We start from the raw sequence: 144179 nt of genomic DNA, 5'->3' as shown, positions 1-144179 counted from the left end.
TTTTTTAATTGGGGAATATTGGGGAACAGTGTGTTTTTCCAGGATGTCAAGTCATTGTTTTTCAATCTAGTTGTAGGGGGAGAGTGTTTTTAGATGATATTCACATTGATGCTGGTGAACTCTGAGTAAAGCAGACTGTCCTCCATGATGTGAGTGGGCCTCATCCAATCAGTTAAAGGCCTGACTAGAACAAACAGTCCGGCCTCTCCAAGCTAGAGTGAATTGTCCAGCAGACTACCATTGGGTATTATTTGCGCCATTGACTCTCCTGGGTCTCCCGCCTGCTGCCCACACTGCAGATTTTTAATTTGCCAGTCTCCATAATCACATGAGCCAATTCCTTGTAATAAATCTCTTTCTTGATGTATGTACACATCCGATTGGTTCTGTTTCTCTGGAGAACCCTGACTAATACATTCATCTTTCAGATTTTTCTTGTACAGTATTTCACATTATCCTCAAGAGATTGAGGATTCAGGAAAGTTTGTTTACAAAGCAGCAGAGGTTCCAGAGGGCAGAAGGCAAACATTTTAGAGGGTAGCCAATTAAGTCTTTGGAGTAAGTGACAATACATGGAAACTGGAAGTTTGCATGATGAGGAGCCCCATGATACTAAACTAAATTACTGTTCTTCATACTGGAAATTGCAAACCCCAGGAGAGCATGGAAAGACTCCAAAGAATGTGTAATCTTGCTGTTGCTTGCAGCCTCTGCTGGTGCACTTTGGGAAAGAGCTCCCGTCTGCCCCTTTAGGTCACCTCTAGAAGCCACAGGGCTGAGAAGGCCCTTGTCCGCACAGGACCTGTGGTGTAGCAGGGCCTAGATGTAACAGACTCTTCAAAACCGTGGAGTCCTTCTTCTCTTCTCTGAACAGCAAGTTCAGGTGTGTTAGTCTCTGGGGCTTTGGGGAAAACAAAGTCCTTCCTCATGCTTTCCTAACCATGACTGTCTATCCTTGCTTAAATCTCTCAGGGTAGAGGAAACCACCTTCTGGTGTCCGTACCTTATAGCTACCGACAACTGTCCCATTTCTCAGTTTGCCTGCAGCAAACCTGCGAGGACCATCTCCTCTTCCCATCAGAACTCACCTGTCTAGGAAATGTGGCTCACTACTATCACCTTCAGCCACACGGGTGATAAACTGGCTTGTCTTTTAGGATTCTTCTGACCCTCAATTTTTCCTTCCTGGTCTATCACAGTGCCTGAAATTTCCACAATTAGTGATCACTTTTCAGTGACAGAAGAAAACCAAAAACTTCCTGGTATCTATTCCCCAAGCCTATAATATCAGAAGGAGGAAGAGAAAGGAATTAGGATGATATCTGATGATACCTAATTATCTTATTTCTTCCTAAGGCCCATTCAGAGAGGAAAGAAACTTATTATTTGCCTCAATTGTGCTGTTTTCCTTTTGTTAAAAATGTTTAGTCATGTTTAGTAATAAAGACAATGTTTTATCTAGGTGTCTCTGGTATTAACAAGTCATCTATTATTCACGTTCTTTTAACGATGTATTTACTAATAATGTTTCTCATTCTATGCAAGTATATGGTGCCATCATCATCAATATTATACAAAACCTTCTCTATCAGGATAATGCAGTTCATTTATTGCAATGGGACTTAAACATATAGAATGCTTTGAGAAGCCTCATATGAACATCTCATGTGCACATGCAGTTGCTCATCTCATCCGCATCATCTCAGTGTCCTTCCTGCTGCTTTCTGCTGGACCGTCATCTTTAGGGCTAAGATACTGTAATTCAGTATTAAAATGCAAAAGCTGAATACTCAAGTCATCAACAATTACTAAAACCTTAGTAGTAAGTAGTTTTATCAGATTCAATCAGGAGTCTGAGGGGCTGGGATGGACAAAGGGTACACGTGGCTAAGGAATGGGATGAAAGGAGACTGAAAAGACTTAAAGCCTCGAGTTCTTCCAGAGAGGACAGATGTGGGGACGCTCCACAGGAAAGGCTCCGGGGGGCCAAAACGGCATGACCACCAGACCCTTAGTGGGAATTCTGTTAGGCAAGAGAGTCAAGACTGTTGGAAGCGATGGAGATAGACCCTGAGCAGGAACATCGAGAAGGACGTTCTTTCTTGCCTACCGGGGCCCAGAAGCTTTGTTAACTTAAAGCTTGAGTGTACTGGAAGCAACAACAATGACTGTCTTAGAACTGAGAACTTGGTTCTGAAAATCCTTTTGCTGTCAGAGGTAGAGAGCAGGAGAGCAAGAAGAGTCAATGTAGGCAATGAAGGTGAACACGGAAAATAATGCACTCTTGAAAGATTTGAGTTGGAGGTTTCTGAGACAGAGAAGAACAGAAACTGAGAAATAAAAATAAAGGGGCGGAAAGGAAGGAGACAGATATAATAACGCTAATGACTAGGGGTATGTTGAATGGCTGGGAGGGAGAGAGAACAGGGAAAGGGAAAGGGGAGAGGCACAGAGGAAGAGAGAGATGGAGGGAGCGAGGGACAGGTGGAGGGAAGGGCTTATCACCCACCACAGGCCTAAAGAGCTCAGATAAAATCTCAGCAGCTCAGAAACTTCTAAAAGGCATAAAAACGTCTTAGGAACAATGCATTCATTTGAATAGAAGACCAGAATTGGCCTGATGGTCATTTAAGTGAACGAAAAGCACTACGGGGTGTTTTGTGCAGTATTAGTCCAGCAAGAAAATAAACAGTGATCTATTTGATGTTCTCTGTTTCTAGTTTATCCAGTTCTATGATAAGAAGCCTCTTTTTGGAAAACATTGCGGCTGAGATCTAAACACGCATGCAAAGATCTAGCCAAAAGGAGACTACAGAAGGGTTTATACCAGAAAAGAATTATCCACTCCCACTCTCCACAGAAAAGCATGGTAAATGTGCCCGTCAAAAGTTGGCATTATCAATTTAATGTAGTCAGGGATTATCTTAGAATCACAGAGAATCCAGAAACTAGGGGCAGAAATAACTTAGACAGCTAGAAAGAATTTTGGAGGTGATTTGCCTCAGCTGACTGGCTTTATGACGATAAGGTATTAATATTTATACTTGGCAGATGAGAAGACTGAGTTCTGAGGCCACCCAGCTAGTTAATAGCCAAGGGACAATAAAATCCTACATTCCCATCTTTAGTACATGTTATCTAGAGTTAATAACATATTTTAAAAATTCTTTTATGATATTTTACAAAAGCAGAGTCAAAACCCCAGTATATTATTAAATGATAGGGTCCAGAAGGGGGATTCAGGGAGAGAATACTTACTCTTATCAAAAGAATAACTTAGAAATTTATGGCTAGATGACCTAGCATAGGAGATCTTGAAGAAAGAAAAGTTTTCTTCAACTGAAGGGTGGGAAGAGACAACTTTTTTATGATCTCTGTTTATCTTTCAAATTTTTCTTCTGCATTATTTCCCCTAGCCACAAATACCTACATAGAAACACGATGGGGTTCTTCACTAACAGATCAAATAATTTGGCATTTCTTTGCTCTATTACAACTGCATAATCACTGAAAGAGTCCCCAGGCCATTGAGAGAAAGTATGTTTCCCTCTTTTCAAATAGCACAAATTCCAGAGGTGCCAAAAAAAAAGTATACGAGTGGACGCTTTGGTCAACGTTGCTCAAGCAGTAGTTCGCCGTAATCACAAGTGTCTGGACGCTGATGGTAACCACTCTGAGCACCTCTTGTAATTGCAGAAGTCAAATTTGACTTGTGTTCATCTTTTGTTATCGGTATATATTGAATATTACAATTTTAATAGTTTTATCCTTTCTTAAAATGTGTATGCATTTTTTGACACCCCCTGTATGTTTAATTCATATTTTACTATCTGTATATATATTTTAAAATGTCACTGATGTTCAAACTAAAAGAATTATGAACAAAATGACAAATTCTCTTTCCTGTTACACTGTGGTGAAAACATCAAATTTCTTCTTTGCTTAAAATAAATTTTAATATATTAATCGAAAGTAGATAGGATAAGTTTTTTCTTTGTTTTAGAATGAATTTCAAATTTCCCTTTTTGGAAGTTTTGGAGTACATTTTCATAAGACAAACTGTGAATAGAACAAGATAATAATATATAAAGGACAAGATGATAAATATAAAACTCTCATCTTCACAACTCAAAAGATTGACCAAATATTGTAAGACTAAGAACACATGAAATGTAAAATCATTAGCATCTTTCCCAAATTGAACATTATTATTTAAGAGAAATTGCATTATATTTCTTATACTGTTTTATAAGAATATCTTTAAATCTTTTACTTCTTTCAATAAATAAGGAATATTCTATTGCCATGACTACCTTACATTGGTGGTTTCAGATTATTTAGCATCTTTAGCTTGTTCAACTTATTTTTTTTCTTATTCTTTAGAAACAGTGTGGACAAGACAAATAATTACACAATGGTTATGGCTAAAACTTCAAGCTGCTGGTAACATTTCTTTAAAATTAATTTCACCTAAATGATTCTGTAAGCTATATACCCATTAATTTTGTATCGGTTACTTGTTGAACTAAAAGAAATGGTGAAGCAGGAGGTATTTGTAAGAGAAAGAATATTGATAGTCACTGCAGCAAGCATAAATAAGAGTGTCTTGCTGAATGTGTGTAGAAAATAAAGACATTATTTATAATCAAAAAAAAAAAGAACACATGAAATGATCTTCTGGACAAATATAATCAAATAGAGTTATAAGACTTGAAGTAACTACAAAGTTCATGTCTTTGCCATTACATAGAATAACTAAATCTGAGGCTTTTTAATTTAAATGCAGAAAAATACATCCTACTCTGAGATAATTTTTTTGAATTTCCAATTGGAGATGAAGCATCTAAGCAATTTTTAAGCAGTTGAGGGAAATAAAAAGTGCTCATCAATGGAAATTTTAGTGGACTGATAGAGTATCTCCAAGAATAAGTTATATTTGCTGCCTATTCAAGATGTCCATGAAATGAGATAATGAAGCGGGCAAAAATGTTCTCTTCAAGTGACTAATTATTTTTAGATTGAATTGAATGAGAGTCTTACTTCATGTGATAGAACATAAAAGAAAACCAGATTCTGATTCTTGACAAAATCTCAGACATCAGTTAGCATAGCTTGCTTCATTACATTAAAATTCACAATGATTTTCTTTGAATTTTTATGTCATTTCATTCCAAGGCATTTCTCTTCTTGATAGTCTCATCTTGGTAGGGCAGGAGGTACATTATTTCACTCATTGCACAGATAAAAAAAAAAGAGGTACAAAGAGATTAGGTGATTTGTTAGAACTGATTCTAGATTATAATATTCTCTTCTTCCTAATATACAATGTCTTTCTAATAAGGGGTGTTTTTCGAAATGGGGATATGAAGGCCATAGAGTAATCATATATATAGTGAATCTTTTGGATGACTACTTTATAACTGAATACTCTCCTAAGGTTTCAGTAACCCAAATGGCACTGGAGGTTTTGTTTTCTTTCATGCTAAGAGAAAGCCAAAGAATTTTAAGGCTTGCTGTAAAAATAAAGGCGTATGATAATTAAACCAGAGGCAAGCATAGGGAGAACTGAAGCAGCACAAGGTCAGAAATGCCAGAGTGATGTTAAACTCAAAAGGCATATGGGAATTCAAAGGCATAGAGGAATTCCTACATTATGGGAATCTGTGCCATGTGCTTTTTAGGAGCTGATGTACTGAGTAGCTTATAATTAACAGTAAGTAAGACAGTAAACAATGAACAAGTATTCTCATTGTGATTTCAGTAACAATTGGACTGGAAATCAATTTAATGGAGATTTCAATAACACGACAAACCTAATTTAACATGAACTAAATTGATTTATGTTGTTGTTAAGAGACAATGAATTAATATCGGCATCTGAGGAGTGGAAGTTTGCTGGATAATATAATTGAAGTGAGATTATTGTGAGCAGCCAACAAACCCTTGAAATTTTTCAAGACAATGTTGCATATTCTACTTTTGTGAAAAAGTATGTTCTGTATTGGTGTCACAAAGTTAAAAGACAAAATGCAGATTGAATCTAGAAATGTCCAAGAGGGACAGTCTGTTACTAATTTTAACATTGTTGATTTGTTGTTAGCAAACTATATTTATTGCGTTAATATTTGAAAATTGATATACTGAACAAGTGAAACTCTGGAGAAGCAAATAAACTATATTTTTTGTTTTTCTATTGTTTCTTAAAATGTACTTGGTGAGGATGAACTTTCCCTTCTATGAGATAATGCCTGAAACCAGCGCTAGCCTCATTAATCCATCCACTTACTCAACAGTAATAAAAAGTCCTCTGCCCATTTTAAGTTGCAAACAAAACTTATAACAAAATGGTCTAGTTCAATATATTAACCAGCACTTCAATCTTTAAAAAAATTTTCAAGTTGACATTTAATATTATTTCATATTAGTTTCAGGTGTACAGTGCAGTGGTTAGACATTTATATAATTTACAAAGTGATCCCCCGGTAAGTCTAGTATCCACCTAGCACCATACATAGCAATTACAATATTACTGACAATATTCCCTATACTGTACTTTGTATCCCTGTGACTATTTTGTACTTACCAATTTTTACTTCTTAATTCCTTCAACTTTCTCACTCAGCCTCCCAAGCCCCCACCCATCTGGCAACCATCAGTTTGTTCTCTGTAACTATGTATGAGTCTGCTTGTTTTGTTTGTTCATTTTATTTTGTTCTCTAGACTCCACATATAAGTAAAATCATACGGTATTCGTCTTTCTCTTCACTTAGCATAGTACCCTGTAGGTCCATCCTTCTTGATGCAAATGATAAGATTTCATTCTATTTTTATTGCTGAGTAATATTCCATTGTATATATGTTCCATCTCTTCTTTATCCAATTGTCTATTGATGGGCACTTAGGTTGCTTTGATACCTTTGCTATTGTAAATAATGCTGCAATGAACATAGGGGTGCGTATATCTTTGTAAATTAGTGTTTTGGATTTCTTCAGATAAATTACCCAAAAGTGGAATTTCTGGGTCATGATGTAGTTCTATTTTTTAATTTTTTGAGGAAACTTCATACTGTTTTCCATAGTGGCTGCACCAATTTGCAATCCTATTAACAGTGCACAAGGGTTCCCTTTTCTCCACATCTTCACAACACTTGCTCTTTGTTGATTTATTGATGATAGCCATTCTGACAGTTGTGAGGTGATATCTCCTTGTAATTTTAATTTACATTTCCCTGATTATTAGTGAGGCCAAGCATCTTTTCATATGTCTATTGGCCATCTGTGTGTCTTCTTAGGAGAAATGTCTATTCAGGACCTCTGCCCATTTTTTGATTGGATTGTTTAGTGTTAAGTTGTATGAGTTCTTTGTAAATTTTGGATTTTAATCTCTTATCAGAGGTATCATTGGTGAATATCTTTTCCCATTCTGAAGGTTGTCTTTCCCATTCTTTAGGTTGTCTTTTAATTTTGTTGATGGTTTCCTTTGCTATGCAAAAACTTTTTTGTTTGATGCAGTCCTATTTATTTTTTCTTTTGTTTCCCTTGTCTGTGGAGATATGTGAAAACGGTAATACTAAGGGTAATGTCTGAGAGTTTACTGTCTATGTTTTTTTTATAGGAGATTTTTGGTTTCAGGTCTTATATTTAAGTCTTTAATCCATTTTGAGTTTATTCTTGCATGTCGTATAAGAAGGTTGTCTAGTTTCATTTTTGTGCATGTATCTGTCCAATTTTCCCAACACCATTTATTGAAAAGACTGTTATATTCTTGCCTCCTTTGTCAATGATTAATTGACCATATAGGTATGGGTTTATTTCTGAACTCTCTATTCTGTTCCATTGATCTATGTGTCTGTTTTTATGCCAGTACAGTGCTGTTTTGATTACTATATCCCTGTAGTATAGTTTGATATCAGGTAGTGTTATACCTCCAACTTTGTTCTTCTTTCTCAAGGTTGCTGTGGCTATTTAGTGTTGAAATTTCAGTTGGAATTCAAATCCAACTAAATACGTTCATATTAATTATTTAACAGATGTCCAATCAGTCTTATTTATTACCATAAACAAGTAGAGGAATCTCTATCACAACTCTTTCTAAAGCACAGAACAAAAAGTCATAGAAAAGTTTTTCTGTCTTACTATTAGGAGAGGACCATTAATAAAGGCCATTCTGTTTAAAGAAATTATATACATATTTAAAAAATACAATGAATACCATAAGTGATTTTAAGTTTTCTGAAGTCTTAAACTTTTAAATTACAAATATGTCAAAAATTTAAACTATATTGTGCCACAGAAGACTATAAGAATAAAGTAGGCACTTTCTAAGTAATATAAGTGTCTAACCTCTATGTTGTACACCAAAAACTAATATAATATATGCCAACTGCAATTGAAAAAAAAAATTTTAAAGAATAATATATATCCAAATTGAAAAGTGAAGCCAAGCCAAGCCAAACAAAGCAAACCGGGGGCATTTCAAAAGAAATGAAGTAACAGCATAACCATTTTTTATGAATATTCCATAAACAACATGACTCCAAAATGTCTAACTTGGAGTGTGAAGTATTTGATTAAACTTAAGCTACACAGTATTTTCAAGTACTGTATCAATATGAATAGAGCAATTAGTTGAACAATTCACAAGGCCTTCATTTATGCTTTAAAATACTATGCTGAAGACATCTCCAGGAGCCCAACACCCACACAGATGCTGAAACTTCATCTCATGGTCTAGGAGATACTGGTGTAGGACATGCTCAGATGCAATGATCATTTCCTTGATGGGCTTACAAGTAGATATATAGTCATTTAAAATAGTTTCCCAAGTCAATCACAAAGCTAATTTGCTTTGTATTCACATTATGCTACTAATCTTCAAAATACGTTATTTGGAATTTCTCTAACACAAAAGCCTTTATTTTTTCTGTTCTTTGATTACATTGGTTTAAATAATTTAATGTTTCAAAGTTGATTCTTCAGTGTTACGGACCATAACATATCAGCATGAATATTGCTGGCAAAATATCTACATGATAGAGACAGTGCCACAAGGTTTTTCTTCTGGAAATTTAATCCTCACCTATCACTAGTGGTACATAGAGTGGAAATCTCCACTTATTTTATTTCTACCTAATGATGACGCAGTCCTGTTGGACAGTAACTGTAGATATTTTTCACTCTTCAGACTCTAGAATTTTTGGAAACATGTATTTATCTCTGAAGATGTGCCCTTATAGAAACTAAGAGGTTTCTAGCCTTCAAATTTAAGAGACATTGCTAAAATGCTGGCAAAATGTAGGCGTATTTATATTCTAACTTACATAGTTCAGATACGCTACAACCAAGGGCAAGATTCTATGCTGATGAAGCATTGGTGAGTTATCCTTTTTAATCACGACATTATCCTGCAAAGCAATGAGATCAGTAATCTCTTCTTCATTCATCAGATCAATAGTCAAAGAATACTTTTGGAATTTTGTGCTCCTCTTTATAGTCCTCACCTATATTAGTATAATGATTGCCTATTGCTTCTCATGAAACTTATGTCGTGCGTACAAATTCTTCTTTCTCTTTTTCTTACTACATCAGCTACATTTAATATTATTTTGATTCCATGAAGATTTCCTTATTATCGTGTCAATCCCGAAGGTATTAATTCCATGACAGTCCAAGAGAAATGAAAATAAAATGTCAAAATCTGGTCCATGCAGTGTAGTAACAATGGTCATTTTTCTATATCCAGAGTTTACCCTAAGACCTTAGGAATATTAATTGGAATCACCTTATTCTTAAATACCGTAGTTAAAGACATCCAAAATATGGGTAGTTTTTCCCTAAAGTGTATACAAGGATTTCTGTTCACTGATAAAATGATAGATGACATCAAAAAATCCTATTGTTTGGAAGAGGGTGTGTGGCAGTATTTTCTCATTATTGTCTTTGGAACTTGTGTTGAATTTGACATTACTTACAAAATGCTGCGATTCATTTGCTTCAAATTTCAGAGTTGGGAGCAAACGCGACTGTTGATAGCATCGAATACAATTTGAATAATTCCTGCTCAAAGCTGTGACTAATTTTTTTATAAGCTTCAAGGTGTTATAGAATTCCGTGGAACATGTGGTGAGAATGCTGAACCTGAATGTGGTACATGATATTTTGGGGGCCATCAACTTCAGATTCATTGGGATCTCACAGTTTTCTGTAACAGTTTTTAGCTAGCATTGCAGAATTCTGTTCTTTGTCAGCAGTGGAAGCAGGAACAATCTGACTCTCAGCGTCTGCCTTAGCTCTGTAAACAGCAGCTTACATGCTGATTATCCATGTGATGTCATCTTGGTAGTTTTCAGTTTATTATTAACCATTTTTTCAAGCCAGACATAAAATCCCTTTTATTCCAGCATTTGGATTTCTGTTTATATTTCTGTGTCACTTGCACAGGAACAGTACATGGCATTGAACTGAAAAGTTGTAACTTCCATAAACAAGAGGGTTTGTCTTCATTAGTATTTGCCAAAATTTGAGGTTCCCTGATTCTAGTAACTTTCACTCTTATGAATAAAGCTTTCCAGACATGGCTGGGTGCCTTGAAAGTGACGAGCTTAAGAAGCTGTTTTTAATGAATGACTCCACAGCAATCAAAATATACCTAGAATGATATCTGGCAACATCCCTGCTCAGTCTTTCTGGAAGGCACACTAGCTGCTGGCCAGAGGCTAGTGGGATTGTCTTATGATGAGCAAGTGACAGATGAAGGTAGACCCAGATGAGGTGAAGGGCTAAGGACTAGGTGTTTTCTTATCAGTGGATGCAAGGAAATAAAGTGGCAGCTGTAGACCCATCATCTGCTTGTAATGCACTGGATGGTCTTGTACCCATGGGCCTGAGCAGGCTGCAGGGCTCCACATACCTGCACACCTCGATTATTTTTATCTTGAATTTCTGATTTGTTATGTTCTTTCATATCTACTAGGTCATGATTAATTGTATTTAATTTATGTTGGTATTACGGTATTACAGCACTTTTATGTTTCCTGGCCTTTTAATTTTAATTTTTTATGGCCCAGTATATGATCATTTTTATAAACATTCTCTATGCCTTGCAAAGAATTATTCTCTGTAATCATATAGTGTTCCATATATGTCAAAATTGCTGAATCATATTGTTCAATTCCCTTGCTGATCTTTTGGACTGCTTGTCCAATTATGATTGTGGTCTTTCCTGGTCATTTTTAAAAAGCTATTTTCTTCTTAGAAGTATATTTATTTTCTTATTTTTTTGAATGTAGGATTCTTTTGCTCATTATCATATACATTGGATTTTCCTCTGCCGTCCAGAGCACATAATCTTATACAGGTGAGCGAGTGGGATACAGGAGGCTTTCTTGGTTTCTTAGTTCAAGACGACCCTCCTCTACTGTTTTATCAAGAAAAGACAGTTTCTTCAATAAAGGGTGACTATTTGAGGGGGAAAGTTGGGGAGGTTATTTCTCTCCTCCAGGTCCTTTGAGACTATCTTGTTTCATTAGAGCCCTTGTCTTCAGCTGCTTTCTTCTTTTCTTCCCAGAACTTCCAAGGACCACTACTCCCTTTCCCCTAGAAGTGCCACCTTCCCCACCAGTGCCCCCACTGGACCTGTGCGCTTTAACCCCTTTCCTTTAACACCTTAGTAGCCAGTGCTCTGATCCTCCAGGTCTCAGCCAACTCTGAGTATTCTCCTTGAGGGAAGGGCTGTCCCTCCAGATGTGTCCTTGTCACTTGGTTCTGATCTACAAAATGCTGAAAATCACCTGGTGTTAATTGGTTGTGATTCAGTGTTTAATGGATTTGGGGGTCACTCATTTGGAGAGAATCAGAATTAGAATTCAGGGAGCTTTGTTAATTACTGATTGCCCTTGCATAAAGAAAAGAGATAGAAACCATCTTAAAAGCCACTTTTCTCCTGGGAGTCTAAGAGATAAAAATGCTAATAACAAACCGTAAAACTTTATGAGTTCATATGTTTGAATTATTTCAGCGTGCATTTTTTAGTTCCAATGTAATTCCAGTCTCAATACTTTTTTCTTAGAAAGTGCAATTTTAAAGCTGTTACTATAGCTAGGCATTATATTTTAATTTATTTATGAATTGGGGTGACAATTGTTAGTAAAATTACATAGATTTCAGGTGTACAATTCTGTATTACATCAACTATAAATCCCATTGTGTGTTCACCACCCAGAGTCAGTTCTCTGTCCATCACCATATATTTGATCCCCCTTACCCTCATCTCCCACACCCCAACCGCTTACCCTCTGGTAACCACTAAACTATTGTCTGTGTCTATGAGTTTTTGTTTCTCATTTGTTTGTCTTGTTCTTTTGTTGTTTTTGGTTTATATACCACATATCAGTGAAATCATAGGGTTCTCTGCTTTTTCTGTCTGACTGATTTCGCTTAGCATTATACTCTCAAGATCCATCCATGTTATCACAAATGTTTCTATATCACCTTTTCTTACTGCAGAATAGTATTCCATTGTGCATATATACCACAACTTTTTTATCCATTCATCTATCTAAGGACATTTTGGTTGTTTCCATATCTTGGCCACCGTGACAAAGCTGCAATGAACATTGGAGCACACGTGTCTTTATGTATAAATGTTTTCAGATTTTTTGGGTAGACACCCAGGAGATGGATTGCTGGATCATATGGTAATTCTATTCGTAATTTTTTGAGGAACCTCTACACTGCCTTCCATAACGGCTGCACCAGTCTGCATTCCCACCAACAGTGGATGAGGGTTCCTTTTTCTCCACAGCCTCTCCAACACTTGTTACTATTTGTCTTGTTGATGATAGCCATTCTGACTGGGGTGAGGTGATAGCTCATTGTGGTTTTTATTTGCATTTCTCTGATGATTAGTGATGTTGAGCATTTTTTCATATGTCTATTTGCCATTTGTATGTCCTCTTTGGAGAAATGTCTCTTCAGGTCCTCTGCCCATTTTTCAATTGGGTTGTTTGTTTTTTTGTTGTTGTGTTTCATGCGTTCCTTGTATATTTTGGATATTAGCCCCTTATCGGAGGCACTGTTTGCAAAAATCTTCTCCCATTCAGTTGGTTGCCTCTTTATTTTGTCGATGGTTTCTTTTGCAGTGCAGAAGCTTTTAAGTTTCATATAGCCCCATTCGTTTATTTTAGCTTTTACTTCCATTGTCTTTGGAGTCAAATTCATAAAATGCTCTTTGAACCCAAGGTCCATAAATTTAGTATCTATGTTTTCTTCTATGCAGTTTATTGTGTCAGGTCTTATGCTTAAGTCTTTGATCCATTTTGAATTAATTTTGGTACATGGTGACAGATAGCAGTCCAGTTTCATTTTTGCACGTGGCTTTCCAATTCTAATGTTTCAATCTAATTCCATACTCAGTATATGCTAAAGATCTACTGACATCAAAATAATTTAATTTTGAATTTATTGTGGAGTCTTTTTCAAAACCTATTGCTCATTTGAAAGGAAACATTACTCGAGTCTAACTGAAATAAAAAAGATGATTCAAATGCATTTAGTTGTAAAAATATAACTTAATGTGTTTTTAATATACTTTTAATGTTTAAAATTGGGTTTGTTCAAAGATTATTCTCATAGAGCATGACTATGCCAATTATTTTCTAATGCCTTTTAATAGTTTGAAAACATTAAAAAATGTTCAGAACAATATCACCATAATCAAATGTTCCATTTATACTGCCTTCTCCTCCAAGAAAATTAGCATTTCTGTGTCATCAAAGAAACTGATGTGCTCTAATAGTCATCCAACAGTTCAAATCGATAGAAAACTGTTGACTCATGTGTAAGGTGATAGAAGGACAAATGTAAGACATGAACTTTCAGGAATTCAGAAGTTTAAAAGGAGACAGTTGGGACTTAAAAAGTTAAAAAACATATGATTATAAATCTTACAATTAGGTTGGTGCAAAAGTCATTGTGATTTAAAAGGTTAAAAATAATCGCAAAAACCGCAATTACTGTTGCACCAACCTAAAATAATAAAGGGAGAAAAAACATATTAAGGAAGTGCAAGAGAAATACAGATCATCTCAGAATGGGGAGACTAGGAAAGGATTTAAAGAAATGTAAACCTGCCCCATAGGCTGAAGCTCCAGGACAATAAATGGGCCTCTTTCACCTAAAGACTTGGGAGTGTGGTTCAATCTCTTGTATGCTCTGTGCTGGACGGGTGGGAGTGAGCCAAGAACTGTCTCCCTGATAGTTACAGTCCCATGGGACCCAGGAATGTAAGCACCCTTAGCTTCCAGAAACTGGTGATCAAGGGGCGTCCCCTGGGTGGCACTCATTGGGCACATCTCAGGATTTTCTTACATGCCCCTTCACGTCACCTGGTTTTAACTTTGTTAGTGTGAATCTCTATCCAGTTCAGGGAATTATTTTCTCCTATTCACAAGGGGTTTCATTTTCCCACCAAACACACCCTCACTGTAATACTCTGCTGATTCTTCTTCACTCCATCTCCAACTCAGGCTGCACTAGGTTAGTCTCAGTTTAATGCCTCAGGGAAAAAATGGGTTAGGAAAAAACAGAAAAGGACTTGCATTTAGGCTGGAGTTCCAAAAGCCTTGACCATGATGGAAACAGGGCTCCCAGCAGAAACAGGAGACTGGGAAGACCTTGAGACAGATAAGATAAGGCCTCCCATCCTAGAAGCTAACGTTTCCTGGGTTGGAGGAAGAGAGTCAGAAGAAAAGGGTAGATACTGCCAAGTGTCAGGGAATGGGGTCCTGAACTACCCCTCACCTCCCAAACCTCCAGTGGGAATTCCCAGGCTCAGAGGGCAGGTAGAACTCCCACATTTGTTTATGGAGTCCAGGAGCAGAAGGAATCCAAGCCTCATTTCTGATAGGAGCCCTAGTAAAAATGGAAAGGCCCTCGAGAAGAAACCACTGGAAGTATGTGTAGGCAGAAAATGCCAAATCACACACAGCAGTTACCTAATGTTTCCTGTGCTTATAAGTGTGTTAATTCCCCCTTTTCCTAACAAACAATTACAGAGTTGCTCATTTTGTGTGGCTTATTTTTGTGTACAAAATAATTGCTTATTTTATGTGCAATTCTCTTCCTTGAAGGACGATATAATTTCAAGAATTTCTAATTCAACTGTAGGATATTACATACATGTTTGGAGTAATGAGAAACAGTACAAGGAAAGCACCATCATAGAAGTTCAAAACAAAATCTCATAAACTATATGTAAAAAGCTCTTAATTCTCTATGTTGTTATCTATAAAGTTGAATTTTAATTCCGTTTGAGAAAGGAAACAGAACTGTTTAATTCTTGGAGGAAGTAGAGATGATCTCATGTTTTACTCTAAGCGTACACGTTGGCATTTAGCCAAAACTCAAGAGAAAAGAGAAGAAAACATTAACAATCTCTTTCTATGGCAACCTTTTTTTATTTTTCTCTCCCTATACTCACTTGTCCTATCTAAAAGGAGGTGTATCCCTTTGATGTACATTATCCTAAATTTTTGTTATGTTGCTATGGGTGAGTGGATAGCTATTTATAAAAGGCAACTACAAAGTAGTTTCTGATGTATATTTTCTTTTCTTGCTTGAAAACAGAGGTTTATAACAATTGTGCAAGGTAGTTGTGCAACATACACTGCCATTGCATAAGTTTTGAAATTTAGAACCATTTTTGTCTGTTTTCGTACTCAAAGCAAGGCAATCAGTCCAATGAGAACTTTCAAAGCCCAATTAAAATCCTTGCTTTTTTCACATAATATAAATTCCAAATTACTCAAAGATATTCCTTTCTAAGTTATAGTTGTATAGGGAAGGACTAGTTTTGTACCTGACCAAAGACATGGGCAATTTTATGGAGGCAGTTCATAACTGATTAACTGTATATAGGGTCCTAAAGGAAGGGTTCTATTTGTGTTCAAATGACTAGAACCCACAGTCTGTGTTTTCAAGGAGCTTCTAGTCTATTGAGACCAAATCTACATACTCTAAGCACTTTGTGAAGAATTACATATTAATTTTTTCATATATTAATTTACAGAATAAATAAGAGCTGAAGAAAGAGAATAAGAATGTTCTGAATGAGGTGATTTTGGAAGGCACTCTCTAAGCACTTTGGCAAAACAATTTTTGTAGGGTATCCAATGGACACTTGTTCCATTAGGAGACCACCTCAGGGATGGTGTAGATGCCTGATCACTGCACTGTACACCTGAAGCTGAAGCTGAACAATAATGAATGTCAACTACAATTATATATATGTATATATGTATTTACAAGAAGTGGAGTACAGCATCAGGAATAGAACAGTGGAAACGTAATGGTATATGTGATGTCTGAGGGGTAGCACATGGGGGGAGGGGATTTATCACTGTGTGAGGGATATAAATGATAAATGTTTAAATATTACAGTGTTCTGTACACCTGAAAAGAATAAAAAAAATGTTAAAAAAAGACAAAAAACATTTCTGCCACCCATATGCTCCAGAAGGTATCTGAGTTGTGCCAAGGAGAATATGTGGTCTCTTTTGAAAGCCTTCATTCTCTGGCAGAAAGCTGCTTACTTAAGATGGGCAAATAAGATGGGACAACTGAATCTGATTCAAAGTGAAGTGACTCACTGCTGTAATTTCTGCAAGGTTGTGACTTGAGTGGTTGAGTGTATATCTCTCTATCTCTGTCTGTCTGTCTGTCTGTCTATCTATCTATCTGTCTATCTATCTATCTTTCAGGCCAGTTATTACCTTCTGAGTATTCTCCAATTTGACATATTTCTTTGGAATTATCTCTATATGGAGACAATCCAGGTCTGTGCACGTTCTGTGGTTAATTTCTTTTTGCATCAGTTTGCTCTCCAAGCTAAAGGAAAATAGGTGAAGATGATGTGATTGTGCTTGTCTTTTTCTGAGGGCTATACATTCTGCTTAATGGCTAATAAACCACTTAGGGGCCCATTTTCTTGGAACATGAGAAAATGAGAAAATGGTTAAGAGATTGTATCTTCGTTCTGACCGCAAAGAAGTTTTACAACACTCTGAACTTTGATTTCTTTATAACAACTGGGAAAATAAGAATACATACCTCTATGTAAGTTACTGCATGAATGAAATAATTCATGCAAAGCGTTTAGCAAAGTTCCTGACATAATCAGTGCTCAAAAATATTGTCATTATCACTGTCAACGGAGGAATACCCACACTGCTCACACTGGGCATTCTTGCTTCTGATCTTTCCTGCATGCTATTCCTCTTGCACGGAGCATCTTAGCTTTTGTTCTTAGTTTACTTAATATGCTAGGCATTCAAAGATCCACTCAAATTTCATTGTGATTCCTTTTCAGCTGCTTTAGCCTTTCTTGTTTGTCTGACCTCTTATTGCATTTTCAATGTCAAGTGTGTGGTAGATAAATGCAAGGCCTCTGGAGCCCGACAACCTGGCTTTGAATCTTGCCTCTTTACTTACTGGCTGCATGACCTTGGGTAACTTAATTAACCTTCCTGTCTTTTCTCTGTAAAATGGTCATCATAATAGTACCTACTTATAGGGGATGTTGTGGAGATCAGTTGAAACATATAAAGGGATTAGAACAACGTCTCATAAATAGTAATTACTAACTATATATTAACTATGATCACTACCTTACACTTTTGTGCCAATTGGTTCTTTAATTGGTTCATATTCTAGTTCCACATCATCAATTATATAATAAGATTTTTGAGATCAAGAACCATTGCACAGGTAAAATTTACAGCAATCACAGCAATGGGTACATAGTGAATGTTCAATATTTGTTGATTGAATGAAGTGCAACAAAGTTATAAGTAGATTATTCAGAATGAGGGGGGAAAAAGAGAAACACCCATATATTGAGGGCCACATAACTGCATCACATACATTAATTATATCAATCCATCTTCACAGCACCCTAGTGTGAGGAAGCTTTAACTTCTACATAAATAGCGTTTGTATGAAAATGAAATAATATTGCATGTAAAGTGCTCTTCATAATGTTTGGCACATGAATGGCTCAATGAATATTATTTAATATCAGTGTAAAAAAAGAGGCCAAAATTTTCACCTCATTTTACAGGGAAAGCAACTGAGGTTCATAGAAGTTAAATCAATGCCCTGAAGTCAAATCACTATAAGTAAGGCAATCAGGGATTGAAACTCTGATTGGGTTTTACTACCAAAAACTGCTAAAAATTTTCTTTGAAAAAAGGCTTTGAGTTTATAGTGATGGGACGGGATCTTAAGATATCTCTTCCAGGTAAATTGTTTCAATTTTCTACTGTCGTTAAGATGATCTATAGATGAGGAGCAGATATTGGATGAATAGGAGGGTCAGAACAAAGAGCAATGAATTAGAAGCCAGAATCTAGTTCTAACGTTGGCTTTGCCTTTTATAACCGTTTTTGACTGGACCTCTCTGGGCCTCAGTTTCCATCTATAAAAGAGAAGGGTGACTTTGAAAAGAAAGGATCTCTAAGTTCCTTTTAACATCTAACATTCAAAATGATGAACTTAACATAGAGAATCTTAAGATGTGGCGTTCAATCATAAAAGAAAAAAATTTCTTGTTCTGTGCAGTCAGGGTAGAACTTATTTTCATGAAGAAAGTACAAAAAAATACTTTGAACTACATGTTCAAATGAAATATTTTTTGTCAGTATGTATTGCTGATTCTGTCATGCTAACCTTAGTTGTATGGATACAGAAACACTGAAATCATTCCTCATTAGTTGTGAGGTGAACATTTAGGAACAGTTAGCCTATTTTCTTTGCTTCCAAAAATGCAGAGTAAACATCATCTTCCAAACCCCTTTCTAGGGTTTTCTCATTTAACCATATTAATACTATAGTAATGTCATATAAGGTCCCAAGAAATACATGTTATTCTAGGAAAAGTAAGGTGGGGGTCTGTGTAATGCCATATGTCTGAAAAGACATTGCTTATTATTCATATATAGATATTTTATATTGGGTATATTTTTCTAGATATTCGGGTGATGAAATAATGATAAGTAGAGTAAAATATACCTAAATGATGACTAACTCACAGGTAGATTGGACAATGTTTATGGAGTTCTTAGAATACCACTTCCTAATTGTACTTGTGGGAATAGATTGTAGTAATGAATTGTTAAACTCTGAACAAAACAGAATGAAATTGCCCTGAACTAAATGTGAGATGTAGAAAACACACAGAAAAATATCTCTGTGTGTTCCACCTGAGCACTCCTGTGAAAACTAGCAAATAAACCTTAGCAAATCATTTGGCAAAGGAAATGATTAAGACAAAAATAAGAAAACTGAGTAGAATAACCCTATTATATTGTAACATAATTGGTCTAATCCAGGGATGTCCAAACTTTTTTCAACGTTTTCTACCAAGGGCCCTATGTGGTAAAATACACAAACAGCCGGGCCACTCACTCGTGGTGAAGTATGTATTGCCTCACCTGGTTTATTTAAGTAAACTAAATATACTTTTGGAATTTGCTGCAGGCCAATTAACAATGGATTGCGGACCGCAGTTGGCCCGTGGGCTGCAGTGTGGACATCAGTGGTCTAACCCAAAGGAACAAGCCAGTAGTTTGATAATATAACTCCAGACAGCAGCATCATTAAACGTTATTCAAAGTTGTTCCAATAGTTCTCTTAAGACCAATATTCCTAGGAAACTTGGATCAAATAAATAGGAATAAATAATGGAAAAAAAAAAAGAAAAATCAGATCAAACAGAAACATCAAAAGAAATGAGGTTAGCTACAGTTAGACTCAACTGAACACATTTTCGCTCCATGGATTTCAAGGTTAAAGAAAGTTCAACTTGTAAAGCTTTGGCATGATAGCAACCAATGACCACTAAACATGGACAGAGGATGTTTATTTTGCAACCACCTGTGGGGACCACAACAGGGCTTACAGTTGAGCTGGATCCACTTCACAGACACATTTTTATCCTTTCAAGGGAGATTAGCAGAAGGGATAGGGCAAAAAGGCCAAAACCTTTCATTTTTAGATCTATCCCAATCCTCTTCCCAACCACATATATGTACAAATGTGCTCTTTTTATTGATGCTTCTATATTCCAGGCTTGTACTAAGAAAAGACCTTCGACAAACAGGCTCCAGTGAGTTTCTAGTCCTTGGGAAGAAAGGAGAGGGCAGAGGAGAAAGGGAGAGAAAAGAACCACTTTCTTAAGACAATTACAACAGCAATGTCATTCTGATGATTTACTATAGGATAAATAAAGTTTTCTACTTGAAGGTGAAATGTTTTTGCTGAAGAAATAGCATGTTGTTCTTTGGGAGGTAAGTTTTAGATTTTATTTATCATATTTTTGTATTGTTTAGTGTTTACTCTGTGCCGTGAAATAGACTAGACATTTTGAGGAAACAATTCCTGCACCAGGAAGAGTGTCATTGAACACATTAAACAGCTGGGAAACAAAGCAATTTGTGAGGCACAGAATGAAACATTTCCATGAAGTTAGAGGGCTTGATTTGGGATGAGCTGATAGGGAAGTTTTCAGGGAAGAGTAGTGACTTGTGTTAGAATTTGTATCATTTCAAGACTATGCTAAGAGATACATAGGAATAGGAAAATCAGTAACATTTTCTCATGTTTACTATTTCCTGATTCCAGGTGTTTGCTCGTGATACTCTTTCCCAGCTGGAGTATTGCTCCTGCCAATGCAATCAATCACTTCCTTCCAAATCTGGCTCACAACACACCTCTGCTGGGAATCCATCCTGTTAATTCCTTTGCACTTTATCATTTTCAATAATTCCACATGACTGTGCTATTTTTCATTTTAATTGCTCTTATGTCATTGTCTTGGGCGTGCTGATTTTGCTGAACTTAAACTACTAGTAAGCAAAAAAATGTAGTGTCTTGTTCATTTGATGTTATTTCTTGTCATTATTTTCCTTTTATTATTTTGACACTCAGTATAGGCTTTTGCACCTAGCAGTTTGCCTGTTTCATGTGAATTTATTTTTCTGAACTTTTAGAACGAGGTGGAGTTCAGAAAAGCTTTTCTATGGCCTCACAGTTCCCCTCTCTTCTGCCTTTTTCTTTCTTCTTCTTCTTTTTGAAATAAGAACTTGTTTTCTGGGGTGCTCTGTTCTCTTCTGCCACTTTGATCTAGACTTTCACTTCCCTTTGTCCCTACTGTCCTTAACATGCTCAATATTTTAAAATCTGTTTTTTAAAGTGTAATTTGCATTAATAAATTGAAAATTTTGATGAATTTTGACAGATTCAATAGTATCGTAACTATCATTACTATCATGACCTAGAACATTCTATCATCCAGAAAGTTCCCTCATGTCCCTTTGAAGGCAAACCACTCTACATCCCCCTAGCAACCTTTGATCTGATTCTGTCACCACAGTTTTGTGTTTTCTAAAATTTTACACAAATGGAATTGTACAGCATGTAGTCAGCCTGATGTAATGCTCATGCTCTGTACCTGTATCTATTGCCTCTCTTGAAAAGATAGACAATGGTGAAGTAATTGAAGTAAGGTGAAATTGGACACATTGCCCAGGATTGTATGTGGCTGTCAAGGGAATCCAATCTGGCCCCATTCAGACCCAACAGCCTTATTAATAACCAATCAATAAATAAAAAAACTTGGGGCAACCACTATTAATAATTATAAACAACTGAGAAAGAACTTGGGAACCCAAAAATGAGTAAAATCTCTTTCCTGCCTTCTAGAGCTTCCTGCTTGTAGTAGACACAAGAGCAGAAAAAAAATTTATCCCAGAACGTAGGGGGGAGGGAGGTACACACAAAGCATTCTGGGAGTTCAGTGGAGGAGGAAATCATAACCAGAGGATTGAAAAACCCTTTTTAAAATGATGGGTCTTTGACCATGGTCTTCAAAAGTAAGACTTCAAAAGGAGATGATATTTCAGGGGGAGTCAATAACATCGGTGCAGAACACAGAATAATGGTCTTCCAAAGACGTCCATGTTCTAGTCCCTGAAAACTGCGGATATATTATCTTACACGCTGACATGTAATTTGCAGTTGTGATTAAGTTAAGGATCTTGGAATTGGGAGATTATCCTGGGTGGGCCCAAAGTAATCACAAGGGTCCTTAAGAAAGGGATGAAGAAGGGTCACAGTTATAAAAGGAGATATGATGACAGAAGCATAGGTGAGAGAGAGAGGGGAAGAGAGAAGGAGAAGGAGGGAGAGAGAGGGAGAGACGGAGAGAGAGGGTGAGAGAAATACAGAGAGTGTGAAAGAGAGAGAGAGAAGGAGAGGGAGGGAGGGAGGGGGAGAGAGAGAGAGAGAGAGAGAGAGAGAGAGAGAGAGAGAGAGAGAGAGAGAGGTTCTTAAAGCTGCTATATCACTAGCCTTGATGATGGAGGAAGGGGCCATGAGCCAGGGAATGCTGGGCTTCCAGAAGCTGAAAAATGCAAGAAAATAAATTCTCCCCTAGAGCCTCTAGAAGGAAGACAGTTCTGCTAACACCTAAATTTAGCCTATAAGACCCACTTCTGACTTCTCACCTCCAGAATTATAAGGCAATAATTTGTGCTTTTAAGCTCCTTAATGATCATTTGTTACAACAGCAATTGGAAACTTTTACTGTGAGGAAATAGAGCTTTTTAAGTAAATCGTGAGTTTAAATGTAGTCTGAGGTATTTGTAGGGGAGCAGTGGGAAATAGAATTGAATCTATAGGTTGGGAAAGAGATCATGACATCTTGGCAATATACTAAACACTCATAAATATTTGCTAAGTGCATTTGTTACGTGTTATTATGGCTTAAACTGTATCCCCCTCAAATCCATATGTTGAGGGCTGGCCCGGTGGCTCAGGTGGTTGGAGCTCTGGGCTCCTAATTCCGAAGCTGCCGGTTCGATTCCCACATGGGCCAGTGAGCTCTCAACCATAAGGTTGCCAGTTCGATTCCTCAAGTCCCGCAAGGGATGGTGGGCTGCGCCCCCTTCAACTAGCAATGGCAACTGGACCTGGAGCTGAGCTGCACCCTCCACAACTAAGACTGAAAGGACAACTTGAAGCTGAATGGCACCCTCTAAAACTAAGACTGAAAGGACAACAACTTGACTTGGAAAAAAAGTCCTGGAAGTACACACTGTTCCTCAATAAAGTCCTGTTCCCTTTCCCCAATAAAATCTTAAAAAAAATCCTATGTTGAAATCCTAACTCCCCAGTACTTCAGAATGAGACTTCAGAATGAGTACTTCAGAATGAGGTTATACTATGAGTGGGTCCCTAATCCAGTAGGACTGGTATCCTTATAAAAAGGGAGAATTTGGATACAGACCCATACACAGGAAGAACGTCATGTGAAGATAAAAGCAGAGATCAGCGTAAAGCTTTTACAAGCTAAGGAACACTGAAAATTGCCAGCAAGCCACCAGGAACTAGATGAGAAGCATGGAATAGCTTCTTCATGGCCCCCAGAAGGACCACACCTGCAGACATTTTGGTCTCAGACTTTCAGCTTCTCGAACTGTGAGAGAGTAAAGTTTTGTTGTTTATGCCACTCAGTTTGTTCTACCTTGTTATGGCAGCCCTAGGAAATAACACATGTATATTTAGGAAAAAATAGGGAGACATGGAAAGGGTCAAAACTGTGACTTAAAAGATTAATTGGATAGTGGTGTGTGGAGTGGTCTGGAGAATGAGAAGTCATGAGGGTTAAAATAGGAATGCAACAGAATGGATAGAACTTAAAGTTAGAAGAGCAGTGCATTTTGATGATAAAAATTTCCAAATAAAGTCATAACACGTATTGCTTAAGGGGACAACAGGACAGAGTATTTGAAATCATGGCTGTCCTAGAAAACCCAATCTGTGCCAGCAGTTCCCAAGTGTATTACACAGAACACTAATCCCACAAAATTCTCTGAAAGAAAAACGTGTTTTCAGCCCCCAAAATGAGGAAAACTCAGTATTTTAAAGTATTAAAGGCTCTGAGGAGTCTTGCAAAACCAGAAATCAAATCAACTTTGTATAATTCAGCACTTGTTGAACTTAGGTGATCATTCAACCCTTTTTTTCATAGAACCCTTATTCATATCCATGGAACATTCTTGGATCGTCTTGCTCTAATTGTGTCCCATTCTCTAAGACCAATGTTCAATACTATATCAGTAGCCACATGTGGCTATTGAGCTTTTGAAATGTGGCTATTCTGTGAGTGTAAGTATACACTAGATTTCAAAGCTTTCATGTGGAAAAAGAATGTAAAATATCTCAACTTTTATATTGATTACCATATTAAAATAATAATAGTTTAGACATACTGGGTTAAATAAATATATCATTAAAATTATTTTTACCCATTTCTTTTACATTTTTAATGTGACTACTAGAAATTTCAACTTTAGCCAAAGTTATATTTCTGTTGGACAGCGCTGCTCATGACTATCCTATTTGCTTAGTATTATTTCTGATTTCTAGGTGCTCTTTAAGAACTGTGAAGGGTCTGAATCTTCACCCTATTTGCGTGCTAACAAATTATCTTGTCACAGTTTCAAGTATTCTAGTACAAGACATGAGACTCATGAATCAGTTTATTATTCATAGCAATAGTAGTAGCCAGAGTACCAGCTTTTTTTTTTTTTTTTTTGCACTAGTTCCCTGAGACCGAATTCCCATGGACAATATAAAGATACCCATCCACCTAAAGGGTGACATTATACAGGAGAATTCTGAGTTTAAAACACCCAAATCTTCCATAATGATCAGTTAGCATGCCTACCCTTTGCTCCAAAAGGATGCATTATCTTTATTATACTGGAGAGGAAGCATGACTGCCCTTTGCTCTGAAGGAAGACACTGTATCTTCTAAGACTGGAAGTAAACCTACCCTTTGCTCTGAATAGAGGCACTCATTCTATCATTGCTATACAAATATCCTTGAAAAGATAATCTGGAACAAAGAGCAATCAGTGCCTTGCTAAAAAAAATGATGTGCAAATGAAGGACACACCTTGACTTTCTAGCTTGTGCTTAAGACATGAAAGATGAGGAAATCCTTATGTGGATATCCAGGAGAAAATCTCATTCCCCAGGGTACAGAAGAAAGTCAGTTGAGAGGGGATTATGCTTTTACTGCCACATTTTTGCCTTCCTGGCGAAAATAAAAGATAGTCTACTACTTTGTCAAGCTTCTTGGACCACTCTGTGTGTGTCAGGGCCTGATGGGAAAGCTCAAGCATGCACACGATCTGACACTCCTACCATCCATCTTGGTTGGTACCAATCATGCCATAATCACTTATTTTTCCTGCATAATAATAAAATACAATATAACAGTAATAAAGCATATATATATATATATATATATATATATATATATAACATGTAAGTCAAATATATAATAAAGAACCACATTTATAGAATGTACATAGCCAAATATATATCATTTACGTTCAGAAACTCTTAGGATAGCAGACGCTAAATTCAATAATTATACCATTGTGCAAAATATATTCTGTAATTGTCCACATTTTTGGAATCTTGTTTTGATTGTTCGCAATGATGGAAATGTTTCTCCTTTGGCAAATGGTTACATTTCCATAAACATCTCAAAGTTATTCATAGCTAAGTCCTGTGAATACTCGTAAGTTGAGTAATATAGTAGGGCATTACTACTTTTTAAAAAAGCAAAGTATGATTTTTAGGACTCTGCTTTAAGTGGTTTAAAAAGTAGTTATAAGGCAACTTCAAAAAAATTTTCCAAAATTATTTTGAGTAAAGGCAGCATTTCCGCAATAAATAAATAGTTTCAAAAAATGATAGATTTGAAAGTATATGCCTTTTCTATTGTATAGATGTTACTAATAGCATTTTAAACTGATTCTTTCATTCAACAGCCATACCCTATTCTCAGTATTAATAATAATAGCTGATAATTATGGATCACTTACAGCGTGCTAAATACTTGATACACATTAATCATCAGAAATTCTATTTACAGGGAGAAAACTGAGGCACAGAAAGTTTTAGTAACTTGTTCAAGATTACCTAGTTAGTTTGTAGCAGACTCAGAATTTGAACAAGGACATAATTTACATATTTACTATTTCATCAAGTCAAATGAGAATGACAAAGTTTGAAATATGCATAACTACATGTCAACTTTTGTATTTCCACAAACATTTAACCAAAGATTTGTGCCTACACAGAGAGAAGTGGGTGTTTCAGCCTGAGTAAAGAATGAGGAAAACGAGGGGCTGTGGGTTACATCTGAGACTAGGCAAAGGCAGAAGTGTGATGGTGCTTGGAAAGGAAGAAAATTGTTATTTTTACCAATGGACATTCAAGGAAAAACAATATTAAACATGCGGTGAGAAAACCTGAGCTCAAATCTAGACTGTGACTTTGAACACTTTCTGAGTCTCAGTGTCCTCTTCTGTGAAATGTAGATACCACTGACCTTCCTACTTCACAGGGCTTTCGTGGGGCCAAATTATGTGAAAGTGTTTTAAAAGCTATAAAGTCCTGTATAAACATAAGTTATTTATATTTTCACTTCTAGACAATACTGTGGGTCCTTGCCCCTGACCTGTGTCTCATAAAAACCTCACCCTTCAGGATGAAAATATTCCAATGACATTCATATACAACTTACACCTTGTGAGGTAGTAAACAGTTAACATTAATGCCTTCAGGTTATAATATCAAACCTCTTTCTCCTGAAATACATATATATATATATATATATATATATATATATATATATATATATATATATGTATATATATGTATATATATATGTTGTATATATATATATGTAGGTTGTGTGTATATATATATGTATATATATATGCGCATGTATATATATATCAAACAAAAACCAAAGATTTGTGCTTACTATGCTGAAAAGATAAAGTCCTTTTTAGAAATTATATACTCTATACCATATAGTTGGTTCCATTCAGTGTCAATAACTCATTTTCATATTCAATGTTTCGCTTGAATACAAAGAATGTGAAAATCTCATGAGAGATGTAAATCTAGTTTTGCCTTTACATGGGTTCTCAATCTGTTATATTTATAGATTAAAAATAACAAAAATAAGATATAGAAAGGCCTTTGAAGTATATTGAACCATGTATAAAAAAATCCCTGCATACTCTTAAGGAGAAAATAAACAGCTTCAAAAATCAAGGAGCTAAGTACCAGTCTTATTACAATCTTATAGGCTGCTTTGTGTAGAAATTTCTAATCATGGGAAAATTGTAATTGAAGTCATTCTTTGATGGTTTGGAAATAGAATACAAATGTTTGTCCTTGGTTTTGAAGAGCAGTATAAAAATGTATCCTTGAAGAATAGCCTAGAAGTAAGATCCATTCACTCAGTTATTCATTCATTCATTCACATTTTTAATTCAACAAATAGTTATTTAGGGCATTCTGTGTGCATGGTACAATGCTAGGGGATACAAAGATGTATAAAATAAGATGCCTGCCCAACCTTCATAGAGTTTACAATGCAGTTGGGGATATAAAATATGTGCACAATTAACTAGAGTGAAGGTAGTATATGACCTAAGGAAATCCATTTCAACTCAATTCAGTCAACTTCATTGAGCATCTGTATATTTATGTCTTACCAGGCACTGAGGATACAAATATGAATGAAACACTTGTAAGCTAGAAAATGTTTTTAAATAAAGTTGGTCCTTATGAAGTATGTGTAGCATTCATAGTTTGAGGAAGAAGTTAAGTTTCTTGTTATCAGAGATATGATTCATAGACTGGTGGTGACATTTTTGGGAATACAGAGAAATAAGAGTTAAAATACAGACTGATTGGTTGCAGTATTTGGCCATTACATCCCTTCAAATCTTGAGACTCTATGACTTTAAGCTCCTATGTAATTCTTTCAGAGGTAGATAAGAGTTTCAGAAATTCTCGTCATCACATGTTTGCAGTTGCCTACTCTAGGTTTGAATGAAGTTTTCCTACAATGGGAGAGTTGAAACGCTCCCTCAGAAATCCTAACCAGTTTTCTCTGTCCAGAAAACATTGTTTCATGCTGTTTATCCTTTTAATTTCTTTTTTTAAAGCCTCATTCAAAGAGCATGTTTCTTCATTTAAAAAGCTGTGAAGTAATCACAAAGTTTGATTAAAATGATACACGGCATTTGGCTCTTTTAAAAAAATGGCTTCCCACACTTTGTCCAAAATAAAAACTTTCTTCTTAAAAGGATTTGCCTCATTTTAAAGTGTATGCAGAGTACTGTACTTGGGCAACTAACTGGATTTATCAAAAGGGAAAGAGAAAATGGAGATCTATTATAGCAAATATCATGATGTGGCTACAATGTTCATTTAAAAAACATATTTTGAAGTATTGTCCTCTGAGTTGGTCTGCTTTCTTATTTTAGTTTAAAGACTTGAGATTAACGAAAGTAAAGTATTTCTATATTCAAAATATCAACATGAAGTTCCATTTTTGTATTTTTTCTTAAAATTAACCATAAATTACTGAATTAAAAAAAATCTTTGAGATCAAAATGGTGGCGTGAAATGAGCCTCTGTAAATCTCTCCTGGAATTTACAACTAATCGAACAACTGTAACTCCACAAAGGACACCCAGCACAGCAGACAGGCAGGACGAAGAGGCCCACTACTGAATTCACCTAAAGTTGGGTGAATCGCGCGAGCAGGGGTAAACTACAAAGGAAAGCCCATTAGATTATCATCAGCTTTCTCAGAAGAAACTCTATGAGCCAAGAGGGAATGGAAGCAAATATTCAAACTATTGAAAGAGAGAAATTATGGGCCAAGAATAACATATCCAGCAAAGATATCCTTTAGATATGAAGGAGGAATAAAGAACTTTCCAGACATCCAGAAGCTGAGGGAATTTTCTAATATACAACCTGCACTACAAGAAATACTAAAGGAGGCTATTCGATCACCACCAACAAGGACAAATTGTGGCAACCAAAACATAAAATGGGGGAGAGTAAAGGCCTGAACCAGAATATGGGAATGGAGAAAGTAAGGGTGCTGGAGAAAATGGAATACGCTAAATATCAAACTTTCTTTTACATAAACTTAAGGGTAACCACTCAAAAAAAATCCAGAACTGAAGTATGTACTGTAATAAAAGAAGAAACAGAGGGAAACACCATAGAATACCACCACACAGAAATAATAGACAACAACAAAAAGGCAAAGAAACAATGGACACACAGCTTTACCAGAAAACTAAAGATAGAATGACAGGAAATCCTCACATATCAATAATCACCCTAAATGTAAATGGACTGAACTCACCAATAAAAAGGCACAGAGTAGCAGATTGGATCAAAAAAACTAAACCCAACCAGATGCTATCTCCAAGAGATACATCTCAGCTCCAAGCACAAGCATAGACGCAAAGTGAAAGGGTGGAAATTGACACTCCAAGCAAATGGTATCCAGAGAAAATCAGGTGTAGCCATTTCCTGATATCATATGAAACAGACTTCAGGGTGAAAAAGATAACAAGAGACAAAGATGGACATTTCATAATGGTAAAGGGGACTATACAACAAGAAGACATAATAGTCATCAATATTTATACCCCCAATCAGGGGACACCGAAATATACCAAGCAAATACTAACGGAACTTAAGGGAGAAATTGACCAAAACACAATTATACTAGGGGACTTAAATACATCATTGACAGCTGTGGATAGACCTTCCAAACAGAAAATTTGGAAGGTCTTTCCAAATTTTGTATTTCTGGACACCACAGAAATACAAAGGATCATGCAAGAATGCTATGAAGGACGATATGCCACCAAATTCAATAACTTAGAAGAAATGGACAAGTTCTTAGAAACATGTAGCATTCCAAGGCTGAACCATGAAGAACTGGAAAATCTAAATAGAACGAAATAGCAGCCCTAAATGACACCTTAGATGAAATGGACATAATTGACATACATAGAGCACTTCATCCTAAAACATCAGACTATACATTTTTTTCTAATGTACATGGAACATTCTCAAGTATAGACCATATATTGGGACATAAAATCAGCCTCAGAAATTTAAGATTGAAATCATACCAAGCATATTCTCTGATCACAAAGCTTTGAAATTGGATATCAACTGCGAAAAGAAAGTGGGAAAAAACACAAATACATGGAGATTAAACAACATACTTTTAAAGAATGATCAGGTCAAAGAAGAAATTAGAGGGGAGATCAAAAGATACATAAAAACAAATGACAATGAAAATACATCCTACCAAAATTTTGGGGATGCAGCAAAAGCAGTTTTAAGAGGGTAATTTATATCATTACAGGCCTATCTCAAGAAACAAGAAAAATCCCAAATAAATAACCTCATGTTACACCTTAAGGAACTAGAAAAAGAAGAACAAGTGAAACCCAACGTCAGCAGAAGAAAGGAGATAACAAAAATCAGAGCAGAACTAAATGAAATAGAGAACAAAAAGACAATAGAAAAAATTAATGTGACAAAGAGCTGTTTCTTTGAAAAGATTAACAAAATCGACAAACCCTTGGCTAGACTCACTAAGATAAAAAGAGAGAAGACACTAATTAACAAAATCAGACACTAATTAACAAAATTAAAAAGGGGAAGTTATGATGGACACCACAGAAATACAAAGGATCATGCAAGAATGCTATGAAGGACTATATGCCACCAAATTCAATAATTTAGAAGAAATGGACAAGTTCTTAGAAACATGTAGCATTCCAAGGCTGAACCATGAAGAATTGGAAAATCTAAATAGACCGATCACCAGTAACGAAAATGAATCAGTCATCCAAAACCTTCCCAAAAGCAAAAGTCTGGGACCAGATGGCTTCACTAGTGAATATTACCAAACCTTCAAACAGGATCTAATACCAATCCTGCTCTAACTCTTCCAAAAAATTGAAAAAGAGACAGTACTCCCTAACTCATTTTATGAGGCCAACATTACCCTGATACCAAAACCTGCTAAGGACAACACAAAAAAAGAAAACTACAGACCAATATCTCTGATGAATACTGATGCAAAAATCCTAAACAAAATTCTAGCAAATCAAATACAACAATGCATTAAAAAGATTATTCATCACAACCAAGTGGGGTTCATCCCCAGGGCACAAGGATGGTTCAACATCTGCAAATCCATCAATGTGATACATCACATAAACAAAATAAAGGACAAAAATCATATGATTATATCAATTGATGCAGAAAAAGTATTTGACAAGATATAACATCCATTTATGATCAAAACACTTAATAAAATAGGTATAGAAGGAAAATACCTTAACATAATAAAGGCCATCTATGACAAGCCCTCAGCTAATCCCATAATTAATGGTGAAAAACTGAAGCCCTTTGCTCTATGTTCAGGAACAAGACAAAGCTGTCCCCTATCACCTCTGCTTTTCAACATAGTGTTGGAAGTCCTTGCCAGAGCAATCAGGCAAGAGAAAGAAATAAAAGGCATCCAAATCGGGAATGAAGAAGTTAAATTATCACCCTTTGCAGATGACATGATGCTATATGTAGAAAACCCTAAAGACTCCACCAAAAAGCTGTTAGAAACAAGCAACGAATACAGTAAAATTGCTGGCTACAAAATCAAGGTACAAAAGTCCATTGCATTCCTATGTACTAACAATGAAATCTCAGAAAAAGAAATACAAAAAACAATTCCCTTTGCAATTGCAGCAAAAAGAATAAAATACATAGGAATAAACTTAACCAAGGATGTGAAGGACCTATATGCTGAAAACTATAAGATATTTTTGAAAGAAATTGAAGAAGACACAAAGAAATGGAAATATATTCCGTGTTTATGGATTGGAAGAATCAACATAGTTAAAATGGCCATATTACCCAAAGCAATATACAGATTTAATGCAATCCCCATCAAAATCCCAATGGCATTTTTTAAAGAAATAGAAAAAAAAATCATCAGATTTGTTTGGAACCACAAAAGACCCCGAATAGCCAAAGCAATCTTAAGAAATAAAAACGATACTGGAGGTAACGCACTCCCTGACTTTAGTTTGTACTACAGGGCTACAATAATCAAAACAGCATGGTATTGGCAGAAAAACAGACACATAGACCAATGGAATAGAATTGAGAACCCAGAAACAAAATCACATAACTATGGACAGATAATTTTTGACAAAGAAGCAAAAAAACATACAATGGAGGAAATACAGCCTCTTCAATAAATGGTGCTGGGAAAATTGGATAGCCACGTGCAAAAGAATGAAAGTGGACTGCTATCTGTCACCATGTAGCAAAATTAATTCAAAATGGATCAAAGACTTAAGCATAAGACCTGACACAATAAACTGCATAGAAGAAAACATAGGTACAAAATTTATGGACCTTGGGTTCAAAGAGCATTTTATGAATTTGACTCCAAAAGCAAGGGGAGTAAAAGCTAAAATAAACGAATGGGACTATATCAAACTGAAAAGTTTCTGCACTGCAAAAGAAACCATCGACAAAATAAAGAGGCAACCAACTGAATGGGAGAAGATTTTTGCAAACAGTACCTCCGATAAGGGGCTAATATCCAAAATATACAAGGAATGCATGAAACGCAACAACAAAAAAACAAACAATCCAATTGAAAAATGGGCCGAGGACCTGAAGAGACATTTCTCCAAAGAGGACATACAAATGGCAAATAGACATATGAAAAAATGCTCAACATCACTAATCATCAGAGAAATGCAAATAAAAACCACAATGAGCTATCACCTCACCCCAGTCAGAATGGCTATCATCAACAAGACAAATAGTAACAAGTGTTGGAGAGGCTGTGGAGAAAAAGGAACCCTCATTCACTGTTGGTGGGAATGCAGACTGGTGCAGCCGTTATGGAAGACAGTGTGGAGGTTCCTCAAAAAATTAGGAATAGAATTACCATATGACCCAGTAATCCCTCTCCTGGGTATCTATCCAAAAAATCTGAAAACATTTATACATAAAGATACGTGTGCTCCAATGTTCATTGCAGCTTTATTTACGGTGGCCAAGATATGGAAACAACCAAAATGTCCTTCGATAGATGAATGGATAAAGAAGTTGTGGTATATGTACACAATGGAATACTATTCGGCAGTAAGAAAAGATGATATAGGAACATTTGTGACAACATGGATGGATCTTGAGAGTATAATGCTAAGTGAAATAAGTCAGACAGAAAAAACAGAGAACCATATGATTTCACTGATGTGTGGTATATAAACCAAAGCAACAAAGAACAAGACAAACAAATGAGAAACAAAAACTCATAGACACAGACAATAGTTTAGTGGTTACCAGAGGGTAATGGGGTGGGGGGTGGGAGATGAGGGTAAGGAGGATCAAATATATGGTGGTGGAAGGAGAACTGACTCTGGGTGGTGAACACACAATGGGATTTACAGATGATGTATTACAGAATTGTACACCTGAAATCTATGTAATTTCACTAACAATTGTCACCCCAATAAATTTTTTAAAAAGACTTTGAGATGTGGAATTTTCATTGTTAAATTTTACTTCTTAGTGTTTCTCCTAAAGACTTCTTTTATAAAACTTTGTCTTAGAAAGAAGACTTTTCCAGTGGTTCTAAAACTGTCACTGCATGGATTTCTAAAGAGGCGTTTCATTTTGTCATGAGCTCTTACCTAGCATCTACTATACCAGATGTGAATTTGGCATCAGACAAAGGGTTTAGATGAGTTGTAGTTATAGAAATAAAATCACACTGATGCTTGAGTCATCTCAATCACGGTCTGCATGGATCAAACACCAGGGCCATCTGAATGGCAAACTAGCGTTGGTTGGGTAAATTACAGACAGAAGGTCAGAGTGGCGCAAACCACTGGGGAGCATGATTGCTTTTGGAAAGTGTGTTTGGAAGTTTGTTGCTGTTTTATACTAACTTTTAAAAAATGCAGCATGTAGCAGTAACTAAGACTGTAGATTTATAACCAAATTGGCTGGGTTCATATCTAGACTTTATTGCTTACTAGATTTTTATTTTCTCTTTAGACAATTCCTTAAACATTCTGTGCCTCAGTTTTATCGTCTTTAAACTGGGGATAATGTTAGCACTTCAGTAGTAATAAGGATAAACTGGGGATAATGTTAGTACTTCAGTAGTAATAAGGATTGAACGAGATTGAGTAATAAGGATTGAACGAGATTGAGTAATAAGGATTGAACGAGATTGACGAGATTGAGTAATCTCGTTTTTGACCAGTTCCTGGCATAGTAAACACTCAATACATTCTCAATCCTGTTGAGGAAGGGTGACAGTTAATTTTATGTGTCAACTTGACTGGGTGAACGGATGCCCAGATAGCTGGTAAAACATTATTTCTGGGGATGCCTATGAGGGTGTTTCTGGAAGAGATTAGCATTTGAGTCAGTAGACTGAGTAAAGAACCCAATTATTGAGAGCTTGAGTAGAACAAAGAAAGCGAGAAAGAGTGAATTTGCTTTTTTTGCTTGAGCTGGGACACTCATCTTTTACTGCCCTCAGATAATGTCACTCCTGGTGATTGGGCCTTCCCACTTGGACTGAGACTCACACGATTGGCTCCCCTGGTTCTCAGGCCTCTGGGTTTCCTTGGAACCACACCACCAGCTTTCCTGAGCCTCTAGCTTGCATATGGCAGACCATGGGACTTCTCAGCCGCCATAAGTGCATAAGCCAATCTCTCATGATAAATCTCTGTCTCTATCCATATCTATGTATATCCTATTGGTTCTGTTTCTCTGGAGAACCTTGACTAATAACTAATATCAAACCTTACTTGATAGATGAAGAAGTTAAGGCACAAAACAAGTAATTTGCCCAAAAGCACACAGCTGGGAAGTGGTACAGCGGGGTTTGAACCCAGGTACTCTGGCTAAGAGATCGTATACAATGAATCCAGTAGATTTGAGAGATTTGGGTTCAATTGTAGTGGTATTGTCAAGATTATATCTCAGTTTGTTAAAATATCAGCTACTAAATAAGAAAAATGCTTTAAAATTGACTCTTGCTAAAAAAGAGAGTTAAGACTCCTAAGCCTCAACATAAAAAGAACAAATGTTTCCTACAACTATGTAACTGAATACTGCTTTAGTAGATAAAAGAGAATGTTGTTGTAAAGACCACATTTAGATGAAACTTGAACCAGTGGGTAAGAATGAGTGGCTTATTGCACAGCTCATTCACTTAGGAATATTAATCTAATAAAATTGAATGAATTCTTTCCATTATTTTTCTTGGCCCACAGAAAAGTCAATAAAAGTTAAAGTATGATAGAGTCACATTAGGTCAGATTCAACTAAGAGTAGGGGTCTTGAGGAAAGTGAATTTTTACAAGTGTCCTTTTGGCTTCTCTGGGCTGGCCAGAGTTATGTTTACATTGAACTTTCTATCTACAAGTTATAGTTTGAAGTGTTTGCTTCCTGAAGCCACTTGCTTTCTGAAGCACTTGAGCATGACACAGGACAGTGAGAAACTGCTGTTCTGACATTACGGTATGGCCGAGTGATTTAAGAGCATGGATGGCGGAGTCAGACCAAGGGACTTTATAATCCAGCTCTGCCATTTCCCTGCTACATGACATTGAGAAAGTTACTGACCCAGCACTTCATTTTCTTCGTGTACAAAATGGAGACAGTAACAAAATCCACATCATAGGGTATTGTAAGGATTAAATGACTTAACATGTGCAAATCCTAGATGGATGACCAATGCATAGAAAGAATAATGGAGGTCATTTCTTGTTAATTCTATTGCTGATGACAGCAGCTTGCCCACCAGTGATGAACTTGCATATATCTATACTTTAGTCACCGTGTATGCAATAGAGTAATACCTCGGTTTAAGCATATTGAGGCTAATCAGACTTTTTAATTAACATAATTTTAAAAACACTGATTTTATAAGGAAAAAGTAAATAAAAATAACACCATCATTTTTAAAGAACTAAATAAAGAGAAAACAACAGTGTTTAAACAAAACACCAGAAAACTCCCAATCTTAAACCTTTCAGGATATCCCCTACGATCGGTTCAAGTTCAGTCCCATTTCCATACGATGCACTTATCACTGATAAATTCTAACAATACACCACACGTGTCTTAGGTTAGTTCCTTAACATTTATGAGCCTCAATTTTCTCATTTATAAAACCAAAGTACTCTTTGCCCTGCCTGAATCACTGGACAGTTGGGAGGGGGATGAGATGCTATATCTAAAAAAAGCTCACTATATCTAAAATATTAAGTTATTATACATTGGGCAAAATAAGGTATTACTTTAAGAATGATTCTTAGATACCACAACATCTTCAGGTTTAAAAAGGCAAATTAATCTAGTCCCCTCAGGTCACAGGATAGAAAAATAGACTAAAAGATTTTCATCAAGTATGAAAAGGACAAGATGTGATTAGACTAGATATATAAATTCTTGCCAATATTTCATCTGTAGAGCATGTTACCACTCCCAAATTTTGTAAGGCTATTATTCCACGAAAGAGGGGATGCAAAAGGCTACTAAGAACTTTAGTTTACACTGGGGATTCCAGGCTTTTGAATAGGCCTGGGAAGAGATGAGTTCTGGCCAGGAAAGCTTTTAGGGACTCCCACATCATATCAGATGGGTAGCTCCCTTCTCTGCCTGTGTGTCCTGAATTCCTCCACTCAGGTGCTGGACCCTGGAGAGGTAGGAGAAATCAGGATGTAGCTGCTGCTTCCATCATTGCATTCATAACATAAGAGAACATATTGACCCAGCAGTTCTTATAAGACTTGATCCTACAGAAACACTTTCACTAGCAGGCACTGTAATACTGATAGCTAAAAATTGGAAACAATTTAAAGGCCCATCGATCTGGAGTCCTTTAAATAAATTATGGCACATTCAATCTATGAACTCTTTATGTATTCAAAGCATTAAAAAGTGAGGTGGATTTTCATGTCAGGACATGGAATTGTGGTCATGATGCATTAAATGAAAACACAGAGCTACACTACAGTATGTGCAGTATGATCCTACTTTTGGAAAGAAATACAAAGATTTTCATTCTCTCCTGATTTATCCATAAATATATACATGCAAAAGCAAAGAAAAAAAATGTTTGTGAAAATGTACACTATATGTTAATAGTGATTCCTTTTGGCAGTAGAATTTGGGAGAAAGGACAATTAAATTTTTTACTTTGTGCATTTTTGGATTGCTTGGATTTTGTTTTTACGGTAAATTAGTGTTACTTTTTTGGTAAATTAGTGTTACTTTTTTAATTAGAAAGAAAATTTAAATACACACACACACACGAACTAAAGTCCAGGTAAATGCTGTAATCTCTTTTATTAGTACCTTTCTATTCCTTCCTCCCCATTATCCTTGCCTAACCTTTAGAATCAAAGTTCATCTATGGATTATGTGTGTAAGTTCAAGGTCTAAATGTTGAACAAAAAGGATCCTTTAAATGTGGACTGGTGAGATAGAACATGCCCGCCTCCCCCATTCTGGGACCGATGTTATTAGTTGGTGTAACAGTTTTTGTGAGCTGACTCCAAGCAACTGCCAACTCATCTCATACTTATTACTTCAGCACTCTATTCAGAATCTCTTGCACCTGCTGAGGGACTGCTTTTAATTTTTCCACTGGTATATGTGCGTTTCCTCAAATTCAAAAGTTTACTGCCGGCTTGGATTTTATATTTTTTAACTAAAAAGGAAACATTTGTATATTTTTTCCCCTAAAATTTTCTTTAGCAACACCTTCTCTTGGTCCATAATGTCAACTACATTGTTCTATAAAGCCTGCAAAACTGGTTGAGCATCAGTCGAAACTGGAACAACTGTTCTATTCACTGGACCACTGCCAACATTGGACAGCCATGTGACAACCGGGTGTGGCAGGCTAAAAGCTGCACTACCAAATATGCCAATAGTTTGCCTCCATCTCTTTCCATTTTAATGCATGTCTTAAAATTTTCTCATGATAAATGAATGCCTTTTTTGGTCTAGGACCAAGAGATCTCCTGGCATTTAAATAAATAACAACATGAGCTCTTGACATTTATAAGGAATACATTTTAGAATGTTTCAATTCCTAAACACTATGATAGCAAATAAGTTCCCCCATCAGATGCCATAAAGCAGCACTAAAAAAGTTAAACAATTACTTCAAATCTCCAATAATTTAATAAATATAGTACTGAAGTTATGTTTGACTCGTTTGAACTTCTTTCTTTATGGAGGTTTTTATTTTTGCTGTTTTTGACTATTAGGTATTTTTGAATCAAACCTTTTTATCGTTTACAAAAGTCCCTATGTACAAGAAGACAAATAGAAAGAATGAAACCAACTGGAGATGTAGATATTGGGCAGACAGCTAGGCTCACCCACCAGTGAAGAGATTCACTCCCTCATATAAGCCTCATAGTACCTTGATGCAAATTTGCAACCTTAGCAAAATCACAACCTATCGTGGGAATAAGAGTCACTTATAAATGGTTAAACCATGAAAGTTAAATTTGTTCATGCTAAAGTCCACTATATTTAGGGTGAATTAGCCAGTTTTTTTTTGGCTACTTATCATTTGTAGAAGAAAACTGAACCACGAATATACAGCTCCACCCCTGCAAGTTCCTTCAGTCTTCAGGTAAACCTCCCCAAACCTTTTCACATGTAGCTCAGTAGAAAAGGGTACAGATGGAACAATATATTTTCTTTGTTTCAGGGTTCATATTTTTAGTGTAAAGAGCATAGGATTGGGAGTCTGGTTACCTGCCATTTAGAAGCTATGATCTGGATCAGGTCACTCAACCTCTCTGGTCTACAGTTTCTACAGCGCAACATGACCTGTTAGGGCAGAAAAGATCTATAAAGATCCTGAGCTTCAGAACTAAATGTCCACCTGCCTATTGATATTTTTACTTGGGCATCCTCTGCAATCCATTAAACATCTCAAAGGTAACATGCCAAAAGAGAACTCAGTGTTTTCTATCAGATTTGTTCCTATCTTTGTCTTTATCAATTTCAGAGCTACATATCCAGTTTTTTTGGGGGAAAAAAATTCTAGGAGTCAGATGTCACCAAGATGGCAGTGTAGGAGACCCCAGTCTCCCTCTCCTCACAAAGATCAATAATTAGACAGCTGTCCACAAACAAGAACAGCTCTGGAAGACCTCTGGAGTCCACTTGAGAAACTACAGCAGCACAACTGAACAAAACATCTGAGAATAACCTCATAAAAAAGGAAGGAAGAGCTTCATTTTGCCTGCACCATCCCATTCTCCAGGAGGAGAATTGCTCAGCACCAACAGACAACCCTCCAGCTAGAAAGGGAAAGGGAGAGCGGGTTGAGCGGCCAGCTTCCCCAATATTTTGGGGCACCACAGGACTCGCTTCTGTTTTACCCCACCCATCTGGTAAAGTGGAGAAGTATAGAGACAGCCAGGAGCAAGGAAGACAAGCATGGGCTGCCGATATAAGCCACACAGTGGAAGCAACTGTGGTTCCCCGCGACCTGTCCTAATGACCCTAGCAGGTTTCTCCACTGAAGAAATCAAGGTCCATCTCAGCTGTTGCAGGTCCTGCAAATTTCACTGGGGTTTGCCCCACAGGTGTTTTCGTTCACTGACAGCAGCCACCTGAGTCCCTCCCTACACCGTCTTCCCTCTGCCCCAGGGAGCTCAGGACCCTGAAAGTCAGTCCAAGCCTCAGCATCTGTCTGACTTCAAGATGCCAGCCACGACTCCCTCAGCTGATGCCCACCACGGTGTGTGTACTCCCTCAGGGCTAGCCCCTGCAGCTGTACACTTGCACACCTCTGGCCTGATGCGTTGCTGTGTGTGCTGGTGACAAACTACTGCAGTCATGGAAGTGCATGCTGACAGCCATGGCCCACACAGCTGCTTGGGGGCCCAGCTTCGGCCCTATTGCCTGTCAGTGGCCTATATGACAGGGCTCTCCTGCAATTAGTCCCCCAGCCATGCATCTGCACACTCAGGCCTGACTCTGTTCCGGGCCTCCACTGCTATGCCCGTGGGGAGACGGTGCAGCCATAGGAGTACACATGGCCAGCTGCTTGTGAGCCTGAATTTAGCCATACCACCAGGTACTGGCCTGTACGCCGGGGCGCACCTGTGGCTAACCCCTCCATTGTACACCTACATGCTCCTAGCCAGGCTCCACTGCAGTGCGCACACGGCAGTCCACAGTAGACACAGTAATGAGTGCACGTCGACAACCAGGGCTCCTTCAGCTGCCAGTGTGCCTGCATTTGGCCCCAGTCTTTGCCGCTTGCTCTGTCCCCCACCATTATGTGTGTCTGCAACAGGCCGCTATCACCACACAGGCACCTGCAGCTGGTCCCTGCGGTGTGTGTACCACTGGCTCCGGCCACCACTGCTGCTTGCCTTGGCTCCTGGCTGCTGGACTTGGAGACACTGCTGAGAACCCCGAGAGCCCTTGCAGACTTTGTGAACTTCCCTCAGTCATTGCCAAAGACCACACAGTTATCAGTGCTTTGGACTCCAGTGTCCTGAGCGGACAAATCACCCCACTCCACTCATCCTCTGGTCGCCATACCTGCAGGTGCCACGTGGCCCCACACTTGGCACTCTGCACCACCAGACCCAGGGTTGCACATGCTCAAGTGTACCTCCATCCATAGGTGATGTTCTTTCTGCACCACAGTCCTTAAAGTCTGGAAGAGATGACTGCTTCTTCAAATGTGCAGACATCTATACATGGCTACAGGGATCACAAAGAATCAGGGAAATGTGACTCCACCAAATGAACACAGGAAACTTCCAGCAACTGACTTCCGGAAAATGGAAATCCAGAAATTGCCTGACAAAGAATTCAAAATAATTGTCCTAAATATGCTCAGAGAGCTACAAGAGAACACAGATACATAATTTAACAATAACCTATACAGTGGAAAAACATATTTGTAAACCACATATCTGATAAGGGGTTAATATCCAAAATATATAAAGAACTTACAAAACTCAATAGCAAAAAAACACAAATAATCCCGTTAAAAAATGAACAAAAGACCTGAGTTGACATTTTTCCAAAGATACACAAAGGGCCAACAGATACGTGAAAAGGTGCTCAAAACAACTAATCATCAGGGAAATGTAAAGTAAAACCCCAAGAAGATACCACCTCATGCCTTTTAGAATGGCTATCATCAAAAAGACAAAAGATAAATTAAAATTAAAAATAAATAAATAAATATAATAAATAAAGATATAGAAAGTAAAAAAAAAAAGAAAGACAAGAGATAACAAATGCTGGCAAGGATTTTGAGAAAAGGGAACCCTTGTGCACTTCTGGTGGGGTTGTAAATTGGTGTAGCCACTATAGAAAACACTATGGATATTCCTCAAAAAATTAAAAGTAGAACTACTCTACTATATGACCCAGCAATTCTACTTCTGGAAGCATATCTGAAGGAAATTCCAACACGATGTTGAAGAGATATCTGTACCCCTATGTTCGTAGCAGCATTATTTATAATAGCCAAGACATGAAAACAACCTAAGTGTCCATAATGGATGAGTGGATGAATACATATATATGAATAAATATTATTTATTCTTAAAAGAGAAAGAAATCCTACCATTTTTGACAACTTGAATGGACCTTGAGGGCATCATGTTAAGTGAAGTAAGCCAGATGGAGAAATACAAATACTGTATGATCTTTCTTATATGTGCAATCTAAAAGCATCAAACTCATAGAAACACTAGAATGGAGGTGGCCAGGGGCTGAGGGGTAGGGTAAATGGGTAGATGTTGGTTAACAGGTACAAACTTTCAGTTATAAAGAGAGTAAGTTTGGGGGATATAACACACAACATGGTGACTCTAGTTAACAATAATGTGTAGTACACTTGAAAGTTATTATTAGAGTAGAGCTTTAATAGTCCCACAACAACCACAAAAATTGGTATTTATGTGAGGTAAAGGATGTGTTAACTAACCCTATTGTGGTAAGCATTTCACAATATATACGTGTATCAACTCGAAACTTCTCACCATGGTCTACCAGTGTCAGATGATCTGATGTCCACCACCTTTTTCAGTTTGTCTGTAATACCAAGCTCTTAGGCTTCTCCCATTTCCCTGCACTTGAGCACAACTTCTGTCCTTTGAAAACGCCAAGCTCATTCCAGTCTTAGGACTCTTGCACTTGTGGTTATTTCTACTTGGAAAACTCTGCCCAAGATCTATGTTTGAATTCTTCCTCTTCATCATGCAGGTCTTTGTCAAATTTCATGTTCTGAGAGAACCTATTCTTTCCACTCAGCTGACAATGGCCTACCTGCCTTCCAGTCACTCTCTGGCCCAGTATCTTTCTTCACTTTCTTCATAGCACTAATCACCACTGAAATTATTTTAAGTATTTATCATTGATTATAAGTTCCCCAAGAGCAAGAGGTTTGTTTTGTTCATTGTATCCCTAGTGCTTACAAAAGTGCCTGGCACATAATAGGTGCTCAATAAGTATTTGTTTAACAAAATGATACAACTTATGTATCTTTAAATCTCTGTTTAAACACTTTATTCAGATGCTCTCCCACAGCCTAGTGTTATCTTGAGAACTCAAGGATTCTGGGAATGCCAGCCTAAGAAAATAATCTTTTTTAATTTTTTTTTTTTTCTTTTATTCTCCAACTATCCTCACACCCTGAAGATGATTCCCTCATCAGTGGCTTTTGAGGGCTAAAAAAGTATTTACTTTGATGATTATCACTGTTGGATTTTTCAATATAAGAACAATTCAGTTCTGGCATCACACTTGTTTTTATGTTGCGGGAATACTGATTATTCCTACTGATTTGCTGATGCTCTTCTTGGTTTATCATATGAGAAGCACCAATTGGAAAGGAGGCCTGGTGGGCAGTTGCTCGTCAACATCTCCTCCCTTTTTCTGCACCCAAATGTGAAACCAAACACATCATTCTCCACTGAAATATAAACTGCTCAACCTTTGCTGGCGTTCATAATTATTGGTAGTATCCCACTCTCAGAGAGCTTGAATCAACCTAAATTTATTAAGAGACCAGGCAGGGTTCTGAATTTTGCTTCCAAGGGAATGCTATGACCAAAGATTTGAGAGCAGAAAAATAAGATAATTTGTCACAGAAGTGACTTTGCTTTGGAAAGAAAAATTGATTTCCCCTAAGAAGTTAAGAGCTCTTCAATAAACATTAGGTCCACTACTGACAAATTGGTTTTCTTTATGAAAACACATTCTAAGTGATATACTCCACAATAACCGTGATGGCCTTAACAGATAAGAAATGTATTTTGTAACTCTCCTTTGTTAAACAATAAAGGATGAGAGAAGAAAGTAATATTGAAATCCAATTTTATTTCCAAAGACTGTAAGTCTGTCTTTTATTTTTATATTCTTATGTTTTCTTGCCTGAAGCAATGGCATTGTGTGACCATTGTGGCCTGCAGATATTCCTATCAGTATTGGTAGACAACGTGTACATTCCTTGATCACTATATCCACTTAGTATTTACTTAACACGCCCCCCCTTTTTCTTTTGCAACAGACAGATGATGTATTGTAGAATTGTACTCTTAAAACTTATATCATGTTATTAACCAATGTTACCTCAATAAGTTGAATTAAAAATAGTGTATAGAGACAGAACTCAAATAAAATCAGAAATGAGTGAGGAGATGTTACAATTGACACCATGGAAATAGAAACGATCATAAAAGAACACTATGAACAATTGTAGGCCAACAAATTGTCCAAAGCAGAAGAAAAATAATAAATCCCTAGAAACATACAACCTGCAAAGATCAAATCAAGATGAAAAAGAAAATATGAAAATGTTGATTACAAGTAAGGACACTGAATCAGTAATCAAACACAAACAAACTGTAGGACTAGACAGCTTCACTGGTGAGTTCTAACAAACATTCAAAGAATTAATACCAATTCCTCTCAAACTCTTCCAAAAAATAAAAGAGGAAGGAACCCTTATAAATTCATTGTATGAGGCCGTCATTCCCCTATTAACAAACTAGACAAGGATGCCACAAGAAAAGATAATTCCAGACCAATATTCCTGATGAACACAGTTCCAAAAATGCCCAGCAAAACATTAGTAAAACAAACTCAACAATACATAAAAAGGATCACACACAAGATCAAGTGGGATTCATTCCAGGGACACAAGGATCGCTCTATCTCCCCAAATCAGTCATGATGATATACCGTGTTTCCTGGAAAACAAGACCTAACTGGACCATAACACACCCCTTTTAATCATCTTAAATTCCTACACAAATTGGCCTAGTGCCAAGTCAAGCATAAATATAAATTTATAGGTGAAAAATTAAAGTGGAGATTATAAAAACTGCCAATTGTAAATACAGCCAAAAACAGATGTACGGGAGCAAATAATTGGACCACTTTCATGTTTCTGACATTGTTGCTGTAGAAAGATAATTTTGGCTTAATAATTTACATCTTAGAATTCAATCTGTAGTGAAATCAATTGCATAGTGATTAAAATAGATGAATATTTTCATGTTGATTCAATTTGTATTTACCCAAAACTAAAACAACAAACAATACTAAAAATTATCAACGTAATGTCGAGTTATATTAATTTTCCATTGCGGCTATAAGAAATTACCACAAATGTTGCTGCTTAAACTAACACACTTTCATTCTCTCTCAGCTCTGTAAGTCAGAAATCCACGCGGGTCTGACTGGTTCTTCTGTTTCGGGTCTCACAAGGTGAAATAAAGAGGTTGGCCAGCTGGGGCCCTTACCTGGAGATCCTGAGGGAGAACTCCCTTCGAGGCTCATTCAGGTTGGTGGCAGAATTCAGGTCCTTGAGGTTGTAGGGCAAATGTCCCATTACTTCGCTGGTTATCAGTCAGAAGCTTTTTGGCTCCTTAAGGCTGCCTGAGCTCCTCATCACATTGCCCCCTTCTAAGGCTTTCAATCTCTCTGACTTCCCCCCTGCCTCGTCTCTTCACCTTCCACCAGCTGGAAACAGTGTTCTGCTTTTAGGGACAAAGGTGATTAAATTGGGCCCACCTGGATAATTCAGACTCATTTCTCTCATTAGGTCTGTAACCTTAATTACATTGCAAAGTCCCTTCTGCCATCCATATTCACATGTCTCATATATTAGGGTGGAAACATTTTGTACATCACACTGGCTTATAAAGCTCCACCTGATAGGGGATTCATCTCGTTCTTTTATTTTGATATATTGCATTCACACTAGCCTTCTTTGTTTGTTGAATTTGCCATGTCTGGTCTTTCCTCAGGACATCTTTGCGCTTTTTCCAGCTGTGTCTTTTGCTGGAAATTCTGTGCCCCCAGATCTTCATAAAGCTGATACTTTGTCTTCATTCAGGTCTGTCATGCAGGGCGTCTGGCGGGGTCTCAGCTCCCGCTCCCCACATAAGAACGCGGGATATGGTGAGGCCAAAAAGTATCTATGGCCACAGAGCCATAGATAGGGGAGTCATACTACTATATTCTCTCTGGGGGCACTATAGTCTCACTGGAGGCTGGATCCACACTGTCCACAAACCGCCATCCTAACTGTAATCCGCACTTGCCAGCTCAGCTACCATCTTCTTGCTAGCCCCCATTTTTCTGCTAGCATAGCCACAGCTAGCTAGCAGTTATATTAGTGGCCAATGGCTCACTGGTTACAGCTGACGACCAACTAGCCACAGCTGATGGCCATCCAATCACAGTTGATGGCCATTTACTACCTGAGCCAGCACCTTTCTATGTGAGGCTGAGAGCCTGGAAACTCTCTGGGGCTCTGTCCCCACAAGGTCCAAGTGTAAATGACACCTCCTCTGTCATTTACACTTGTCCTCCTTGTAAAGTTGCCTGGTCCTCCTTATAAAGATACCTCCCAGGTTTTCAATGACTTTATCCCTTTACATTATTTTATTTTCTTTATAAATTATATTTATTATTTGTTTGTCTACTTGTTTATTGCCGTGCTTCCACCCACCATGATTCAGCTTCCTGAGGCCAGGGGCTGTAGCTGCTTTGCTATCTACTGAATCACTTGTGTCACGATCAGTGCCTAAGACATGAGGGGAGGAGAGGTGGGGGAATCAATATTTGTTGCCTAACATGTTTTAGTTCTTTCTTTGAAACAATAAACTTAACAGTTTTGTACTACGTTATCTTTGAGTTATGCCAACACATTATTTTACTGTAAGATATTATAATAAATAAATAAATACATTTCACCTGCCATGAAAATAAGTACATGTCTAAGACTAAAACAAAGCCAGGTTGCAAGGAAATTGGGCAGCTGACTTGTGCTGTATGGGCAAGCATCTCCATCCGGCCTGCACAATAGAATCCCCTGGGAAACAAGAAAAAGAAACTGACTTTCAGGCTCTGTACCAGACTGATTAAGGCAGAATTTCTGGAAATGGGGCTCTGGTATATTTCAAAGTCTAAGTCTCCCCAGTGTCCTCCCGTGATGACCAACAGCTAATGCAAGAGCTGCAGAGCCTGAAGACAGAGCCGAAGCTGGAGAAATGTGGGGTGCAGGGTCCCACCCAGAGAGCCCGAGGAAAGGCCCGCAAGTAGAGGCAAGAGTTACCAGTGCTAGATCTATTCTTCTACAACAATGTATTTATTAGCTTGCTAGGACTGCCATCATAAAGTACCTCAAGCTGGGCGGCTTGAATAACAGATTATTATCTCACAGTCTGGAGTGTAGACATCTAAGCTCAAGGTGTCATCAGGCTTGGTTTCTTCTGAGGTCTGTGAGAGAAGGATCTGTGCCAGGCCTCTCTCCTAGCTTCTGGTATTTTGCTGCAGTTTTGGGTGTTACTTGGCTGTAGATCTCTGACGTCATCTTCACACAGTGTTCTTCCTGTGTGCATGTCTGTCTCCAAATTTCTCTTTTTTATAAGGACCCCAGTCATATTGAATAAGGAGCCCACCCTACTTCAATGTTATATCATCTTAATTAATTATATCGGCGACAACCCTATTTCCAAATGAGGTCACATTCTGAGGTGCTGGAGTTAGGACTTCAACATATGAATTGAAGTCCTAACCTCCAACACCTCAAAAAAATTGGAGGTAGGGGGCACACAATTCAACCCAAAACACGCAAACATAAAATTACACAAAATACATGTTGCAACTGTTTTCAGTTCTAGTCCAGGACTGAGGTCCTTGAGAAGTGGAAGGACATGAAGTATGGCCTGGCCCTCAGGTGGGCGCACTCTCCAGAAGTAGGAAGGTTGGAGTGTAGCCGAAGCATAATGGTTTCCCTGAGCAAAAGAGGCAGAAAGGGGCTGCTGAGGCAGCTGGGTGTTGCGTCCCGTGTGATGAGGATTGTGGGGAGTGAGGAGGGCAATGCAGAGTTAACAATAGACAGTAGCCATGAATAGAGTTTAGGCAGGGACAAGGGACCGGCAGCCTCATGGACTGGGCTGGGGTGCCTCATCGGTCTACGCATTAGCTTTTATTAGTTAGGTGGGGATAAAACTTGTCAATCTCAAGATCTCTGAATACTATACATCATAACAGGAAACTGACTCAAGCCAATCACCCTTGCCTGCAGGCAGCTGAACCATGTCTCAGGATGTTTGTACTTCCCCAAGGTACACAACCTATATGCATATGAATAGATGGAGAGCACATCATTGAATCTCTTCCCTTGCAGGTTTTGGGAAGGAATGCAGCCACAGAGGCAGAGGCTTTCCTTAGCCTGGGGATGGTGGGGGGCTGTGCCCACCTCTATGAACCAAGTTGGTTCCCACTCGACTGCACCTGGCTTGAGTTGTCCCCGCATGGGGAATCTTACTCATCATTGGCTGACCAGCCATCTTTTTTGGACCAAACAGGGAGACCTAAGGTGCAAACACAAAGGTGAAGCAAGGTCCCTGAAAGGATTCATCTCACAGACTCTCCTTTCTTTGGGGGCAAGTACAAGGAGACAGACAGGTAGGCTGCTGCGTGGCCACAGCTGGTATTCACAGGCAGAGTCCAGGCAGGAGAGGGAAGCTGTGGGGGAGGCTGGGAGCTGGCAGGGGTGGGGTGGGGGGCAGAAGTCTACCAGGAAGTTCCTTGCAGGTGATTGTCCAAGTACAGGGCTGTACACACATAGGGCAAAACTCTATGAGACCTAAGAGAGGGTGACCATCACAGAGCTGCAAGGTGATACCAGAGAGCCGAGTGCTGGGTCTAGGGGTCAGTGCAGCCAATGTGTTAGGAACAGAAGGAGGACCTCTGAAATTCTACTCAGACCCCAGAAAGTTCACACTCCTAGGACTAAAGACGAAAGTGAAATATACCCACACTAACAAGGAAATACATAAATAAGTCTAAGCCTGAACAAAAGGATTAACTTAATTGCTTGTTATGACAACACACTGATGGAGAAACTGACCTAAGATGGTTCCCTGCCATGTCGAACTGGCCTAAGATGGTGGCCCGAGTGGAGAGAGAGGTCCCCAGCCTAAGCCCCAGCCCACTTCTGCATAACCTCCTCCAAGCCACACCTTGAGCTAATCACCAGATGACACCTACCCTTTCCCGACTCAAGGAAGTCCCCAACCCATAAAAACCTGCTCAAAACCTTGCTAGGGGCTCAGTCTTTTGGGAAGGATCCTGCTGAGCCCGCCTGCGTAATAAAGCTGTGTTCTCCCTAATCTCTGCGTGCCACTTGGGTTCTTTCCGGTCCTGGTATCTGCAACAATACACCACTGATTAAAGGAAGACAACCAACCCAGCTTCTCTACAATGTATTAGGTTGGTACAAAAATAATTGCAGTTTAAAAGGTTAAAAACAATGGCAAAAACCACAATTACTTTTGCAACAACCTAATATTATCCACAACATCCTGTGCATTATGTAAAATTACTGGACATGCAAATCAGTTAAAAAAAAAAGGGACCTATAATCAAGAGCAAAGAGTCAATAAGCCTCAACTCCTCTATCACATTACACAAAAATTAATGTAAGATGAAAATGGAAATATTAAAATTATGAAACATGTAGAAGAAAAGATAGAAGAATACATTCATGACCTTGGGGATAGACAAGAATTGTCTTAGAGAGGACATAAGAAGCACTAACCACTAAAGGGAAAAAGTGTTAAACTGGACTACACTGAAGTTAAAATTTTCTGCACATCAGAAGACAGTAAGAAAATGAAACTGCAAACCATGGACTGGAAGTATATATTTTCATTTTCTATATGTAGCATATACCCTCATGACTAGGATGTATGTAGAACTTTTATAAATCAATGAGAATAAAACAAATACCTCACTTTTTTTAAAACAAAGAAAAGACATTTCTTTTATACAAGAATTTATACAATGGCCAACAGGCACGTGAAAAGGCAAATTAAAAACACTGGAACCAAGTACATGTATCAAAAATGGCTAACATTAAACAATGGAATGAAACAATATTGATGCAGAATAAACATAAACCTCATGTATTGTAGATAATAGGGTAAAATGGTATATAGCCCCTCGGAAAAACTGTTCGGCAGTTTCTTACATAAGCATTTCCATTCCTAGGTATTTCCCTAAGACAAATGGAAATTAAAATTTCCTCAATAGCAAAATGGATAAACAAATAGAATACTCAAACAATGGCTTAACAGAAAATTAAAAAGAATGAACTACTGTTTCACTCACCAACATGGATGAAATTCAAAAACATTTTGTTGAGTGAGCGAAGTCAGCACAAAAGATTACCTTCTGAATGACAGAATATATAGGAAGTTCAAGGACAGTCAACATTAATGCGTGGTGATAGAAATCAGAATGGTGATGGCCTCCGGGGAGGGGCACTGAGACACAGGGAAGGAAAAGAGGCGCAAGGAAAATTTCTAGAGTGATGAATATGTTTTACCTTAGAGTGGAGTGTTGGTTTCACAAATCTAATCTGTCAAAAGTCATCAAATTTTACACTTAAAATATGTGAATTTTACAATATGTATGTTGACCTCAATAAAAGCTTCATAATTGAAAAATGTTAAAAAGATAAAGAGAAAAGAGAGGCCATTATGGCCAAAAGCACATTTTAAAAGAAACTGCACCATCCTCCACTTTGACCAGCTCTACTGGTAGACTGCTTAGTTTGCGTGGGGTTCCAGGTGGAACCCTGTGGGTTCCCAAGTGAATTATTGTTGTCGGCTGTGGAAGCTATGACTACCCAGGGGAACTCCATGCCACAGGAGAGGTTGTGAGCCATTATGGAGCTTGGCTTTCAGCTGCTCTTGGGGAAGTCAAAAGAAGTGGTAGCGGAGTTGCTGCTAGATGGCATGAGACCAGGCCTCATCTACAAGAGCCTTCAGTGGGAGTCAGTGGTGGGTGCATTTGTCATTGGGATTTTGGTGAGTTCCTTATATTTGCTCAAACTTATGCATTAGGTTAGAAGCTGATTTAACGTGGAAGGAAAATTTCAGTTGCACACTGGCAGCACTGATTCAGGTGAAGCCTCCATTTTTTGACGTGCTTCATTCTGTTCAAAAGGAGTATTGAAATATTGAGTCATCTTTAGAATGAGTCATCTTTAGACACCTGCCTAGAAAAAGAGTCATCAAAAATACAGAGCTTCGTAGACACATATGGAAAGTTGAAGAGAACCCATTTGCTCCTGAAGGAGGAAATTACTTCTTTCATAAAATGAGTAAATAAAGAGACATCCAGACCCTTAAGACAAAAAGAAATGATAGCTGAGATTATAAGAATGATCTAGTCATCAGAAAATGACTCAGGAGTCATCACCTCACAAGATTGTCCAAACTCTGTGTCCCTACTGTCCCTCACTAAAGGGTCTGAAAGCAGAACTCTTCATTTTCCTCCACTCAGACCCCTGGTGCTACTAGGTTCTGTTCTCTACCGCCCCCTCCAACATGAGGTCTCTTGTTGTCTGTGCTTCTGGGAAGCACTTAAGAACCCTCCTCCCAAAGCTGGAGGGTTTTTGGTGTTTTTTTTTCCACCTTCGTATTGTGAAAACAGATGTGAGTTACTTTAAGGTTAATTCAAACTTCGGTTGAACCAACTGTTGGAATTCCAGAAATACACCAAGAAACTTGGGGCTCTTTAAAACTGTCTCTCTTCGAAAGGAATTTTAATCTCATTCATTCATTATTTTAAGAACTGATGATACCTAGGGATCAAACTTGTGCTCAAAACAAAGTTTGATGGAACTTAGTTCTCCAAATAGTATTCTGTAAATATTATTTTCATATCAATTTTACAAGTGAATTATTTGTATTATACTTTTCTCTTTATATCACATAAATTTTCTCTTTATATCACATTGTACAATAAACTGTACAATATTATGTACAGTTTAGCAAAAGGAGATATTTAAAATCAAAGGCAATTTTGGTTTGCCCAGAACTATATTTATTATAGTTATAAATCAAATGAAAAAGAAGATTATTTCCCTTAATAGTACTTAAAGAAAAAGTTTATTTTTTAAATGAACATACCACATATCATAATTGTGGGGTGTAGCAAAGTGATATAGAGGGAAATTTATACTGTTTAATGTTTCTATTCAATAAAAGTAATATGAATATCTATAAAAGAATAAAGGCTAAAAAGGAAAAATGGGGGGAAAAAACGTTTAGCGTTCTGTACAGCAGTTTTTAGCAATTCTAATTCCTAGGCTACACCCTAGACCTTTTAAATCAGAACTTCAAGGGGTGGGACCAGGTACCAGTACTTTGTAAAGCTCTCCAGGTGATCCTCATGTGTGGCAGAAGTTAAGGACCATTGATTTTTATGGTATGAAGAACATTATATATAATTTTATTGTAACCCATATAAAACCTTTCAGCTATTTTGTCTTAATCATATAACAGAATACTCCAAGCACAAAAGTCCTATATGAATAGAATTTTTAAAAAAATTGTTAACAAAAGAATACTGCCACATGAATTAATGATGAAATGGTGTGATATGATATAAAGAAGATCACGTTTCATTAGCAGATCTATTTATGGATCTATTATTAATAAATTTGTCAAGATTAAATTATTTTTTCTCTTTTCGTATGGTGTAGTTTGGTCTTATTTGTCTTCACTTTCCTTATTTCTTAAATGAATGACTAAACTAAAATCCTTTGGTTATAGAATGAGTAGAAATTTGGGAGATAAAGGAATATGAGCCTGAATTTTTGACCTATTAAACACTGGACTTTATAATTAACCTTAAATGCAAAGAACAATGATTCTTCTCCTACAGAGACATTTTTATATATTTCCCATCTCTCTTTCTAATTCTCTATCACCATCATTTCTAACGTTGGAATTTCTTTTCTTCCTGATGCTACACTCATAGACACAGGACTTTGTTTTTAGTAAATTTCCTGCCATCTGAGTATAAGCAATCACCTTTTTACAATATTTGCCAATTGTCAGTGTGGTATCTACAAAACTGAAAATTTCACAACTTCAGTTCTTCAGATCACGAACACGAATTATTTTCTTATTTTATCAGTTAAACGAAGTAAAATTTTATACGTAGACATATACATAATAAGCTACTGCTACAATATGTAACATATAATCAGTAAGTTATTGCTACAGTAATGCTGTTAAACTACTCCAGAACTCAGAGGCAAAAAACCAACACAATTATTTTTTGCTTTCATGTATCTGGTGGGTTAGGGTTTACCTGGGGTTCAGTTGATTGAGGCTGGAATTGGCTTGTTTTGGTTTTTGTCTATGACTTGGGTCCAGATCTGCTCCATGTGTCTCTAGTCTTATATGGCCCAGGAGCTATCTGAGACAAAAGGCAGAAACACAGAGGGATGAATAAAAATACACAATGCCTCTTAAGCAATTAGCTCAGAATTTACACTCTATTACTTCTGTTTACAATCCATTGGCAAGAGTTCATGGCCAAGCCCCATATTAATGAGACTGAAAATATACTCCCCCACAGTGCAAGGGTTGTGAATATTTATTGTACAATAGCCCATACTATCATGTCTATCTACCTATCTTCATGTAAAATGAAGGATAACTGTATTCTACATGATATCTGTCTGCAATTTTTGTTTTCTTAGGATGGCTTATTTGCAGGTAATCCTCTTCATAAATCAGCTTCAACAAATATTTATTTCCTATTACCTTTAATGGGCAAAGCATTAGCAATTTCATTAGCCAGAAGATGAAGGCAAAGCAAATAAAAATCTTACAGTTAAAAATGTTAGACCTAATTTCCTTAAGCTGTAATTTTTGTCTAAAAATCATAATCCCGATGGAAAGAATGGATGGTTTCTATAAAAACATTTAACCTCAAAGCAAATGTGGCAATTAAAAAAATAATTTAGGATTTCTTCCAAATGGTTTCTGAATCAGAACTTCTCCCCAGAAGGCAACAAATAAGCTTCTCTCACTAGAATGGTTTTTATTTTTGAGAGAGGCAAGGAGAAGAGGGAACATAGGGGTGGGTTGGCGCAGGTACATTTTTGGATACTCGCATTATGTGATTTCCCACAGCCACACTATTCTTATACTTGGGAAAGACAACAGGAATTCATAAAAAAGGGGACTTTCTTGAAGGTTGGTAGGCAGATTATCTCAGTTGATTGAGAGCAAAATAAAACTGACACTTAACTGCCAGACACAGAAATGAGTAAAAAACAAAACGTCATGCCCTTGTCAGCCCCCTAACTCCTCTGATCCTTCCTTGAAGTTCTTCCCTGTAAGTTCAGGCCAGAGCTAAGGGTTTCTCTCAGCGGAGTCCAATCTATCAAGTGGGGTTCATATCTGTCCTGCTGCCGTAAACCCATTTCTATATGTCCAGCATGGTTTCTACATCCTTGAGGTTTCCAGGTCCCAGCATTCTCTTTTCTCCATTTCTCTGCAGTAACCAGGTTAGCCCAGCTTGTCCATTTGGACTTCTTTGTTGACGTCCTGCCAGGAACCTACCTCTTTCTTTGAAAGCCTATTTTGCTTGATTTCCTGTCTGTTCTGCATCTGGAGCTTGGGGCTTGCTCCCCGTGTGATCATAGGTGAATGAACTAATCTGTTCTGTTCTCCCCAGCTGCTATACCATACCAGCCAAAGTGAACACCCCATCCACCACTCCACATACACTATCAAATATGTGACGTGGGCCACAAAACTGGTCCACAGGTATTAGCTTCTGTAATGAGGTTAACTTCCTATTGCTTTCATACTGGTTCCAGCTTTCTCCTTCCCCCCCCACCGATCTATATGCACAATGAGGGCTGAAAACTCCTACGAGCAAAGTATTTGTAATGCTGGATCCTCAGCTAAATTTGTGTTGAAAAAATAATTAGATAAATGAAATAAGCCTGGCATTGGGCAGCCTGCAGTGTAGATAACTAGATAACAATTGTACTCACTCTAAGTTATCTTAGTTTGTCTTTTAAGAAATGAGAATAATCGTAGGATTTAAATTTGAAAGGTAGTTATTTAGGTCAATAACTCTCAACAATAAGTAGATAAAGATATAAGTATAGATATAAGTAAGAATATAAGTAGAATCATATATCTTCACATTTAAATCAGTAACTATTTTTACTATAAGATTAAAATGTATCATCAGTCTTATAGTGCTCTTTGAAATGTTCACTTCCCATATTTGCACTATTGGTTATATGGGTTGTTACTATTATTGTCTTTTTATTAATTGACATCATAAGATGTCTTGCATACAAGCATGAACTGGGCAGTGTTAAGCAGTGGCCCACCATATATATTGGTGCTTTGCAAAGTTCAAATTTCTCTTTCTAGATGAACATAACAAAGCTCTAAAATTCTTGTGCCAGATGAATATATAACACAGAGATGTCTTCAAAAATTTCAAAAACAACAAAAAAGGCAAAAAAAAACCCCCAAAAAACACCCCAAACACCACAGAGTCTGCAAATTTCCCGAGCTGTGGGCGTCACCCATTTCTACGTCCATCGGGAGCTAGGGATTGGCCAAACTGAAACCATACAGAAAGCACTGTGCTTAACCCAGACAAGAGGGCTGTTACAGCTAGAGTTCTCTAATTATCTCATGATTCTAAACAAAATTTGGACCTTGCTTTTTGGTGCCTTCCACAAACCCATAGTCTTGGGGCCTAGCACAACGAGGTATCTCAAATCTGTCTGACAATTTCTCATTTCCATGCATTCTTGTCCCTATATAAATGGTAGCAATCAACTTGCAGGACCACAGCCATAGAAAAGTTTCTGCTTCTAGAGCAAAGACTTGGAAGGACAGGTAAGGAGAGGACTGTACTATAGTCTCAATTCTGTCTGCTTATGTCTTCAAACAGACTTTTGTTTCTAAAAGGTTAACTCTCCTAAGTGCTGTTTAATTGGCTTTGTAGAGTTTAGAAAGAACTTCGGGCATCTCTGAGTGCTCACTTTTCCCCAAGAACTTGGATCTAGCTTCAGGCCTTTCTGCAGCAACTTTCCCTAGGATTCCAAGGTAATTAATTTATTACCTAAATTTATTTATTACCCTATACGCTTCTTCCCAACCTAAATACGTTTTATGGATCGGTTTTCTCTCAGGGAGAAAAAAATGTACTAAAAAGTTATTACCTCTGCTTTTAATCTTGTGACTTGGAAAACCCATATGCCTCAAATTCCATAAAACTATAAGAAAATTAAATTTTTGTAATAAGCACTATAACTTTTTCAGACCCTTTGTCATAGTCTTATAAGTATTATCTTTGATCTCAAAACAACAACAAAAATACCCAAAACAAAAACTCAAGCAAAGACATACAAATAGAAAAACCCTAAGAAGGAGGTATTATTCCTATTTTACTAGATGAAGAAATAGACAATTAAGAATGTTTCAATAAACTGCCTTAAGTCACAAACTGAGTAACAGAATTTGAATATAGGTTCTCCTACATCCAAACAATGTGCTCTTCCCTTGAATTGTAGAAATATACATTAGGAGTGATTTTGTTCATCATTTCAGCAGAGTTTTCTTGGTAAATGAGGTAACATTAAAACTCAATCATTTCACAGTAGAAATGATAGATCTACTATAATTGTCACTCCAAAAATATTTCATAACTTGAATTTTTTTTGTAACTGAAAAATTGACCTTGTCTATGTTTCATGACATTATCTATCCTAGAAGGGAGATTTATCAATCATTTGGCTAAACTGGAATAACACAGATTAAATCTTTTATCTAAGAAACAATTACAGTGGCCCTGCCATGAACTTCCCTGAGCAATCTCATATAACAAATACAATTATCCCTCTTTGGATGACCAGATGTACACAATTTTGAAAACTACAATACATTTTAAGCTCTGGTTTATTATTGCTATAGGCCAAGAAAACACATTTTCAGGCTTTATACTGAGACTACATTAATAAAAACCATTATATTAATCTGACTTCTCTAGGAGGCACAGAAATTCCTGAAGGACTAAATAAAAAGTACATACACAGGAGAAATTAGATGTCCTACATGTCATCAGAAAAAAATACTTGGGGTTCCAAGTTTAGTTGAGTAAGTATCAATTACCAAGTATCTCTAGATAAACTACAATTTTCTTAATATTGTTAAAAAAAAACAGCAAATAATATACATGAGTGCACATGAAGTAAATATTAAGAAGTAGTGTATAATTGTTACATTTTTAGACTTAATGTTTGGAGAATTGATCCCAGTGAAAGTGATACAACTTATTCAAATTCATTTGATTGTTAAATAAAAGAGCTGAAGAAGAGACAGTTATTTTGTAAGTAGTTCTTTGTGCAGCAAATGTCAGAATCCCAACTGTCTGACCTGGGGGATAGTAACTAAAATTGAATGATAAAAAAATAGAGGCAAAAGCAATATCTGAAGGAGAATTTTGTCAATATCCCAGGGAAATGGAATTTGGAAAGGTCATTTATTATTGGTTGATGAATGACATTAGGAAAGAAGCCAGTAAGTCAATTGTTAGCATATCCTTTCCCACGAGATACTACCGGTAACTTGATCATGCTAAGTCTCTGTGGTTATCACAAAATATCATTAAATAAAGCAGGGCTCCCTTCCCTGCTATGAGTCCTTGATTGGGATCAAAGGCAGATTCCCGGGCTTCCTCAACCTTTACCCTGGCTACTTGCACACAATCCCATCACATCCTTTCTGCAGAACTAGAGTTTCTTAAAGTTTCACCCCTCAGTGAAATATATATTAGAAATATACATTAGAAATATACATTAGAATATACATCAGAACTAGGACCCCTCAGTGAAATATACATTAGAATATACATCAGAATTAGGATAGCAAGTGAAATATACATTAGAATATACATCAGAACTAGGACCCCTCAGTGAAATATACATTAGAATATACATCAGAACTAGGACAGCAAGTGTGTTTGATTGCACTGTGGTTCTATTCATAAGAAAAGTGCCATATTCTGGGTACAGAGTATTTAACTCTATCAGGAAAACTGGGTGGTAGAGAAACCTAGAATTTCTATAATCTTAATGGAACAAGGCAGATATTCTTAACAAAAGATTTTAAAGCCAGTCAAGTGCTGCAGACAAATTGGTATGCTGTCAAAGACAACTTTAAAAAAGAAGCTAAAATTAGACTCTCAAGCAAATATAAAATTAGCATGTCAAAAATTTTATTTATATCATTAGTTAAATGACAGAGAACAACTGGTTCAAAGGAGAATCCAAAGAACAGACAGATTTATGATCAGAATTATTGAAATGAACTTGCAAATGGATCCCAAACTTTTCATACACGGGGGGTTGTCTCTCTACTGGACAGAGGCCATTTATATGACCATAGACGAGAATAATTTACATTACCATGGACAAGTTCATTTCAATTTCTACAAACTTGTAAACTATCATTGTCAGAGACAAAGGTCGATATCTTATCTACTTCGTTTCAGATAATCCCTCGAAGCTCCAGCATTTCATTGAATTGATATCCAGTAATCTGGGAGGAAGGGTGTGCAGTGGTGTCCTGGTAAATAATCCACAATAAGCTCTCCAAAAACCCCTCAAAAACCCAAACCCCTATTTCTAGCAGCTGTTGACTTCCGCAGTGTAAATTCTTCCACCATGGCTGATTTCAAAGCTATCGATGTGTCAGCATCACTGAAAATGAGTTGGGAAGAGGTGGCAGTTGCACCGTTATATAGTATTTTTCTCCACACAGATACAATAGACATAAATAATCTCAAGAGCACAGATGACAACAAAATGTAGTTAAATAACTGGAAAATGGTACGGCTTGAATATTTATTACCTCTGCTTGCTTGTTAATTTGCTTAGTGATGTACAGTTTTGTGAGTTTTAACACGTGTAGATTTGTGTAACTACTGACACAATCAGGATAAAGAACAATTAAAAAAAAACTCCCACCTCGCTGTTTTATTCATTGCATTTTCGTGTTTACGTTCATAAAATGCTTTCTAATTTCCCTATTGATTTCTTCTTTCACCCATGAGTTATTTAGAAATGTTTAATTATTTTACAAATATTTGGGCATTTTGTAGAGCTGCTTGCTTCTTTCATGATTTCTAATTTAATTCCAGCATGATCAGAGACATGAAAAGACTATTCTACTGTCGTTGAATAAAGTGTTCTATAAGTGTTAATTAGGTCAAGTTGGTTGACAGTATTTATCTAATATTCTATATCCCTACTGATCTTTGTCTGCTTGTTCTATCAATTATTTAGAGAGAAATATTAAAAATTTGATTTTGTGAATGTGCCTGTTTATCCTTCAGGTTCTAATAGCTTTTGCTTCATGTATTTTGAAGCTCTGTTAGTAGGTACATAAATGTATAAGATTGTTATGCCCTCTTGATAAATTGTCTCCATCATCATCACGAAGTGATCTTCTTCATCTTTGACTATATTCTTTGCTCTGAAGTCTACTTTTTCTGCTATTACATACATACTCCAGTTTTATTCTGATTTTTGTTAGCATAGTATATCTTTTTCCACTTTTACCTATCTATGTCTTTGTGTTTAAAGCATGTTTCTAACTGGTAACAGCTAATCGAGTCATAGGTTGGTGTGTTTTTTTTTTTTATCTAATCTGACAATGTTTACCTTTTAGGTAAAGTATTTAAAGCATTTATATTTAATATAATCTTTGTTTTATCCGGTTTTCCTTTTTTTCTGCCTTATTTTGGATTAAGTTATTCATGCTATCCCCTTTGTTGGCATAGTAGCTATAACTTGCTAAGCTATTAGTGGTTGGTTTAGTGTTTATAGTATCTATCTTTATCTTATCACAGTGTAACTTTAGTGATAAGAACCTTACAATAGTGCTATAAATCAAATGTTCCTGTCTTCCCAAAATTAATATGTTGAAACCTGATCCCCTATTAGGATGCTATTAGGAGGTGAGGTCTTCAGGAAATTATTTGGTCATGAGGGCAGAGCCCTCATAAGTGGGATTAATGCCCTTATAAAAGAGACCCCAGAGAACTCCCTTGCCCCTTCAGCCATGTGCGCACATAGTGAGAAGATGGCCATCTATGAACCAGGAAGTGGCCTCTCATATGCTGAATCTGCCGGCGCCTTTATCTTGGACTTCCCAGCTTCCAGAACAGTGAGAAATAAATTTCTGTTGTTTATAAACCACCCAGTCTATGGTATTCTGTTACAGCAGCCTGAAAAGACTAAGACAAATAGTGTACTTCCATTTGGAGTCCATTTGCTGGGCTCTGCTTATGTTTTTCTACCCTGCACTGCACTCTGGAAACTTTGTCAAACCAGTGATGTGTCAGCCATTGTGGAGCTGTGAGACCATTGTAGGGCTCTTCTCATTTGTTTCTCTTTCTCAGGGATCACTGTCCCTCAATGCCTGACATTCCAGGTATGGAAAACCTTTACTTAACATATTTTGCCCATTTTTTCAGTTGTCTCATGCAAAAAGCAAATACAGTTCCTGTTACTATATCTTAACCAAAAACCAGAAATCCTAGTTAATTTTCATGAGTAGCAGACTTTATATATATATGTATGACCATATATATATGGTCATATTTCATATATTTTATATATAGTCATATATGTATTTCATATACATATGAAAAACTCTACAAATAATATAAGAGCTAGTATATACTATCTCCTTTTAAAGAGATAAATTTTTTCCCCTCTGGTTAGGTGGTTAGTGGCACTAGAAGTCCCATTTCACCTTTATGCAATTCCAGGAATTGAGATGATTCTAACTAGGACTTCATTTTCTGTGAGGATCAGTTTTTTCAGGTACACTCTCACTTTTAAGTTTCACTCTTTGGGATCTAGTCTTAGTAGGTCCCCTTGCTGGATTCTGGGCTATAATTCTTAGCCCTCTAATTCCAAGAGAATGTGAAAGAATTCTTGGTTTCTAAGCATCTCAGCAACCTCTGTAACAGTTGCCAGATGTTCTTAGAGTGAGATGTGCCTCCACTTGTTGGACTAACTCCCAGGATTTCTTGTTTTCCTATATCCTTACTGATGTGTTAGCTCTCTGACGGTATATATATATATATATATATATATATATATTTATATATATTATATATGTTATATATATTAATGAATAAGAATATATATATATATATATATATATATATATATATATATATATATATATATATATATAATATATTCTGCTCCTTATCCCAGCCAGCTTCCAGTAGCATGTAATTTTTTCTAGCTTCATCCCAGTATGCTCTGAATCACCTGGGTGGTATTTTTTTATTTTTGTAAATTTTTTAATTCATAGTGGCACAGGGGCACGCCACGTAGTTCCATTCAGACCTGTGTAGGAGAGAGAATGAGTAAACCAAACACTAAGTCCTTCCTTTTCTCCCAAAGTCCTCTCCTTTGTGCCTTGTTCTCTTCTACTCTCAGTTCCTCTTCTCCTTCCACCCCATCCCCTTCTGCACACTAGGACCTAATCATATTTTGTTGGTTCAACAATTTCTCAGAATTTTAAAATTATTTTGACAGATCCATGAACTTCTGCATTTCCAAGATGGCTTCTGAGGTGTGTTCAGGGGAGGGAGGCAGCAGCTACTCTAATATTTTTATCATTTCAGGAACTAGAACATATATATGTGTGTGTGTGTGTGTGTGTGTGTGTGTGTGTGTGTGCACGCGTATGTGTGTGTGTGGATTTTAAGTCAAATTTATTGAGATATAATTTACATTCATGTAACTACCATTTTCAGGTACAATTTGATTCAAAGTTTTGACCACATATCGTCATGAAACCAGTATCATAATGAGGACATGGAATAGTTTTATCACCCCCCCCCCCAAATTTCTCTCATACTCCTTTATATTCAATCTCTTTCCCCACAAAATCCCCTGATCTGATTTCTGTCCCTGTAGTTTGTATTTTCTAGAATATCGTATAAATGAAATCATACAGTATGCAGCATTTTGTGTGTGGTTTCTTTCACTTAACGTGATGCTTTGGAAATCTTTCCATGCTGTTATGTGTATTAGTAGCTCATGGAACAAATATTTTTATTATGAAAAATTAACTCAAAAGAGTTAACAGGCAACATGATAATCTAAAGCGTTCTCCAGAGAAGAGTTTTCCTGAAATAGGTCCAGAAAGCATAAGTTCTATAACATAAGGCTCTCACCCCCATATTCAAACTATGTTTCAATCCACTAGTAACACATATACTGTAATTTCTATTGCAAATCCTTAAGAAATATTTATTTCCCTTTTTCAAAATGATAGCTCTGAACTGTAAATTCACTATCCTGCAGAAAAACAAACTTTGATTATATAAGTTTGGAAATGCTTCATGCTGTAGCCCCCTCCTGGAGATTCACCTTTCCATATCTATGGTTCAGAAAAATTCTGCATTTCAACTGCAAAAAGAAAGCAGGAAGAAAAATTCTGCATTAAAGCACTTCAATTAATGCTAGGTTGTTTAACCTAGCATTTTTCAAAGTATTTAAATTATAAACAACACTGTCTAATAGAACTTTCTGTGATGACAGAAATGTTCTATACCTGTGGTGTCCAATACAGTAGCCATCTAGCTATTTGTGGCTATTGAACACTTGAAGTGCAACAGAGGAATTGAATTTTTTATTTAATTTAAATTTGAATTTAAATAGCCACATGTGACTAGTGGCTTTCTTTGTATTGGAAAGTGCAATCAGAGAGTAAAATGTACTCTACAGAACGTTTCTTTTTATTTCTCATTGAACCATTATCCCAGGCAGGGCCAACTACATAATTTTCAGGACCCAAAGCAAAATGAAAATGTGAGCCCCTTTGTTCAGGAAGCAGGAAAAAAGTGCCATAAAAGGCGCTAAAGTATAAAATAAACATTTTCCATTGCTTCTGTGGTCTCTCTATTGACCTGTCATAAGAGGTTTTCATGTGCTATTTGATGTTCTAAGTAAAGTTAAAACTGTCAATTAGTGGCTTGAATTTTAACATTTATCTTTTAATATGCAGTGCCCAAGTAAAATACAAGAACATTTAACTTTTATATGTAATCTCCAAAATTGTATAATTCATAATTAGTAGCTTCTACATACATTTGTGTTTTGTTCTTACCAGAGCAGTACAAATGCTGCATAAAACTTACTTGACTGTTTTTATTTTATTTCGTGATGCATATTCATTCTACCCATGTGCTCTACCTTAGGCTTATTAATGAATAAGAAAAGACTGAAAGGAAAAAGAAAAATGGGTTACCTGATTTTTCCTTTTTCTTTTATGTCCTCATTTTTAGCATAAGTGGTCACTGACACAGGGAAGTAACATGAATGAAAGGACAAGCTAGGGGTTCCTTGATAGTTTGTGTTTCTTAGAATGGTATTGCTTTTTATGTGTGTGTACAGAGTAAGTCCTGGATCAAATGGAAATCAAGGCCTTTCTGGGATGTTATTGTGGAGTTATGTGGTACTGTTGTCCAAAGGCATAATTACAAGTGTATTGTTTAATATGTTGTTATAAATGGCAGTTCCATCTCCAGGCCAGTGCATAGAAGTCTATTTAATTCTTTCTGTGGCTATGGATTTTAGCATTTGAGCTAACCTGGCACCTGAGAACAGAAATTCTTAATAGGAAATGGTTGCAGTGCATCTGTGAAGCCACTAAGTATATAAGAATATATATATATATATAGGGCATATATGCATATGAGAATTTTTCTAGGAAGTGTGTCCACAGCTATTAATAAATTCTCAAAGGCGCTCTCAGAGGGGTTCAGGACACAAAAAGCCTAAGAGCTACTAATTTTGAACATTGTTTATAAGAGAAATGACTTTTCAGATCCAGAAAAATAACTTGCAAACATCTTCTGGAAACCCGCCTATTGGGAAGTTGAGGGCTACCAGATACATCTTGTAATGATGAGTAATACTGAAATATGATTTTATGAAATTTTCAGTAAATGCTTGCTTTGAGTTTGCTCTAGTCCAAATTGATCTTAAAGTATTCTGACACTTCTTACCCATTCTCTCCTTCCCTGAAATTATCCAACGTACCCAAAGCTCTGGTATCAGATATTACTATGAAATGGTTTATCTAGGCTTTTGTGTTTCTTATTTTACATCTAAAATACATCTCGTCCTTAAAGCCCTTTGCTCTGGGGAATCAGCAGGTCAGATGCAGAGAGGAAGTGTAGGAGGCTGTGTTTGAATGTGAAAAAATAGAAGTTTGGGGCTAAGGACACCAGTTCGGAGAGTGATACTGTTGATCTTTAGAGACTTGCAAATAATTCTAAATAAACTCAGCCCTGACCCCAAGCCTTTGAAAGGTTCAAAAACCAAGGGCTAATTTTGAGTTTATTTGTTGAATTTTCACATGGTCCGCAGTGCCTGCTTCCAGCTGGAACTGGACATGGAAATATTTATGCTGAAATAACATTAGGAAAGGAGTCCCTGTGAGGTTTCTGATCAAGCAGGAACCAAGAAAAACCAAAAATCCCAGGAGACTGCCTCATTTATTGTCCTCATCTTTTCTTCTACCGCATCCTAAGAAAGTTTCTGGGATGACAAGGATCTGTAGTATATAAAAGACATTTTGTGAGACATATCAGCCTCTGATCCCTTCTGAAATCCCAGCTTTGAAGAAGTTTACGGTAAAGTGAGTTTACCTGCCCGTGAATTGCTCAGGAAATCATCCTTCCCAACAATGTTGGTATTACTAGGGGCTGCCATAGTTTTGAGTTAACCTTTTTCCCTGATTTCTAACAAGTGAATTAAGGAAACTTTTTTAGAAGGAGCAGCTTCCTAGTTCTATTCAGATTATGTTTCGAGCTTTATTTTTGCAGAGTCCACTAAGGTTCCTAAGAAGTAAAACGCATATAAATCAAAACTTAAATATTGATTCTACCTGACTTCTATGCATGCATTGCCCACTGCAGCCAGTAATTTCTTACAAGTATATCTGCGGTGGCAAGGAAGGTGAATCTGTCTGCGTGTGTAAGAGCAATAAGCTTCCGCAGGAGCAACATATGCAAAGAAACAGCTTTGAGCATTGGACCACGGAGTTCTCTGCTTCTGTCTTTACATGGCAGGATTGGTGGGTCCCTTCACTGACTTCTCCACAGACCTAGGTCCCATGAGAAATGACAGGAGTGACCATTCCCATCTCTGAGGCCTACTGGAATTGGAATCAGTTTTGTCTGTGGCTAAAAAGGGGATAGGGCAGGGCTGTATTGTGCATTTTCCTTATGGGTCATGCTGTGCTGTTTATCAAATATAAAACCAATTGACCACATTTTCACATTTTGTAGCAAAATTGTACTTTGACAATATAACACTTCTAAGGGAAGAAATAGGAAGAGAAAGATGTTCCCGGTATTCCCAAGAAAAGGAGAACTCCCAAATCTTAGCTAAGTTGGGAAATGCTTTTTTGTACCTTTGTTTACCTAACAGACAGTAAATTAACCAAAAAAATCTTTCTGAGTGATCTCAGGTAAACAAGCAGAATACTCTTTTTTGAATGTTCCAAAGTCGAACTATTATATCACGTTATGAGTTCCTCATAGGCAAACACTGTATATCTTATTTATCTTTGTGTTATCGCATTTTTTTAAATTGGCTTTTAATTCCTCAGAGCTTGCGCATAAGAGTGACTGGCACATAGGAGAAGCTCCTTAAATATTTATTTAATTTGCTCCGTTTGGTCAGATGGAGTACAGAATTCTAGGGTTTAGGCTTACATTTCAAGCATGAACATCTTTTGGCAAAATTGTTAAATGGGAAAAATGTGCCTCCAGCCTCCATCTATTTTCCCTTTCACTGTACATATCACAGGTGCCACTGTAATTTTGCTGTTCTCCGGTTGAGATTATGGATTGTCACCAGGACTATTTCTCTTGATCAAACTATTCTCGATAAAATAAGAGCAGGTCATGGTGATTCAATACGAGAGCTCGTCACATATCTTACTTGCTTTGTGCCCATGGGAATGATACTCGTGGTAATGGAAGATATATTTTAGGGTGTGGCGCCCTTGCAAAACCTCTCAGATCACAAATCATATCAAGCAGGAAACAGCCTTAGTTTCAGTCTTAGCTTTAAGGACTGGAAAAGAAGCACAATATCCCCTTGAGACAACACAGTTCTTCCCTTATTTTACAGATGGGAAAATTGAAAAATAGAACATAAATTACTGCACAGTTTGACATTATGAGTTAGGGTCAGTGTTGGAAATAAAAACAAGACACTACCAGATTTTCTATCATGTTAAGCCTTTGTTTACCCAAAGATGTATAAATTAACTTGATCTACAACTCTGACTCTTTCTTTAGAAAGTGGTGATTATAGTTCCTCAAACTGTGTTTATTAATACATGTAATAAACATAAGTCCTCCTCATGGGATCCTGCCACATCCAGTTTTCTGGGTCAGTATGTATTATACTCATAAAGTTCAACAAACCTTTTAAATGCTATTTTGAAATAATTCAAATATAGTGACTTTTTCTTCTTTTTGAGGAAAATCATATTTGCTATGTACTAAATTTGGATGAAGTGCTTTTCCTCCACATGTCTGTCATTTCAGCTAGATGTTGAAGACTGGGTAATAAAATGATTATTTGACTGTAGCATTAATATAATATTTACACAGTCTTCTTCATGTTCAAAAACTATTTTAAGAGTATATTTTTGCAAAAAACTGCAAATTTTGTTAAATTCTTTTAGCACAATTTTAGTGCTCTAGCCCTTGCCTCAAAAGTGGAGAGTAGAAAAATATTAACAAGAACTATTTATTTTTAAAACTTCATTTTTGGAAGGCAAATAGGCATGTTCCTAAACAAAGTATTTTATTAATTGGGCTTTAGCAAATTTATGCAAGACAATTTATCTAATAATGCACTTTAAGGCACTATTCTGATCATATTTTGAGTGTGTGAAGTAAAACACAAAATAGAATTCCCCTAGTCCATCCCACATGGCAGCAGTAATTGTTTAGAGAGCTATGCTGAATATTTTGGGCAAGAAGCATAAAGTGTTGAGATCTGCATTAATAAGAGAAGTTTCTTGGTCATTTTTAATACCCTATATTCATGACTCTATCTGCATGCTCTGGTTATATACAGTAAGTCAGTAGTTTCGGCTGCTTAATGATTGGAAATGCAGAACAGAAAACACGGCCTTCTTCACATGTTTTGTCACCTGGCAATTCAAAGTGAGGTCCCTGACAGTTTACTTAACATATGATACCCTGGTAACTATAGCACATTTTAGAATAGATAACTTCTAAGACAAATCCCCATGTACATTAGAGGGTAAGTCCGTACGTGAAGACTGACTCATCACTGAGGTTGGCTATTTTATACCCCAAAGCTTTCACACAGCTTTTAGAAGTGCCAAATTACACTTTTGGAGTACATAGAACTTCTGGGAAATTAGAACATTCATTTTTCTTTCATTTTAGCCTTTACTTAGAAAAGCTTAGAATTCTGTGTCCCATTGGATTCGGAACCCGATATGTACCAGAGTGCATATGACTTCAAAAGTAGGCAGAAAAAGAGCAACTGATCCTGGTGAATGAACTCTTAGGTAACTGAAAATGTAATGATTTTTACATGCCATGAATTAATTAATTTTTCTAATTGACTTAATGTCAGTTTGTTGTTGTCAATATTCATTTGCTTATTTCAACTTTACGATTTGTGTGCTAAGAATTTAAACTTCATGGTTTGTGTACTAAGACACTACAGGAACACAAAAAGTGAAGGTGAATGTTTATCTAGGAGATCTGTCATAATAAATCTCCCAGGTAACCTATGTAGTAATTATCATACTTTTTAAAACTAAATACTGCATGATGCAACATCCATTGTCAGCCAATAGACTTGAGTTACTACCTCATTAACTCTAAATTTGTAAGATTATGACACCTGTGTTGGATATTAAAACACGTGTTTTTAAGAATTTGAATTCTGGTGGGTTCATCATTTAGAGAAAAAACTTCCAGTGTCATCTACACAAGAAAGAACTTAGAGCACATTATTTTGGTACATCAACTTGAAAGGCATAGGTCTCAGCAGTCAGCTTCCTATACTTCAAGTTGACAATCTGTATCCAGCGTATTCCAGTAAATTTGGCAGTGAAATTTTTATTAACACAGATAGCTTTTCTATTTAAACCCTTTGTAGGACACAGAATCTTGTTCATTCTTATATAGGAGGAGCAGCAGAAGAAGGAAGAGAGAGCCTTCTCAAAATACTTAATTACATTTCATGCTTTATTGGGGGGAGGCAGGAATGAACCAGCAACTTGGATAATTGAAAGTTTACTAGGAAAAAAATGAGTGCCTATCTTGATATACCAAGATAATCTCCATATTTTAAGGTCAACTGATTAATCGTAATTCTATTTGCAGCCTTACTTCCTCTATAAAATGTAATCAAAAGGGTTTTTAAAAGAGGGAGGCAGACGAGGTCAGAGTGACTAGATGTGAGAACTCCACCAGCCATTGCTGGCTTTGAAGAAAGGGCCACAAACCAAAGAATGTGGGTGGCTTCTGGAAGCTGAAAAAGGCAAAGAAACAGATTTTCCCCTGAAGACACCTGAAGAGGATGCGACCCTAACAACACTTAGATTTTAGCCCAGTGAGAGCCATTTTGAACTTCTGATCTACAAAACTCTAAGATAATAAATTTGTGCTGTTTTAAGAAAAGAGGTGTGTGGGGAGGGAGGGAGGGAGGGAGGGAGGGAGGGAGGGAGGGAGGGAGGGAGGGAGGGAGAGAAGAAAGAAGTAAGTGTTATCAATTACATGGTGCAGAAAAGCTTCTACTCTTCTACCCTTTAGTTTGGCAAATGGCTGCTGAGGCAATCAGTATGTCATATGAGTTACAATCAGCCACCTGATTCAGGGTGAACTCCTGCCATATGAAGGAACACAAATATACATTGGTATTTTGGCTTTATATGCAGGGAGTTTGAGTCTCCTCTAACTTTCCACAATTTATTGATAATTGTCTTTCTCTGGGCTTTTCAATATTCCTGTCCGCTGCGTTACTTTCTTCCTTAGCTTATATACTTTCTTAAGTAAACCTTTTCCCTAAAAACATTCATCTACTCTAAAATCAAATTTTAATTATTATATTTCTTGCTTATTTCTTAATTTTTATAAACTATGTGACCAGAAAATGTTGACACTCAACTTTTATGAGGTTACAAGAACTTGATGTCATTAATTCTCTAATAAAAGGAGTGTTGAGAATAAACATTTATAGCAATTACCAAATAAAGAAAAAGCCTAAATAAACAATAAAGGCTTTCAATTATTCAAATGACAATAATAATTATATTAATCTATGTTATCTAATTCCTTAAAAAATATAAATCTCTCTACCCATTGTAACGATTTGGTTATTTGAGCATATGATTTTGTTTTTAATACATGCTATACAAATATGAAAAAAGTCCTTTGGTTATAATTTACTTAAACTACAATATTTTTTTCAAGTCAAATTACTCTAAACTCATTGTGAACAGACGTAATTTAGCAAACAAACTGAAGGAATAAAAAAAAACAGTCAAGTTTCAAAAAATCAGAATATGCAAGAGGGATTGGACCCCAATGGTTCATTAATGTGCATTTTCCTAAGCATGGTATCTGAATGGAATGCAAGTTCAATAAAATACACTTAGAGTGAAGTGTGCACCACCAGAAAACCCAGGCTTTGGGAAGTTGACAAATGTCAGAATACTGGGAAGCCATAGGGAGACCTCACCCCAGGGGTGAAGGTGGGGCTTCTCTTGCAGGGAATTGTTATACTGTTCATATCCTGAGAAGAAATCACTTCTGGGCAGGAAATAACTTGAGGAGACAATCCTGAAAAAGGAATGGGAGAACCAAGTTTTCCTGTCTCAAGGGTAGAAATAGTTTTCTCCAGACTACAAGTCTGGTATGATTCGGACTGGATTTTGAGTTGTGGGGAGATTAATAACAATGGGAAATATTGAAAATTTAATACGTGAAAAATTGTTGTAAGTGCTTTACAGGTATTCATTTAATTCTCACAACAACAATATGAAGGTGATCCTGTTATGAGCACCCCCATTTTACAGATGAGGAACAGAGAGGTTAAGTAAATTGCCCAAGATGACACAGCTAATAAGTGGCAGAAGCCAACTCCATCCCCTGCAGTCTGTCTCTACAGATGTGCACATCACCACCACACACAACTGCCTACCCTTGAGACAGGCTTGGCAGCATATCAGTTAGGTTTAGAGAAGACCGCAGAAACTTCTACTAACATGCTGACTAGCATGATTTAGGACGTGATACAAATGCAATGTTGTTTTTATTTAATACTATTTTTCTATTTCACTGTTCCTTTATATTCTATTTAGTGGAAGCAATCTTCCCCTACCCTTGCATGAAAATTTTGTAAGCTCGTGACCTTTCTGTGCACTCTGAGTTCATAGATAGCCCTACAGTGAGGAGCGAGTAAAAACATAGTTTAGTTTGACATACAAATAGAAAATCTGAACTTGATTGGAGTTTGGTTCTTTTTTCCTCTCTTCCTGGCAGGGAGTCTATAATGGGCAGAGGTGGATAGCAAGGCTGACTGCTTTGTTTCTCCCTCGGCCTCCCGCCCAAGCTGGCCTCTGGGGACAGGAAGAGAATGGGGCAGGAAAGGGCGCACTTGAACTAATAGCACCCTGAACTGCCTTCTGCTCTGTGCTTGGTAGAGTTCAAAGATAATTTTTTCTTTTATGGATAATTTTTGGGGGCCCCCTCCCGCTGCAGTTCTCTTTTCCTACAAGGATGCGTCTCTGTTCTGGTGGTCCCTTGGAACCCGCCCCAAACACCTAAGCAACCTTCCAGCCTCTTGCTTCTGAGTCCCCGTGCTTCTCCACGTGGCCTTAGTGGAGCAAGTCCAGGCAGTCCTTGCCAGCAGATTCCTGCACAGTCTTCTCCTGTCCCTGGGAAGCGTCCTGCATCCCCTGCCCTAACAAGTCTGAGAGTGCAGGCCCATCTTAGCTCCACCAAAGCAGTTCATCAGTGTCTCTCATTCCCTAGTGTCCCAGACAGAAGTCAGTCCTCAGTCCGCTCTGCCCCTAGCATTACGTGTAATGGGTTTCCTGAGCAGAATCACGAAACCCTCCTCACTGATAATGCAGCATCTTGACCGCAAGTCTGTAGTTCAATTTGAACAAAAATTGTCTGCCTTCATTTGCTTCATGAGCTTTCCATTGCTCTTAGGATCACATCTAAACTTAGCACAGCCCAACCAGCCAGCATCCTCTTCTCACCATATTCCAGCTTCATTTTTCTTCTTTCAATTTCTTAACTCTCTTTACAGCCTAAGATATTTTGCACTTAATATTCACTCTTCCTCAAAGTCCCTTTTCCATCCTCCCATCCCTGTCATTCCCTTACTCAATTTCTACTCGTTGTTAGGGGCCAGATTAAATGTTTCTCAGGAACGTCTTCACCGATAGCTCTATGTAGGATAGGTCCCCCTGCACCCTTCCTTTTTTATAGAACTTAAATCTTGATTATATAAGTAATTCTTTTTGTTCATCTCTGTAACTAAAAGGAATGTCCTACGAGGCTGAAACCATGTCTATCTTGTTCACTGTTTTATCCCCAGCACGTAGTTGCCTTATAAACATTTGAATTAATGAATGAAATCATCACAGTGTTTTTCTTATTAAAAATCCCGAAATCCATTTCCTTATATTTGGCAAGCTACTCTTGGGATATTTATCAAGATTTGTTTTATTTAAATGCTTAGCTGTGTGTCACTGACAAAAAACACTTTCCTTACAATCTACTGTTTTACTTCATCTAGTGACAATGTTTTAATCAAAATGTCTGTTGTGTGAGTACTATTTTCAGTTTTAAGTAAAATGAGAAAGGAAACAGAACAGTTTTGCCTTTTTGCAGATGGAATGAGAAACAATGAGATTGTCAGATATTTAAACACAGATGTGTTGATTCAAAATTTATTCGCACTGTTTTCAGCCTTTAGTCCATCAATTATACTGGCATTTCCTACTGTAGTTCAGGGTCATAGATCCTTACTTCGAGGTTTGTAGAATAACTTGTTTGTTCTTTCTTTAAAAAATAACAACAACAAAATCTGTCTTTAAAATTACATGAAAAAACATGTCTCTTGTTGAATAATCAGAAAGAAGCTATAAAGAAACAAGAAAAAACATCACTAACAGGTTCGCTACCCAGAGAGAGATACCTTCAGTTTATATTTTATTGTATCATCTATATAATTTTTAGCTCCACAAAATGGATTCTACTGTATAAACTATTTGTAATGTGATTCTTTTTCACTCCAATTTATCACAGATATGTGTATCATATGTGTGTCTGCTAAGCAAGGAAAACCTTCCTACTATTTCTAGGAATGGGAGTTTTGTAGTGTTTTCCTCAGATTAGTGCCATGCTTGCTGTGGACACTCAGTAGATGCCTATTGGCTGAGTCACGCTGCTTTTTTATTGTACAACATGAAACCTTTAAAATAAACTTACTGGTAACTACGATGGTTACTATATGATATACAGTTCTCTGCTCTTTGTGGAAACATGTAAACCTTGCTGTTTCTATTCTTGGACTGACTGATGCCTCAGCGACATCCAACAGAACCGATCTCAAACACTATCATCTGAAATGCATTACATCTCAGTACAACTGGGTGCAAAATTACAAAGTGTTGTGCTCTAAAATTCAACACTTCTGCACTCAACATTCCCTGTAAGTTTAATGTGTTCTAATCCTTTAGTTTTTAAGCCTATTTAATAGACTTTAGTTCTTCAGGCCATATAACTTCCGGTTGTAGTTATTTCACTAGACTTAACAGGAATAGACCATCACCTGCCACTTTCTCGGCAGTTAGGCCTAAGCAAACATAAACACATTTTTACACCAACAATCATAAGCGGTAGCCCTGCTGGTCACATCAGTACATATGAAGGCCTATCTTCTTCAAGCCAAACCAAGCAAAACAAAACAAAAACAACGGCAGCAACAATCTGTCCCCTCTCCTAGGGCACTTGTTTGTCCCACATTTTTGAAGATCTATTATTGAATAATTGATGTACTTTCTCATTTGCTGCCTCAACATTCTAACATCCCTTCCATGTGATAATCTTATCTTCTCACTCTTCTCAAAACAAACCACATGACTCAGAAGTAAACACCCACTCATAAGAACATGACGACTTACAATCACTATGTAACTGTAGGAATGTAGAAAACACTAGAACAAAGGTGAAAAATGAGTTTATTAATCCTGGAGGTCTTTGTTTATGCCTCATCTTTGGCTCCTGGCCACAGTTTTTGAAAATATACCTTTATCCACATCTTAATCGAAATCTTCTAAATGCTTTCTGTTGTGTTTCTCTAGACCAAAACCCCCACAGTAAATGCCCAGTGGAAACTACAGACATTGTCCAGGCACCAAATAATGGAAATAATATTTTTAGAATCACATATTGGAAGATCCTGCATTTTAATTACTTCCACAGTTTACAGAAACAAAAGAGACACAACTATGCAACTCAAATCCTGAAAGTTCTAGTAGAATGCCCTTCTTTGTCATCTGAAGGTACTTCTGGTTGCCACAGGAAAAAGAAAAAAAGGTCTGATACTACCAGGACTCGAAGTTCCTTTTCATGATACCCTTTGCTTACATTCTCACTGCCTGCGGTGCCAGATTGCTGCCAACAAATGTCCATTTCCAATCACAAGACAAAAGGAAAAATTGCTTGACTGATGCAAAAGGAAACATGGTCAGCCTGAGGTGATTTCCCTTCACTCAAAGCCTTGACCATACTACAGGCGGGAATTGCACAGAACTGGAAGGATTGCTGATAGAGGGGTGGAACGACAACTGACATGTACCAAAGAAATATCCAAGTTTCATGGAAACTATTTCCACTAAATAAGAACTGTGAAGTGTACATTTCCATAGGAACCTCTCCAGCTGTGCTGAACCCAATGAGACAGAAATTATAAACACAAAAAACAGCTAAGTATTTGTGCAGAGCCATTCTGAAGACTTCCAAGTACCCAGATAGAGAATATAGAGTATATTTTCTGGGCTGTTCCGTTCCACATTTATTGCTCCTCCTACCCTAGGAAGACTTTTATTTATTACTTTTGGCTGTTTGTGGCATTCATACTGGCACCACATATACTAATAGTTTTAGTAGTAGCCAATGGTAAAGTGTTACTATTTGCTAAGCTTACTGGGCTAAACCTTTTTTTCATCTCTGTAAACTCACAATAAGCCTATGAGGATAAATAACGTTATTATCCCCATTTTACAAATAAGAAAACTGAGGTAGAGACATTAACTTATGTACCTAAGATTAGGCAATGAAGAAAAAGCAGGGGCAGAGCAAAACCCTGATGTAATTCAAAAAGTCCATGCTTTATATCTGATTCAAAAAGTCCATGCTTTATACTGGTAAGTTCAGCAGTTGAAGAGTTGCTTGCTTCCTCTTAGATATTTTGACTAAAATTCAGGAGTGCTGTCTACCAGAGATGCTCCCTCTGGTGAGCAGGTAATATTGTCCAAGCAGCAGGTTTGTTCCTATTCATATTTGGGGACAATGGGGATCCCTCTTTAACATTTTGAGTCCTGGGTATTTTTAATTTGTCTTACTTTTGTTGACAAGTATAAATAAGGAAACAATGCTAAAAGGGAGAACTTGGGGAGAGAAGCATTGGTCATCGTCCCCCATCCCCCTGCCTATCCTTCTCTTGTGCCATAGTTGTACCCGCCACCAAGAGAATGCTGAGATATAGATCCCAAGGAAGACACCAGAGAGGGTACAATGAAGTGGCCCAACAGCAGAACCAAAACATGGTGTGACTTTGGAACAAAAGCAAGTCTCCACCACCTTTGGCATGAAGACTCCTTAAGAGACGTTAGAGAGAGAGGAAACCCCAAGAGGAACTGAGCTGCTTCTAATCTGACATGTGGGAATGTACAGGCATGATTATTAGGTAATTAATATAAATATGATCTTATCTGCACTAACTGGCCAGAGAAAGAAACCCCAGTTATTCTTGTAAGTCCTCCCTTTTAAAAGAAGATAGAACTGAATTCTTCCCCAAGCAGATTAACTTAATATGGAATGCTAGTTTTAAGGCTATTCATACAACATGGAGTGTAAAGCAAACAGTCTAACTTATAAAGTAGTACCTTTCTCATCAATCTGTAGCTATTATCAATCACTTTTACTAACCCTTTGGCCTTGATAAAACCAGACTTACTAAGTGGGACCAGGATTGAGAATGGTGCCAGCCTGGTGAGCAGAACAACTTATACAGTACACAGGCCAGAGAACACACCAGTCTGTATAGGCAAGATGTGAAGTTATCAAGAGGCCGAGGTCAAACCAAGGTCAAAGTACAGCATGCCAGATCAGCCTGGAAGACTGAATGTTTGAGATTTGACTAGTTGGCTTGTGGCAAGGATTTAGAGATCTAAGCTGAGTAGGGAACACAGGTTATAGAAAAGTCATGGTGTAAAAACTAGAGTCAGTATCTGGAATTCCAAGCAGGGCATTGATGCAGGATGAAGTCCAACTCAAGCATAAGGCTTGGGTCAGAGATGAACTTGAGAAAAAAAGAAGGGATCTCAGCGACGAAAAAAATGCACTGAAAACTCAGCAAAAAGATATTGATCTATATGAATCCAATAATCAAGACTGTTAATGTTTGGAAAGAAAATTATTGCCTCTGAATAGATTTGCAGCTGCCTTTCCTTTATGGACAGATATAGGGAAGATTCTGTCAAGTTGGAAACTGAAGTACTTTCGGAAATTTAGCTGAGAGATCAGGATATTCCCATAATCAATCTTTTATGGAGTATTTTCTCTACCTTCACTCAGCTAAAAAATCTGTGATGAATTCCACTGGGATCAAATGTAAGTTTTCAAACAAATGACCAAAGAATGAAAAGAAACTGATTTATGGTAATAAAATTTCATAAAAAGAATAAAAATTCCTAAAAGTTGTCTAACCTAGAAACTTTCTTGATTTAAAAATTATTTTTAGAAAAGTTAATCCAGTATTCTTTTCTAGCCCTACAGTCCCTTGGTTGGCAGTAGCTAGCAAGATGAAACTTATTTAATAGCTAACAAAATTAGAACAGTTGAACTCAGAAAGTCTTTGTAGAGCTTTTGGAAACAAATGAAAATTATATTAATACAACTTTCTAAAAGGAAAATTGCACACTGAAAGCTAAAAACATGAAAGTGGAGACATAAAATTGTTATATTCCAGTATTCATGGATTCCATTTTGTATTATACATCTCCTTCTGCCAGATGAAGTAGGCTTCTGGGGTTCTCTAAAGTGCTCTGAGTAAGATTTAAGAAATGGTTGGATTGTGTTTATTTTTGCCATGTTGATCTTAGGGGTTTCTACACTCTGTCACCTTTTTTTTTTTAGTTTCAGGTATACAAAACAATGTAACAGTTAGACATTTCACCCCTCACAAAGTGATAACACCCTCCTCCACTCTGGTATCATAAATATCTATTAGAATTCCATTGACTCTCTTCCCTATGCTGTACTCCATATCCCGTGACTACGTATGTATGTATGTATGTATATATATATATATATATATATATATATATATACCGTTGTGCCACTCTGAAGTATTGACCAAGATGTACAGCAAGTAATTTAGAACATGGAAGCTCAAACACTAGCTCTTGTAGGACTTAGAAGACATCTAGTCTAATCTCCACATAATCCCACCCCTTCCATTTTACAGACCAAAATCTGGGAAGGTGCAGTGACTACCTCTGGGCTACAAAGCAAGATAGAAGCATATCCAATATTTGATTGCGTGGACCTTATTTGGTCTTTCAATCAGGAAGTTTGGGTCAGGAAAACAGAACCACTTCAGGATTTCAATCAAGATGAGATTTAATACAGGATATTAGGTGCTTACAAAAGCATTGCAAGTGCTAAGGGAGCAAAGGTCAGGGAGACCTTCCACCTGCTTCCAGAGAATCAGAAAGTTGTAGAAATTGCAATGAACTACCAACAACAATTTTGGCAGTAGGCAGACTTAAAGCAGATGAGTTTAGAGGAGAAGGGCTGAGGCCAGTTCAAAATCTCTTATCTACTCTCTGTCAAAGCACTCATGTCTGTCTGCCAATGCCAGAAACAAATAATATTGTATTGGACTCTTTCTTGCCTCCTAAATTTAGCCTGTGTACTTCTCATCAGCAAAATCTAATGAGAAATGCTATTGTCAAGAGATTCTGAGAAATGTAGTTTCTAGGTTTCAATACTTGTAATATAAGGCAGAACATAGAAGGATTGGCAACAGAAAATCTAGCACAATCATGTTGCTGTGAAACTGAAGTCCATCCTGAGTTACTCTTGTCTTTTGGAACGAGTGTGCAATCCACTGAACATTTATCTCTCACATCCACTACTATGGATTGTTGTACATGGATGATAGCAGAAGGTGGGGAGAAGGGGAAATTGGAGAGAAGATTGAAGGTTAGGGCAACTGTTCTTGTCTATAAGGATTGTATGTATTTTTCTAGAAATATGAGCAAGTAGAGACAATTATATTTACTAGAACTCTTCTTACAAAGAGTACATGATCTAGGACAAAATCCTTGTAGGTTAGATGAGTCTCAGGAAGTAAAATCCTGAAGGAATGGCTAAATTTCTGTTAAAATAGATAGGCAGATCAAAAATCAACAAACAAGACCAGTAGGAACAGATTAGTATTCACAAATTTATTTCTTAGTTAGGTTTATTAACTTGATGCAGGTGAGGCCATAGCTGGGAAGTTTTAGGTGTCTTAGTAAGAAAACCTGGGAGGAGCTTCTTATATGGAGTTTGGGCCTTTGGTAGATGGTTCTGAAAGGAGATGAGGGGATCAAGGACCAGTTTCGGAGTGGATGCTAACAAACATGGGCAATTTGGTCACTAGTATCTCAAAAATTTTGGTCCAGAGGCAGCAAGGTCAGAGTGGGGCTAGCGTTGTCATTGATAAGGAAGCAGAAATGACTCAAAGTGTAAATGTTAGTAACATTTACAGTAGCAGTTCAGCCTTGCCTATGTTCTATTAGAACAAATTTTCCCATTAGTAACATTGATTATGTTGGCCTTGTTTGTATACTGTTGGAAACATCAAATTTTCTTAGGAACATTGCAGTCATTTTCGGCTAGACAGATTCTCATTTCTTCAGTAGTTAACTGTGCAGCTTTTGCTCTGCTAAATAGATGTGCTCATTTGGAACCAGAGCTGAGATGCGAAGGGAAGCAGATGCCAATCCCTATACCAATGGCAGTCCTGCTTCTCTGTCTTTCCTCCTAAACAGCACTCATTCTGACATCTATGTCAATGCTGAGCAAATATTTAAGGGAATTTAATTGAGGGGCACTCAAATATCAGACTGGCCTGAGGCACTTCACATGTCTCAATTTCTTTATGGGGAGGGGGTAGGGATTATTTGAAACAGTGAAGAGCTTTGGAACAAAGTCACATGCTACAAACTCTCCATTTTGTCATTTATTGCTCTGTGCTCTATTCTACAGAGAACGCATCTAACTTCTCTGAGTTTTAATGTCCTCACCTATGAAATGGCAATAATAATGCTTATATTGTAGGTTTTAAAGGTAGAGACATAAATCATGTGGGCAGACAGGTAACTATTTCTTTGAAACTAAATTCCTCTTGTTCATGAGCCCACGTTTGTTGTTTTGTAGCAAAAACTGTGTAGCCAAAGAAGTCCATCCAGCCTTTGGTTTTAGAACAGTCTCCTTCAAATGCGTATGCAGTCAATTTAGGATATAAATTGGTTCTTTTAAACATTGAATTGCCCCCCTCGTGCTCCTTCTTTCTTCTTCTCCTCCTTTCCTTCCCAGGTTGTCAGAGGCAAGGAAAAAAACATGTCACATCATAGTGGTAGAGACAGTTGAGTCTAGCTGTGTCCTCAGTCTTTTTTGGCTTCCCTTGAGATGTTTTATGGCTCTTGGTCTTTCACCTCTATGTCCACTCATTTCTGTCCATGTCCCATGACATCTGTTTTGGCAGCATGCATAGGGTACAATTATTCCTCCCACAGTGATACAGTTACTCCTGCTGATTGGCCCCACCATGGCTCTCTCTGCTGATCACCCAAGATGTAGGTTTATCCTCCAGCAAAATCTTGTCTGAGGGCTGCCCACTCACAGCCTCTGCTACCGGAGGCCCTCCCTTGCCTCAGCTATTCCCAGGCAAGTGCTCTCTTCTTAGCTAACTTCTTCACCCCTTTTTAAGGACTATGAAATATTCTGAAGCTCAGGCCACTAAGACAGCCTGTGTCGTCTTCTCACTTAGGCCTTGACCGAGAGCTTGGATCCTAAAGACTAACACTAAGTGGTGTGAATAAGACCCCTCAAATTGAGCCCCGTGTGTTTGATGGCATGGTATAGAGGAAAGAGCATGAGGATTGAACTAGAGTCACCTGGCTTCCCAGCTTTACCACTTATGAGATGTGATCCTGGGGAATTACAAAAAGAAATAGTGATCTCTCTGTATCTCTGCTCCTTCTCCAGTAAACCAGATAAAAGAATGCCTACATTTCAGGGTTCTAAAGGTTATATGAGGCATTGAAAGCAAAGCATCTGGTACATAGTAGATGACCGAAAAATGTTAATTTCCTTTTTCTCTCTATTCTCAATCAGGCATGACAAATTGAAGAATAGCTCTACTGAAAATTCGTGTTCTGCCCGATTGGGATTACTGCTGGGCTCTTTAAGCATTTGTTTTTCGTTGTTGCTTTTATTACAGTTTTAAGGAAAATAATTCAGAATATGTTAATAAAACTGAAGACATATGCCATTCTGACCCTGAGTAATGAAATAAAAAACTGTTAATGGAGCCAACTACATCTTTGAAAAGAGATGCTTAAAAATATTAAGAGAACTGAAAATTACTTTTATAAGTAACTTGTTGGAAAACCGAGATTTGAAGAAAAAAGCAAGATGGAAATACAATTCCAGTTGTAAACTGGATTAGTAATTTATGTTATCATAGGACAAGTTGCTACACCTGGAACCACCATATTTTTATTTTCTATCAGCACAGCAAATTAAAAACAAATACCTAATTTTTAAAGCTATTGCTGTGCATGTATATATATTTATAGTACTATACCATGTAGATAGTAGATTTGTCTTTCCTTTCTTACAGTGAAAGTAAAGATTTTATTTGATGAACATTCTGGAACATGTCACCTCATGCAAATATGCCACGGTTGCTCTGGGGTATACGAGTAGAAATGGAATTGTTAAGATATAGAGCATAAGAATGTCTGAGAATAGCTATTGTAAGGCAATTGTATAGAAATCATTTGACTTTAGTAAACTTAAATTCATCAATCATGCTGAACTTTTACTAATTCTAATAATAAATTTAATTAAAATAATTCTCCAGAAATGTTTATGTAGATGTGTGTGATACCTTCTAAGAATAAAGACAGTTGAATTTATATCTTTTCAATCCTTATATATTTTTTCTCTAAGAAATTCAGTAAAATGTTGATTAGAAATGGTTGATTTATTTAATAATGGACATCCTTTTATTATTTCACTTTTAACAATTAGTATTCCTTTTACTGCTTCTCCTTTGCCTGGTAAATCTTTTCCCATTACTTTATTTTCAACTCTTCCATGTCATTTTGTTTTGAACATGTGTCCTTTAAACAATGTATAGATGGACTGCTTTTTTTCCCCAACTGTAACAATATTTGCCTTTTAACTAGTTTAATTCATTATTTATACTGCCTGTAATTATAGATATATTTGGATTTACCTCTATTCTCTTATTTTCAATTTTGGATTTTCTATTTATCCTCTTTTGTCCAATTTTTTTTTAATTTAGTCTTTTGGATTAAGAAATTTTATTTTCCTTTTTATTCATTCTGCTTGAGATTATTGGAGTTCCTCAATCTCAGGATCAATTTCTTTCATTAATTCAGGAAAAATTTCAGCTATGATCTATTTCAATATTGCCTCTCTCCTATTTTCTTTATTTTCTCCTTTTGGAAATCTAGCAAGATGTAAATTAAACCTTCTCACTCTATCCTCTGTGCCATTTTTTTTTTTTTTTTACTTATCTTTGCTATTTTTCCATCTCATTGTCCCTCTGTGTCTCATTTTATGTAATTTCTTCACTTCTAGTTTCCAGTTCACTGGACTCTCTTTAGCTGATTCTATTTGCTATTTACTTTGTCACACTGAATTTCTAATTTGAATTATGGTATTTTTTATTTTCAGAAATTCTATTTGGTTTTACTCTTTCAAATCTTTTTTGTCAATTATAATTATCTCTTTTTCTTAACAATATTTGCAAATTCTTCTTTTATTTATTTGAACATATTAAATACATTTATTTAAAAGTCTTTATCTGATAATTCCAAAATCTGCATTCTTGGAGGGACTAAATGTATAGTTTGTTGTTTTAGCTGAGGCTTGCTCAGGAAAATTTGTTTCCTCAAGTTTTTATTGAGTCTTATTTTGAGCCCTTGTTCATTCGAATTTTATTATTGGGGATTATTTGAAGCTTTGTTTAAAGCACATTCTTCCAGAGACTGTTCAGGTTTGCTTTTCCCGGGCACCTGGGAACACCATCAACTTGGAGTGGTTTTAAATTCAACTTCTGACCTGCAATTTGGGGAGCCACATAGGAAGAATGGTTGCAGACCCCAATTTATTAGAAGAGACAGTTAGAGATGCGAAGGGAAGACATTATCTGCTTTCTCTTTAGAGTCAATGAAAAGACAGGAAAACTGCCTCTCACTGCAGGAGACTACTTTCTTTTGGGGGACTGAGAATGGGGATTTTTGCTTGGTCACTGATGTCGTTATTATCTTTTTGGTTTTCTACCTTTAAGTAGAAGTCTCTGACCCAAATCCCCACCTCCTCACCTTCACACCCCGCTTTCTCTTGCATCTTGGGTGCAAGTAGCCCATTAAAATCCTAGCACTGGACCACCAGGGTTTGCCAGAGCCTCACAAAGCAGTGCTTACCCCTTTGAATTCTTTCTTTCTTATGAATTCTGGCTTCTAAAAATTCTCTGACTTAATCATAACTGAGCCATGTATTAAAACATTTATTATTCATCATTTTAATATGAGCTCATATTTAATATGAGCAGGAAGGCTTCTGTCATTATCTAGTCTATGATGTTACTGAAAAGTCAAGCCTAAAATTTAGTAACGTGGATTTGTTAAGGGATTCCTATTGCAAGTCAATATGCAACAAAAAACTGCACATAAAAGATGTTTAAAATAAACAGTAAACTTCAGAAGAGATCTGCCTATAACTGGAATTTCACCATTTGGATTTGTGCTTACTTAGAAATAATTTTTTAATACCAACTAGATAATTATTTTTAAATACCAACTAGATAATTACTTTAAATACACTAACATGTCACATCTTATTTTTTTTTAAATTAAAGTTTATTAGGGTGACAATTGTTAGTAAAGTTATGTAGGTTTCAGGTGTATAATTCTGTAATACATCATCTGTATATCACATTGTGTGTTCACCACCCAGAGTCAGTTCTTCCATCACCATATATTTATGTGACAAGTTTTTCCATTATAACAATTTAGCTGAGAAACTAAATATTTTTCGTAGAGCATCATTTTACGTTAAAATCACAGTAACAACCAGAGTACAAAAAGCTCTCTAATGAGCCTTGCCTCTTGGTATTCCTGTCCTTGCAGAGTCCCCTCTTGTACTGAATAGGGTTGACTTCTGTAATAGGTTATGGGAGAAAGTATGATGTTGAGCTTGCAAGGCTAGGTCATTAAAAAAGCATTGTGGCTTCTTTCTTGATTCGCGTTATTCATTCTGGCATAAGCCACTCACCACATTGTGAGGGCAGTCAAACAGCCCTATGGAAATATCTTCTGTCAACAGCCATCACCAACTGGCCTGACATATAAATGAGTCATGTTGAAAGCAGCTCCTCCAGCTCAGTCAAACCAGCTGTGGATAGCATCTTGACTATGACCTCACGAGAGACTCCTAGCTAGAACCATCCAGCTATTCTGTGCCTAAATTCCTGACCTGCAGAAACCATATTGCTGTTGTGAGCCACTAAATTTGGGGTACTCTGTTATTGTAGCAATACCTAAAAACTACAATTACTTTATAAGTTAATTATGCTGCTATTTTCATTTAATTGAAAATTTTATCTCATTCTTTTTTTTTTTAAACAACCAACTGGTGATTTCATCTAAATATCTATTACAATAACATGACCCACATAGGGAGAGAACTCAGCTTAGAAACTCTCTCTGCTACACACAATAATGCTAAACACTGGAAAGAGTAACATATCTCTGGAGATCAGGGAGATGTCTGTGATAAACTGATGGCTAAGTCATGCAATAGCAGATATGTACACTGTTTATATACAAAAGTTTTTACCCCTGGACTACTAGTTTAAAACACACATGCACACATGCATATGGACATACCAGTTCTTCTTGGAGGGTTTATGTAGTGTGAGTACATGTTATACTTCACAGAACATATTTCCAAAAATATGGATTGCATCACTTAATTTCATATAGCATCTAATCCATTTAGGTACCCCATAGTATGTGAATAAGGGACTAGAACAAAATGTAGGTTTGACATTTTTTCCTCTTTTGTCCATCTTGCTACCATTCAAAATTTTTACTCTGAATCCTTTTATTCCCTTTATACAGAATTCCTTCTTGTATTGCCCTTTTTACTCCCCTTTTTATCTACTAAGAAATTTTGCTTTCAGGGGAAACCTATTATTGATTGAATAAATGTAAATTCCTCTATAATCTGGACTCAAGCTAATTTTCTGTCCCCTTTCATCTTGTTGCTCCATGTAAACCCTTCACTGTAGCCAAAATATCCCCTCCCTGTACTTCACACATTTCTGCTTCTGATGGCTTCACTCCTGCCATTTCTTCTCACAAGAGACCCTTTCCTCCTGGGTCATGCATGTCTTTTTACCCTTCAAAGTCCGACTCTGAAGCATGTTCTCCATGATGTCTTCCATCACTGTAATAGTGACCTCTGTTTTTCCTTTTCTCAACTACTATAGCAATCTTTTGTACCACCCCTTTGGCTCCTGGGACTTCCAGCTATCTTTTTACTAATGCTTGTGCCCTCACCACCCCATTACCTGAATACACACAAAGAAGCCTCACTTCCCCTCTGTCCACCTAGCTTCTCAATTTTTAGAAGGCAGGAATGATATCACGTTTGTCTTCTCCACCTACTCTCACCTCAGTGCATTCTTTGTACTAAGTATTTGTGCAGGGGAGAAGGCCCAGGAAGGGATAAGCATGTGTCAGGACAAGATGGGCGACAGTGTATGTGGTTGCCACAGCCCTCAAGGGGGCAGTAAAGGACTAGCTGTTTAATATCCAAAAGAAAAGTTATTAATACTGGGTTCTTAAGATGTGTCAGATGCTTCCCGGTAGTGGGGAGTGGGGGGTAAATTAAATTCAGAAGGTAGGAAGGAGATGACCAGGAATTATTTGGAATTCAGTCTAAGTAGGATCAGGAACCTGGGACAGAAACCAACCAACCACATGACAACCATCAAATGGGGGGTAAAAACAGGAAGTCTGTACAAAGAAAGGCATGAAGATCCCAAAACGCATGTATAAAAGCCAGAATTCGAGTTGGTCAAGAGACAAGGTCTAGGCCAGCTTCATGTTTTGACAGAAGTAGGCTCAAAAGTATAGGAAATCAAAGTTTGGGAAACCAAGGACTCTGAGCAAGGTGGCAGGAAACCATCTATATAGTCTAGGTCAAATTACTCTAAAACTTTGCTGAATTTTTGAAAATTTTATTGCAATTTTGTTTATGGATATAATAAGTAGTATAAGAAAATCTTAAGTATTAGCAAACAGAATTCAGCATCACCTTAAAAATACTGACATTACATCATGACAAATGAGTTTTATTTCAGAAATATATAAGTATATTTCAATATTAAGAACTATATTTATCAGAAAAACTATAAGAAATATTATATGATGTTCTCCATAGATTTTAAAGTGAGTTTTGACAAGATCCCACACCCCTTATTGATAACAACACATAATGAAATCAGTGATTTCTCAACATGATAATATCTTAATATAGAAAGTATTGTCCAATGCAATTTGGATAAATTAGAGCCAGGAAACTTGGAGAAATAATAAAATTATTACTTTTCTAGATATTTTTATTAAAAAGTTGACAATCCTTTAAGATTCAACTGAAAAAGTACTACAAGTAAAAAGAGCCTTCAATTAAAAAATTGTGGAATAAAATTAGTATGCAGAAATTAAGGTCCTTTAGAAATACAAGAAACAAATAACTGAGAGATATAATGAAAGAAAATCTCACATACAATGTGTCATGAGGGGTGACAGGCGGGGTCTCTGGTCCTGCTCCCCACATAAGAATGCAGGATGTGGTGAGGCCAAAAAGGAACACCCACGGAGCCATGGATAGGGGAATCATACCACTATAATCTTGCTGGCAGCTGGGTTGGAGACACAGGGGGCAGGAGCCACAGAATCCTCAATCCACACTCCGCCACACTCAGCCGTGCTAACTGCAATCCGCTTCTGCTCTCTCAGCCACCATCTTCTTGCTAGCCCCCATTTTCTGCTAGTGTAGCCACAGCAGTTATATTAGTGGCCAATGGCTCACTAGTTACAGCTGACAGCCAACTAGCCACAGCTGATGGCCATCCGATCACAGTTGATGGCCGTTTACTACCTGAGCCAGCACCTTTCCACGTGACGGCAAGAGCCTGGAAACTGCACTCCTGGCTCTGTCCCCACACAATGGTAACAAGATGATAAAACACTTAGATCCAACAAGAAATGTATAATACCTTTATAAGAAAAACATTAAAACTTCTTTAAAGAACACATAATACACACACACAAGATTTTTAGTATACTATGTTTTTGAATAAAAAGATTCAAAATTATGAAGATTTTAGTTCTTCCTAATTTATACATTTAATGTGGTTCCCATTAAAATACTGATAGAATTTTTTCCTTTGACTTGCCTTTCTTCTAACCACAAGCAAATTAAGTTTGTCTTAACAAGTAGGATAATGGCTGCTCAAATTTTCCCTCTTTCCCTCTACTGAGTCAGAACTTGGGCTAATATGAGAATGAGGCCAAGAAGATTAGCACATCCCTAGAGAATGATGAAAAAAAAAAAAGAAATATGGGGGAGAGAAAGGGGAAGAGAAGGAATGAGGAAAGAAAGAATATATGGATTCTAAGTTCATATAAAAAAATGAAACAAGAAAAAATTGCTGTGAAATCTCTTAGAAGAGCAGTGAAGTTATTAAATACCAAAACACATCATGTCATCTCAATAATGTCCACAATATGGCATATAAATGGAATGGTACATAGAATAAAATATAAAACCCATGAATAGACACAAGTACGTATAAGAAAGTTAGTATATACTAAAAGATGTCACATAAAATCAGTGGGATAAAGATGAACTTTTAAATGAATGTTGTTGAGACACTTGGCCAGATTTGGGTACACCTGGAAATCCTTGGGAGCAGTTACCTTTTAAAGTGACATTCCTTAAAATGTATTTCTCAGACCATCTCATCAGAAAATTCAGTTACATGGTGAAATGCAAGTTGCAAAGCTCCATTTGAATCGTCCACTGAATTAAAAAAATGTAAGGTAGCTCCTGAGAACTTGTGTATTACCAATTTTCCCAGGTAATTTTGATGGACACAAGTTTGGAACCTCTACTATAAATCACCTCTCCTGGGTGATTGTACCTATCCTGCTAACTCAGCTCTCCCTGCTTGTTTCCAGCTGGGTCTACAGCTTTCACAAATACATCTGGGCAATTGAAGGCGATTGAAAATAGTATTTAGCTATCTACCTATTTTACTATATCTACTGAAATATATAATGTCCTTTTTCAAACTCTTAATTTAGTTAAGCTAAGATAAGGTTGGAATTTCTTTTAGGAAGCAGTCAGTAAAAAAAAAAACAAAAAACAAATGCAAATGTACACGAAAGGGTTTGTTTACCTAGTGCTGATTTCTTATCATCACTTATCTGAAGTTGAGCTTCAGAATGACTAGGGCTGGTAAAAGACTGGTGTTGTACCCTTGAAAATGCAGACGTTGCTCAAGGCTTGCTTCTGGTTCCTCTGCTCTTTTCCTAAGATTTCAAAATTCTTCCCTATGTGGTAGATGACTCATGAATTTATATCTCCAGCTTAAATATCTCTTCTAAGTTTCAGATACATATGTACAGCTACTTGACCTATCCTCTTATATATATATATCCCTAATGCACCTCAAAGTCAACGTTTTCAAAACTGAATTCTTTATCTCTATCACCCACCCAGCACTATTTTACACACCCCCACCCCATCCCCACCCCTACCCAAACCAGTCTGCTTTCAGTGCTCCCTCTTTTGGACAAGAGTACCACTATCCAAACAGTTAGGTAAGCCCCAAAGCCTGGATTTATCTTTGACTTTACCCATTCCTTCACTTCCCAAATTTAATCCATCTTAAAGTCTTTAACTTTCCCACTTAAACATCTCTCAAGTTCACTCTACGTCTGCAGTGCCCCCATCCAAGCTACCATAATCAGAAGAGCTTCCTAACTTGTCTCCTTGCTTCCATTAAACAGGGGAGCTAACCAATATACCAATGGATCACGTTCTGGGAGCACCTCAGCCCGGTTAATGACACTTTTTAGTTTCCTGTTGCTCTCAGGATAAAAACAGAAATCCTTTAATGTGGCCCTAGAGTTCCTGCAAGTGCTCTGCTTCCTGTCTCCGCAATTTCCCTCTACTCTTTCCTTCCTGCCCTTTGTTTTGGCAACATCAGTCTGTTCTCAGGGCCTCCTCCTTACTACCAAATTCAGACCACGTTCACGGTCAGTGCCTCCACCTGAGATGCTCTTCACTCCCTTTTGACCTAGTCAGCTCATATCCATCCTTCCACAACTTAGCTCCACAGTCACTTCCCAGGGAAACTTTCCCAGAGTTTTCTTCCCAGGTTAAGTTTTCCTTCTCCACTCTCTCATTGTATCATGTCCTCCCCTCTCCAGCACTAATCACTCATGAAATTGAACATTTCTTTATATGATTTCTTTTCTTTCTTTTTTTTATCGAACTGGCAACCTTGTGGTTGAGAGCCCACTGGCCCACGTGGGAATCGAACTGGCAGCCTTTGGAGTTAGGAGCATGGAGCTCCAAACACCTGAGCCAGTGGGCCAGCCCATGATTTTCCTTTTAATGACTGTCTCTGCCACTAAAATGTGAGCTCATGAGGACAGGGACCACGAGTGCTTTGCTCGTATCCCAGCACCCAGCACAGGGAACGGGCTCCTTGAAAATACTGGGTGATTCAACGCATAAGCTTATCCCCAGGTCCGTTAATGTCTTTAATGGTGTCTAGGGTGGATATTAGACCGAATGTTGAGCAAAACTATTCAGCAAGACAAAGAATAATAGCTAATGTTTATAGAGAGTATTTTGTACACCTATACATTCCAAGCACCTATACATCACATGCATTGTCTCAGTTTATTTTCATACAACCTTAAAAAGGAAATACCATAATTTTCCCTTTTTTAATCCAAAGCCATTCAGCTCAGAAGTGATAAAGTTGAAATTCAACCCTAGGTCTTTTCTGACTCCACAGCCTGAGCTCCTAACCATTAAGACATAATGCTTTAGTCTTCTAGCTTAAGGCTTTGACTGATCTCACTTTTATGTCTGGTGGAATTATGTTCCTCTAGAATGTACTTACTTTCTTCTTTTCTGGTTTTTGCATTTTCAGATTGTCTTCTCTGTGTAGGGAAGAGAGTTAACTAATACACCTTATGTCCAATAACTTTGCTTTGAGATTTCACTCATCTCCAGAAAGCTCTCTTTGATGGCCCATTGCCACCTAAAAAAGTGGTTTCATAGAATGTCACCATTACTCAAAATTCTGTAAATCTTGGAGAGAAACTCAAATTAATTCCTAGCCTGTAAAATGGGTTATTTTCTCAATGTTCACCAATTTTCATCGTTGAGCTGATAAACATTTACACTGTGCTACAGATAATTGATAATATTTCTGCCAACATAATATTCAGTCTTAGCACATATGGTAAGCAAAGAAGACAATTTTGAATATCAGTTATCAAGAAGTGGTTTGTAAAACCATTTGCATTACTTTTTGTGAGATGAAACTGACCAGTTACTGTCTTAAGACTATCAACCATTCCATTAAAGACTCTTTGATAGGTACAGCCTTCAAAATAGTACTTTATTGAGCAAGTACTTTGTGTGAGATACCATAACATATGCTTTACATATTTTTGGAGGAAGTTGTTAAAGTAGCTCATCTGTGATCCATTCACTTCCTGTATGGGGGATGGGGTGGTGTTGAGGGACTCTTCTAGGGAAAAGAGAATGCAGTTGACTGGTTTAGCTCCCTTGTAAATGGATTCCAGGCAGATAGACTGATGATATTTGCTAGGAAGAAAAGTCCTTAACTATCATATGTTCTTAGTAGGATGTCTTTGGCCAAATGATCATCTAAAGTAAATAATCCCAGAATCTATGGATTTATGAGACATGCGTGTGTCCTTGGACAATGTCACACAAGCAAAATAACTCTCTAGCGTATAAGATGAAGATATTTTATAACTTAAATGCTCCTCACTGCATCCAATGAAGAACGCACAAAAGCTCACCTGGAGACCTCATCTGTTATTCTGAGCCAGAGAGCACAGGTTTGGTATGAGAAGAAATGACCCAGAGAACCACACAGTCTTTGCTTTATTTGTGACTCTATTGCCTATATTCTTAAAATGATTAGGAAAACTTGACGCTAGATAATATTTCTGACTCATGTGAGTTAGATTGGACAATTTGATTCTGTATGATAGCACACATGTTATCTATTTAATTCTCACAACCTCCAACTTATATTACCTGGTGCAGGTAATATAATCATGCACCATAGACTGATGTTTTCATCAACAACAAACCACATATGCAATGATGGTCCCATAGGATTATAACGGAGCTGGAAAATTGTTATCGCCTAGTGACTTCGTAGCTGTCATGAAGTAGCTGAATACTTTATAGTTGCCAACAGAATTCAGTAGAGTAACATGTTGTACAGGCTTGTAGCCTAGGAGCAACAGGCTGTACCACGTAGTCTAGGTGTGTAGCACGCTGTACCATCGAGGTTTGTATAAAAGCACTCTTATGACGTTTGCACAGCAACCAAAGGGCCCACTGATACATTTCACAGAATGTATCCCCATTGTTAAGCGATGTCTGACTGTACTTATTCCATTTTATAAATGAGGAGACTGAAACTGAGAGAAGCTAAGAGACCTACTCAAAGTTGCACAGCTAATTTATGGGGGTGCACACTCATGTCTATTAGTTTCCAAAGTTCTCATTCTTTTCTATTACACATTTTACTAGTTTAAATACATTATTAGTTTGAGTTTCAAATGTTATTGCCTCTGGAAAGAAGCCAGATGATTCAAAAGTAGAGATGATGGGCCTGTAAGTCATTTTCATTGACAAATTATTTCTTTCTGCAATGTAAAAGTTGCTATGGCAGTGGCTAGAAATTGGATTTTACAGATTGCATTTGGAAGTGTACGATGAAACAATATACAATCAAACCTCAAGTTGCTATCTCAGAGGGCGTGTTCAATAGTGTGAGAGTATGAAAAAATTGATGGCCTTCGTGCAGAGGGAAGATCCCCTTCTCACCTGCACGTGGAATGGCTTAAGAACATTCACAGGTATGAGTTTGAAAGCACCTGAAGCAGAGCTACAGTCTAGATGGGAAAGTCATTCCAGAATGAAATGGGCAGCAGGGATTTTGGAGAGCAGTTCCAGAATTTGCCCAAATGTGCACAATATAATATGAAAACAAAAAACAAGTTATGTAAATAGAGGCAAGGAGAAGAATAGTTCAATATGTGAACTCCGAGCAGTTACAGTTAAAAGGGCTGAAGAGGCTCTGCAACTGAGATAAAATTGATGGTTTTAGTGCAAGGACATAGAAGATTAGCTGCAAATTACATGAAATGAGGAACACTATAAAAAGGAAATGCTCTAAAGAAAACTAGGTCCTAGTGTTAAAAAGAACAAGAACAGACAATTCTCAAAAGAAGAAGAGTAACATGCAAATGGATAATAAAACATGAAGAAAGCCAACATTTCTAATTATAAGTTTTACAAAATTATGAATTTTTATAAAAAATGAAAATAATAAGTTTTGCTCTTCAGAAGGTAAAATTCAGTGGGAATTTAGCTCCTAGTGGGATTTTAAGTAAGCCCCACCTTTCTTTATTAATAGTGGCAACAATAAAATAATGAAATCCTGTGATAGTAATTGTAGTTTTAGTATCACTTGATTTCAAATGTACGTGATGACAAACAGCTTCTATGAATTCAGTAATACTTTATATGATTGAAATTCTGTCAACTGCAATGACATCTACATTGGTTTGAAAGACAGAGGTTTACATCGGCATGAGATACTGCTTGTTCATCCTGTAATCAAAGCTTGGAATATTATGTGAATTCACAGAGTTTGTTGCAATAATTCCATGACTTCCTAAAGTGAATGGGAAACACTTGTGTAGATTTGTGACAAGTTAAACTGAAAAAAAAAAAATCCTCTTTCCCTCCTTCTATTAGAAGCACACTAGACTCAAGAGAATGTAGTCAAACTTGGTGCATCAGAAATGGCATAATTTCTGATATCAGCAGAATACCAGGAGAACAAACTTTGGTAGCTAATGTGGTAACTCATCATTTAGCTGCTCTGCAGCTCTTTTTCCAGCTAGTGAACCAATAATATTGCTTGCTTCTGAGGAAGGAGAAAGAAGAAGGTCAGATATAGCCTAGGACTAAGAATTAAACTCAAATACTTAATAGATTTATTTTTTAACTCACAGAAGGTACACTCATCTTAAATGGAGAGGCTTTTGATGTATAAGAATAAATGTAAAAGAAAAGTGAATATATTTTGAAATCCAGACAGACCTGGAAAATCCGAACCGAAAATTGGAGGACTGAAACACAGAGTTCATAAAAATTAAATGACATAGAGAGGAATGAAGGATAAGTTTGCGTAGTTTCTGGTATAGAAAAGTTGAAAGAAAAAACATCACCATCTTGCTGGGCTACCCCATCTTCCTAAAGAGAAAGAGAAAGGAAGTGCATTTATCTGCTTGGGCTGCCATAACAAAATACCACAGATTGGATGGCTTAAACAACAGACATTTATTTTCCCACAGTTCTGCACCCTGGAAGTGTAAGATCAATGTGCCAGCAGAGATGGTTTCTGGTGAGGCATCTCTTCCTGGTTTGCAGAGAACCACTTTCTCAATATGTATGTCATCATATGGCCTCTGAAGAGAGAGAGAGAGAGAGAGAGAGAGAGAGAGAGAGAGAGAGAGAGAGAGAGAGAGAGAGAGAGGAGAGACAGAGAGAGAGAGAGAGAGAGAGGAGAGACAGAGAGAGAGAGACAGACAGAGACAGAGAGAAAGAGACAGACAGAGACAGACAGAGAGATGGATCTGGTATCTTCCTCTTGATATAAAGACACCAGTCCTATTAGACTAAGGCCCTGCTCTTTTGACCCTATTTAACCTTAATTACCTCCTAAAAGATCCTATCTCCAAAATACATTGGAATTAGGACTCCGAATACATTACAGATGGATTTCAACATATGAATTTGAGGAGATACAGTACATACCAGAACAGGGAGAGAATAGAGAAAACAATTAGATGTAAATTAGGTTCCTGAAAGGACTTTGGCTCTGCCTCTTCCAAGATAAGACCTGAAGTGGGATGTTGAGGGCATCAGATGAAGATTCAAGGATAAACAATCATGTGATCAGCTTCTTACTTGGAACTCTGAGAGGAAACAGACTTATAGAGTACCTTTCCCTGCTCTCAATGTGGAAACACTACAATAAAATTATAGAGCAGAGCAGTTCTAGAAAGAGAAGAGAAACCTTGAAATAGGTATTACTCGTTCCTCCCAGGTGACAACCAGCACAATAAGCTGTGGAAAGGATCTAGAAAAGTTCTAATATACCCTTGAGAAAGTCTGGAAGATAATTGGAAAGGGAGTGAGGAATCTAGATAAGGGCAAAAGCGTGAATGGCTGAGAGCTCTGGGCCAGAGGGAGAACGTGGCTAAGCGAGGATGTGCAACACTGGGAAAAGCTGAGGCAAAATCCTGGCCAGAAGGGAAATGGCTGGGTTCCTTTCAGCAGTGTTTTCTAGCTCTCAGTTTACAAGTTTTGCACATTTTTCATTACATTTATTTCTAAGTATGTTTTTGACGCTAATATAAATGGAACTGTTTCTTTAGTTTCACTTTCTAGTTGTATGTAATATATGGATATACAATCAATTTTTACGTATTCACATTGCATTTTGTAACCTTGTTAATTTCATACATTTATTCTAGGAGCATTTTTTATATGGGCAATCATGTCATCTGCAAATACAGTTTTATTTTATTTTTTTGTTTCTTCTTGTTATGTAGTTTACTTTTTTCTTTTTATGATATTTACTTCTAGCCTTATTGTTTTACTATGACACTAGTACTATACTGAGTAGGAGTAATGAGAACAGATTTTCTTCCTTTGTTCCTTCGCTTAAACTGGAAGAGTGCAGTCGATAACCATTAAGTATGATGATGGCAGTAGATTTTTAAAATAGATGGCTTTAATCAGATTGAGGAAGTTTTCTTCAATTCTCGGTTTATTAAGAGTTTTTGTCATACATGAGCAACGATTTCTGTCAAATGTTTTTCCTGCATCTACTGAGAAGATCATATGGGATTTTCTCTTTTGTTCTATTAATATAGTAAATTGCATTCATTGATTTTTATGTTATACCACCTTGAATTCCTGATATAAACTCCACTTGGTCATGATGAATTATTATTTTTTCATATTGCTGGATTTATTTTACTAATATTTTGTTAAGGATTTTTGAGTCTGTGTTAATGAAGTATATTGACCTTTGTTTCTTGTGATATCGTTGTCTGGTTTTGGTATGAGGTTATGGTGAACTTATAGAATCAATTGGGAAATGTTTCCTTCACTTCTGTTTTCTGAAAGATTTGTGTAGGATTAAGTTTTTTTCTTCTTCTTACTTAATGGTTTGATAGAATTCACTAATGAAGGCATGTGGGTAATAAGTTTTCTCCAAGAAAAGATTTTCAGTTATGAATTTAATTTCCTAAATTGAAATAGACACAGTCAAAGTTTTTAAACTTCTAATTGACTTAGTTTTTACCAGATGCTCCAACACTCTTTCCAGAGGAAATTCCTCCTAAATTCCTGCTTACCTTTCGTCATTTTCCAGGGTTTTCAATTTCTTATTTTAAATAATTTTGCCTGGTTTTCATAACTGTGAGAGAAACTGCCTTTCTCATACCCTGATTACCCAGTGTGCCCAGCTAAGCTCCTAATTACCTTGAATTACCTATGCTGAAACCTGTATCAGTAGATAGATACAGCAAAGAAAAAGGCTATCACCTTAAGACAAGTTGGAATGAGATACCATGATGAAATTCAGTGAAGACCAGCAAAGAGCAGGTAGACCAGCAAAGAGCAGTCTTTCTACTGCTTTCATCAGGTTTCCCACAATACCCAGACATTATTCAGGGGGTAGAAAGGGGCAGGGCAAACCATTGAGAAAAAAAGAGCAGTCCTGAAAGGTATTCAGTCAGTATTTTAGTGTGCTCTATGTCCTCAGCACAGGAACGTGAATTGGTTCAACCAGCGCAGGCATAATGCTTATTACCGGAATTGTAAGAGACACTGACTCGATTCTACCCTCAAAATTTTTTTTAATGGAATTGGAGAGTCTAAACTTCCAGAAATACTGAGAATAAAAAATAAACATGGTTTGTTCCTAATTGGTCTTCCAGGATAATATTTCTAGAGTAAAAGAATATGAAACATTAAGCTGCGTTTTCAATGGTTGCTTGATATTAAATGTTTATTAAGTCATTCAACAAATATTTATTGAGAATTACTATGTTTCAGGGACTGTTTTGGGTACTGGTCTGCAGCAGTGAACTAGAGACAAAAATATACTTGTTTTCATAGATCTTACACAGGAAAGACAGACATTAAAAAAGATAAATAAGGACAATATATTGTGAAGGGTACCAGAATATGCCACCCCAAATATGCTTATTCGGCGTATGGGTTATTTTGAGCTAAAGGGCATTGAGAAGCAGCAGCTGCAAGAAAAGTTGTAAAAACAGGGCATAACTTTTTCTTTTGTAAAGGAAATTTACATTTATAAAATAAATTTTCATTTGTAAAGATGCCTCCCTCTCCAGTACCAGGAAGAAGACTCTTCACAACTCTTATCAAAGGACAAGGTGCTGATTTAAATATGCATAACGAACCTTACTAAAAAACCTTTGTTTACCATACCTTTCCTGGTCACTTTCATACAACCTATCTCCCCCACTCAGAAGTCCAAGACCCTTTCCATTGTTTTCATGTAAAATGGTATATAAGCCCAAGTTCTAAACACCCCTTTGGGTTATTCATATTAATTAACTTCTGTTCATTTTTCTCTTGTTAATTTGCCTTTGGCCAGTCTACAGAGCCCCAGCTGTATGTTAGTTGGTGATATGTGCTATGGAGAAAAAAGCACAAATAAAAATGTGCTTTATTTGTCTTGGCTAATAAAGACAAAAAGTGAAAGGCAGTTTTGGAGGAAGGTTAAAATTTTTAAAAGGGTAGCCAAGGAAAGCCTCACTGAGAAAGTGTCTTTGTAAGGTCTGTGACTTTTATTCTGAATGAAATGAAAAGCCATTGGAGAGTTTGGGGAAGAGGAGTGACAAGAACTAATAACATATTAGGTCATCAGGAGAGAGTTATGATATGGAAGAGGGTATTGGACGTATAAGGAGAAAGATGAAAGTATGAAATAATCATCCAGCAGAGAGGGAGAGTGAATGAACCAGGATTCCTCAATAGGATCACTCTGGCCTCTGTATTAGGACAAATCTCCCAAGAGGCTATTGCGATAATCTACATGAGAAATATGGTGGTTTGGACTAGATAGGTGACGCTGGACGTATGAGAAACAGCTGGATTCTGTATTTATTTTGAAGGTGGAGCCAATAGGACTTGCTTATAGATAAGATACAGAGTGTGAAAGTAAACCAAAGAGAATACCAAGGTTTGGTGTTTTTCTTTTGTTTGTTTGTTTTTTTACCTAAACAACTGGAGGAATGAAGTTGCCATTTGGTGAAGTCAGGAAGATGTGCAAATTGCTGGTTGTGGGGATATTTATATTTATATAATTGCATTTATATATTTATAAATTTATGTAATTGCAAAAATATATAAATTCTTATATTTCTATAATTGCAGTATATCAGAAGCTCATTGTATACATGTGAAGATTGAGATATCAACTAGACATACAGATGAAGATGTTGGATATCTAAGTAGACAGGGATGAAAAATAAGATGAAGCTATAAATTTGGAATCATCAGCATACAGACATTTAAAGTTTTGGGTTGGATGTAATCAGCAAGGGAGAGATTAAGCTAGAAAAGCTAAGATTAAAAAGTAGAAAGAGAGACAAACCTGAAGCACAAATGCAAAGGCAAGTCCAACGTGGGCTGCAAATACAATTGTGAGTGTTTCAAGGGCAAGGAGAAACTAACCAGAGCAGCCAGGAGGAGGTAAATCCCAGAGGAGACATTTTAATTCTTTCGTTCCTCTTCCTAAAAAACCCTGGCTGTTTCTGGGTTGGGGCACCTTTGACTTTTCTCAACAGAGGAGTATAAGACAGTAATCATGAGTTCTACTCCAGTCACAATGTGCAAAACCATTTGGTTTATTTGATTCAGATTATGCTTATCAATTCAATTAAGAGAAATGGTCACAGGAAGTAATAGTACCAGTATGCCGATGCTTCTACAACCCAGTCCTGAAATGTTTGAAAGCTATTACCCAGCCTAAATTTTGCTACCTTAATTCATGATTTAAATGTTCCAACAAACAGACCGGTTTGTAAATTATTTTCCATTCATTTGTTATTTTCTCAAAATTATGTGCTCTGTCTAAATTATACTTTTGTATATCTTTGTGTTCTATGAATATTCTAGGAAATTATACTTTCAACTTCCTCGCATGACATGCGAGAACTTTTACAGACAGTCCATGATGGCAGAGTGAGGTGAGCCCCGGAACGTGGAGATAAAGGAGACAAGGTTGTTTTCTGAGAAATAAACGACTTAAATCAGCACATGATGGAAGGAGACAGAATGTCTCCTAGCCCCGGAACAGCTCCTTGACTAGGGACAGCTAAATTGGCTCAATCTGAAATATTTACATCTAAGTAAGAAAATATCAACAGCACTTGGTGGACAAGCAAAGAAAATGAAGCAGTGTCTGAATATAGGGAACTTGAGAATTCTAGAGCTGTACTTTGCTGTGAGGTTAGCATGTCTCAGTTAGTCAAATACTCCTTAGAATATCCACCTCCAGGGACAGCCAGTTAGATCAGGCGGTTAGAGCACGATGCTTGTAACACCAGGGTTGCCAGTTTGATCCTCCATGTGGATCAAACTAGATTGAAGCAAATACTTGAGTTGGATGGGGCCTGGAAAAACACACTTAAAATAAATAATAATAATAAAAAATCCACCTCCTTTTGCCTTATTCCTTGCTAAGAAAGCCACATTCTGATTAATATTTTTGGAAAAGGGGTGCTTCGAATAGCATAATTGACCTTTTAGTCATTGATAAAGGATTACCAGACTCACTATGAAAGAAATAATTGCATTCTGGTTTCCATGGAAGACTAGAGTGAGGTTTGGTTCGCATTGGTCCATTGACCAGAGATTGATTATCAAAAGATGCTGCAAAGTCGGGTTTTCGAGCGTGTAAAGCTGAGGACCAGATGCTAGACTGACAGTATCACCGGGTTCTCCCCATCCAGTGAGACCTCCCAGGCCGTCGGCAAGTCTCTCTTGGTAACTCACCTTCAATTTCTCCCTGTGGCCTTTCTTCCACCTAAACCTTTATAACCACTAGGTTAGTTGATAAGCCATAGAGCATTCTGTGACAGAAGTAGGCCACAATTATTAATATACACTTAATACATGTGTGTATTAAGTACATTAATAATTAATTTCTTGTTGGAAAATAGAGATTAAGACACCAGGTCACACACAAAGCTAATCATAAAGGCACGATTCAATGACTTCATATTTATGGCCTTTTCAATGGGTTTCTCCATTCACCTCAGTAGAAGAGCATATCAAAGACTTTTCTGTAAACCCTACCAGAATGATAGCTCATGTTTAATGCATCCAGAGACCCCCAAATACACATTTAAATTTGTTGATGATACCAGATCATTTCTCCTTCCAATCCTATGGTACTTAGATGATTAATAGAATACTTAAGAATGTACAAAGCAATTTTTTCCAAGAAATGAAGTTAGGTTATTCAATAATTAGTCTTAGGAATTTTTTCATTTTAATGTTTTCTGCTGAATCTATTAGAGGAAAATAGGTAACTTGTTTTTTGTTTCTTTTTATTTCCAAAATTCACTGATTGACTGAAAATTATTAATGCAGACATGGCAAAAGAATAAAATTTACATCACTAAACCCACAATTACTAACTATATCATCAATCTTTTAATTTTATGAAAGCATAGAAATATAAAATGTCTTTCTACATGTTTTGAAAATTGCCACGTGGTATATTTAGGGAAAACATCAGAACACATTTACTGTCATGCCTTGTAATTTAAATATTTTTATACTTATTTTAGTAGCACTCATATTCGAAAAGTGATGGAACGTTTCCATTTCTAAAATGAAGGTAAAACAATGCAGAAATGAGTAAGGTTATTTAACCTTACTGTAACCTTACTGTAGCAAGATACAGCCTTTATTTTAAGATAACAGTTTACTCAAGAAGTACATTTCAAAGTGAATGTCATGTTGTTCAGAGGCACAACTATACTGATCTTTCTTTGGTTTACTATAGAAATTTAAATACTTGTTCATGAAATGGTCTAAAATTTTTCACGTTGTTTGAGGAGTTGCATATGCCAGTAAGTTTCAAATAGACATTCTCTAAACCTAATGCCTGTCCAAAGAATTATGAGATTATTGCATTCTGATTTTATTATTTTTCTTGAGGAAGATTTTCCAGGGTAAAATGAAAATACATTTTAAATTATGTTTCTCTTCATTTCCAGCCTCTTCCCTAGATTTTAGATGACTTCTGGTGAAATTTTAGTAAATTAAATTATGATATTTTGATCTCGTGTAATTATATTTATGGACCACAAGACTTAAAAATGTGTTTTCATTAGAATAGTATTTTCCAATTGTTGAGAAAATTGTTAATTGCATGTCAAAATTTTAACACTGAAAAAGAGCTTTGGATCTACTTCAATCCCCTTATGTAAGAGATGAGGAAACAAAATTGCATAGAATTTTAGCAAATTATTCTATGTCACACTGATTAAAATTAGTAATGATTGAACGTAGATTGTTTGACTCCAAGTATCACGATAATTTTGTCATAGCATATTTGTAAAAATATACTCTTTAAAATCCAAATGTAGGATATTAGGAGATATTTAATTTTCCTTGCAAATTCTTAACTAAATGTTACTCCAAGGAGTTTTCTTACGATTGCACCATCAGAGGCCATTCAGTAAGCTGTGTTTGATGAGTTATCATGTTGCCTACATTGCAAGGCCTTGGGAGAAACAGCTTCCAGGCTCGAGGCCTCACCACTTAAAACACCTCTTCTGGGTAAGAACTATTCTGTTATAGTGGACTTACCTCACTCAGCTTCAACACAGAATCACATAAATGAACACCAGAGTATTATACGGGTTACTCTGTAGGCTCAGTCACTAGATGTATTCCAAGCCATGGTTAGAGCTTAGCCATAGAGCTGAACTGCATGTGTTCTAGCCCTAGTTCAGGAATCGTTGGCAAGTTATAGAGCAACTGTGTGTCTCAGTTTCCTACTTTTTAAAATGGGGTTCATGAATAGTTACCTCATATGTATTTCATAAATGAATATAAGTAAATATATATAAATGACTTGGGCTAATCTATGTGTTGGGTATAGTGTAAGATTTCAGCAAATATAAGCTTGCATTATCATTATTATTATTATCTAACTTTTATTGCAAAACTTCACAGGTAAGTCACCTACTCTCTGTAGAAAATCTGTCCCATCCTCAATCAGAAATATACAAAATGAAATACATATATTTTGTTTCTTTCCTAAAAATAATTGTTCTAGATATTATTTTCTTCTACTAGCTTATACGAGTATAATGGGTCCCGGGCAAGTAGTTTACTATGAAGCTAAACTCTGCAAAATATACTGGCTTAACCCAGAGTGATGACCTTTTTCTTTTTTCCCCTTAACTTATCCCATGTAATCTCATTAGTTGTCCATACAAAATTAACTTGGTAATGTCCACTGGATGAAGTAAGAGTCAATTTCTTCTGTAAGCTAACATGTGTTCTGAACATGCAATCTAAATATAACATTAAAATGTTGAATTGTCACTAAACAGTTGGGTATTTGATCATAATTCTAGTTTTCTATTGAAATGGGAGTAACAGGATGATATGAACCTTAGAAAAAGAGGTAGGGTTTTGATGTAGACAGTTTTGCATAAGATAATGAACAATTACAAATGAGAACACTAAATCTGATATTGTATTACAGATAGATTAATGGACCAAGTTACTCAAAATTAATAGAAACAAAAGGGGAAATATATTTATGTATCCCAATGAGGGTAGGTTTTAAATCGGGAGAGACTCTAACAGTATCTGATCTCATGTACTTCATGTCCTGGAGATGACTTGAGAAGTTGCTGGAATTGATATACTTGAGGCAAAAAATAAATCAAAAAATTTTTTACCTTTTATAATCTTAATTTTGCTGATTTCATTAAAACATATATATTTTTGTTCTGTATCAAGTTTAACAATTCGGAGAATATTTACCTTAAAATTCAGTTATATTAGTCTCATTAAGAAGTTTTAAATCACCACACAAGACAAAGGATGATGATTGAATATGTATTCAAACTCTTAATAGTTAAAGTAAATCCACCATGCCACATACTATTCTGACGAAAAATGAATGAATACCTTCTTTGCTGTTTCAGGTCAATCAAAAATCCTACTGAAAACTCACAAGGAAATCAACCTTATCCACAAATTGGCTTTGCTTGAAAGTATTCTCTTTCTTTAAATTTCATAAGCCTCACTAAATTTTGGATCATCAGATGCCCCCTATTTGAAATATTTTCAAATATAATTAAAAAGCTCTACATGCAAGGACTACTAATTAAATCTCTGGATTCAATTCTGAGTAGTAGATAATAAAAATAATATCCATTTAGTTGTTGAAGTATGATTTACATACAATAAACTTCATCTTTATAGTGTATATAATTCTTTTTTTAATTTTAGTCAACCTCTTTCCCCTCTTCCATTGCCTTGATAACCACTGATCTGTTTTCTGTCTCTATAATTTTGCCTCACCCAGATTGTTACATAATGGAATCATAGAATATGTAGCCTTCTGAGTCTGACATCTTTCATTTAGGATAATACAATGGAGATTCATCCATGTTTGTATGTATTCATAGTCCATTCCTTTTTCTTGCCGATTAGTATTCCATTGTATCCATGTAGTACAATTCATTGTTCATTTGGCTTTTTCTTTTTTATTTGGCTTTGAATGAATTTTCATTTGATTACATTTTCTCCTAACATTTTTGAATTATATAACACTTGAATTAATAGATATAAAATTTAATTTGTATGACTGTAATATTACAAAGGAGGAGGGAAGGGAATGAAGCAAAATTTATGCATACTATTAAAATTAAGTTAGTATTATCCAAACTAGATTATTTCAAATTAAGACGTTAATTGTATTCTTCAGTGCAAGCACTGAGAAAATAACTAAAAAATATATACATAAATTAAAATAAACAATAAGGGAAGTAAAATGAAACACTAGAAAATATTTAGCACAGAGAAACAGTAGTGAACAAATAAAGGCATAAAAAATATATGACATAAATTTAATGGCAGACATAAATTCTACTTTACCAGTAATTGCATGTAATGTAATTTAATGTAATCATACTGCATGACACCACTTATATGATGAATCTAAAGTAGTCAAACTCATAGAAGCAGAGAATGGAATGTCGTTTCCAGAGGCTGGAGGGAGGGGGAAATGGGAAGGTATTAGTCGAAGGATACAAACTTTTAGTAATGCAAGATGAATAAATCCTAGAGATCTACTATACAGCATAGTGTATACTGTGTTGTATACTTAAAAACTTGCTAAGAATTTAGATCTTGTATTCTTATCACACACACAAAATAATAATAAAAAATAAGAGGATGGAAGAAAATTTTTAGAGGTGGTGGATAGGTTTATGGCGTAGATTGTGGTGATGGTTTCGTGGTGTATACAGTGCTTATCTCCAAACTCATCAAGTTGTATACATTAATTATATATAACTTTTTAATGTAAAAAAATGTAATGAAAAAATGTTCTAATATTTAACGTGCACATTTTAGATGTTAATTGCTGCTACTCAGGCCAGAATACAGAAAGTGCTATAGAATTTTGGAAGAGATTAAACTTCAAAATGGCCATTGTTATCATTGTAGAAGCTCAGAATGATGTATTTGCAGAGTGTGTGGCAGAGAATTCTCCCTAACTTGATTGAAGATTTTGAAGGATTTGAAGCTTCCAAACAATTTTTTTTTACAAATCAAAGGAAGCTGTGTTGATCTAGCAAATGTATTGTAAATGGTTTATTGCTAGTGTTTATAATAATATTGATTCAGAAAGTTTTCTTTACTAAGACTAGTGGGAACCTGAATGATTCCCGTCTGGTGTCAATCTGGGAATTGTTTAGCCTACAGCATCCCAGTGTTAGTTCTTTCCCTGAAAGGATTCTTACCCAAATCAATGGAATTCACTCCATGCATGTGCAGACTGATTTTTGGCCAAAGACTCAAGGGGTCCGCTATGCAGATTACTGGAATATCTTCTCTTGGGTACTCTGACCCCAAATTTTAGCCACCTTGGCCTCCCTAAACTTTTATCTCTTTCTTCACATGTGTCTTCTGGGTTCTATTTGCATTTTCTGTCCCTGCAAAACAATCCAGAAATTACCTCCAAGCAGAAAGCCTGGGCAATGAATGGTCAGACTTATGTCATTTGTTTCCCTTCTTTTCTGGATCACAGGTCTACTGTGCCTGTTGTCCAATATCCAAAAATAGTTATTTCCTATGTTTTGCCCAGTTTTCAAACTGTTTACCACAGAGGAGCAATATTGAACTATCGCTCCCTCAGGGCTAGAACACAAAATCTCTTAATTTTCTTTTACATTGTGCAATTGAAACACATTTAATATTTAAAAGTTATATATAAGCATTTTTCCAGCAATAGAAAAACAAGTGGGTCCTAGAGCAAATTAAGCCTGAAACATCACTGGAGGCAAAAATGACAAAACTGAAACTGTCCTACTTCCGGCACATCATGAGAAGCCAGGGTTTTTTGGAAAAGACAATAATGCTGGAAAAACAGAATGCAGCAGGAAAGAGGAAGACCAAATATGAGATGGATTGATTCTATTTTTTTATAGGTATCAGTCTACAGGGGCTGACTGGGGCTATCGCACAGGACATTGTAGACATCACTCATTCATAGACTCAGCAGGAATCTGGGTCAAATGAATGGCAGGTAATACACACACAGAAATACAAGAGAGCTTAGTATCTAGCTATAAAGTTAGTTATTTTAACATAGTTAAAATAGGAAGCTACCAGATGATTGCATTAATAGTACCCACCTATAACAACAACAAATTGAAATTTACAAAGTTGATTTGAGGGCGCACTCAATGCTCCAAATAAGCATGAATTTCCTATAACCCAGAGTCTTGCAACTTCAGAGACTTAATCTTATCAGTGCCCAGAGTTATCTGAGTTGGAAGAGTTGCATACTGTCCTAATTCACAGGTAAGCAAGAATGCTAAATCAATGCTCTGGATGAAAAATTTACTTTGGTTCAAATTCCATCTCCACAACTTGTTAGTATTACATTTGAAATGGTTTTCTGATGTCTTTGAGTTGCCATTTTCCTGTCTGTGATATGAAGATAACAGTGGCTAATTAACAGAATTGTCGTGAGGATTGCATGAAATTATGTAATAACAAGAGGCAGGGTAGCATGGTGGTAAGACTGCGAACTCTGAAGTGAGACCATGGAGTTTGAGTTCAAACCCTGTTTCTACTACTTAGTAGCTATGTGACCTTGGGCAAACCACTTAAATTTTCTGTTGCTCCATTTATTCAAACAGAAAACGTGAATAATAATAGCCCCTACCTCACCAAGTTGTTTTGAGGATTAAATGAATCAATAGATGTAAAGTGCTTACAAGAATATTGTGATTGGCGGCGGACGCCCGCAGGCCAGCCGGCCGCGAGCAGGGCTTCTTGGGCCCGGCCGGGCACCGGAAGGAGTCAAGACTGAAAACAACGATCATATTAATTTGAAGGTGGCGGGGCAGGATGGTTCTGTGGTGCAATTTAAGATTAAGAGGCATACACCACTTAGTAAACTAATGAAAGCGTATTGTGAACGACAGGGTTTGTCAATGAGGCAGATCAGATTCCGATTTGACGGGCAGCCAATCAATGAAACAGACACACCTGCACAGTTGGAAATGGAGGATGAAGATACAATTGATGTGTTTCAGCAGCAGACAGGAGGTGTCTACTAAAAAGGGAACTTGCTACTTTACTCCAGAACTCTGCTCCTCCAGACCAAGACAGTCTCAATTAGAAAACCACAGTTTGGTTCCACCACATCCTGACTACTACAGTATAGTTTTCTCTATTCTTTCATTTTCCCCTTCCCCATTCCTTTATTGTACATAAAGTAACGGATGTATGTGCACAGCATTTGCTTTTTTTTTCTTTTTTTTTTTTAACTAAATGGCCAATGGTATGTTTTTATCGACATCAAATGGAGATGGGATGGGGAAAAATACTGGCTCTGTGAAAATACCCCCTTTCTCCATTAGTGGCATGCTCATTCAGCTCTTATCTTTATATTCCAGTAAGTTATTTTGCTCTCACTGTTTAACAAAAAGAGAACAACATAAAAATCCTTGCATACCTTGTTCGATTGGAGAATTTTAATGTTTTTCATTTATCATTGTAAAACCAAGGACAATTTTATAACTTTTTTGTACGTAGCTGTTACATGTAGGGCAATCTGTCTTTAAGTAGGGATAAATTACTCTAAAAGAAATGAATCCTAGATAGTTTTCCCTTCAAGTCAAGCGTCTTGTTGTTTAAATAAACTTCTTGTTTAAAAAAAAAAAAAAAAAAGAATATTGTGATTGGCACATATAAGTAAGAAGAGTATGATGAGGTAAAGTTCCTAACCCAATGTCCAACACACAGGAGGTGCTGTTAAAAAATGGAAGTCTATCTATTTACTGTAGAACTCAAGAACCTAAACTTATAAGGAACCACCACAATGATCGAGAAGATTGTAGAGGTGGGAAGAGGAAAAGATGTGGGTATTAGAAAATAAGTTTTCTAAGTGATTACAAAAACTCTATAACACCTTACTTCCCTAAAATCCTTTGCTATAAAGATAAGGTCATTATCATTCATTGGGTCATTGAATAACAGTGTAGTTAATGGGCTTTGAGATCAGTTAGACTAGGGTTGGGATCCGCTCACTTATGTAGTAACTCAAAAAGTGATAGCTATTACAATGAGAAATGAAGCTGTCAAGGATACCAGGTTCATCTAGCTGATTTTTCTCTCCCATGAGTAAAACAGCTACATAGAAATCAGGCTTAACCTTAGAAGGTTGCATGATACACTTAGGTTCAGAACACAGGGAACTGTTTGGAAGAATCAAAGTTCTCGTGTCCCCCATTAGAATGTGAGGTCTATGAAGCCACAGATCATTGTGTGTTTTTCTTATTGTTGCATTTGCAGAACCTGAATAATGGCTGACATATAGTAGGTGTTCAATAAATTGTTTTGACTGAATGAATAAATGAATAAAAGAATATGGGCAGATTTTACCTTGGGGTCAGGGCAACTTCTTCCCTGGAAAATGCTTGGGTAGGCACTAGTAGTGTGTACCTTTTTTACTACAATTTTTCTTGCTTCCATTGCTGTTCTAGCTCTCTTCTGATAAGATGTTCTTCCTTTAAATAGCTTAATATTTTTAGACTGATTACTATCTTACTTGGCCTGATATTTATGCAATATATTTAAGAAGAGTTTGCAAATGTGTACCATGATCAGTTATCAGTTGATTGTACATTAACCTTCAGAGCACAAACTTAACTTTAAGTTTTTCAGCAGGAAAATAACCCTTAAACTCATTTATAAAATGTTCTAGCTTCAACAGGATAAACTGATCTTTTTTCCTGCTTGTATAGTATTTGTATATCTTTGGTTATGCCTTGAAAATTATATGTTTCTAAATGCAAATTCTTTCACCTTTGTTTCTAAAACTGCCATGTACAAAATGGGCTACACTTGATTATGTCACTTTTAAATATATAATAAAAGAAGAGTTCATTTTAAGCATAGTAAAGTTTGTAACAAGATTATGCCCCATAAAAACTGATATGAACAAACATCCCAATTCAGATTTTCCAAGATAAAAATAAATATGTAGCTAGATCATTTGTTATTAATCTTAAACTTTAAATGTAGTGAGGTTAGTCGGCCTATATCTCTTTAGAAGAAATTAATGTCAGTAACAATGTGTTGCAGAGGAACTCGTTCAACCTCAATCATAAAGGCTAATAAATAGTTAAGAAATGGCTGCTAGCAAGGCAATCAAATAGCAATGTAGTTATTGATGGGGATGGCCAAAGCATATATAACTGATTCGTATTTATAAATCTATATTTAACACTGTTTATGGAAGCATAAATCAAATAAAAATAATATTATTTACATCAAAACTGTGTGCCAATGGTTTTTAAGCATCAAGGTTGGAAAGTTCTTAATAAGGAAATTTCAGATTCCTAATTCTAGCAAAACTAACTTGGAAATGATTTTGTGATTTTGAAGAGAACACAGATTGAAAATGCTATTTTGTGCTAGCCATAAATCTCCCTGGTCCCTGCTCTCCAGACTTCACACACATACACACATTAGACTGCTGCTGAATACTTCACAGTATAATGGAAACAGAGATCATTTGTCAAATGTTGAAGATTGGCTAAGTGTTAAATATTTGCTCAATACTGAACCTAGTGACTCCACTCAGACTGGAATTTAACAGATATTTATTAGGATCCTACAGGAGAGGCGACGTGTTAATGTCTGTGGCATAGAAAAGTGACTTAGAATTCAGACATTGCCCTCAAGTGCTTGTACTCTAGTAAAGGTGGATGACATACATGCTCATTAAAACAAAGCAAACTTTCATGGGTCATAAGTACAAGGTACCTGACAACAAATTGTGTGAGCTCTAAGTATAGAGATTATTTGGAATGAGGTATGGTAGAATGAGAAACGAGTTCATAAAGGGATGACAAGGAGTGAAATTTGAAGTGAACTTAGAAAAAAAAATCAGGAAGCAACAGCAATCTTCTGTGGTAGCTAACCTCAGCATTTTCTCCTCGTCTACACACAGTAATCAACAGCGTCAATTGCTCATTTCTGCATCCCTTTCCCTTTCTGTGCTGTCCCATTGGCCTTTTAAGCCCCCAACGTAACAGTTTGTATTATTGTGTTTTTTTATTTATGATTTTTCACTCATCAAAATTATTTTGAGATTCATCCGAATAGGTATATGTATCAAAACCTCATTTTTAAATTGTTGAATTTTTAATTGTTGAATTTTTAATTGTTGAATTTTCTTGCATGAATACACCACGATTTGCTTATCCATTCACTTGAACATTTGGGTAGTTGCCAATTTTGAGCTATTATAAATAAAACTGCTGTAAACATTCATGTACAAGTTGGTGTATGGGCATTTGCTTTCATTACTCTTGGAGAAATATCTAGAAGTGGAGCTGTTGGATCGTGTGGTAGGTACACGTTTAATTTGTTAAGAAGCTGCCAAACTGCTTTCCACAGTGGTTGTACTATTTTATATTCCTACCAGTTATGCATCTGGGTTCCAGTTTCTCCACATCCTCACCAAAACTTGGTATGGTGAGTCTTTTAAATTCATGGTGTGTAAGGTGGTTTCATTATGGGTATAATGTGCATTCTCCAATTGGATAATGACGTTGTGTACCTTTTCGTGAGCTTGTTCGCTATCCACACATCTTGGGTGAAGTGTTTGTTCAAATATTTTGCTCATTTTATTATCATATTATTAATCATATCATTTTTGACTTTTGAGAATTCATTATGTATTCAGAATGTAAGTCCTTTGTCAGATATATGCTTTGCAAATATTTTATCTTAGTTTGTGGCACATCTTTTCACTTTTCTCAGTAATGTTTTGTGGTTTTCAATGTGCTTCTCCATCTCTTATCAGATCTATCCCTCAATGTTTAATATTTTTTTCTTCAATTGCACTGGTCACATTTCCAGTGCACAGCAGTCATACATGGCTAGTGGCTGCCATACTGGAGACCACAGACAGGACGTTTCAGTCATTGCAGAAAGTTCTATCAGACAGTACTGCACTGGAGTGTACATTTGTATTTAATGCAATCATCTGTGTATGTATTTTACACATACACACACACACCACTGAAAAAATATTTATGACTATTTTGTAGCATTATTTAACATGGCTTTGTAAAAGATATATGAAATCAGATGTTTTTCAAAAAGAAAAAAAGCAAAACAAACTGGGAATATAGTCTAGTGTCAGTTTTCCTGTTTGGGGTCATTCAGTTATTTTTAAAATGTATGCACCTCTTTTGCTTAAGCAGGAAATCAAATTGACTTAAAAGTTTCAAGGGATTATTTGATAATCAAACTAAAAAGGGTGACCCCTGCTTATGTTTTTAAAACAGCAAAACCAGTTATCAGAGTGCAACATAAGCTAGGCATAATAAGAAAAAGCAATTAATTTAGTAAGTTTTTTTATAGATATTTAGAACACCCATTTAATTTTAAACTCAATGCTCTAAAGAATAATTATATATGAACATTGCATATCTTTCTGATAGCAAAAGACATATGTATACGTTTGGAATTTCTTACTAATTCATTCTTTTCCTCATACAACCTCATTTACCTACATACAACTTCTATATATACCTCCTTTTTATTATGAGTAAGATTTGCTCTTGGATTGCTCATCTTCAGAAACCCCTTCTCAGGAAATATCACCTCGTACTTTCCCCAGGCCTGCCTATTTACATTTATTGCTCTTAGTTGAATTTTAACAGGTTGGAGCTAATAAGCAACAAAATCACTCACCCAGAATTTCCATAAAACAAAGAGCTACTCTTTTTGTGAAACTGTTCAGCATTAATCATTTTAAAGAGATAAATTTAATAAGCTACAATAATGGACTAGCTTTGTAGTACTTGTACTCTTTCAACTAAATATAGTGGACTGCAATTGTGAAAACTTTTCTATTAAACCTCTCACATGAATGGCGTAATGGCACAATGCTTATTCACATAAATGAACAGATAAGTGAAAGAAAGAAAAGAGAGAGAGAGAGAGAGAGACACACACAGAGAGAGAGAGAGAGAGAGAGAAACAGAGAGACAGAGAGAGAGAGAGAGAGAGAAAGTATAAAACAAGAACTTAGTTAATCCAGTGCTTCACTCTCCTCCATCACATTCCCAGGCTCTACTTAAATATCCAACAAAGACAGAGAATTCTTTGCCTCCTGAGAAGCCAGTTCACTTTTGCATATTTTAACTGCTGTAGATAACTCCTTATGTGGACGTGAAAATTATGCAGGCAGATAGAAATATATAGTATAATAACACCTATTTTATTACAACAAAGAACTTCTAAAAAGATGAGAACTAAATGTACCAAAATTAATCTGGCTGTCTTTGGATACTAAAACGTGGTTTACATAATATTAGGTCTGATCTAATGAGTTTGACTATTTTTGTTGTGTCACATATATGGTATCCTGTACTATTTTCCCTTCTGTGTCTGGTTTATTTTACTTAGTCTAATGTCCTCCAGGTTCATCCAAGTTATTGCTTATGGCAGGATTTCCTTCTTTTTTTAAAATGACTGAATAAAATTTTGTTGTATTATATACCAGATTTTCTTTATCCATTCTTTGTTGATGGGCATTTAGGTTATTTCCATGTCTTAACTCTTGTGAATAATGAGGCAATGAACATGGGGGTGCAGATATCTCTTTGAGATCCTGATTCCAGTCCTTCTGGATATATACCTGAAAATGAGATTGCTGGATCATATGGTAGCTTTCTTTTCAATTATTTTAAGGAACCTCCAAACTGTTTTCCATAGCAGTTGCACAATTTCAGATTCCTACCAAGCGTGTCCATGGGTTCCAATTTTTCCATATCCTTACCAACACTTTTTAATTTTTTTTTTAAGAAAAACCAATGAACTTTGCATTTAAAAGTTCTGCCATAGGGGAACCTATAGATTAAAAGAAACTTAAGATACATATTAACCAGCCATAAATATGGACTTTATTTGGATACTGATTCAAATAAATGATAAAAAATTAATAACATTAATGAAATATTTGAAAATGTTGACTTAGCCTGGATTTTTCATGATATTATGATATTGTTTGTGGTATAATATGGCTTTATGTTTATTTTTAAATATCATTAAAATGCATATACTGAAACATTGATGAATATCTAGGATCTGATTTGGAAGTAATATGGGAAAGAAAGAGAGTGAAGATGTAGATGAAACAGGATTGCCCATGAGTTGAAAAGTAATGAATCTGGGTAATAGGTATTTGGGAATTCATTATATTCTTTTATTTTGTATATGTTTAAAATCTTCCATTAAAGAATTTAAATAAAATTTGTCACAAAATTTCACACCAATTGAATCATTTTCAAATTGGTCGTTTTTATTTGCCTTTTTCAATAATAGCCATTATTTTTTAAAAAGTGCTACCTGGTTTTATCAGACTCACTCCCCTGACAATCTGAATCCTGTCTTAACATCCCAGTGAACTAATTCCTCTTAGCTTACAACACAGATATTTTTGCCTTGGAAAATCCTTAACCAACTTTTTTCTTGGTGCATTGCAAAATACAAAAGATCTGTCCTGATTGCAAAATATAAGATCTGTCCTGACTTTTCCGGTAACTTTTCAGAGAATTAGCACAAGGTTCTTGCTGTAGAGCTCATTATTCGGATGTTTGTGTCTACAGTTGCATTTAAAATCTTATAAATATGAAGAAACAGTACTTTATCCTGAAAATTCTTTCCCACGATGTCCTCCTTTGTCTTACCTCTAATTTGCTTGCTGCCCTTGATCATTTTGAGCACTTTCTTGGGAAAACTGCACAGTTTTGAGGTGAAGCAAGACAAAATTATTTGCTAGCCTACTGTAAGGTACGTGCCATAAAAAGTCCAGAGCCTTGTGGTAGCCACAATTTTGAATGTCAGAATTAGTTTCTACTTCTCTATCAGCAGCATCTCTTTTTTTCAGCCCAAGTCAAATAGCTTTGTATCCCTTCAACAATCTGTAGACGACTGCCATCCTTTAGAATATCTATTCAGATGACATCTCAATCACTTCAAATATATATTGGAAGAAGGTGAAAGGTACTTAGAAAGATTGTGGGAGATAGGAAATGAGAGCATTAATATAACATGTCCACTATTTTATTTTAAGCTAGTATGTTAGTTTTTGAGGTCATCTTCCAAGATTGCACAAAATGTATCCATTTCTTTTGTTTCTTATCACTGTTTCTGAACTGTAAATGCCCTGTAACTCCAAACACACGCATTTAGTCATCGTTAACCAAGAATCATTTGGAAATAGAAGTTAATTCAGGTGGCAAAAAAGTTTTCAATTATCTTTCAGTGTAACTTTGTAAATATTCCTTTTGTCATCAAATACCAAATTGTATATTTTCTTTCTCTTTAAAAAAAATTCAATCAAAATCAAACAATAAAAACTAATTATAGGTCTCAGGTATGTGAGTACTGGTTTTTAAAAATAAAAATATAATTAAGAATTCTTAGTAAAACAGTAGAAACTAAAATAAGTTGGAGAGGGAATGGTACTGAAATATATTTTTTCATCTGTGGAAACCAAATGTTCAAATTTGCATAATCATTACATTACCTATTTCTGGTCTTAGCTAGTCTTTTGAAATACTCGTTTTGTTTGATGTGGGCTCCAAAATGTGTTTGGGCAACAAGCGTGATAAATGTTTACCCTAACACCATATCAACCTTACCCTGTGTAAGCTTTAATAACCTTCAATGACCTAACTCATTCAAAAATATGCTTCTTGTTGACAGTGCTTTAATGACTTCATTGCCATTTGCACTTTCTACATATCTAAGTACTAATTTAATACCATGAGAGCTTTAATTTAAGCATTAAACATGATTTCAAAATAGGAAACAAAGATTTTTTTTTTCCAATCTTGATCTGTCTGAATGTCAATTTGTGTGGACATCTTTGAAATCATTGATCTGGTTTTCTGTGTACCCTATGCCCTTGCTGAAGTTTGTACTTACAAACTGTTTATTGTGCCCTGCATGGCTCTGATTTTGAAATTCCAATTTGGAAAGCTTTATTTACTCAGATTCCATAATGCTTAGGAGCAGTCGTTAGGAGCAGGATTTGTTCCTTTACATGTGAGGGTTGTGGGAAACATCAAAATTCATTCTCTTCTCAAGAAGCTCTCCTTCTTCCTGTTGGCTTTGGAATAGTCAGGAAAACAAAACAAAAAACAGGAACAAACTTGTACCTTAGTTTGTTTTTGTTCATCTATGACATTTCTCTTCACATCTCATATTGATGTATCAGAAATTTTATGTAGTAAATATAAATTATTCAGCTTGAAGAAGTTGATTGAGGAATCTCCTATCATCAAAATTTCTGGTTGAGCTGGCAGCATTATTGGGGAATGCTGTGACAGTCGCCTGAGCTCAACCAGACTTCTGGACACAAATGTTGTCATAAGCACGAAATATTCTGTGTTCACCCACCTGGGAGTAAGGTCCTGAAGGCTCCTGAAAAGAGAGCTCATGTGAGTTTGCTGACCTACACAACCACAGCAAGTACTGCTTTACATACACTGCTAAAACCGTTCTCAAGTGTTAAGCACTAAGCTCTTGCTGCCCTATGACATGCGGTGTTTCGTAGCCGGGAAGAATTATTTGTTCAAGCTTATTGTATCACAGACAAGGCAGTAAGTTATTTCTTTTTATAATGTAACAAATATCCATATGGTTAAAAAATTTTAAACAGCTCAAAACAATATATAATGAGTTTCCTTTTACCTATTCTAAAAACTTGCATTTAATAAACAGGTAGATAGATGATACATAGATAGATAGATAGATGATAGACAGATAGATAGATAGATAGATAGATAGATAGATAGATAGATAGATAAATAGATGATAGATAGATAGATAGATAGATAGATAGATAGATAGATGAGTAGATATACATATATCTGTAGATATATAATAAAGCTTATTCATATTAAGCAATAGTCTAAAACTGTTAAAAAGAATAAAGTAGGGCCGGCCTGGTGGCTCAGGCGGTTGGAGCTCCACGCTCCTAACTCCGAAGGTTGCCTGTTGGATTCCCACATGGACCAGTGGGCTCTCAACCACAAGGTTGCTGGTTCAACTCCTTGAGTCCTGCAAGGGATGGTGGGCTGCGCCCCCTGCAACTAGCAATGGCAACTGGATCTGAAGCTGAGCTGCACCCTCCACAACTAAGACCTAAAGGACAACAACTTAACTTGGAAAAACAGTCCTGGAAGTACACAGTTCCCCAGTCAGATCCTGTTCCCCTTCCCCAATAAAATCTAAAAAAAAAAAAAAAAAAAAAAAAGGAAGAATAAAGTAGATCTCAAGGTGCTGACATGTAAATTGTCTTTAAAAAATATTAATATAATATATATGCATAAATACTTTTTTATTTAATTATTTTTTACAAATTCCTATGTGAGTTTAATTTATTTGACCAATTTTATTGTGATGAGCATTTAGGTATTCTCAATATTTTATGGTTAACACCCTTGTAGAATAAATTGTTATGCTCAGAGAGTACAGGTTTCTGGAAGCTGAATTTCTGGATCCAAGAGCAGACAGTGTTTGATAGATGAGCCAAACTGCTCTCCAGATCTGATGAACATTATATAAATAAGTCTGATTCTCTATGTTCTTGCTGGTAGTTGGTATTATCAAATGTTTTCATTTTTGCTAATTTATAGGGTAACCACATTATTTACTAGTATTTCTTAATTACAAATGAGTTTGGGAGATAGTTCATATATTTATAAACCATTTGTATTTGCTTGGTGTGAACTCACTTATCTTTGCCTATTTATCTATATTTATTTATTGATGTTTATATTCATTTATTGATTTATAACTCTTTAGTTTTTTTATGTTAAGGGAATTGCTGCAATTAAGGAAATCAATACTAAATGCTTTCTCCTTTGTGGTTAAACTTAGTTTATGGCATTTTTTTTTTCCTTAATGGTCAAGTGAAAATTTTAATTATCACAGTCATATTTGCCCATCTTACCCTCTGTGGCTTCTAAGTTTTTGTGTCTTGCTCAGAAACACCTTATCCAATCCAACATTATGGAAATATTTGCCTGTTTTACTAATTTTATAACTTCTTATTTCTACTTTAATTTTTGAAGTCATCTGGAAAATGTTATGTGTTAGGAGTGAGGATCAATTTTATTTTTTCCAAAGGGCTACATTTTTGCTTCCACAACCTTTACATTTTGTCTGTTTTACCATTCACAGATTACACCCCATTGTATATTGAATTCCAAAATGATTTTGTCTTCATTTCTGAACTTTCTATTCCACTGATCAAATTAATTTTCATGAACTTGAACAAAGTATTTTCTAATGATGTCATTCATTCATCTATTCCTATACAATAAATCATTTCAAAACTTTAAAACAGTGGTTTATTGTTCATCATGATTCTGTGGATTGGTAGCCTGGGAGGTCCTTCTGCTGGTCTTTCTTGGAATCATCTATGTGGCTGCACATCTGACAGTTTGACAGGGAGTGGAGAGTCCAGATGGATTCACTCATATATCTGGCACTTGGTGCTGGCTATTCACTAGGTCACCTTCGTTCTCCTTTCATTGCTTTTCATCTCCTAGTAGGTTTTTGTAGGTGTCCTCACATTCCGGTGGTCTCAGAATTCCAAAAAGGCAAGCTCCAAGGCAAAAATGCTTATCAAGTCTGTGATCCCCCCCACACACACATTTACTCATGTTCCACTGGACAAAACAAGTCATATGGCCAAGCTCAGAGACCATCTTTGAGAGGACTTAGATTGCTCCATTGACAGAAGTGGTTAAGAATCGGTTGCCTTTTTAATCCACCACACTGGTTATTAACTCAGTTTCATTTCTAATTTTGTATGTTTATGCTTTCTTTCTCTTATTCTTATTGGGATTCATTGTGGTTTATATATTTTATTTTTGCAGGGATTTTTCTCCCCAGAGAACTTTCTTGGGTAATTTATTAGGTATAAAATTTTTCTGTGTATATAAAATATATATGTATTTTTCTTTATTACATGTATTTATATATTCTATACTCTAACAGAGTATATATTATATATTAATAGAAAATTATATATTACATATATTATGTACATAATATATGTATATTCTAGCCCCTAAGAGCACTACTTTAGCTTAATCCTATTGATTCTATTTTCATTCTAATCATTTTTTAAATATTCTGCATTTGCAATTCCAATTTCTATTTTGAATGGGTTTAGTTAAGAGACAATTTTAAATAAAATTTTTGTTTTTTCACAACCAGAGACTAAACTTTGTACTCCACTGAAATTTTAGCAATTATTGGTCTATTAATTGTGACCTAATTTATGACCTATTTTTATAAATTAGAAACATATGAATAAAAAAGAGTTATTCTGTGTTTTCAAGTTATAGCCTTTGACATGGATGTGTAACTGGTAAGGGAAATGTTATAAATACATATGGGTATGTAGACATTTATCTATATGATGTTTTCAGAACAGTCTTTGATATTTTATAGATATGAGTATGGATAATTCATGAGAGAATTTGCATACATATAATATTAGTCATAATTAATCTACAAAGATTATCTCAGTAATTTCTAATTATAAATACAGACCAAAGTATATCTTTTGATTTTACTTAACAAGCAATAATAAAAAATACAATACAAAAAAAAATTCCTCTCTTAATAATTCCATTCACTATAAAAGTCAAAATTAAAATCACAGAATACATACTTAGAAAATGATGAGAATGAAAATAATTGGATCAGGCTAAAGCAGTTCTGAGGAAAAAATATATATAATGCATACCATTTCTTTTGTTGATTTTGTCATATGGATTCTTTACTTATATTTTGTCTACTTAATTTTTATATCTATTCATTCTAGTATTTCCTACAGATTTTGCCTTAATGATTGTGATGTCATTTCATAAATAAACATTGTTAAGATCTAATCTTTATTGTAGATTGTACCCTTTATCATTATAAATTCCCTTATTCATCTTTTCACTGCTTTTTGTCCTGAACTCAATCTTTCCTGATATTGATATTATATATTCTTTTTTTGCCAGGGTGGCAATTTCCTGTATGGGTTTGCTCTGATATTCTTCATCTGTGAAGCTCAAAAACTTGATTTTCCTCCCCTAGAACATAATGCTTCAAGTTTAAAAATTAAAATTCGTTCTCATCCCAGAGACATTTTCTTGTATTATATATTTGTATATTTTATCTTCCATTTATGGAGTTCTCTACTTCACGAACATTATGTGTCTTTGTTTTGGTTCTTCTTTATCAGACTGGCACATTTATTATTTTTTTCTTCATTTTTTTAATCTAATGGTATTTTGCATTTTCATACACTGAAGCCTTCCTCAACATCAATCATTGTATTTTTAGCTATATATTTTGCTTTTTTGTGTCTAATTTGTGTTGATTATATAATAATGTTTGTGATCTTTAATTGTTTCCTTAGGTCTACACTGTCCTTTTTGTCTCATTCTGTTGTGTTGTATTTGCGGGGAGGAAAATTTTCTTTTGATCTTCTTAGGGTTCCCGAATAGGTCTGAAAATTAAACTAATAAATTAACAAGAGCAAAGCATACAAATTTATTTAATACAAATTTTACATAACACAGGTGCCTTTATAATGAAATGTAGACTAAAGAAACAGACTTGAATATTTTTATGCTAGGTTTGATGAAGAATAGACAGTCATATACGTGATGTGATAGGTCAAGGAGTATAAGGTAATAATACTACACTATATAAGGTAATAATACTACACTGTGAGAAAATGAGCAAGGCCTGCTTGTTTGGATTCTTCTAGGTTTCCCCTTGTCTTTGGCTATAAAAATGATCCTCTAGATATAGGGTGTTTTCACGCAGCAGCCTAGCCGATTGTCCCCAGTGCCTTTCCCTAAGGAAACAAGAGTCTGTGGACTGTGCCTTTCTGGGACTTGGCTTCACCTTTGTGCTTACGCTTCATGCCTCTCTGTTTGGCCCCCAAAAGATGGTTTGCCAGCCAATGACAGGTAAGATTTCTCTGTGAGAAACAACCTAAGCCAGGGGGAACCATGTGGGGACCACCAGAAGAATTCACGGGGTCGATAGAGATGGGCACAGCCTCCACATTCCCCCAGCTAAGGATAACTTCTGCCTATGTGGCTAAATTCCTTCCCATAACCTGCTAGGGAAGTGAGTCAGTAAAGTGATTACATCAGCTCTCTTTTCAACAATTAGTTTCAGCATAAAGAATCTGTCCCTAGGAAGGCACATACCATCATCATTAAGACATCTTGTGACTTTCTGTTTCCGCTGTTTGCAGACAATGGTGATTGGTTTGAATCAGTTTTCTGATATGATGTATGAGACTCACAGACCGTGGAAAAAACAATGCTACTTCCTTGTATGTTTATCAATAAAAGCCAAAAATCAGCCTGATTCTGGGCTCCAGTCCTCCAAAGACTGTGAGACCGTTGGCCTTCTTTGTTTTAAATGCATTCAGTCTTTGTCTCTTTCTTTCTTAAAACGTTTGACCTAATGCCACCCCTTCTCGTTCCCTCACTGCCCGTGTTGTGCTGGACATGATAATAGGGAGGGCACCTATCACATGAGGATTATAATGCCTGTTTCAAAAGAGAAGAGTGTAAGGAAGTTTCGATTGACCTACCTGCTTCTGCCATTTCCTCAAAATTTTTCATTTTAAAATATTCAGTATTCCAAGGTACCATATTTTGGGGTAGTTTGTCTTGAACCACATCAGGATCTATTGTTTGAATACTCATTTTATTTACTTTGACTCTCATTCATTTATTCCAAAACATGAAGCACTAGGAAACTACTTTTTGTTTCATGGAGCATGTTTTCCAAAAAAAACTGAATCCTTTACCTATCCTTTACTTGATATTTTTTAAATTTGTTTTGTATATTCACATTTTTGATGATGTCACTCAGCAGTGGTTGTAATAGAAAACCTTGGTAAAAATTGAGACACCTAAATGTCATCAAAATGGCGGTGTGAGGTGAGCCTCTGAAATCTCCCCTGGAATTTACAACAAATTGAAAAACTATAACTCCACAAAGGACTCCATGCACAGCAGACAGGCAAGACGAAGCGGCCTACTACTGCATACACCTAAAGGTGGGTAAATTACGTGAGCAGGGGAGGTGGGGAGGGAGAAGTGTGGAGACGAAGCTGCCTGGGCACAGGACTCAGATCTAGCTCAGTGCTCCAAGCTCGCTGCATCCCAGAACTTCCCACAGTCTGAGAGGGAAAAACTCGGACTGCTAGGGCTCCATTTATGGCCCACAGGGCTGAGGGGACAGCATATAACACGGCTGAACCCAACGCTCACAGCAGAGACCTCAGAGAAAAGACTGAGGGAAGAAGGCTGAAAACAGTGGTTTAAGCCCACACTGCCACAGAGAATGGAAGCCTTAGGCACTGAGACTAGCCGCCCCCTCCCTACCCTCCCAGAGCTCGCCCTGCCCCACCTGCCTGGTGCTAGAAGCGGAACAGTAGCAGTGTCAGATCAAAAGAACAGAATATTTGCACTTATGAGAATTGTGGTCCACAGACACAGATTCACAGCCCAACTAGTTCCGGCAAAGGGGAGGGAGCTGTGGAAGCGGACCGGCTGTGGTGGTGGTCGCCGCCATTGCTCTCACAACTCAACCCACCCCTGGCCCCACTGATCTGGGCAGATCCCTGCAGGAGTAAATAGAACTGCTGAAACACACAGGCTCTGAATCTGGTGCAGGAAGATCTTTGGAACTTTAAAAGCTCTCCACATCCCCACAGGGACACGGTGTCCTATGACCCAAGTGAACAGAGGAGAGCTGAGTTAACAAAGGAGAAGCCCGCGTTCCAGGCAATCCCCCCATTGCGTGAGAAGCTGGAATAGTGCAGAGAAAACATAACACTACTGTGTGAGAGAGAAAAAAAGGCTGCAGTTGGAGAGAAAATAAAACATTCTACCAACAGGTATTGGAAAACAAAAGAAAGACCTCTTCCTATCAATCTGTTGCAGAACCCACTCCTCTAGATATCTAAGAAGAGAAATAATAAATCATTAATTGCCATGAATGACCAAGGCAACAAGACAGCTCAGAAAGAAAGTGAAAAGTCTCCAGAAAATGAACTTAAAGATATGGAAATATGTGACTTAAATGACAGAGAATTCAAGAATGCAGTTCTGAAAAAACTCAACAAGATGCAAGAAAACACACAAAAGCAGTTTAATGAACTCAGAAACACAATCAAAGAACAGCATGAACATTTTACCAAAGAGATAGAAATTTTGAAAAAGAACCAAATAGAATTTCTGGGGATTAAGAAACCAATAGAAGAAATTAAGAATGAAATAACCAGCTTAGGTAGTAGAGTTGACCAGATGGAGGAAAGAATCAGTGACATCAAAGATAGAAACCTGGAAATGACACAGATGGAAGAAGAAAGAGACTTGAGACTTAAAAGAAATGAAAGAATTCTACAAGAACTTTCTGACTCCATCAGAAAGAGCAACATAAGAATAATGGGCATACCAGAAGGAAAAGAAAGAGAGAAGGGAACAGAGAGTATATTCAAACGAATAGTCGATGAGAACTTCCAACTTGTGGAAAGAACTGGATCCTCGAATCCAAGAAGCAAATAGAAACCTAATTACCTCAAATCCAACAGGCCTTCTCCAAGGCATATTGTATTGAAGCTGTCAAAAACCAACAACAAAGAAAGAATTCTCAAGGCAGCGAGGGAAAAGAGGACGGCAACCTACAAAAGAGAGCCCATTAGATTATCATCAGATTTTTCAGCAGAAACTCTACAAGCCAGGAGGGAGTGGAACCAGATATTCACACTATTGAAAGAGAAATTATGAGCCAAGAATAATATATCCAGCAAAGATATCCTTTAGATATGAAGAAGGAATAAAAACCTTTCCAGACATACAGAAGCTGAGGGAATTTTCAAATACACGACCTGCACTACAAGAAATACTAAAGGAGGCTATTCGACCACCATCAACAGGGACAATTTGTGGCAACCACCACATAAAAAAGGGAGAATAAAAGCCTGAACTGGAATATGGGAACGGCATGCTGTTCCCATAGGAACATGCTGACGTAGGCATGCTGAAGAAAAAAGTAGGCATGCTGAAGAAAATGGAATACTCTAAATATCAAACTTTATTTTACATAAACTTAAGGGTAACCACTCAAAAAAAAAATCCAGAACTGAAATATACACTGTAATAAAAGAAGAAACAGGGAAACATCATAGAATACCACCACACAGAAATAACAGACAACAAAGAGGCAAAGAAACAATGGAGACACAGCCTTACCAGAAAACTAAAGCTAGAATGACAGGAAATCCTCACATATCAATAATCACCTTAAATGTAAATGGACTGAACTCACCAATAAAAAGTCACAGAGTAGCAGATTGGATCAAAAAACTAAACCGAACTATATGCTGTCTCCAAGAGACGCATCTCAGCTACAAAAAGCACAGACTCAAAGCGAAAGGGTGGAAATTGACACTCCAAGCAAATGGTATCCAGAGAAATCAGGAGTAGCTATACTGATATCAGATGAAACAGACTTCAAGGTGAAAAAGGTAACAAGAGACAAAGATGGACACTTCATAATGGTAAAGGTGACTATACAACAAGAAGACATAACAGTCATCAATATTTATGCCCCGAATCAGGGAGCACTGAAATTTACCAAGCAACTACTAACAGAACTAAAGGGAGAAATTGACCAAAACACAATTATACTAGAGGACCTAAATACATCATTGACAGTTATGGATAGATCATCCAAACAGAAAATTAATAATGAAATAGCAGCCCTAAATGACACATTAGATGAATGGGCATAATTGACATTTATAGAGCACTTCATCCTGAAACATCAGACTATAGATTCTTTTCTAGTGTACATGGAACATTCTCAAGGATAGACCATATATTGGGACATAAAACTAACCTCAGCAAATTTAAGAAGATTGAAATCATACCAAGCATCTTTTCTGATCACAGGCTTTGAAATTAGATCTCAACTGCAAAAAGAAAGCAGGAAAAAACACAAATACACGGAGATTAAAAAACATACTTCTAAAGAATGACCAGGTCAAAGAAAAAATTAGAGGGGAGATCAAAAATACATAGAAACAAATGACAATGAAAATACGTCCTACCAAAATTTTGGGGATGCAGCGAAAGCAGTTTTAAGAGGGAAATTTATATCATTACAGGCCTATCTCAAGAAACAAGAAAAATCCCAAATAAATAACCTCACGTTACACCTTAAAGAACTAGAAAAAGAAGAACAAATGAAACACAAGGTCAGCAGTGGAAAGGAAATAATAAAAATCAGAGCAGAACTAAATGAAATAGCAAAAAGACAACAGAAAAAATTAATGTGACAAAGACCTGGTTCTTTGAAAAGATTAATAAAATCGACAAACACTTGGCTAGACTCACTAAGATAAAAAGAGAGAAGACACTAATAAACAAAATCAGAAATGAAAAAGGGGAAGTTATCACGGATGCCACAGAAATATAAAGGATCACCCATGAATACTATGAAGGACTATATGCCACCAAATTCAATAACCTAGAAGAAATGGACAAGTTCTGAGAAACATGTAGCCTTCCAAGGCTGAACCATGAAGAACTGGAAAATCTAAACAGACTGATCACCAGTAACAAAATTGAATCAGTCATCCAAAAGCAAAAGTCTGGAACCAGATGGTTACACTAGTGAATTCTACCAAACCTTCAAAGAGGATCTAATACTAATCCTGCTCAAACTCTTCCAAAAAATCGAAGAAGAGACAGTACTCCCTAACTCATTTTATGAGGCCAACATCACCCTGATACCAAAACCTGGTAAGGACAACACACAAAAAAGAGAACTACAGACCAATATCTCTGATGAATACAGAAGCAAAAACCCTAAACAAAATTCTAGCAAATCGAATGCAACAATGCATTAAAAGGATTATTCATCACAATCAAGTGGGGTCATCCCAGAGGCACAAATATGGTTCAACATCCACAAATCCATCAATATGATACATCACATAAACAAAATAAAGGACAAAATCATATGATTATATCAATTGATTCAGAAAAAGCATTTAACAAGATACAACATCCATTTATGATTAAAACACTTATAAAATAGGTACAGAAGGAAAACACCTTAACATAATAAAGGCCATATATGAGAAGCCCTCAGCTAATCTCATAGTTAACGGTGAAAAACTGAAGCCCTTTGCTCTACATTCACGAACATGTCAGGGCTGTCCCCTATCACCTCTGCTTTTCAACATAGTGTCGGAAATCCTCGCCAGAGAAATCCAAGAGAAAGAAATAAAAGGCATTCAAGTAGGGAATGAAGAAGTTAAATTGTCACTCTTTGCAGATGACATGATGCTATATATGAAAAACCCTAAAGACTCCACCAAAAAGCTATTAGAAACAAGCAACGAAGACAGTAAAGTTTCAGGCTACAAAATCAACATACAAAAGTCCATTGCATTCCTATATACTAACAATGAAATCTCAGAAAAAGAAATACAAAAAACAATTCCTTTTGCAATTGCAGCAAAAAGAATAAAATACCTAGGAATAAACTTAACCGAGGATGTGAAAGACCTATATGCTGAAAACTACAAGACATTTTTAAAAAATTGAAGAAGACACAAAGAAATGGAAAGACATTCCGTGCTCATGGATTGGAAGAATCAACATAGTTAAAAACGGCCATATTACCCAAAGCAATATACAGATTTAATGCAATCCCCATCAAAATCCCAATGACATTTTTTAAAGAAATAGAACAAAAAGTCGTCAGATTTGTTTGGAACCACAAAAGACCCCGAATAGCCAAAGCAATCTTAAGGAAAAAGAGCAATGCTGGAGGTATCACACTCCCTGACTTCAGCATGTACTACAGGGCAACAATAATCAAAACAGCATGGTATTGGGAGAAAAAGAGACACGTAGGCTAACGGAATAGAACTAAGAACTCAGAAATAAAACCACATAAATATGGACAGACAGTTTTTGACAAAGAAGCTAAAAACATACAATGGAGGAAAGACAGCCTCTTCAATAAATGGTGCTGGGAGAATTGAAAAGCCACGTGCAAAAGAATGAAAGTGGACTGCTATCTGTCACCATGTACCAAAATTAATTCAAAATGGATAAAAGACTTAAGCATAAGACTTGAAACAATAAACTGCATAGAAGAAACATAGGTACTAAACTTATGGACCTTGGGTTCAAAGAGCATTTTATGAATTTGACTCCAAAGGCAATGGAAGTAAAAGCTAAAATAAATGAATGGGACTATATGAAACTTAAAAGCTTCTGCACTGCAAAAGAAACCATCAACAAAATAAAGAGGCAACCAACTGAATGGGAGAAGATTTTTGCAAACAGTGCCTCTGATAAGGGGCTAATATCCAAAATATACAAGTAACTCATGCAACTCAACAACAAAAAAACAAACAACCCAATTGAAAAATGGGCAGAGTACCTGAAGAGACATTTCTCCAAAGAGGACATACAACTGACAAATAGACATATGAATAAATGCTCAACATCACTAATCATCAGAGAAATGCAAATAAAAACCACAATGAGATATCACCTCACCTCAGTCAGAATGGCTGTCATCAACAAGACAAATGGGAACAGGTATTGGAGAGGCTGTGGAGAAAAAGGAACCCTCACACACTGTTGGTGGGAATGCAGACTGGTGCAGCCACTATTGAAGGCAGTGTGGAGGTTCCTCAAAAAATAACGAATAGAATTACCATATGACCCAGCAATCCCTCTTTTGGGTATCAGCCAAAAAAATATGAAAACATTTATTTATAAAGACACATGTGCTGCAATGTTCATTGCAGCTTTATTTACAGTGGCCAAGATATGGAAATAACCAAAATGTCCTTTGATAGATGAATGGATAAAGAAGTTGTGGTATATATACACAATGGAATACTATTCGGCGGTAAGAAGAGATGAAATAGGACCATTTGTGACAACATGGATAGATCTTGAAATTATAATGGTAAGCGAAATAAGTCAGACAGAAAAAGCAGAGAACCATATGATTTCACTGATATGTGGTATATAAACCAAAAACAACAAAACAAATGAGAAACAAAAACTCATAGAGACAGACAATAGTTTAGTGGTTACCGCAGGGTAAGGGGGGGAAGGGGTGGGAGATGAGGGTAAGAGGGATCAAATATATGGTCATGGACAGAGAACTGACTCTGGGTGGTGAACACACAATGGGATTATAGATGATGTAATACAGAATTATACACCTGAAATCTACGTAACTTTACTAACAATTGTCACCCAATAAACTTTAATTTAAAAAAAAGAAAGAAAGAAAATTGAGACATCGTAGATAAACTGAAACTCTTGGGTTTTTCTCTTTTACCCAAGTCTATGTGAGAAGATACTCATGTAGCCCATAGTAATCTGTGCCTTCTGCTACCTTAGAACTTACATTTTATTGTTAATTTTTTATTTATCTGTATTTCCAATTAGGTCATTGCTGTTCAGAGAATATGTCCAATCAATCTGCATTATAGTCACCCCAGGGGCTGACTGAAAATAAAGATGCTTGGGTCTCTCTCCACAGATACTGAATCTAAATTAGTGAGGGTGAACCTTAGGGCTCTGCATTTTAAACTCAATTCTTAAGACTTTCTGCATAAACTCTGAGCTGCTCGGAGGTATCTTGCTTATCATGGCTTTAATATGGTGCTAAACAATAGAGTAGGGGCTCAAGATATCAATATTGGATGAAGAAGTAAATGAATAAAGAAGCTGCATATTATGTGTACCTTATAGTATGTGAGGTCTGACAATTATGTTTGCGAACTTGTTGCAATGATGTTGCTAACCATTTTTGATATCAGAAGGATTATTCATTATGAATTTGGACCAACTGGACAAATAGTTAACCAAGTTTACTATTTGGAAGTGCTGAAAAGGCTGTGTGAAAAAGTTACACAACCTGAACTTTTCACCAACAATTCATGGCTCTTTCATCATGACAATGCACCAGCTCACACGGCGCTGTCTGTGAGGAAGTTTTTATCTAGTAAACAAATAACTGTATTGGAAAACCCTCCCTACTCAGCTAATCTGGCCCCAGTGTCTTCCTTCTTTACCCGAAGGTAAAAAAAAATATTGAAATGAAGACAATTTGATGACATTGAGGACATCAAGGGTAATACAATGACAGCTCTGATGGCCATTCCAGAAAAAGAGTTCCAAAATTGCTTTGAAGGGTGGACTAGGCACTGGCATCAGTGCATAGCTGCCCAAGGGGAGTACTTCGAAGATCACTGTAGTGATGATATTCAGCAATGAGGTATGTAGCACATTTTGTAGGATGAATTTGTGAACTTAACTGTCCGACCTCATATGTTTTAGCCAGAGAAGGTGACATCAGTTGCTAAATTTTAGGGTTTTTTTTTTTTCACCATTGCCTAGTCTAGTGAAACAGTGTAATGTTTTATGAAGTCTCCCCATCACTTTTTTTCTGCTTTTTTATTATCTGTATCCTAAAAAATTATTTCCATAAAACATAGGAAAATGTCTTATGCAATAAAGACTCTGTACTGAAATAACTCGGCTTGGAATGTCATTTAGTGATTGATAATTATTTGGCTCCAGAAGTAGAATCATCAGCAATCATTGTTGATAAACTCTGACAGATTTAGGTTTGCCAAATACTTTTCCCCTTAGTTGGAACAGAAAGAAGTTTATTGCAATAACCATAACGTTGTGAAATACACTGGCATTGGAGTCTGAAAGACATACGTTTGAGTCTCATTTCTGTCTCTTTCTATCTGAAACTCAGTACCTATTCAGGAGCTGTTATGATGACACAATGAGCTCACACGTGTAAATAATTCACCATGGATATGTACTCATAAGTTATAATGATTATTTTTTAATTACAAATAATTTGAGAATGAACTATAATAAATAATAGTGTCTGGGAGGCACTGTAGCTTAATAATTGTAGCTATGGACAAAAATGATTTCAGTATAAAATATTAGATTAACTATGTAGAAAAGTATTTTAAAATTTGTAAGTATGATCTATATAATGAACAGTTAGAAAAGTGGGTAAGAGAATAATAGAATATAAATTCAAATCTACCAATCAAACTGTGTTTACCTAAAAGGATTCTGGGAATTAGCATGATGTTCATCCCAAGTGCCTGAGCAGTGAACATGGAAAAAAGGAGAGTGTTGCTTCACTTGGCAGAAGATCCTGTTCTCTTCAACAAGAACAATCAGAACATCAATCAAAACAATTGACATGATATGCTGCAAATTCAGCATTGGACTATCAAAGACCCATTAGCTTGAGCAAACAGGACAACAGAAATCTTATAAAAAAGCTGAAAAAGTCCTTAGAGACAAACTACATCAATATCAATATAAAGATAAAAAACTCTGCTGCCCTTTATTTCAGTTTTGGTTAGGAATCTCATTCCTAGCTAATGTTACCATCTACAGTAAATATAAGGATCAAATATAAAATCTGGGATTAACTTTGATGGATTGTGTGTTGGAATTAGAACATCCAGTAAGATTTTGTGTCTGTTGTCAAATTTGTCTAAGCTATCTTCCTTGAAACATAGCCTTCTAAATATCACATTTTCAAAAATTCTATTGGATACATTTTGACCAATTTTACTGGATTCTGGCCCATCTGCTTAGAAAACCAGGAACAACCATCAGGATGGCCAAGTGTTCTAAGTTGCTGTCTTCAAAAAACCAGCAGGAAGTAGTTATAAAATCTGGATATGCATATGTGTTTTCCTTCTATAGGATTGGAATCAGGCTCCCAGAGAGAAAACAAGCCCAATTTTAAAGGAGTTATTTGGGTAGAATCTTGACTCTTGGTAAGATTGGCTACACATTCAGAGTATGCTGACTAGGCACAAGTACCTACCCACCTTTCATAAACATGCTACTATGTCATCCAAACCCTGACATTTTAAGTACGATATCTGAGAAAAATTTAAATCACTGTGTTATAATCAAGTTGAATAAGCCTGATTTATATTTAAGGTATATAGGCATCAACCAATTTGGGATAAGTCAGGGAAGAAAGTTTCAGTATAAAGAGGTGATTGCAAGGGAAATTTCAGATCCATAAAGGATTTTTTCCCTTGAGTTCCCTTAGCAATATATTTCTTTTGTGTGGGGAATTGCCCTAAACAGAAACCCCTCAGAAAGAGAGAAATACAAAAAATAATTTTCTGATATATGCGTTCTAAGTTAATTTGTCATTCGTTAATCAAGAATCATGTGTTTTTGCTTTTGACCTAACAATTCCTCTTTTAGGACATTTCAGGAATATCACTTAAAGAAATCATCAGAGATATAAAGATTTGTGTTTGGGGGGTTCTTTTCAAGATGGCAGAGCAGATAAATGCTGTGCTTGTCTACTCACATGACTACATCAAAATTACAACTAAACTACAAAACAACCATCATTGAGAATCACATGAAGTCTAGCTGAACCAAAGCCCTACAACTAAGGACATACAGAAGAAGCCACCTCAAGACTGGTAGAAGGGGTGGAGATATAGAACAGGCAGGTCCCACACTCACATGTGACCATTAAAAATCAGGAGGCGTATACTGGTTGTGGAGATCCCTCTGGAGGAGCGAAGGATCCCAGCCCCACACGAGGGTCCCCATCCCAGGGTTCCACTGCCAGGAATAGAAGTCTCCATAACTTCTGATTGTGAAAACCAGTAGCGATTGTGGCTGAGTGAGATGAGGGTGGCTGCCGTCCCAGGTGTTACTCTTAAAGTACAGGAACTTACTCACTGATGGATTCACTTGCTCTGAGCTCCAGTGCTGGGGCAGGAGCTCATAAGGCACCAGGGACATAGGGGGAGGTACTTAGTTGTGTGTAGTGGATGACAGAGCTCTGAGCCCCTGATACACCAGTGCTGACCCTGCAGCCAAATGCAGCAGCCCTGGGTACTTCTGCTGGGGTCAGCCACCAAATGTGGGGGTGGGGTGGGCCGGTGTGTTTGTGATTTTGTTCTCCTGTAAGTAATGGTGACTGCCAGACCACCAGATAAATTGCCCAGCTCATCTTGGAAAATGACTCAGTGGTAAAGGGATTTCTAAGGAGCAAAATTCTGTACATCCAGTGAACAGTCCATAAATATTCAAAATAGATAATGATGACAGCTATTATTGCCACTTTTGTAAGTTATTGCATCCTCTGGATTATTTTTAAATTTACTACTATAATCATTATGAAGAATTGTGTCCCTGTTCTACGCTAAGGACTGTTTTGTTTTTATGTTTATGAGGGCCTTACAAAATAAGAACCTATAAAACCATTAAGAGATAATTTATGTTTCATCTTGTTGAATTCCTGCTTATGCTATAGATTTGGAAACACAAATGGTGTTTTTCAATTATTCTACATGCATTGCCAAAAAAATGATCTTAGTCAGTCTAGACTGCTATAAAAATATATTGTAGATTGAGTGGCTTAAACAACAAACATTTATTTCTAATAGTTCTGGAGAATGAATAGTCCAAAATCAAGGTCCTGGCAGATTCAGTCCCTAGGGAGGGGCCCTTCCTGGATTGCAGATGGCAATTTCTTGCTATTTTCTCACAAGGCTAAGAGAGGGTGCTATTCTTCCTCTTCTAATAAAGACACCAATCTCTTCATGGGAGCTTTACCCTCATGACCTCATTGAAACCTGATTGTCCCTCAAAAGCCCAACTTCCAAATACCATCACATTGGGGATTAGAGTGTCAACGTATGCATTTTGGATTAACAGAAACATTTAGTCTACGGCAACAATAATGTAAAAAATTCAATAATAATACATTATTTGCCTATAAAATGTCATGGACAAGGGACGTTAGAAACATGGAGGCATGAGGGGTTCCCATTGATCTCTGCCCTTGAAGTTACAAGTTGAACAGCTATAATTAAAAAATGGATTCCCTGTGTAACACACAAACACATCTGAGAGATCATGCATCAAAACGTGAGATAGTGGAAAAATGGGGGGAACATGGGAGGAAGGAAGGGAGAAGTGCAGAGATGGGGCTACAGATGCAGCCCCGGGAAAGGGAAGGATTGAGACTGCAGTGTACTCCCTGTGGCCATGAGCATTCCTGCCTGAGTGATCAGCATATAATACAGCTTGATGGCGGCAGAGATCTTGGGGCAAAGACTGAATACAGAAGTGTGACACCTGTGGTCTTACAGCCCTCACTGCCAGGCACAAAACAAATCCAAGGAGCCTGGCAGCCTCCTCCTACCCTCCCAGAGCTCACCTCTCCTGCACCCTGTCATTGTTAGCAGTGGGCCCCAGAAAAAACTGTAGAAGTGTCAGGTTAAAGAGAAGAGTATCTACAGCCCTGAGAACTGGAGAGACAGTTCCTGAGCAGCATAGGCACACTGTGCCTAATTCCAGTGACAAGGGAGTAGATAAAGGGGCAAAGCAGTTGTGGTCTGGCAGTCACCATTACTTACAGGAGAACAAAATCACAAACACACCAGCCCACCCCACCCCCACATTTGGTGGCTGACCCCAGCAGAAGTACCCAGGGCTGCTGAGGCATACAGCTCTGCATTTGGCTGCAGGGGCAGCACTGGTGTATCAGGGGCTCAGAGCTCTGTCATCCACTACATTCTTCCACAAGGGTGGTATCCTAAGACTGAGGCATCCTGGTCAGAGAGGAGATGCTCACCTCCGTAGGAAATCTTCAACCATGAGAAACCAGAACAGGGCAAGAGAAAAATAAAATGTTCCAGTGTTACCTAATAGAAAAACAAAAGAAAGACCTGTTCATATCAACCGGTTGCAGAATTCACTTCTGTAAATACCCAGGAAGAGAAACAATTCATCAATTACCATGAATAACCAAGGTAACAAGGGAGCTTAGAAAGAAAGTGAAAAATCTCCAGAAAATAAACTTAAAGGCATGGAAATATATGACCTAAATGACAAAGAATTCAAGATTACAGCTCTAAAAAAACTCAATGAGATGCAAGAAAACGCAGACAGTTTAATGAACTCAGAAATAAAATCAACGAAAAAAAAGGAATACTTTACCAAAGAGATTAAAATTTTTAAAAAGAACAAAATAGAAATTCTGGAGATGAAAAAACTCAATAAGGGATGAAGAATGAAATCGCCAGCTTAGGAAATAGAGGTGACCAGATGCAGGAAAGACTTAGTGATATTGAAGATAGAAATCAGGAAATGACACAGATGGAAGAAGAGAGAGACTTAAGAGTTAAAATAAATGAAAGAACTCTACAAAAACTATCTGAATCCATCAGAAAGAGCAACATAAGAATAATGGGCATGCCAGAAGGAGGACAGAGGGAGAAGGGCACAGAGAAGCTATTCAAACAAATAGTCAAGAAGAACTTTCCAAACCTATAGAAAGACTGGATCCTCAAATCCAAGAAGCAAACAGAACACCTAATTACCTCAGTCCTAACAGGCCTTCCCCAAGGCATATTATATTGAAACTGTAAAAAATTAATGACAAAGAAAGAATTCTCAAGACAACCAGGGAAAAGAAGATGGTAATCTACAAAGGAAAGTCCATTAGATTATCATCAGATTTCTCAGCAGAAACTCTATAAGCCAAGAGGGAATAGAATCAAATATCCAAATTATTGAAAAAGAGAAATTACCAGCCAAGAGTAATATATCCAGCAAAGTTATCCTTTAGATATGAAAGAGAAATAAAGACCTTTCCAGATATACAGAAACTGAGGGAATTTTCCACCACATGGCCTACATTACAGGGAATACTAAAGGAGGTTATTCTACCTGAAACAAAAAGACAAAAGGATACAAAACTATGAATAACATTACTAACAAACAGAAGCAGGAAATGACAACACCGACATAGAATAGGTAGTATACCCTTAAACATAACTTAAAGAGTAAAGGAGATACAAACATAAAAAAAGGAAAGAAGATAATTTGCTACTACAACTCAGAAATGAATTCACAGTATAAATAGGGGTAATTTGTGACAATAAAAACATAAAAGGGGAGAGTGTAAAGGTCTGAATTTTCAAAGGGGAATGGAGATAAGAGGCATGCTGAAGAAAAAGGACTATTGTATTTATGAAATTTTCTTTTACGTAAACTTAATGGCAACCACTCAAAAAAATCCAGAACTGAGACACATAATATAAAAAACAAAGACACAGAGTAAAACAGTCATAGAATACCACCAACATAAAATAAAAAACAGAAACACAAAGACAAAGAAACAATGGAGACACCCAGCTACCAGAAAACAAAAGATAAAATGACTGTAGGAAATCCTCATATATCAATAATCACCCTAAATGTAAATGGACTGAACTCACCAATAAAAAGGCAGAGTAGCAGCCTGGATCAAAAAACAAAACCCTCAAATATATGGTGATGGAAGGAGAACTGACTCTGGGTGGTGAACACACAATGGGATTTATAGACGATGTAATACAGAATTGTACACCTGAAATCTATGTAAATTTACTAACAATTGTCACCCCAATAAAATTAATTAAAAAAAAAAAAAAACAAAAAAAAACAAAAAAAAACAAAACCCAACCATATGCTGACTTCAAAAGACACATCTCAGCTGCAAGGACAAATACAGACTCAAAGTGAAAAGGTGGAAAATAATACTCCAAGCAAATGGCATCAGAGAAAATTGGAAATAGCTATATTTGTATCTGACAGAACAAGATAAAAAAAGGTAACAAGAGACAAAGATGGACCTGATAAAGGGAACAATACAACAAGAAGATATAACACTTGTCAATATATATGCTCCCAATGCGGGAGCCCCCAAATATCCAATGCAGCTACTACCATGTGCCCCAAAAATAAATCCTAGCCAGACCATCATCTCTAATGCATCTTTTGGAGCAAAAATTAACATAAGACCTGGTCTTATTTTAATATAAGACTGGGTATAGTATAATATAATATAATATAATATAATATAATATAATATAATATAATACTGGGTCTTATATTAATTTTTGCTCCAAAAGACACATTAGAGCTGATGGTCTGGCTAGGTCTAATTTTCAGGGAAACACGGTAGCAGAACTAAAGCAAGAAACTGACAAAACCACAATTATAGTAGGGGATCTAAATACACCACTGATAGCTATGGGTAGATCATCCAAACAGAAAATCAATAAGGAAATAACAGCCTTAAATGACACATCAGACAAAATGGACATAATTGATATTTACAGAACTTTTCATCCTAGAACACTAGACTATACATTCTTTTCTAGTGCACATGGAACATTCTCAAGCATAGACCATATGTTGAGACGCAAAACTAGGCTAAGCAAATTTAAGAAGATTGAAATCATAACAAACATTTTCTCTGACACAATGCTTTAAATTGGAGATCAACTGCAAAAACAAAGTGGGGAAAATCAACAAATATGTGGAGATTAAACATGCTACTAAAGAATGACTGGGTCAGAGAAGAAATAAAAGGAGAGATCAAAAGATACATAGAAGCAAATGAGAATGAAAATACATTGTATAAAACTTATTGGGATGCTGCAAAAGCAGTATTAAGAAGGAAACATATCTTTACAGGCTTATTTCAAGAAACAAGAAAAATCCCAAACAAACAACCTAACATTACATATTTAAAAACTAGAAGAAGAAGAACAAATGAAACCCAAAATCAGCAGAAGGAAGGAAATAATAAAAATTAGAGCAGAATTTAAAAATAGAGAACAAAAAGACAATTGAAAAAATTAATGCAACAAAGAGCTGGTTCTTTGAAAAGATTAACAAAATTGACAAACCTCTGGCTAGACTCACTAAGGAAAAAAGACAAAAGACACACATAAACAAAGTCAGAAATGAAAGAGGGGAAGTTAAGACAGATACCACAGAAATACAAAGGATCATATGAGAATACTATGAAGGACAACATACAACCAAATTCAATAACCTAGAAGAAATGGACAAGGTCTTAGAAATATGTAACTTTCCCAGACTGAATCATGAAGAACTGGAACACCTAAATAGACCAATCAACAGTAAGGAAATTGAAACAATTATCCAAAACCTTCCCCAAAACAAAAATCCAGGACCAGCTGACTTCACTAGTGGATTCCACCCAACATTCAAAGATGATTTAATACCTGTGCTTTCCATATTCTTCCAAAAAATTGAAGAACAGGCAATACTTCCTAACTCAATTTATGAGGCCAACATTACCTTGATACCAAAACCTGGTAAGGATAACACACAAAAAAGAAAACTACACACCAGTATCTCTTATGAATACAGACACAAAAATCCTAAACAAAATACTAGCATATCAATTACAACAATACACTAAAAAGATTATACATCACGATCAAGTGGGGTTCATTCCAGGGGCACAAGGATAGTTCAACATACACAAATGGATCAATATGATACACCTCATAAGCAAAATAAAAGATAAAAATCATATGCTCGTATCAATAGGTGTAGGAAAGCATTTGACAAGATACAACATCCATTTATGATTAAAATGCTTAATAAAATTGGGATAAAAGGAAAATACCTGAACATCAAAAAGGCAATATATGACAAACCCTCAGTTAATATCATACTTAATGGTGAAAACTGAAAGCTTTTCCTTTAAAATCAGGAACAAGACAAGGACGTCCTCTCTAACCCCTGTTATTCAACATAGTGTTGGAAGTCCTACCCAGAGCAATCAGGCAAAAGAAATAAATAAACAGCATCCAAATTGGGAATGAAAAAGTTAAATTGTCACTTTTTTGCAGATGACACGATTCTTTATATAGAAAACCCTAAAGACTCCACCAAAAAAACTAATAGAAACAATAAAATATTGTAAAGCTGCAGGATACAAAATCAACATACAAAAACCCATTGCATTCCTACACATTAACGATGAAATTTCAAAAAAAAGAAATAAAAGAAAAAACAATTCCTTTTGCAATTGCAACAAAAAGAATAAAATACCTAGGAATAAACTTAACAAAGGATGTGAAGGACCCATACACTGAAAACTGTAAGACATTCTATATATATATGTATATATATATATACACACATATATATATTCTTTATATATATAGACATTCTTTTTATATATATATATAAATTTTATTGGGGACTATTGGGGAACTGTGTGTTTCTGCAGGGCCCATCAGCTCCAAGTTGTTGTCCTTCAATCTAATTGTGGAGGGTGCTGCTCAGCTCCAAGTCCAGTTGCCATTTTCAATTGCAGGGGGCTGCACAGCCCCCTTCCCATGCAGGAATTGAACTGGCAACCTTGTTGAGAGCTCATGCTCTAACCAACTGAGCCATTCGGCCTCCCCTCTAGAAGCTCAGTGGCAGCTTGCTGTTCAATCCAGTTGTGGAGTGCGCAGCTCACTGGCCCATGTGGGAATTGAACTGGCCACCCCGTTGTTGAGAACTTATGCTCTAACTGAGCCATCTGGCTACCCCATAAGACATTCTTAAAAGAAATTGAAGAAGACACAAAGAAATGAAAAGACATTCCATTTTATGGATATTCAATTTTAACAGTTAAAATGGCCGTATTACCCAAAGCAATATGCAGATGTAATGCAATCCCTATCAAAATCCTAATGGCATTTTTTTCAAGAAACAGAACAAAAAATATCATCAGACTTTTATGGACTTACAAAAGACCCAAATAGGCAAAGCAATCCTAAGAAAACAGAACAAGCCTGGAGATATCACACTCCCTGACTTCAGTTTATACTCCAAAGTGACAATAATCAGTACAGCATGATGTTGGCAGAGAAACAGACACACAGACCAATGGAATAGAATTGAGAACCCAGAAATAAACTCACATATATATGGGCAGATAAATTTCAATAAAGGAGCCAAAAACATACAATGGAGAAAACAAAGTCTCTTCACTAAATGGTGCTCGGAAAATTGGAAAGGCTTGTGCAAAAGAATGAAATTGGACTACTATCTGTCACCATATACCAAAATTAACTCAAAATGGTTCAAAGACCTAAATATAAGACCTGAAACAATAAAATGCACAGAAGAAAGCATAGATACTAAACTTATGGATGGACCTTGGGTTCAGATCATTTTATGAATTTGACCTCAAAGGCAAGGGAAGTGAAAGCTAAAATAAATGAATGGGACTACATCAAACTAAAAGAAACAATCAACAAAACAAAGAGGCAGCCAATGAAATTGGAGAAGATATTTGCAAACAACACCTCTGATAAGGGGCTAATATCCAAAATATATAAAGAACACACTACTCAACAACAAAGATATACAATCCAATTAAAAAATGGGCAGAGGACCTGAACAAACACTTCTCCCAAGAAGATATACAAACAGCCAACAGATATATCAAAAAATGCTCAACTTCACTTAGCTATTCGGGAAATGCAAACCAAAACCACAATAAGATATCATTTCACACCTATTCAAATGGCTATCATCAATAAGACAAGTAATAAAAAGTGTTGGAGAGGTTGTGGAAAAAAGGAACCTTCATACACTGCTGGTGGGAACATAAATTGGTACAGCCACTATGGAAAACAGTATGGAGTTTTTCCTCAAAAAAAAAATTAAGAATAAAATTACCATACTACCCAGCAATCCCTATCCTGGGTACCTAACTGCAAAACCTGAAAGTATTCATTTGAAAAGCTATATGTACCTCTATGTTCATTACAGCATTATTCATGACAGCCAAGACATGGAAACAACTGAAGTGTCCTCTGATTGATGATTGGATAAAGATGTGGTACATATATACAATGGTTTATTACTGGGCCATAAGAAAAGTTGAAACACTGCCCTTTGCGGCAACATGGATGGATCTCGAGGTTATCATGCTAAGCGAAATAAGTCAGACAGAAAGTCAGGAACCCTATGACGTCACTCATGTGGGATATAAAATTGAAAGCAACAAATGAACAAGACAAACAAACCAAAACTGATAGACACAGACAATAGTTTAGTGGTAACCAGAGGGTAAGGGGGTAAAAGGGTGGTAGAAGAGGATAAATGGCGTCAAATATATGGTAATAGAAGGAGAACTGACTCTGGGTGGTATTCACACAATGCAATATATAGATGATGTATTATAAAATTGTACAACTGAAACCTATATAATTTTATTGACCAATGTCACCCCAATAAATGTAATAAAAATTAAAAGAAAATATTATGGATAAAGAAGCTCCTATTTTTAACTCTATCATAGTTACTACTATCATTTGTGATAGCATTTTTTCATAAGACTTTAACCAGGGAATATAAAAGGAGGAAAAACTCCTGAAAAAAGATATTCAGAACTGAAAAACTAGGAGTGTTATAACACACTCTGTAGTTTGATTCTAATGATGTCCTTGGAGTCTTTGTCAAAGTTCCACATTATGGAGGTAACTGCCTTTTCAGGGAGGTCCTTTTGAAATTCAAGTAAGTAAATGACTTTAAGTTAACGTCACAGAAGATGGACTAGACATTATATATTAGGTTGGTGCAAAAGTAATTGCGATTTTTGCAATTATTAATCTTTTAAACTGCAATTACTTTTGCACCAACCTAATAATTCTGAAGAAACTTTTCTGATTAATCAGAATTCTCTCTCTCATCTATTCTTCTTCTCTCCTTCCTTGCTTTTCTCTCCCTTTTTTTCTCGCTTGTGTTTAACTGTTTCAAGGAGATGGTACAACTGATGTGTCTCGTGTAGGTGAATACCACTTCAACCACCTCCATGTTGAGTAAGACTGTCTCTCCAAGATGAAACTGGAGGTATCCAAAGATATATTAGCTAGTGACTCGACATTTTTAAGAAGGGAACACAAGAAGTTACTTCCACTTAATTGCTGCATACAAAGAAAATTCCTATTTTCTTACCTCAAATCAGCCGTAAGCAGTTTCTATTAAGAACAGGGAAAATCAAGGATGTGGATAACAGTATGACCATGGAAATGAATGTTTTGTAAACTGAGCAGAGGTTTCCAAACATCTCAATTAGTTCTCTCCCAAGGGTAGGAGAATGTTCAAGATCATTTCAAATTCTCTTCAGAGCAAAATGAGGGTGAGAACAGCAGAGAAAAATGTAATTACTTCAATGTAGGCAATAGTCTACTTTATGTTGAGATGAAAAGAGCACGCATGTATAAGTTCAGGATTTCCTCAGGAACATTTTCTTTTTTGGACCTATATACAATCACTAAGACCACAGAGAACAAACTTTCCTCCATAAAACTTCAGACTCAACAAAAGGTTAAAGGACGCCAATGCTGTGATTTCCTCAGACAACAAATCTCCACTGATAATGCAGGTGGTATGAGCTCAGTTCTCTTGTCGCTTGACTAAGAGGTCTTATTTTCGGCCCAAATATTTTCTTCATTATAATTAGAAAAATTGTTTACAATATCATTATAAAATTATAGGAGAATTAAGCACTTTCTATGTTCTACAAGATATTGTATATGAAGAAGAAAAATTGTGGACCAAAATCAAACATACAATTCTTGTTTTACTACATATCCAGCATAGGTTTGTACTTAATTTTTCTCTTCCTAAGTTAAGTTTCTTATTTAGTGATTTGATAGAAGTTCTTTTTATCTATTTCGTCAAATTAAGAAGTACGTACTCATGATGCTTGGGCCAAGGATGAATGTGAGCATCTCTCATATGCAGGCACCACGCTAGGCTCTAAGAATATAATAGTGATGAGATCCATATGGTCAGAGGCAGAGACACACAATAAGTGAGTAAATATATAACATGTTAGATGGTGAGAGATTTAATGAAGAAAAATAAAGCAAGTTAGGGGCTAAAAAGCCTGAACTGGGAGAGAGTTTTGTTGTTGTTGTTGTTTTGTTTTGTTTTTTATGTAGGAATGGTCTGAAAAAGGTTCTGGGATAAGGTTATGCTACAGGAGAGTTAGTATGTCCCTAGGTAGACAGGGAGGTCCCTGGTGGAATAAACAAAGACAGTCATATCCTAAAACTTCAGGTTTTGAAATCACTCCTTCGCTCCAGGACATAATGTAACAAGCCCTTGAGGTTAATCATAAAATTCCTTTTGGCCTGACAAACGGAGCAGATCTGATAGATAACAGTAGGTTACTTTGCTAATTCCTTTAGGATGGGCAAGCAGAACAAACCTGGTAGACGAATTTCATTACAAGGCGCCAGTTCTTTCTTCAAACAAGTTCCCTTCTTCAAACAGCTCCATTTTCCCAAGCAGGCAAGGGAAGGTATAAAAGAGCTATTGCCTCAGTCATGGGGCACCCCCCATTCCGGACCCCCTCCTGTTCAGGAGCTCTGACCCTTTGCTTTCAAAAAACTATCCTCTTTTTAAAACTCTTTGCCTCTCCTGTGTCCATGTTTCCATTCTTTGGTCTTAGGAGACACGATCCTGGCACTCACTCACTCCAAAGTCCCCTACCCCATTTGGGGTCTCACAGGAAAATATTCCTAGTTCATTAGCAGTGTAAAATAATGAAAATAATATGAATTAATTACAGTAATTTACATGGTTTAAATATATTTAATGGTGGCAACCTGTTTAGTATGTATATATTATGTACTTTAAATTACTGTAATAGAAAAGATAGGTATCAGTCTTGGTTTCATTAAGAACGATGAGAATTAGTAAACAAAATTAGCCTAAAATCACATAAATATTACCTTTTCAGAGATTGTTTGAATGGGAAAAAAAATCTTCCAAATCTTCCTCTGCCTCCTTATAAAAATTATATTTGAGGCCCTCTTGAGCAATTTAGGATAATCAACCCATCTCAAGAGCCTGAATTTAATCATACCTACAAAGTTCCTTTTGCCATATAACATGACATTCACAGGTCCCAGGGGTTAGGGCTTGGGTACCCTTAGAAGCCATTACATAACTGACCGTAAATCACACGTCGGACTAAAATTAAATTTGTTGGCAATAAAACTTCAAAATTCTTAACAGTCATCTCCCTTACCTTGTACTGATGCACATGGATTTTTAGTACTCAAATGAAGACCAAATATTCAATACCCTTATTCAGTTCTACTTGTTGGATTAAATACATTGAGCTGGTCATAAACTTTGGAATCCATACTCTTACGTGTGGCATATTTGATAAATGATCCATTTAATTTCTAAAGTATCAAAGGATTTCAACCCACCACGATGTTGTCTGTTTTTAAAAGTCTGTTACGATGAAGTTGAAGGGTACATGGGCAGGGGATTATCATAGATCAATAGTCCTGAGACCAAGGCTGAGGAAACTCACCAGGCTAGCAGGGTTGCTCATAAAGAGTGTTGCTCAAGTCCATTCACAGTCATTAAAGAGGGATTGTCTTGCATGCTGTTGGCATCATGAGGCTCCAATCTAGTGTGTGGGCCACAGAAATGGACAGATTTCTCAGCAGGGACAGCTGGGGCCAGTGGTTTCAGGACTTTATCTATTTACAGCAGAATCTGGTCTCAGGCTGAAGACATAGGTAGTAGACTCCAACCTTCCCAAGGCAGAAACTAGCAATATCTAAATGAAGAACCAACCTAAGTGAAGTTCAGACCAGAGCTCCTGCTCCATTGAAGAAGGGTGCTCCCCAGAAAACCAAGGCAGAAGTCCAGTCATGTTTACTGAGCCAACTTGGAAGGAGACTAAAACTTAGCCTGTGTGGGAATGTCCTTCCCTGTCACTTACCAGGCAGCCGTTGGGAGGACCACCGTGAGATCTCACTCTCCGATGCATCAGGCAGGACTGAATCAGAATCCAAGTTCTGAGACTCGGATTGGAAGTGCCTGGAAACGACAAGGAATGGGCCTCATGGAATAGAGAGCTGCAGCCTTGGAAGAAGCATGGCAAAGGCTCTATTTTATTACTTTTGCTCTTTAAAATTAATCTACCCTTGATACAAATCCCTTTATCAGAGCTCAAAAATTGCCCCTTTGCCCTAATGGGGGAATTCTGGCCCAGTATTCGAGATGCTGCTGGAAATAATGGTGATTAATGCACATGGGTTGCTTGACACTCTTCAAAGGGCTCCAAAGCACGTTCACCTATTTCATCCTCACAACAACCTATGAGGAATTATTTTACAGATGAACAATCTGAAGCATAAAAAGATTAAGTAACTTGTTCTAGGTTACACAGTGAAGATTTGAGTGTAGGCAATCCCCTCCATAGGTCATGCTTGTAACCACCAAAATATGCTGCCTCTTTTGCACAGCCCTCTTTTTATACTCCTCACTGTGTATGATGCTTTGCACATAATCAAAGCCCAATATCTGTTGGATTGACAGATAAATGGGGATGGCTGCACTAGTGAATGGATAGATGGAATCAACCTCAGCTGGGGAAATACAAGCTTTATTTGATTAAAAAGAAAAATCCTGAGAATCTTCCTGTTACAGATTTCTTCATAAAGTAGAACAGTATCACTTCATGAATAACCAACCCAACTCCATCTTTCATTATCAAATGCTCTCTGTGAAGCTTCCACAACTAAAATAGGACCCAAATTGGCTAAGTTCCATGAACAATGTGTGCAGATCTTTTTTAAAAAATTCAGAACTACAAGGGAACATTAGAATAAATGGAACTAGAATATTCTCCGCCAAGCATAGAGCATTGACTACAGTCTCTCGTTACTTTGTTTTTGTGTGTCAAAGTGTTTTTTTAAACATTCATTATTCATATTTCTAATAGAAGACAATAGTGTTTGTTAAATTCTGACATGAATGAAGGTGGATGGGAGGAACGGGAGCTTTGTCATCAATATTTTCCCTTCTGGTGCAATTTTCTCTTCATTACATTGTAAAATTTAGTCTAAGATTACGTGATTTTTCTGACATTTTCTAATGCTTGGTAACGGACAGCCCTGCTACTATTATTGCTGGCCTTATTTTACTATTTTGCTAGTATGTTCACTGAGTGTAATTCTATTACAAGTTTTCTCGACAAACAATTTTCCTCACATATCTCTAATACTGTGATGTTCTAAGAACACATTTCTTTCTTTTTTTATTATTAAAGTATAGTTGGCATTACAATAGGATACTAGTTTCAGGCATACAACATAGTGATTCAACTTTTATATACCTTACTATGTGATTCATCTGTCACCATGCCAAGATATTAAAATAAAATTGACTATATTCCTGTGCCGTATACTACAACACCATGGCTTATTTCCCTTATAACTGGAAGTTTGTACCTCTTATTCCCCTCACTTTTTTCACCTATCCCCTCATCTCCTTCCCCTCTGGCAACCATCAGTTTGTTCTCCGTTTTTATAAATCTGTTTGTTTCATTTTTTCATTTGTTTTATTTTTTAGATTCCCACATAAATGAAATCATACAGTACTTGTCTTTGTCTGACTTATCTCACTTAGCATAATACCCTCTAGGTCTATTCATGTTGTTACAAATGGCAAGATCTCATTCTATTTTTATTGCTGTGCAATATTCCATTATAATCATCTTTATCCATTCATCTGGATGAACACCTAAATTGCTTCCATATCTTGGCTATTGTAAATAATGCTGCAGTGAACACAGGGGTGCATATATCGTTTTGAATTAGTGTTTTCATTTTCTTTGAGTAAATAACAATAAGTGAAATGGCTGGATTGTACAGAAGTTCAATTTTTAATTTTTTGAGGAGTCCCCATTTTTTCCAATAGTGGTTGCACCAATTCACATTACCATCAACAATGCATGAGGGTTTCCTTTTCTCCACAAACTCACCAACACCTGTTATTTCTTCTCTTTTTATAACAGCCATTCTGATAGGTGTGAGGTTGTATCTCATTGTGGTTTTGATTTGCATTTCCCTGATGATTAGTGATGTGTCTTTTCATGTGTCTGTTGGTCATCTACATGTCTACTTTGGAGAAATGACTCTCCTGGTCCTCTGCCCATTTTTTAATCAGACTGTTTATTTTTTTAATATTGACTTGTATGAATTATTTATATATCTTGAATATTAAGTCCTTATCAGACATATCATTTGCAAATATCTTCTTCCATTCAGTAGATTGTCTTTTTATTTTGTTGAGTTTCCTTCACTGTGCAGAAGCGTTTTAGTTTGATGTAGTCCTGTTTGTTTATTTTTGCTTTTTCCCCCTTGCCTGAAAAGACCTATCAAAAATATATTACTAAGACCAGTATCAAAGAGTTTACTACCTATGTTTCCTTCTAGGAATTTTATGGTTTGTACTCTTACATATAAAGCTTTAACCTATTTTGAGCTTATTTTTGTATATGGTGTAAAACAGCAGTTCAGTTTTTTTTTTCTTTGCATATCTGTCCAGTTTTTCCAACAGCGTTTATTGAAGAGACTGTTATTTTCCTCCATTGTATATTCTGCCTCCTTTGTTGATTAATTGACCATATAAACAGGATTTACTTCTAGTGCCTCTATTCTGTTCCATTAATCTATGTGTCTGTTTTTATGCCAGTAACATATTTATTATTATAGCTTTGTAGCGTAAGTTTGAAATCAGGGAGTATGATACCTCCAACTTTGTTCTTGTTTCTCAAGATGGCTTTGGCTATTTGAAGTTTTTGGTAGTTCCATGTAAATTTTAGGATTATTTATTTTAGTTCTGAGAAAAAAGTCATTGGTATTTTGATAGGGATTGTATTTAATCTGTAGTTTGTTTTGGGTAGTATGGACATTTGAATGGTATCAAATGTCTAATTACTGAGCAAGATACATCCCTCCACTTATTTGTGTCCTCTTCAATTTCTTTCTTCAATGACTTACAGTTTTCAAAGTACAGGTCTTTTACCTCCATGGTCAATTTTACCCCTAGGAATTTTATTGTTCTTGATGCAATTGTAAATGGGATTATTTCTTAATTTCTCTTCCCAAACTTTTTAGTGTATAGAAATGAAACATATTTTTGTATGTTAATTTTGTATCCTGCAACTTTACTAAATTCAATTTCTTTTTTTTTATAATTTTTTTTATTAGTTTCAGGTGTACAAGACAAGGTAATACTTAGACGTTCATCATTTATATCCCTCACACTGTGAACCTCCCCTCCCCCCATCCATTATCCCTCCGACCTCACACCGAGCCATCACATTATATATATAAAATTATAGTTGGCATTCATTAATGTTTAGCTTCTGGTGTACAATGCCATGGTCAGGCATTCTTAATTCTAATAGTTTTTGGGTGGAGTGTTTAGGGCTTTCTGTATACAGTATCATACCATCTGCAAATAGTAACAGTTTACTTCTTCCTTTCCACTTTGGATGCCTTTTACTTATTTACTTATTGTCCGATTGCTGTGGCCAGGACTACATTGAATAAAAGTGGTGAGAGTGAGCATCATTGTCTTGTTCTTGATCTTAGAGGAAAAGCTTTCAGTTTTTTCTTAACCATTGAGTATATCAGTGATGAGTTTGTAATATCTGGCCTTTATTATGTTGAAGTATGTTCCCTCTTTTGTTGAGAGTATTTTTTTTTATGATAAATAGACACTGAATTTTGTCAAGTGTTTTTTCTGCATCTATTGAAATGATCATATCATTTTTATCCTTGGTTCTGCAGATGTGGTATTTCATGCTGATTGATTTGAACTCCTCTTGCATCCTTGGAATAAATCCTACTTGATCATGCTGTATAATCCACTTAATGTATTGTTAAATTTGGTTTGCTAATATTTTGTTAATTTTTATATCTATGTTTATCAGGGATATTGGCCTGTAATTTTCTTTTTTTGAAGTGTCTT

General features: G+C 36.5%; 1 protein-coding gene across 1 annotated transcript; it reads left to right on the top strand.

Annotated features, from left to right (window-relative positions):
* Positions 1-50285: 50285 nt before the first annotated feature.
* LOC308501912 (small ubiquitin-related modifier 2-like) lies at positions 50286-104595 on the top strand (the record flags this gene model as incomplete). The annotated part of the gene is made up of 2 exons (XM_081058982.1): positions 50286-50426; positions 104076-104595. 2 exons carry the CDS (start codon positions 50286-50288, stop codon positions 104415-104417), a joined length of 483 nt encoding a protein of 160 aa, XP_080915108.1. The 3' UTR covers positions 104418-104595.
* Between the last annotated feature and the right edge of the window lie 39584 nt (positions 104596-144179).

This window comes from Rhinolophus hipposideros (genome assembly GCF_964194185.1).
Source record: "Rhinolophus hipposideros genome assembly, chromosome: 9".
Lineage (NCBI taxonomy): Eukaryota > Metazoa > Chordata > Mammalia > Chiroptera > Rhinolophidae > Rhinolophus > Rhinolophus hipposideros.
This window is presented reverse-complemented; position numbering and strand designations above follow the sequence as displayed.